This window comes from Liolophura sinensis, chromosome 1 (assembly GCF_032854445.1).
Source record: "Liolophura sinensis isolate JHLJ2023 chromosome 1, CUHK_Ljap_v2, whole genome shotgun sequence".
Lineage (NCBI taxonomy): Eukaryota > Metazoa > Mollusca > Polyplacophora > Chitonida > Chitonidae > Liolophura > Liolophura sinensis.
The window spans coordinates 91,285,651-91,429,829 of NC_088295.1; the positions used below are offsets into that span (position 1 = coordinate 91,285,651).

The window sequence follows — 144,179 nt, forward strand, 5'->3', positions numbered from 1 at the left end:
ATATCAAAGAAATAAATGAAAACATCCAGATTTAACATTGTCATTAGTATAATAGATGGCTAGTTTCGACCACCTAAGAGGCAGAAATCGTCCGCAGACACATTTATGGACTTTATAAATGATATTCTTATAGACACTAACAAAAGAAAACAGGTTGGAAGTAATCTAAAGAAAAATAAAAGAGATGTTCTTAAATGTTAACTGGATCAGATTGGTAGCCTATATCAGCCGTCAACCAAAAGGGACCAGATAGATGGTTTGTAGTTTCCATTCAATTAAGCTAATGTGGATATATATTTTCTACAGCCTTTGCTCTATCGGTTGTTGAAAGCTAGCAGATCATCAATATACTGTTTAGTGAATGAGAGGATTAAAACTGATCATCGCTCTGTTGTTGTCATTTTGGACAAAGGCTACTAGGAGAATAACATTTCTAAAGATCAGGATACATAGGCCCTGTATGCTGATATTGGACAATCAGGAGTAGTAGAGAATGTTGCATAGATGTCTTATTTGGAGGAGTAATTTGGGAGGAACGAGCTAGAGTGTGTTTTGTTTAGTCCGCCTTCCCATTAGCCATGAGCGGGGGGGGGGGGGGGGGGGGCATGCGCGTGACCTCAGAGCAAGGCGCGCCAACGTCCCCATTGCCGCAGCTCCTTTAGAGCAGCATCGCGCCAAAACTGACCCATGGGTGGGCGTGACGTGATGCGCGAGAGCAGCTCCTTCACCTCCATTTCGCGTCCAAAACAGACCAATGGGCGAGCTCCATTTCGAGCCAAAACTGATGTCACGCACGAGAGCAGCTGATTCAGCTCCGTTTCGGGCCAAAACCTCCACGTGGTGTTCGGCACAGGCTGTTTCACTGTGTAAGAGGGCTGTAACGATTATTTCCACCTAACGGAATGGGGATCCAGCCAGCGCTCCCTGTTGGTTGGCGCTACTAGTAGCATCGAAAACAAGGTGGATAATTCTTGTTATTTGGGAAGCCATTAATTTGTAATTTGTTTCATGCTTGATGATAACCTTGGGCACAGACAGATACACAGAAAAGTAGAAGAGCTGAACGTCGATTCCAGACTAAACTAGTATGCTTTTGCAGAAATATTCAATTAGAAAAAAGTGGTGTACAGAAAGTAAAACAGGGACTTACAAGCTCAATGTAATTCAGATAATTCAAGAAAATGTGTCATCTGAGACAAATGAAACACAAGGCAACTCTATAAGGCAAGTATATATACATAGTATTGTGCATGATTGTAAACAGATTCTTCAGATGGGAAAATACCTCGCAAGTAGCATAGGTATATATATATACTATAGATATAAATTTCTTAATAACTGTTTGAAATGTTATGATGCATCACATTTTAAAACTAGAAGTAAAAAATACCGAATTTTTGTAAGTGGGATTGTATACCACGAAAAGTGTAAATACAATTTCGTAAGTTCGTCACTGTAAAAAACAGTGTAAAAATAAACAGAAACTATGTAAAGTTACACACAGCTGTAAAGTATACCCTGTGAAATTACTATTGTTATCAATAGTTATGCAAAAATGCAAATTTACCTCAAATTTATGCACAATAGCATGAAATGTTTAGGAGGTGTAGTGAGAGGTGGAGGCGTGTCGTTGAGCCGGCGGTCTCCTAGGCGCACACCCGTGACGTCAGCGCATGCCGCCAAAACTGACCAATGGGTGATCTCCATTTCGTTGGCGCCAAAACTCACCAATGGGTGAACTCCATTCGCGCCACGCGCGAGAGCAGATACTTCGGGCGTGACGGACCGATGAGGAAACACATGGTCTTGGTACGTTGGGGGTTAAGCAGCTCCTTCTGAGCAGACCCTTGAGCGCTGACCCTTCAGCTCCTTGGCGCCTAAACTGACCCATGGGTGATCACGTGGTCGGTCTTGGCGCCTGAATTAAATTGACAAATGCATGAAAACTGGACAATATATATATATATATATATATATATATATATATATATATATATATATATATATATATATATATATATATATATATAGATATTATATCCGCTGTCTGGGATAGGTTCACTCACTATACACGTACAAAGGGACGACGCCGGTCTATGCCTCGCACCGGACGCGAGCAGCTGCAGCCTTTCGCTGTAAAGCGGCCGGGGCGAAAGCGGGGTCAGAGAACTCTCGCGGTCGATACCGCTCTCCACGCATTGTAGTACGACCCCGACAGTCCAGTGGCTTACAGCGGCGTTCAGCCCTTGCTGAAGGCAGCCCGGCAACATGGACTCAAAGTGAGTCGGACCTGGTCGACATGGCAGCGTTTGCCAAAGAGAACGACGACAACCGTTATCTACTTACATGCATCGATGTCCTCCCCAAGTACGCTGGATGGTTCCATTACGCACCAAAATCGGTGCTCGTCTGATCGAAGAGTTTCAACGCATTTTCAAGACGGGACGTCTACCTTTGTACCTGCAAACGGATGGGGGCAAAGAATGTCTGAATAGACCGTTCCAGGCATTTTGTAAAGGACAACAGAGTGTTTCTCTTTCACACGATTAACGAGACCAAAGCGTCAGTGGTAGAACGGTTTAGCCGTACTTTAAAAGGACGCATGTACAAATATTTCACCGCTCACAACACTGGGCGGTACCTTGACGCCTTACCGGCGCTGGTCCACGGCTACAATCGAGCGAATCACCGGAGTATACGACGGGCCCCCATCGAAGTCACCACCCAGAACCAGGAAGAAGCGCGTCAAGCCGGGTACGGTCCACCCACGTCCAAACGATCGATGTACCGTTATCGCGCCGGCCATCTCGAAAAAAACCTCCCGAAAACCTCTCCACACTCTTCAGCCTGTCGTGTACACACTGGAGGACTTGAACGAGGAAGGGTTGCTCGAGACGTTTCACGAGACTGAATTGCAACCGGTGACGGCCGCGGCAGACAAGTGTTATCACGTGGAGAAGATCTTAAAAAGGGAACGTTGCCGAGGAAAACTGTACTGTTGGGTGAAGTGGGTCGGCTATCGGTCCGTAACGCTCGTCATTTTCGAACTGTATCTAATACCGCTTAACCTGGGGCTAGGGGCCGTAAACGCAGCTTTGCTCATTACACCAGCATGATGCCTTTATGAACAGTTTCGATCAAAGCGCGACTGAGATACCTTGCTTAATTGTCATTTGACCTGGAACTCATTCATAGACTACGAATTTGATCTTTGATATGGAATCCATGCCTGGAATATTCACTGTCTGCCCGGTATCATTAAAAACTGATGACCGCTTCTCTCTTGTGTGTTACCGGCTTTATTTCTTATTTGTATAATTTCTTACATACCTTTGTCTTTAGGAGCTACTGTTAAACCTTGTTTTGGAAATGGATGTTGCGATTATCGACTTCGAACGCCCTTTACGGACTACGAATGGCATACGAATGTCGGACATGACGCTCATATCCACCTAGCTTTAATTCTTGGGTGCCGGTCGCAGACGTCAAACGTATTTAACCAAGACGATGACGGGGGTAACTGTCATTCTCTATCGACCTACCTCGAGGGATGGATTAGTGTGTACAAGGCTTGCGCGAGAATAAACCGTGGCAGCCGTGCTCGGAGTTCTCTTGTACACCGGAGCTTTAGTGGGTGGATTGGCCGCGGAACTCAGCCTGCAGCTCCTCCAAAACCAGTCGACCATTCAATATCTACCAGGGCAATTGAACAAGACGCTCCTCCGTTGGTCCGAGAAGCCTTTGTCCCCGCCCCCGCCGTCACCACCACTATCACCATCGTCGTCGCGGAGTGACTTCGTACATCGGCTTGACGGCACTGTCCCGGGCGAGGACCTGACCTCCACCACGCTACCCACCACCTTACCCTCACCCGCACGGAGGGCCGAACTGACTCACCCAGCTTCTCAATCCATGGATACTCGATGGGAGCATCCCGTTTACCTGCATCGTCAGCAGACCTACGAGGTGTGGAAAGTCCGTGTTTCTGAAACAGTTGGTGGCGCACGCTCACGCTCTCACTTACCCACCCCGGCAACGCGTCGTCTGGTGTTACGATGAGTAGCAGCCGTTGTACACCACGTTACCCAACGTTCGGTTTGAAGAAGGTGTGCCCAGCCCGTCAGCATTCGAACCGGGGAAGCGGACGTTAGTCGTTATGGACGATTTAAAGGCCGAAGCGGACGAACGCGTGACAAGACTCTTTACCAAAGGCAGTCATCACTGCATTATTAGCGTGGTGTACATCGTGCAGAACTTGTCCAACAAAACCAAAGACCATCGCACCATCTCTCTGTACGCACACTACTTGATATTGTTTAAAACCCCGCAAGTCGCGTCTCAAATTACCACGATCGCTAAACAGATGGCTCCGGTTCAGCACGCCTACCTGACCGAGTCATAAAGCTTCGTGTGCACGATCTGCCGAATCACTTGTTTCCACGTCAACCACCCGCGATGTTACACCGGCTCCAACGTTACGGCCCCTTACTGTCCCTACTGGCTTGAACCACCCCTGTCATTCGACGCTCCGTGGTGCGCGGCAACGATCCGGGTTTACTTTGGTGTCAATGTACCAAGAATGTGTTAAATGGAAACGTTCCACTATCACGGATTCAGAAGGGAAAATTACAGCGGCACAAGACGGGTTTTCGCACCTTGGTCGAAAGAAAAGTGCCCTCCTGCATAAGAAAGGACGGATTCTTCAACGCGGTGGGTTTCTCTATCCAGCGCTGCTTAAACCCATCCTCGCTGCCGTACCAGCCCTCATCGGTGGCGTTGTTAAGGGGACAACTGGTGGGAGCTAATGCAGTACCCCAAAAAATGGCCTTGGTCGAGCCGCGGCTCTTAGACAAGCTAACGCGGCCACCACCCCCGTACCCCTATACCTGTACCCCGTGCCCAGTACTGTTAAAGCCTACAACGCGCTCGACCAACAGATAGCAGCGAATCTCCACGATACGACTCTCTCGGACGATGAGAAAATACAGCGGTATCACCACACCCGTCAACGGTACAGTGCGTTTCAAGATCAATACCAAGCCGTGCAGCAGCCAAGTCGGACGACAGACCCGCCCACCGCCAAGCCCGTCGGTGGTTTGAGCAAGGGGGTGATTTTAGACAGCGTCCCCGTCGCATTACGGCGAAAGTCTGCTCTGTTTTGGGGCGACACTGAGCGATCGGACCAGGATCAATAGCGCGATTGGGTGCGGGAAAAGATGGCCACAGCAGTCGAGACGAAAAAAAAACCCTACCACATCACGGTCTCTGCCCGCCCTCTTCTCTTCCTCCTTCTCCTCTCGCCCAAACCACGACCATCAAAACCACTATCACCACCACCATCACTCCAAGCCGAACAAAGGGACTAGAAGCGGCGACCCGGACTGTGTCCGTCTCCAGCCATCGTTCCCCCGCTAAAGTGGAGTCGTATCAAATACCAGCGACAGATGGAAAGACGGTTAGTCCACCCGGAGGAGATGACCTCACCAACATGTTTTACATGACGATGCCAAGTATCTGCTCGTTCGACTACTTCCCCAGCAATACCGTGACGCCTTTCATTACCCAACAGCCACAGCCCATGCATTTGACGGTGACTGGGAATGTGGTAGAAATACAGTACCCCCGGACCTCGTTCAACATGCGGCAAGACGAAGTGTGGTATGTCAGATCTCACAGACGAACCGCAACGCGCTAGGCATAAGTTAAATTACCCTTCACACAAAGACCTCGCCAAGGGCTTGACCGGATTGTTCACCGACACACAAATCGTCTCACACAAGGTTTCTCAGTTCCTCTCAGTTTCGATAATGTTTTTTTAAAAAAACAGCTGGGGCTCAGTTTTAGCCCGCGTCGGAAGCAACTCACGAATTTATCGTACGATTGGCTCATGGGGCCGGCGGATCTGCTGCATGTCGGTGCCGACTATTTAAATGCCACCACACCCTCGCTGTACGTGTACACGGAAATCGTCGAACCGCGTGTGATCGGAGACACGCTGGCGCCGCTGCTGCGGCTCGAAAGGGAAGTAAAGGCAGCAGTTTTCCAAGACCTTCCAATACGTGAAATACATCCCCGTGCGGCGCAAGCATTTCTCGACGGTTAAGATTGATATTAGGGACGGTACGGACCAATCCGTCGCATTTGAATTCGGTCAAGTGGTGCTGACACTTTACTTTCGACAACAGCGCGCTTTACCTTTGCAATGACTGCCGTAGACAACCCCGCCATGTATCGATCCTCCATCGACCATTACACCAAGTAAGCTGGTGGAGGTGGTTCACCTGTGTTTCGGGGAGCGGTTGTACAGCACGATCACGGCTTGCACGCACTCAGCAATGCCATCAAAATGGCACAGCCCGTGCTGTGAAAGCCTTGGGGAAAACTGCGTTACGTGGGGGAGTGAAAGTCATGGACGACGTGTGGGACGAGGGAGTGCCGGTGAGCCAGGTCTAGAACCGACGCGCTGAGGGGGGGGGGGGGGGGGAAGACAACCGGTGGCCAAAGCCGGTGGGTATGCCCAGCACAGGGTGCGGGACAAGCTGGGGTTAGGCAGGTAGAGCGGTGCGTCTATAAAACGGGAGATCCGACGAACCGCTCCCACTGGTCCTCATCAACGCACAAAACCTGTTTCTGGGCAGGTTACCGACACGTCAAATTCGTGCCAAGCCCCTGACACCCGACTTTGAGACCTGGAATTTCGTCAGAACGTACATGAGCCTCTTTACCAACACGGGGAAAGTGTTTTACAACGAGGGGAATTCCATCCTTTGGACCACGTTCGCCGAAGGCAACACGCTGTTTTCTTCGACTTAACCCCCCAACTTCCACGCAATCACCAACTGATCCTGGTGCGAAAGGTGATTTGCGCCTGGACATGCGGTTAGCCAAATCACTGCCGGAAACCATTAACGTGGTGTGCTACGCCGAATTCAACAATATCATAGAAACAGACAAACGACGAAACGTGCTCTGTGACTTCGCCAGTTGAAAAAACAATACAACATAGACACGGTGCAACTGTTTACCCGCGCCGTGTCGGGGGATGTCTACACTCGAATCCACTTCCCTCACCAAGTGACACACCCTGGGCCTGCGTCATCAACACAGACACATGCCTCCTCCCAGGAAAACTCCCACCCCTCTACACCGATATCACCGCTTGGCTCAACCGAAGGACACTGGACGTGAATGATCGGCGGTTGCAGAGTCTGGACATGGCCGCGTGTGGACAATATTGTGTGTATTACTTAACCCAGCGGACTCGAGGTCGTCCCATGGACGCTATTGTACATACGTTGGACACGTCGTGCACGACAAAACGATAACGACTTAATGGTGTTCGATTGAGTGGACCGCCAGTCTGGGGTTCGGCCCCCGTTTTTTATCACTCCACCAGCCAGTGGGCTGTAAAATGACTTTCTTTCCATGTGTTTTTTTCCTGTTAGGCATGTTTTGAAAAAAAATGAATAAAACGAAAATGACAATCGCATACAGTGGTGTTTTGACCTTTTTTATTTTATCGTTCAACAGCAACACTTTAGAAGGGCACGGTTTATAACCGTCCAGTTAAATATCCAGGTAAATGGTGCTCACACCGTCCGGTAGTACTTTCCGCTTTGCAAAGAAATAAGTAAAAGCGTCTTTCGTTTGTGTGTACGAATACATGCTGTTTCTCCGCATCCGCATGCCGCGGTTCACACCACTCGCGCTTTGGTGGTCGAGCAACACGGAGAAGTAGACTTATCCACGCCACGACCGCTAACGCCTATGCAGGAGAGCTTGTCTTTATTGTTCGATCTCCGGCCGTAAGCAACCTGCGGATGGTCGGGGGTTTCCCCCGGGCTCTGCCCGGTTTCCACCCACCATAATGCTGGCCGTCGTCGTATAAGTGAAATATTCTTGAGTACGGCGTAAAACACCAATCAAATAAATAAATAAATAAATAAATTATTGTTCGACTTCCCGCCGTGGCAATATTATGTCTTCGAACACAAACTGACGATAGCATCACCAGTCCACTCGACTTTGAAGAGCTCCGGCTTACGTTTATCAAAGTCGTAGTGGTCGCGTGCAGGTAACCATTTGTCCAGCTCCGCCCCGTATACCGACCGCACCTCAGGTTTAACCAAGGATTCACAGTCCGGGTCAGACAAAGCCATGTACGCGGAGTCCGTGTCCATCTCGCAGGACTGCCAGTTACGAGTCATGAAATCTTAGTAAAACTCCAACATAGAGAGTTTGGCATACTGCTACACCATACATCCTGTTTGCAAGGGTAGGTTGTAATAAATGGTCCTGTTGCTGCTCACCACTAAGAATGTGTTGTCAACGATTTGGTCGACGGTACGGCACCGTACACTCTTCAGAAACTTGTGCGTCTTCGTCAGGTCACAGATTTTCACATCCACATGCCGGCCTTGTCACGGTTATGCCATAGTCCGATCTCGCAACAACTTCATAGTTTCCCCGATAAGGGCTTTGGAAAGGCCGGTGTCTCCCTCTCGCCGGGCTTGGGTGATGGCGTCCGCGAATCTTTGTGTTCTCCATCACTTGGTAGACGCGGGTCATTACCGAACCGTGAGCGACATACCACTGGAGTAACGGGTTGGCCTGCAAAATTTCCGTGCCGAACATACTCCCGATCAGCATTCGCCTGGAACCGGGCATGATGTCATTTTTTTGATGTCATTGGGGCCTATGTCCTCCCGGTTCACATCAACGTTTTTAAATATGGGTGGACATTCCGCAAAGTCCGCTTTGAGATGGTCCGGCACGTGGATGTCGCATTCGACAAAGCCAAACAACCGGCCTCGGACGACAGCCTCCACCAGCTGACCCTGCGTTTTGCAATGGAAGGAAGGCGCGCAAGGCCGGGTTCTTTTTCCGCAGGCGAAGAAACTCTCACTCCCATATGGATATCAGCCCTGGGAGTGGACGTATGCTTCCTTATCGTCCACTTTCCAGCGCAAGTCTTGAGGTGTCAACCCTCGGCGGTCGTTGTAGCGCAGCTTACCCTGGCATGGGTGATTCAGGCGACAGCGGTGGTAGTGGTAATGGCAACCGTAGAACTGGAAGACGGTGGGACGTCCGTCGATGTGGGCGAACCCGTCTACAGGAACTTGCCTTTCACCGACCCGTTTCTCGGTATGGTTCAGCCGGTGGCGGATGGGTACACCCAGCTGGTGCGATTGCCAGTCTAGCCATTTTTCAGCCAAAAGCGTCGCGGTGCCGGAAGGAACGAACACCTCGCCATCGGATGTAGTGACGCGCCAGGTATGGGTGAGGCAAGGCGGGCCAAGCGCAATGCGTTACCATCGAACCCAACGATCCGCTGACAGAGATTGCCTCCCCGTATACGGGTCACGCCTCGTTCGTGGTACCGATGAAAGATGATGCTCGGCCCGCCTACGATGTTTCTCTTTAGGCAGTCGTGCATGTCTGTCTTTCTCACCGATGAGCGTGAACACGGTGCGCAAATCATGAAACAAGTAGCGAAGGGTGAGCCCTGGTATTCTAATAGTTCTTGAAGACGTCGAAGTGCATAGTTTGATAGAACACCACCATCTTCGCATGCAGTGCTTCCTCCACGTCTCCTGTGAGGTCTTTACTCGGCGTCCATGCACAGCTGGTGGGTCAGTAGAGTGCGTGGGGAGCGCCGGTAGAGATGAAGCACACGGGCTAGCCATAGTCAAGCACATTGGAGCTCACGCTGACGCTCATGGGGATGTGTTGGGACGTCCATTCCGTTGAGCCGGTCATCGCTTCGTTCACATGGGCCAGGTAAGCTTCGAAGTCGTAACATACTCGGTAAGGGAATATTCCGTCGTCACCTTTCCCAACATTTCAAAAATAGTGGGTTGATTGTGGAATACACCGTGCCGTCGTAATTTCCGTAGCTTCTCAAAGCTCTTAGAACACACTTGACAGGTGAAAGACAGGGCGTAACGCCCCATGTCTTTGATGTAGCTGAAATGCTGATTGTGGAGCTTTAACTGCATGGTGGGAGAAGCATAGCGTTCGGCACTGCGATAAACGAGTTGAGCCGAGTACGACTTGTCCATGGGGACGGGCTGGTACACTGAAAAGTTTACGTTAAATAGGCTCTCAACCGTGTCCAGCGCACTGGGTGGTACACTGCGGAAATGCCGGATCTCTACTTCTATCCATTTTATACATTTTCTGGTAATTATATATACCAAGCCTGGATTTCACAGTTTTGGGGGTCGGCCTTGTCTAGATGGACGGCCCAGCACCGGAATAAACATAAATGGTCCATGTAAGGGCCATTAGCTCCTTACACCAAACTGTGCAGCCCTTTCGCTGCCAGGTAAGGCGGCAGGTCGACGATTCATTTCGTATCGGGGCGTTATTTTTGCGCCCACGTGAGTGGATCTTCGCTGGGGAGATGATGGGTGAGGAGTTCCCGCAGGTCAGTCAGGCCAGCTTATAATATATACTATTGGATAATGCAGAAGAGACAGCTATCAAGATAGTTAAATATCTATACATCTATTCACCCCCATTATAATCTCCTGGTTTATCGCACAAAACTACAATTTAACTGACATAAGGAATCAAAAATATGCTTGTACATTTTTACATACAGGTCAGTTACCAACATACCTGTAAAACAGGAATTTATTCTGATTAGCGACAGTCACACAAGTCAGACAAGTACAGATGTCATTTTAGAAAGTGGATTAAGTAACAGTATTATCGTTAATAGGGATTACACTTTCTGAATATAGCTTAGATTCTAGATATATTTATTATTGTATACTTTGCTTGTCTTGTCAATCAAAATGAACAATGTTGTTCACATATTCTGTTTGGTTTTACTTTTACTACTGTCAGATATTATCTATTTATTTATTTATTACTTGGTTGGTGATTTACGTCGCAATCAAGAACATTTCACTTATACGACAGCGGTCAGCAATATGGTGGGAGGAAACGTGGCAAATAAGTTTGCAAGTCTAAGTGAAGCAGATCTGTAGATGGAAAGGTAATGTGAATAAATTTATACATGCACAGATCTCAGCTCATAATATGGGCGTAAAAAATGTTCATAACAGCAAACGAATTGATATCGGCAGTCATACCTTTTTCATGCATGTCAAAATGTACAAGTTCGCGAGAACGTCCCAGAGTTCGGCGAAAACCCGAGAGCTATCCTCTCTCACCACTGTCAAGCTCTAATTTGTTTACATTTTTTAAACATGATTAACTGTTTAATCGCCAACAACAGTGATTGCGCCAAGGAAAATGAACAAAACAGAACAAGTTCAACACAGCCTATAAAATGTACAAACCCATATTTCGCGCTTTCGGACATTCCGTTTAAACATATGGGCTTAGATTAGCCACACAGCGCCATCTATGATGTCCAATAATTATTACTTTATTCCATTTTACATAAAAAGGCTCCAAATCCAGATAATATGGCCACAGAAACGTGTTAGGCAACATATAGGTAAAAAAAGCTTATAACTTGGAGGCATATGGTTATGTAACACTCGCTGTGCCTCTTCGAAAGCAGTTCACCAGTAAATCTTAAGTATCGAAAATTGTACCATTCATAGTAAGAAATTGGACAGCTGAAAATTACACCAATCGAACGAATACACTATCGCTGACATCGATTTGACAACAGGCACTTTCCTATGTAATATTTTTGCGAGACTATCTTCTCAACCCACCCTGTTTGCAACCAGGGAAATCGCGTGGTCTCTAGCTTCTGGACTGTCTTATAGAATAGCTTATCACGTTACCTAATTATCTGTTGGTATCGGCACTGATACCTTTTATGTATGTGCAGGAGCGAATAGCGGTGGGCAATGAACATAAATCCGTTTAAACAAGTGGGCTTAGATTAGCCATACAGCACTAAGGGCTGTTCCCCATCTATAACGTGTAAACAAGCGGCCCAGAGTTATGCCATATTTCGCGCAGAGAATTTCAGGGGGAATAACTCTGGGCCGCTTGTTTACACGTTATAGATGGGGAACAGCCTTTAGTGCTGTATGGCTAATCTAAGCCCACCATATTTCGTACAGAGACTTTCAGGGGGAATGTGTTTATACTGCATGATCGTATGATAAATATGTCAGTTCTAGTCGACGGCCTTCAGGTCTAGCGTTATGTTGTACAAAAAAAAACATCACATGAGTTCTGCAAAAACAAGTGGGCTATCTGGAAAGCTGAAAAAGTATCGCAGACATCGATTTGACAACATGCATGTGTAATATCTTTCCGGGACGAATTTCTTCATGTGGTCTCTAGCTTCAGGATTGTCTTATAGAATATCTCATAATTTCACATAATTATCTGTTGGAATCGGCAGTCATACCTTTCATGTATGTGCAGAAGCGAATAGCAAGCATATTGGCAAGTGTGCATAGATTAGTCCTACAGCGCCATCTATGATGTCCAATAATTATTATTTTATTACATTTTACATAAAAAACACCAAATCCAGAGAATATGACCACAAAAACATGTTAGGCAACATATAGGTAAAAAAATAAGCTTATAACTTGGAAGCATACGGTTATGTAACACTCGCTGTGGCACTTCGCAAGTAGTTCACCAGTAAATCTCAAGTATCGAAAATTGGATCATTCATAGTACAAAATACGGCATGTGTCTATACTGCATGATCTTATCGCGTGGTCGAGTGGTACAAACCGTTCGGCTTTTAGCACATTGTGTGGGTGGGTGTGTAACTTACCTTTTCGTGTTCAGCACGTCGATGTACGCGCCAATCCCACAACGTGTAAAACATCTTGTCACACCCTTCGCATTTCCACACACGCTCCTGTTTTTCGTGTCGCCGCTGGTGCCGAATCAAATGGCTCCGTCGGGAAGACATCAGCCCGCAGGTCGGACACATGAACCTCGCTCCTCCCTCCTCCGCGTTGTAGTCTGCTCATACCTCAGCCAATTGTCCCATCTGGAAAACTCCCTGGCTTACGTTCGGCACGTAAACTGGGACCTCTCCCCCTCGGCGTAAGCCATGATGGCAGCGTAGAGTCTCTCAGGGTGAACGTGGCCTGAACAGCCTAGCGTCTCTCTGGGTAAACGTGGTCTGGTGTTGTCTAGGCAGGTAGGATAGTCGGAGTAGCTCGAAAATTAAGCTCACCTAGTGGTCAGTTTTGGCACGAAATGGGGCTGAAGGAGCCGTTTAACTCAACTTTACAAGCCGACGTTTAGTTTTGGGGCGAAATGAAGCTCACCCATTGGTCAGTTTTGGCGCGAACGAAATGGAGCTCACCCATGGTTCAGTTTGGGCTCGAAATGGAGCTGAAGGAGCTGTTCTCGCGCATGACATCAGTTTTGGAACAAAATGGAGCTCACCCATTGGTCAGTTTTGGCGCAAACTGGAGCTGAAGGAGCTGCTCTCACGTGTGACGTCACTCAGGCGCCATATTGGTCACTTTTGGCGCGAAGTGGAGCTCACCCGTGGGTCCGTTTGGGCTGCGTGAAGTGTGACGTCACGCGCATGAGCCTCGACCATGGGAGAGCGGACTCAACGACACCCACCCTCACTCCCTCCTCCCCAATCCCTCCTTCCCAATACGACACACTCGCAACACTTCTACTACTATCAGGACAATAAGGCTCTAAATCTGATTGTCTAGCTTGTAACACATGGTGAGAAAATAAACAATTCCGAGAAATACTTTTTCAAAAAATTTGAATACATAATTAGTTAAATTTATGTGTTAAGATAAGCAAATCACAGAAAATTATAAAAGCTATAAAATTATATAATTATCGATGGGCCAGCATATCAAACTAGTAAACTCCTCGAACTTATTTTACGGAAATCCTTTGCTACGAATGTTTTTTCTTATCCCAGAGACGATCTTTACTTATGAGTGAGAGAGTGTTTGAGGTTTAACGTCGTACTCAACAATTTTTCAGTTATATGACGACGAATGAGTCCTTAGAGGGCATGTAATGTGCCTCCTTGTTGCAGGACGGATTTCCATCGCTCTTTTGTCTGGTGCTGCTTTACTCAGGCGACTTACCGAAGGCAAGTAAGCCGCTCAGCCCGAGCCATTATACTGGTACGGGTCAACCAGTCGTTGGACTAACCCTTTACTGCTGAGCGCACCTTAATGCTGAACGCCAAGCGAGATATAGCTTCCTTTTTCAAGGTCTTAGGTGTGACCCGATCCAGGACTAACCCTGGGTCCACCGCCAGATGAACTATCCGGGCCTGTCGCTTCATTTTTGAAACCTTATACGTGTATTGTGTAAGTATTTAGCTGGAAGAATTTTTCTGCAGATTTGATATATAAAACCCGCACAGTTGGTTAGCGCGCTAGCGCAGCGTAATGACCCAGGAGTCTCTCACCAATGCGATCGCTGTGAGTTCAAGTCCAGCTCATGATGGTTCCGCTCCGGGAAGGTCTGCCAGCAACCTGCGGATGGTCCCTTTTTTCCCCGGGCTCTGATCGGTTTCCTCCCACCATAATGCTGGCCGCCGTCGTATAAGTGAAATATTCTTGAGTACGGCGTAAAACACCAATGAAATAAATAAATAAATACAGAAGCCCTAACATACAGGTTAACCCAAATAGTTAACACTTTTATACTGACTTCATTCTTTACGGTGCTAAACATACTATATAACTTTTTAACAATGTTTTCCGACTGGGGGAACAAAGATTATATCCCAGAGCCAAAGAAGGTTATGGCAAATAAATTTTCCCGTACCGGGTTTCGCGTTATTTAGAAACAATGTTGATAAAATAAAAAAGTTCCAATCCAAATTCCAGTTCAGAGATGTTTTAAAACCTTTGTCCCAAATGCTTCTATGAACTGCTTACTTCAAAAATTTAGTTTCGCCCTACTTTGTTATGGACCATATTACACATGAGCAACAGCCTATCGACACTGACTATTTGCGACATCTTTAACTGAGTATACCACATTTGAGCATGTACCCAATGTGTTGCCGTTAATTTCTCCATATTACCCTTTTACATTCGGAAATTCAAGTCTTCACATGTAGTCTTTATTGTGAGGGTATTCTAGTCCCTCTATTCTTCATAATGCTTAATTAAGCTCTAGTTACATCCAGGCCTAATTCTCAGTAAGATTATTTCTATTTACCAGACAACAGCTGAGTGTTGATAAGCTACATAACTGTATTTGTGTTCATATTTATGTAATCTTTGTGCCTATTAATGTGCCATTTGGAAATGTTTCAACAGAGACACGTTGTTATGGATAAATACCAGTGTGATTTACACTAAATTCACCGTTCAGCGTGATCTTAATTTTCTGGCTTCGGTTTCCCAATGCCATGTGTCTGAGTACTTGTTTTAATATAGCATTGCTTCAGTTTCACATTAGACTAGCTTTTTGAGTTCTTTGAATAACGTGCATTCCACATTTTCTCACCAGCATATCGTCTCTGAAGTATCCACTCCATTCGTTTGTATAAGAGTTTTGTGTTTGACACCACCATACACGGGTGTTGTTTATGCGGACACATGCTGTTGTTGAAATCAACGAACAGGTTCTCCAGTCGAAGGACAAAAGGATAAGTTCATGTAACCCTGGATTGAAACTATGACCATCAACATACCGCCCGCAGGCGTTCTAACTTTGACACAATCGCAATTTAGAGACTTAAAAGACACTCATTTTTTATTAAAGCAATACAAACAACGCTTTACTGACTGCTCTCGTTCACGTCCACAAGATGAACTTAAGCGTTGTTTTACAGACGTTGTAACCACGTCAAAGTAGCACTTTAAAGATAAACAATACCCAAAAATCACTTACACGTCCAAAAAGCATGGGTTTTGTATCACAATAAACCTGTGCTGTAAAACACGCCCACCTCTTCTAGACAGCCATTATAAAAGCCATTTGCATACAATAAAAGTCTACAGAATGTAGAATATCAAATATCCTCGGTGTGGGACTTGACAAAGTCTAAGCCGTCACCAAGCAGGAACAGCATTATAGTTTACTCTATGAAATATATTGCATGGAGTATTCATCTTTATACTAATACACATTAACATTAAATTTTGGCTTCCGTTGGACGATTAAATGCGTTGAGAAATTTTTATATTTTTAATTTAATACCAATCCATGTTTTATGACAACGAAGTAAAAATTGTTTTGCAAAGATGCAATGTTAAAGGATGATCGAGCAGACGATAATTTAGAATAAGGCTACGTATTGAGGATATTTAGACTTTCTATGACGAGTAACAGTTAGATCTGCTTCCATGCAGTCGTTAGTAGTGTTGACATTCACAACTCGAAATACCTATATCTTCGCCCTTAAGTAAAGCCGCAGTTAAAATCAAGCTTTTTCATGTCTGTTAATGCAATGCATATATACTCAGTGTAACTCAAAGTCATCAATCATTTACGCGCACGTCTTGGTAGCAAACTGTCTGCACTTTTATTTTCCTTGGTATATATCTTCAAAAAATGACACTCATGGTGCGTCATGCAAAGCTAAACGTTTACCTGGCGGTTCTGCCGTAGGCACTTTTATAACTGCTAGGCAACATTAAGGCATTCTTGATATGCTCTGTTTACTTCTCATTTGCTATTTACTTACCGACTATTAAGGCCCCGGTGCCCAAGTTTTACGGCAGTCCAATGTGAAACTTCTTATCTTGTATACGGCATCAGAACAAAATTAAGATGAGCAAGAAAGAAGGAGAACCAGGGATGCAGTCTTTCCTGGAAGAGGCGCTTGGGCCCTCGGCCGGAATGTTCAAGCGAGTGACATCACAAGTATCCTCGTCTAACACCAGCAAGCCGGACACACTGGAAGTGCTCCCCACTTTAGAGCATTACGCCGACATCGGCATAGACGAACACCTCAGGCCTTCACTGAACGAACTCAAAAACCAGGTAGGGATAAAGTGGTCTTATCCAACTGCATTCCAATGATACTGTTTTAGTGCTTACAGTGTTACAAAATACCAATATGATCTGATAACTATCAATCTAATTTATGTGTCATATTTTAAAACTGATATTAACTCAATCGTAGAATATGTACGTGATATTCACCCTGCTTCATAATCTGAGAATACAAATACAAGCCTTTCTCAAATATCACTGATGCCAAAATGTATTGCGTGCATTGTTTTATTATTCCCAGTACATGCACCCAAAACTGCATTTCATTTAGTGGAATATTCAAGAAAGGGGGTGTAAGCAGTTAGCTGGTAAGGGAGATGCCCAAACGCTTATGTAACTATAATTTTATCTACCGTGTTCCTATTCCTATACCGAGCGTAAATATCTCAGTCACATTATGACAAAAGCAACGGAGTTCTCATAGTGAATGAGCAAAGGGGTTTTCATATTGCATGAGGGAAGAAATTCTCAATCACAAGCGAAAGAGTTCTCTCATCTTAGAAGCACAGTTTTCCTATCACACAAACGAAAGACTTCTCCAATCGCACCAACGAAAGATTCCTTTACTCACAGAAGTTAAGGAGTTTTATCACGCAAGTGAAGGAGTTCTCCCATCACGAGAGAAAAGGAAACCCCAAGTAGATTTATGTTTATCTATACAATCCACATAGATGTGTTTCAGTTAGCGCACAAATTATTGCCGCGTGTTATAGCTCTGCCTGACCTGGGCGCAATCTAAAGGACATTGGGAATGTACATGAAGTGCCTTATCCAGTCCACATACACTGACACCATTAATAATGAGCAATATCAATAAATGTATTTATTTAATTCTCGGCGGCCAAGAATTGTTCACTTATACACCAACCGCCAAGTTTAGAGATGGAGGAATGAGCAGTTTTCGAAGTAAACTACTTGCAGTCGGCAGGTACAAGACAAACCTTACGTCGTTTTCTCTTTAAGATAATCGGCAGAGTATGTCAAGCTGGATCCAAAACTGAACCTAATGTAACCGGTACGTTAATATAACACTGTATGGACGTACATATAGGTAAGTATAACAAACCCTGTTCTATCTTGTCAGAATAGATGAAGATGTAACTTACAATGTATCTCGATACACTCTGGTGGTAAGTATTGGATTCAATGGTATTGGTTTGAAGTTATAACCTGTTGTGCTTTCATTACAACCACCCACTACTATGTCTATCTATATATAGCGACGTTCAAACAAGAATAGAAATCTCCTGGCGCGCTTCAATTCAATAGTTAGCCACAATTTATTAAATCATTGACAGTATCTAGGAAGTTCACAGAAATAAAGTGATTATTAGCTCACCATCACGAAGTGGTGGTAAGGTTTACAGAGAGAGGAAAGTGATGGAATTGTTGTTAAAGAGGGGAATGTGGCGGGGCCGTTAATACAGAGGGGAAAATGGTGGGGTCGGTGTTAGAGAAGAGAAAGCGGCGGTGACGGTGTTGCAGATGGGAAAGTGGCATTAGCGTCGGTGTTATAGAGGGGAATGTGGCTGAGCTGGTGATAGACGGGTGGCGCCGGTTTTATTGAGGGGAAAGTGGCGATGCCAGTGTTAGAGAGGGGAAAGAGGCGGTGACGGTGTTAGGGAGAGGAAAATGGCGGTGTCGGTGTTAGAGAGGAGAAAGCGGCGGTGACGGTGTTGCAGATGGGAAAGTGGCATTAGCGTCGGTGTTATAGAGGGGAAAGTGGCGATGACGGTGTTAGAGAGGGGAAAGTGGCTGAGCTGGTGATAGACAGGTGGTGCCGCTTTTAGGGAGGAGAAAGTGGCGATGCCAGTGTTAGAGAGGGGAAAGTGGAGGCAAAAGGTGTTAGAGACAGGAAAGTGGTGGTGCCCGTGTCAGAGAGGAAAAAGTGGCTGAGGCGGTGTTAGACAGAAACGTGTTTATGACGGGGTTAGAGGGGTTAAAGTGGCGATGCCTGTGTTAGGGAAGGAAAGTGGCGGCGCCGGTGTTAAAGATCGGAAAGTGGCGGCGTCGGTGTTACAGAGGGGAATGAGCTGAGGTAGTTTTAGACAGCAGAAATTCGCGGTGCCGGTGTTAGAGAGGGGAAAGCGGCGGTGGGTGTGTTAGAGTAGGGAAATTTGCTGAACCGGTGAGAGAGGAAAGTGGCGGTGCCGGTGTGAGAGAGGGGAAAGTGGCGGTGCCTGTGTTAGAGAGGGGAAAGTGTCAGAGCCGGTGGTAGGGAGGGGAAAGTGGCATTAACGTCGGTGTTAGAGAGGGGAAAGTGTCCGAGCGGGTTTTAGAGAGGGGAAAATGGCGGTGCCGGTTTTGAGAGGGGAAAGCGGCGGTGCCGGTGTGAGAGAGGGGAAAGTGGCGATGCCGGTGTGAGAGAGGGGAAAGTGTCTGAGGCGGTGGTAGGGAGGGGAAAGTGGCATTAACGTCGGTGTTAGAGAGGGGAAAGTGTCCGAGCTGATGTTAGAGAGGGAAAAGTCGCGGTGCCGGTGTTAGAGAGGGGGAAGTGGCCGTGGCGTTGTTCGAGAGGGAAAAATGACGGAAAACAATGTGTAATAATATGAAAGATGCCAGTGAACCGTGTCCAGAAATACTTTAAATCATTTTTTAAACCTTCACAAACTGTTTTCAGCTTCTGCATCAGTGCAGAACCGTTTGAGACACATACGTGTTGCAACAGTCGCTCACAATCTGTTTTGGGAAATCCTTGAACTATAAACAGTTAAAGTGCATATAATGGCCTAGTTACCTCTAAGCCTAGGTTAGGTGAATGACCCAAAATTTCTGTTTGTGAAAGAGGGTAATGCCATTTGAAGACCTGTAGCAAGAAAACTATAGATGGTAGCTTAAAATGGCTCAACCCTCACGAAAAGAGTATATACTGATCTGCCATTTGGTACATTTTTGGCTAGCATAGTTTTATATATATATATATATTTAAAGGTCATTTAAATTACATAACTTCAAAACACTGAAACTTTTTTTGACCATATCTCAAAAAGTTACAAACACAGACAAAAAAAGGTAGATTCGGAATCACCCGTCCGCCATTCAGTACGAAAAGATCAAAGTTACATCAAAATGCAAAACTTTTGGACGTCATATATTCGGCCATGCAATGGCTGGCTTCTAAATTGTAAACGAAAATTAACGTCTTCTTCAAGCTTTAAATAACTCGTATCGCTCTTCATGCATACCACATTTTTAGACGGATCGGTCCAATGATTCCACACTTTCCCACGTACGGCCGGAGAGGAAGCCAGCTTGAGCTGGACTTGAACTCACAGCGACCGCATTGATGAGAGGCTCCTGGATCATTACCCTGAGCTAGCGTGCAAACCAACTGAACTACGGAGGCCCCTCTTCATCCCATTTCAGATAATTCAGATAATTAATAACGTGTGAACAATAAAGTGCGAGAGCCTATTAATCATCAAACTTCATCAAAGTAGTCGAGGTTAACATCGGCAATCTGCCGGTTCGAATTGCGTGATTGAACCAAAATAAAAATGTAATTACGGTCTATTTCCCTACAACTCCAGTTGGATAAACATCTACAAAGATCCCAGGTATGACTCCAAGTAGAAATAAGTATCTGTGACTCTGGATTATTTATCGAAAAATTATCGAATGTCACTCTCCCACCATAATGCAACGAAAGTGGTTATTGAATAAATGACATGAACACAACGAAACAAACAACTTCGTGCTTTGCCAAAGAACCCACTTTATTAAGAGGTAAGTTTACAGAAGAGTCATCCGAATGTCGTGTATAGTCTACTCATCCGAATATCCTTTATATTCTGCTCATCCGAATGTCCTGTCTAGTGTAGTCATCCGAATGTCCTGTCTAGTGTAGTCCTTCGAATGTCCTGTCTAATGTAGTCCTTCGAATGTCCTGTCTAGTGCAGTCCTTCGAATGTCCTGTCTAGTGTAGTCATTCGAATGTCCTGTCTAGTGTAGTCATTCGAATGTCCTGTCTAGTGTAGTCATTCGAATGTCCTGTCTAGTGTAGTCATTCGAATGTCCTGTCTAGTCTACTCATCCGAATGTCCTGTCCAGTCTGTATCAGTATAGGCCATACACACAATATGGAGATTTGTATAAAGGCTATCGTCCTGATTCAGTAAGTGTATGAAAAATCCCACATCTCACTTTGGGTGATGGATTAATGATTCCACAAATATGGTGTGCTTGTCTGTACGTCAAATATGGGAAAGCTCGGTAGTAACTTGCCCAAGGCTGGTGGTTTATTCTGGCACTGCAGTTTAATATATCCATAGAGTGACGGCCATCGTAAAAGTTAATAATCATTGAGTGTTAAGAGAGAATTAAAGAAACAAAATAAATAAATATATCAATAGCAGTGCCATTTGGATGTTATATCTAACCTAATCTTATCTACAAGTTGAGTGATTTGGATACCATATCCAGACTATGTCTATATTAAAATGATGTGGATATTACACGTCTATACATCTACACGTCTTATATCTACAGCAGAGCTTTAGGTGTCTTGTTTGTAGGCTAGTCGTACATCTAAAGTACAGAGATTTGATATCATGTCTAGACTAATACTAAATCTATAGTGGAAAAGTCAAGGCTAGTCTTACATGCACATTTACAATGGAGAAATTGGGATGCTACATGTAGGTTAATATTTACAGCGGGAGGCTTTGAATGTAATATAAAATGTAGTCTAATATTTACATTACAGGGATTTGGGTGTCACATCTACTCTAGTTTTATATCGACAGTTATGTCATTTGGGTGTCACATCTACACTAGTTTTATGTCGACAGTGGTGTAATTTGGGTGTCACATCTACTGTAGTTTTCTGTCGACAGTAGTGTAATTTGGGTGACACATCTACGATAGTTTGATGTGGACAGTGGTGTAATTTAAGTGTCACATCTACGCTACTTTTATGTCGACAGTGGTGTAATTTGGGTGTCACATCTACTCTAGTTTTATGTCGACAGTAGTGTAATTTAAATGTTACATCTACTCTAGTTTTATATCGACAGTAGTGTAGTTTGAGTGTAAAATCAACTCTAATTTTATGTCTGCAGTGGTGTAATTTGGGTGTAACATCTACTCTAGTTTTATATCGACAGTGGTGTAAACTGGATGCAATATCTACTCTAGTTTTATGTTGACAGTGGTGTACTTTGGGTATCAGATCTACGCTACTTTTATGTCGACAGTGATGTAATTTGGGTGTCACATCTACTCTAGTTTTATGTCGACAGTGGTGTAATTTGGGTGTTACATCTACTGTTGTTTTATATCGACAGTAGTGTAATTTGGATGTAACATCTACTCTAGTTTTATGTTGACAGTGGTGTAATTTGGGTGTTACATTTACTGTTGTTTTATATCGACAGTAGTGTAATTTTGATTTAATATCTTTATATTTAATAGTCTTGTATCTACAGTAGTGTAATTTTGGTTTCACATCTACGCTTCTCTAATATCAGCATTGGTGTAATTTGGATGTCACATCTACGCTAGCCTTATACCAACATTAGTGTAATTTGCATGTCACATCTAGGCTAGTCTTATATATACAGTAGTGTAAATTGAATGTCACGTCTAAGCCAGTCTTATATCAAGAATTGTGTAATTTGGATGTCACATTTAGGCTAGTCTTATTCTTACAGGGTTGTAATGTAAATGTCACATTTACACTAGTGTTATATCAACATTGGTGAAATTTGGATGTCACATCTACTCTAGTTTTATATCGACAGTGGTGTAAGTAAGATGACACATCTTTGCTAGTCGTATATTGGCATTGGTGTCATTTGGATGTCACATTTTCGCTAATCTTTTGTCCAGAGTAGTGTAATTTGGATGTTACGTCTATGCAATTCTTCTATCAACGTTGGGATAATTTGGATGTCACATCTACTCTAGTCTTACATATACATTGGTGTAATTTGAATGTCACATCTACGCAGGTCTTGTATCTAAAGTGGTGTGATTTTGGTGTCACATCTACACTTTTCCTCTATCAACATTTGTGTAATTTGGATGTCACATCTACGTTAGTCTTATATCGACAGTGGTGTTATTCATATGTCACATCTATACCAGTGTTATGTTAATATTGGTGTAATTTGGATGTCACATCTACGCTAGTCTTATTCTTACAGCGGTGTAATGTGGATATTGGTGTAAAACATCTGCTCTAGTTTTATATCGACAGTGCTGTCATGTGGATGTCACATCCACGCTAGTCTCATATCAACATTGGTGTAATTTAAATGTCACATCTACGCTAGTCTTATATGGACAGTATAGTGTAAATTTGATGTCACATCTACACCATTCTTATATTAACATTGGTGTAATTTGGATGTCACATCTACGCTAGTCTTATTCTTACAGCGGTGTAATGTGGATGTCACATCTACACTAGTCTCATATCAACATTGGTGTAATTTGGATGTCCCATCTACGCTAGCCTTATATGAAAGAGGTGTAGTTTTGATGTCACATCTAGGCCAGTCTTATATGAACAGTGGTGTAGTTTGGATATCACATTAATGGTAATCCTATATCTACATTGGTGTCATTTGGATGTCACATCTACGCTAGTTTTACATCAGCATTTTTGTATTTGGATGTTACATCTAGGCTAGTCTTATTGTAACAGAGGTGTAATTTTGTTGTCACATCTAGGCTAGTCTTATATCAACATTGGTGTAATTTGGATGCCACTTCTAGGCTAGTCTTATATCCACGATGGTGTAATTTGGATGTCACATCTACGCTATTCTTATTCTAACATCTGGGTAATTTTGATGTCACATCTAGGCTAGTCTGATATCAGCATTGGTGTAGTTTGGATGTCACATCTACGCTAGTCTTATTCTTACAGCGGTGTAATGTGGATGTCACATCTACACTAGTCTCATATCAACATTGGTGTAATTTGGATGTCCCATCTACGCTAGCCTTATATGAAAGAGGTGTAGTTTTGATGTCACATCTAGGCCAGTCTTATATGAACAGTGGTGTAGTTTGGATATCACATTAATGGTAATCCTATATCTACATTGGTGTCATTTGGATGTCACATCTACGCTAGTTTTACATCAGCATTTTTGTCTTTGGATGTTACATCTAGGCTAGTCTTATTGTAACAGAGGTGTAATTTTGTTGTCACATCTAGGCTAGTCTTATATCAACATTGGTGTAATTTGGATGCCACTTCTAGGCTAGTCTTATATCCACGATGGTGTAATTTGGATGTCACATCTACGCTATTCTTATTCTAACATCTGGGTAATTTTGATGTCACATCTAGGCTAGTCTGATATCAGCATTGGTGTAGTTTGGATGCCAATTCTAGGTTAATCTTATATCAACCGTGGTGAAATTTGTATGTGACATCTACTCTAGTTTTATGTCGACAGTGGTGTAATTTGAGTGTCACATCTACGCTAGTTTTATATCTATTGTAATGTAATTTGGATGTCACATCTACTCTAGTTTTATATCGACAGTGGTGTAATTTGGATGTCATGTCTACGCTAGTTTGATGTCAATAGTGGTGTGATTCGGATGTCACATTTACAGTAGTCTTACTTTTGCAGAGGTGTAATTCGGATGTCACATTTACAGTAGTCTTACTTTTGCAGAGGTGTAATTCGGATGTCACATTTACAGTAGTCTTACTTTTGCAGAGGTGTAATTTGGATGTCACATTTGTACTAGTCTTATTTTTGCAGAGGTGTAATTTGAATGTCATATCTGGGTTAATGGTGTATTCATAGTGGTGAGGTTAGGACATCATATTTAAGGTAGTCTTTATTTATAGTAGAGTGATTTTGATGTCACATATATTTATGTATTTATTTGGTTCGTGTTTTATGTTGTTGCAGTAATGAATGTCACCCCTAACGTACTATAGTTCTATATTAGCAGTGGAGAGATATAGATTCTGTTCTATTCAAGGACCGAAAACTCTTCATTATTTTTTACGATTTCAGACTCGGATCTAAAACCGGTACAACACATAGTTACATTTCTCACAGGATAGTGTATAACACAATGGTCAAGTGTTGTATTTTTATAGCATTTCTGTCGTGAAGAGAGTGTTTGGCCTCACACATTTGTCATCCGTGATCTGAGACCACGACCACGGCTACGACCCGTATGAGCTGAGTCGTGATAACATCTGATAATGGTAACTGGGTGGTGATCACATCTGATAATGCTAACTGGGTGGTGATCACATCTGATAATGGTAACTGAGTGGTGATCACATCTGATAATGGTAACTGGGTGGTGATCACATCTGATAATGGTAACTGGGTCGTGATCCCATCTGATAATGGTAACTGGGTCGTGATCCCATCCGATAATGGTAACTGGATCGTGATCCCATCTGATAATGGTAACTGGATCGTGATCCCATCTGATAATGGTAACTGGGTGATGATCACATCTGATAATGCTAACTGGGTGGTGATCACATCTGATAATGGTAACTGGGTCGTGATCCCATCTGATAATGGTAACTGGGTCGTGATCCCATCTGATAATGGTAACTGGATCGTGATCCCATCTGATAATGGTAACTGGGTCGTGATCACATCTGATAATGCTAACTGGGTGGTGATCACATCTGATAATGGTAACTGGGTCGTGATCCCATCTGATAATGCTAACTGGGTGGTGATCACATCTGATAATGGTAACTGGGTCGTGATCCCATCTGATAATGGTAACTGGATCGTGATCCCATCTGATAATGGTATCAAATGTGATCACTCCCCGGGTCAAACGGAAATGCCCTAGATCAGCTCAGACATGATACCATTTAAAATGGTACTACGATCCAGTTTACCCTAGATCAACTCACGATGAGTTGCAAGGCGTAAGATTGAGATCATTTATCATTCACTGATATGGCTTACGCAATGAGCTTCACTGGCGAAAATCCGTGTGCTCTGTGTGGAGAACTGTATCCAGAAGTTGTCAAAGATAGCACTTTGTCTAAGACTTACCGACGTCGTAAGTGAAACCTTCTGGAGTACGGCGTCGAAGGTCAATCAGTTATTCCAAAAGAAATTTCTCACGAAAAGCAACTGTGTACTCTTACCATCACATTGACGTAAAGTTTCCTCAGATAATATTGCAGTGACATATCATTCGGAAGGAGAGTAGATATCGATAAAGACGCTGAGATAATATTATATATTAGATAGTTTTATTTATTAAAATTTTGTCCATTGCTTGAGCAAGAATGAATGAATGAATGCTTCCGGTTTAGCATTGTACTGAACAATGTTTCTGTCATATGACGACGAAGAGTCATTAGGTGTGTATACATACACTGTGTCTTCTTGTGGCAGGGAGAGTCCATACTGGCAAAGTGCTGCTGTAACTGAAATATCAAGCCGAAGACACCCGATATTATACCCCACCCGGTCACATTACACTGACACCAGACCGACAAGTCCTGCTTCCTAGCTCTAACCCCTCATTGCTGAGCACAAAGCGAGACAGCAACAAGTATCATTTTTAAAGTTTTTGGTATCACCCGACCCGGGTTTGATCAGGATCTCCCGACTTTGATCCCGGGTCTCCTGACTTCGAGGCGGACGTTCTAACCATCAGGCCATCGAAACAGTGTTTGAGCAAGACAATGGGAAATATCAATCTTACTGTCAGTGATGTGTAATTGACATTTTAATCCCTGTTTTTCTTCAATCACGGACCTTGTTGCTTTTATTTGCTTGACAGACTTTCCGAGTATGTCGAAACTTCTGGCCGAAAATTCTGGTAAAAACTGAGAGGGAGAAGCCCTTGTATCTTTGTATCTAGTTTACAGTTCTATAAGACGGGGTCTCACGTGGTGATTCAATAGTGTGCATAGACACAATTTTAACAACACTCTGTGGCATAGGTTGACGCATCATTTTTTTTTTTCAGAAAACGAAACGTACGAAACGTCAAGAGCGCCTTGCCAAACGGCGAAAGAGTGAAGGAGGTCCAAAGTTCGGATGGATTCAAGGTGTGCTGGTGAGTGACAAATACACCTCTATATATGCACACCATTATACGTGCACTGAGCAAACAATGCAGCGGAATGCCAGTTCATTTTGAGAATATACAATGTAAAGTACACGACGAACGCTTGAACGTGGCGGATAAAACAGCCCCTGCTGTAAACTACGCGTACGATAAGACACAGAGTAATGAAAATAGACGACAACCCAAGTATAATGAAATGCCAAAGTCAATTATGACTGATAAGGTCCATACTGACCAGTGCGCCAGTAACTCAGGACAATAAGACAATCCTGATTATGTTATAGATCGATTAATCCTGCACGCCTACCACCTGTCACTGAGACAGGTGTGGGGTACTGCAAACCATACTGATACTGTGACTAATTCTTGCAGGTGCGATGTTTGTTGAACATCTTCGGAGTAATGCTGTTTATCCGTCTGTCTTGGGTGACTGGTCAGGCGGGGATAGGACTGGCCACAGTCATCATCCTGCTCTCCATGGTGGTCACTATCCTCAGCACTCTGTCCATGTCAGCTATCTGTACCAACGGCGAGGTGGAGGGAGGTGAGCGTACAGAAGGTTCTAGAAATTAGGCTCAGGGTGGGAGGGTTGGTTGGTGTTTAAGGAAGTGAGGCTAAACACGGGGTGTGTCACGGGTGACGAATGTGTGACGGAATGGGCGGACATACTGACTCAGCATTCCAGGAAGTATGCCGGGGGCCAAACGACAGGGTGTGACACAGATGCCGAGGGTATGGCAGGATGGGCTGACATGACTGATTAACTGATGGTCTGGCTGATTAACTAATGGTCTGACTGATTGATTGACAGCTGACTGATTGATTGACAGCTGACTGATTGATTGACGGCTGACGGATCGACTGGCTTTATGACTGATTAATTGGCGGACTGACTGATCGACTGGGGGTCTGACTGAACCACTAACGGTCTGACTGATTAACTGGCGGTCTGACTGATCGACAGACGGTCTGACTGAATCAATGACGGTCTGACTGAACCACTGACGGTCTGACTGATTAACTGGCGGTCTGACTGACTAACTGGAGGTCTAACTGAACCACTTACGGCCTTGCGTTCTGACTGACAGTCTGACTGATGACCTGGCGGTCTGACTGATTAACTGGCGGTCTGACTGATCGACTGACGGTTTGACTGAAGCACTGACTGTCTGAATGATTAACTGGCGGTCTGACTGATTAACTGGCGGTCTGACTGATTAACTGGCGGTCTAACTGAACCACTTACGGTCTTGCGTTCTGACTGACGGTCTAACTGATCAACTGGCGGTCTGACTGATCGACTGACGGTCTGACTGAACTACTGACAGTCTAACTTATTAACTGGCGGTCTGACTGATTGACTGACGACATGACTGATCGACTGATGGTCTGACTGACCTACTGACGGTCTGACTGATCGACAGTCTGACTAATTAACTGGCGGTCTGACTAATTAACTGATGTTCTGACTGATCGACTGATGTTCTGATTGATCGATTGACGATCTGACTGATCGACCGACGGTCTGACTGATTGGCGGTTGACTGATCGACTTACGTTCTGGCTGAATCGCTGATGGTCTGATTGATTAATTCATGTTTTAACTGATCGACTGACGGTCTGACTGACCGACTAGCGCAATGGCTGATTAACTGATAGTCTGACTGATTAACTGATGTTCTAACTGTTCTACTGACAGTCTGACTGAATAACTGACGTTCTGACTGACCAACGGACGGTCTGACTGGTTAACTGATGTTCTAACTGTTCGACTGACAGTCTGACTGAATAACTGACGTTCTGACTGACCGACGGACGGTCTGACTGATTAACTGATGTTCTAACTGTTCGACTGACGGTCTGACTGAATAACTGACGCTCTGACTGACCGACGGGCGGTCTGACTGATTAACTGATGTTGTAACTGTTCGACTGACAGTCTGACTGAATAACTGACGTTCTGACTGACCGACGGACGGTCTGACTGATTAACTGATGTTCTAACTGTTCGGCTGACGGTCTGACTGAATAACTGGTGGTATAACCCCTCGACTGACGTTATGAATGATTAACTGGGGTTCTGACTGATCGACTGACATTCTGACTAATCGACTGGTGTTATGACTTATCGACATACCTTCTGGTTGATCGACTGACGTTCTGACTGATCGACTGACGCTCTGACTGATGGATTGACGGTCTAGAAGATCGACTGCCGGCCTTGATGATAAATGGACGCGCTGATTTTTTGACTAACGGTATGACTGATCAACTGGTGACCTGACTGATTAACTGATGTTTCTAACTGTTCGACTGACGTTCTGACTAATCGACTGGCGTTATGACTGATTAACTAGCGGTGTGAATGATAGACTGACGTTCTGACCCATGGACTGACATTCTGACTTATTGACTGACGACTGACTGATCAACTGGCGGTATAGCTGATTAACTGGCGGGCTGACTAATCGACTGACTGTCTGAGTGATTAACAGACTTTTTGACTTTTTGACTGACGGTCTGACTGATCGATTGACCGCTGACTGATCGACTAGCGGTATGACTGACTAACTGACTGTGGCTCATTAACTCTGTCTCTCTGCATGAACTGTCGGTTACGAAGGCTGAGGATTCCAAAAAGAGTACACAGAAGCATGAGACTTCTCTTACTAAGAATTTAGTATGGTGCTGATAATGACAATGATCATTTAATATGATGATTGCCGCTTATGGTTCCTTGTCACACATGTACAAATCTCTCATAATATGTTATCAAAAACGCAGCTTGTGTTTGACAGGTGGTGCCTATTACATGATTTCTCGGAGCCTTGGTCCTGAGTTTGGAGGCGCTATCGGGATCATCTTTTCCTTGGCCAACGCCGTTGCTGCGGCCATGTACATCGTAGGCTTTGCAGAAACTGTGGTAGACTTGTTGCAGGTATGACAGTTTGACAAGGTAGACTGAGCTTAAATTGCAGTTTGGCTTTTCAAACTGTGTTCAGAAAGAGACGTGTCTTATTGTGGACGAGGAAGAACAGGCGAGATTATACATTGCAGAAAATAATATGACGATGCCTGTCTTTACTGCTATGAACACTAAAACTAGATATCCATCAACACTTGATGACAAATAGATGGCTAATTAATGCCGGACTTGTAGATAGATCAAGCTCAATTTGTGGGAATATAGTTTAGCTCATGCAAGGCTTATTTGTGTTATACAGGAAACTGAAAAAGCCATCACCGGAAACCCTTTGCACGACATTCGGATCATAGGCTGTTGTACAGCCGTCGTTCTGCTGGGTATACTGCTTATAGGCATGGAATGGGAAGCAAAGGTTAGTGATCGGGTATAGCGCTTAAAGGCATGGAATGTGAGGCAAAGGTTAGGGATCGGGTATAGTGCTTAAAAACCTGGAATTGGAGGCAAAGGTTAGTGATCGGGTATAGTGCTTATAGACATGGAATGGGAGGCAAAGGTTAGTGATCGGGTATAGTGCTTATAGACATGGAATGGGAGGCAAAGGTTGATGCGTGGGTATAGTGCTTATAGACATGGAATGGGAGGCTACGGTTAGTGCGCGGGTATAGTGCTTATAGACATGGAATGGGAGGCAAAGGTTGGTGATCGAGTATAGTGCTTATAGACATGGAATGGGAGGCAATGTTTAGTGCGCGGGTATAGTGCTTATAGACATGGAATGTGGAGGCAAATGTTGGTGTGCGGGTATAGTGCTTATAGACATGGAATGGGAGGCAAAGGTTGGTGCGCGGGAATAGTGCTTATAGAAATGGAATGGGAAGCAAAGGTTAGTGATCTAGTTTGGTGCTTATAGACATGGAATGGGAGGCAAGGTTAGTGATCCGGTATGGTGCTTATAGACATGGAATGGGAGGCAAAGTTAATGCACTGGTATAGTGCTTATAGACGTGGAATGGGAGGCAAAGGTTAGTGCGCAGGTATAATGCTTATAGACATGGAATAGAAGGCAAGGTTAGTGCGCGGGTATAGTGCTTATAAACATGGAATGGGAGGCAAAGGTTAGTGGTCGGGTATAGTGCTTATAGACATAGAATGTGAGGCAAAGGTTGGTGCGCGGGGATAGTGCTTATAGACATGGAATGGGAGGCAAGGTTAATGCGCGGGTATGGTGCTTATAGACATGAAATGGGAGGCAAAGGTTGGTGATCGAGTATAGTGCTTATAGACATGGAATGGGGGGCAATGTTTAGTGCGCGGGTATAGTGCTTATAGACATGGAATGGGAGGCAAATGTTGGTGTGCGGGTATAGTGCTTATAGACATGGAATGGGAGGCAAAGGTTGGTGCGCGGGTATAGTGCTTATAGACATGGAATGGGAAGCAAAGGTTAGTGATCTAGTATGGTGCTTATAGACATGGAATGGGAGGCAAAGTTAGTGCGCTGGTATAGTGCTTATAGACATGGAATGGGAGGCAAAGTTAGTGCGCGGGTATAGTGCTTATAGACATGAAATTGGAAGCAAAGGTTAGTGATCTGGTATGGTGCTTATAGACATGGAATGGGAGGCAAAGTTAGTGCGCGGGTATAGTGCTTATAGACATGGAATGGGAGGCAAAGGTTGGTGCGAGGGTATAATGCTTATAGACATGGAATGTGAGGCAAAGGTTGGTGATCGAGTATAGTGCTTATAGACATGCAATGGGGGGCAATGTTTAGTGCGCGGGTATAGTGCTTATAGACATGGAATGGGAGGCAAATGTTGGTGTGCGGGTATAGTGCTTATAGACATGGAATGGGAGGCAAAGGTTGGTGCGCGGGTATAGTGCTTATAGACATGGAATGGGAAACAAAGGTTAGTGATCTAGTATGGTGCTTATAGACATGGAATGGGAGGCAAGGTTAGTGATCCGGTATGGTGCTTATAGACATGGAATGGGAGGCAAAGTTAATGCACTGGTATAGTGCTTATAGACGTGGAATGGGAGGCAAAGGTTAGTGCGCAGGTATAATGCTTATAGACATGGAATAGAAGGCAAGGTTAGTGCGCGGGTATAGTGCTTATAAACATGGAATGGGAGGCAAAGTTTAGTGATCTGGTATGGTGCTTATAGACATGGAATGGGAGGCAAAGGTTAGTGATCGGGTATAGTGCTTATAGACATGGAATGGGAGGCAAAGGTTAGTGATCGGGCATAGTGCTTATAGACATGGAATGGGAGGCAAAGGTTAGTGGTCGGGTATAGTGCTTATAGACATGGAATGGGAGGCAAAAGTTGGTGCGCGGGTATAGTGCTTATAGACATGGAATGGGAGGCAAAGGTTAGTGCGCGGGTATAGTGCTTATAAACATGGAATGGGAGGCAAAGTTTAGTGATCCGGTATGGTGCTTATAGACATGGAATGGGAGGCAAAGGTATTGCGCGGGTATAGTGCTTATAGACATAGAATGGGAGGCAAAGGTTAGTGCGCGGGTATAATGCTTATAGACATGGAAAAGGGGGCAAATGTTAGTGATCCGTTATAGTGCTTATAGACATGGAATGGGAGACAATGTTTAGTGCGCGGGTATAGTGCTTATATACATGGAATGGGAGGCAAAGGTTAGGGATCGGGTATAGTGCTTATAGGCATGGGGTGGGAGGCAAAGGTTAGTGATCGCGTATAGTGCTTATAGACATGGAATGGGAGGCAAGGTTAGTGCGCGCGTATAGTGCTTAAAGAGATGGAATGGGGGGCAAGGTTAGTGCGCGGGTATAGTGCTTATAGACATGGAATGGGATGCAAAGGCTAGTGCGCGGGTATGGTGCTTATGGACATGAAATAGGAGGCAAAGGTTGGTGCGCGGGTATGTTGCTTATAGACATGGAATGGGAGGCAAAGGTTAGTGATCGGGTATAGTGCTTAAAAACCTGGATTGGGTGGCAAATGTTGGTGCGCGGGAAAAGTGCTTATAGACATGGAATGGGAGGCAAAGGATAGTGCGCGGGTATAGTGCTTTTAGACGTGAAATGGGAGGCAAGGTTAGTGCGCGGGGATAGTGCTTATAGACATCAAATGGGAGGCAAAGGTTGATGCGCGGGTATAGTGCTTATAGACATGGAATGGGAGGAAAAGGGATGTGATTAGGTATAGTGCTTATAGACATGGAATGAGAAGCAAAGGTTAGTGCTCGGGTATAATGCTTATAGACATGGAATGGGGGGCAAAGTTTGGTGCGTGTGTATAGTGCTTATAGACATGGAATGTGGAGCAAATGTTAGTGCGCGGGTATAGTGCTTATAGACTTGAAATGGGAGGCAAAGGTTAGTGATCCGGTATGGTGCTTATAGACATGGAATGGGAGGCAAAGGTTAGTGCGCTGGTATAGTGCTTATAGACATGGAATGGGAGGCAAATGTTAGTGCGCGGGTATAGTGCTTATAGACATGAAATGGGAAGCAAAGGTTAGTGATCTGGTATGGTGCTTATAGACATGGAATGGGAGGCAAAGTTAGTGCGCGGGTATAGTGCTTATAGACATGGAATGGGAGGCAAAGGTTAGTGCGAGGTTATAATGCTTATAGACATGGAATAGAAGGCACAGGTTAGTGCGCGGGTCTAGTGCTTATAGACATGGAATGGGAGGCAAGGTTAGTGCGCGGGTATAGCGCTTACAGACATGGAATGTGAGGCAAGGTTAGTGCGCGGGTATAGTGCTTATAAACGTGGAATGGGAGGCAAAGGTTAGTGCGCTGGTATGGTGCTTACAGACATGGCATGGGAGGCAAAGTTTATTGGGTGGGTATATTGCCTGTTACACCCATGTGATGAAAAATCAGGTAAATGATACAAAAACGGTTACATGAGTAAATCAGGAAAGTTGGGAAGGAATGCTTTGTGTTTCTCTCAATTAAAGTTAAACACAAATGTAAATTAAAACTGCCTTGAATTTAAAAAGAAACAAATATAACTTGTTGTGAGCCAAGGCAGTCGTGTTTTCTTGATTTTCATTGGTTGCGGGGATTAACTCAGTGAAGGGCATTACTTATGGTAAAGGCAGATGCCTCTGTTTTATTATTATTTTTTTTTAAGTATTAATACCTTCCAGCTACCATTTATCTCCAGACTGTACAGCATGTTTGTGTAGACCTGTATACAGGCAAGCGTTGTGAACCATAAATAGATGTTAACAAAAATCAACCGCCCTATTTACTTTACTGGGGCGCCATCACCAGAGGTAGGGGCTTATATATACGTTCTACCAGTTGGAACTGTCAGTATAAGACATCAGATGCTTTTAGGCAGCGTTATAATTCCTTAAACTTACATATGTAGGTTAATCTTTTTACATTTTGACTGCAGGCGGAACCATTTCAAATTAACGGCGATTTTTGTCACATGTGAGGCCCCTCCAAACATTTGGCTGACTTTTTTCCCGTAGTGTTTCTAGAAACAGTCATGTGGTGAAATATTTTTATTTCTCACTTATTTTCCACATGAAACTTTGGCATTTTGCACATGTAGCCCAGTACCGGTATTTAGATGAAAAACGGTCCCACATTTATAATATCATTTCTACTTTTAAATATACTAGTAAAAGAATACTAAAGTTTCCAAAGCTTTAAGGATTTTTGATTGTTTTCTCTTTAAGTCATCACACAATATATGTTGAAATGAATACTAAAAATCAATGGAAATGTTTTTTAGTTTAAATAATAAACTATGCACTTCGAATAAAAGTTGAAAATTGGCATTAAAAAATACCTCTTTTAAAAACAGCTCTATTTTTTTAGGATTTTCTCTTTATTTTGACCAGTACAGTAATTTGAAAGTAGTTTCCAAACAAATAGACCTTTAGATTTGAGAATGTATATACTTGTATATGACTGCTTGATCAATATTTTAGGTTACACAAGCCAAATGCAGAATTTTGCCTCAGAAGGATTCTACTATCTTCAAGATACGACATCAAAGTTACGCTTCCGAACCGAAAGCTGGATATGTTTTATATTTACTTCTCAGGCCCAGCTGGTGCTGTTGGTGATTCTCCTAGCGGCTATAGTCAACTTTGTCGTGGGAACTTTTATACCTCCAACAAAGGAGAAGCAGGATCAAGGTTTTGTTGGTTACCGAGGTAAGAATAACGCCAGTTCTTCTCTATCCAAAATGAATCGTGATAGCCTTAGAATATTTGAACTACGTGGTCGACTTCGAATATTTGTTTGTCATATTTTGTTTGTTTATCCCTTTTACTGCAAATAATGTTACTCCTTATCTAGCAACCCGGTTGACGTATACGTTCACTTCCAGTTAGGTACAATGTTATTGCTGGTCTCGTTACCCGGTCGACGTATGCATTCACTTCCAGTTAGATGTAATGTTACTGCTGGTCTAGTTGCGCTGTTTACGTATACATTCACTACAAGTTAGGTGTGATGTTACTGCTGGTCTAGTTAACCAGTTGACGTATACATTCACTTCCAGTAATGTGTAATGTTACTGGTAGCCTAGTTACCATGTTGGCTTATACATTCACTTCTAGTAAGGTGTAATGTTACTTGTGGTCAAGTTACCTTGTTGGCAGTATACCTTTACTATGAGCTAGGTGTGGTGTTAATGCTGGACGAAGCACCCTGTTGACGTATACTTTCACTTTGAGTTAAGTGTAATGTTACTGCTAGTCTAGTTACCATGTTGACTTATACATTCACTTCCAGTCAGGTGTAATGTTACTGCGGGTCTAGTATACCTGTAATATGAGCTAGGTGTGGTGGTACTGCTGGACGAAGCACCCTGTTGACATATACTTTCACCGTAAGTTAGGTGTAATGTCACTGCTGGTCCAGTTACCATGTTGAAAGTATACATTCACTATCACTAATGTGTAATGTCACTGCTGGTCTAGTTACCATGTTGACTTATACATTCACTACGAGTTCGGTGTGATGTTAGTGCTGATCTAGGTACCCTGTTGGCAGTATACTTTTACTACGAGCTAATTGTGGTGTTAATGCTGGACGAAGTACCCTGTTGAGGTATACTTTCACCGTAAGTTAGGTGTAATGTCACTGCTGGTCCAGTTACCATGTTGAAAGAATACATTCACTATCACTAATGTGTAATGTCACTGCTGGTCTAGTATACCTTTAATATGAGCTAGGTGTGGTGGTACTGCTGGACGAAGCACCCTGTTGACATATACTTTCACCGTAAGTTAGGTGTAATGTCACTGCTGGTCCAGTTACCATGTTGAAAGTATACATTCACTATCACTAATGTGTAATGTTATTGGTGGTCTAGTTACCATGTTGACTTATACATTCACTACGAGTTTGGTGTGATGTTAGTGCTGATCTAGGTACCCTGTTGGCAGTATACTTTTACTACGAGCTAATTGTGGTGTTAATGCTGGACGAAGTACCCTGTTGAGGTATACTTTCACCGTAAGTTAGGTGTAATGTCACTGCTGGTCCAGTTACCATGTTGAAAGTATACATTCACTATCACTAATGTGTAATGTTATTGCTGGTCTAGTTACCATGTTAAAAGTATACATTCACTATCACTAATGTGTAATGTTATTGCTGGTCTAGTTACCATGTTAAAAGTATACATTCACTATCACTAATGTGTAATGTTACTGCTGGTCTAGTTACCATGTTAACTTATACATTCACTACGAGTTTGGTGTGATGTTAGTGCTGATCTAGGTACCCTGTTGGCAGTATACTTTTACTACGAGCTAATTGTGGTGTTAATGCTGGACGAAGCACCCTGTTGAGGTATACTTTCACCGTAAGTTAGGTGTAATGTCACTGCTGGTCTAGTTACCATGTTGAAAGAATACATTCACTATCACTAATGTGTAATGTCACTGCTGGTCTAGTATACCTTTAATATGAGCTAGGTGTGGTGGTACTGCTGGACGAAGCACCCTGTTGACATATACTTTCACCGTAAGTTAGGTGTAATGTCACTGCTGGTCCAGTTACCATGTTGAAAGTATACATTCACTATCACTAATGTGTAATGTCACTGCTGGTCTAGTATACCTTTAATATGAGCTAGGTGTGGTGGTACTGCTGGACGAAGCACCCTGTTGACATATACTTTCACCGTAAGTTAGGTGTAATGTCACTGCTGGTCCAGTTACCATGTTGAAAGTATACATTCACTATCACTAATGTGTAATGTCACTGCTGGTCTAGTATACCTTTAATATGAGCTAGGTGTGGTGGTACTGCTGGACGAAGCACCCTGTTGACATATACTTTCACCGTAAGTTAGGTGTAATGTCACTGCTGGTCCAGTTACCATGTTGAAAGTATACATTCACTATCACTAATGTGTAATGTTATTGGTGGTCTAGTTACCATGTTGACTTATACATTCACTACGAGTTTGGTGTGATGTTAGTGCTGATCTAGGTACCCTGTTGGCAGTATACTTTTACTACGAGCTAATTGTGGTGTTAATGCTGGACGAAGTACCCTGTTGAGGTATACTTTCACCGTAAGTTAGGTGTAATGTCACTGCTGGTCTAGTTACCATGTTGAAAGTATACATTCACTATCACTAATGTGTAATGTTATTGCTGGTCTAGTTACCATGTTGAAAGAATACATTCACTATCACTAATGTGTAATGTTACTGCTGGTCTAGTTACCATGTTAACTTATACATTCACTACGAGTTTGGTGTGATGTTAGTGCTGATCTAGGTACCCTGTTGGCAGTATACTTTTACTACGAGCTAATTGTGGTGTTAATGCTGGACGAAGCACCCTGTTGAGGTATACTTTCACCGTAAGTTAGGTGTAATGTCACTGCTGGTCTAGTTACCATGTTGAAAGAATACATTCACTATCACTAATGTGTAATGTCACTGCTGGTCTAGTATACCTTTAATATGAGCTAGGTGTGGTGGTACTGCTGGACGAAGCACCCTGTTGACATATACTTTCACCGTAAGTTAGGTGTAATGTCACTGCTGGTCCAGTTACCATGTTGAAAGTATACATTCACTATCACTAATGTGTAATGTTATTGCTAGTCTAGTTACCATGTTGACTTATACATTCACTACGAGTTTGGTGTGATGTTAGTGCTGATCTAGGTACCCTGTTGGCAGTATACTTTTACTACGAGCTAATTGTGGTGTTAATGCTGGACGAAGTACCCTGTTGAGGTATACATTCACTATTAGTTGGGTGTAATTTTACTGCGGGTCTAGCTGGTCTATCTATATATGTCATATCTGTGTCACATTTATATCCTCTGTATATGACATATGTATCCACTCTGTGTCACATCAGTATCTTCTCTGGATCAAGTCTGTATCCACACTGTGTCAGATTTGTCTCCTCTGTGTGTCACATCTCTATTGTCTCTGTGTCAGATCTGTCTCATTTCTTTGTCACATCTTTATCGTCTCTGTGTCACATCTGTATCCTCTCTGTGTCACATCCGTGTTCTCTCTTTCTCACATGCGTATTCTCTCTATGTCACATGTGTCCTCTCTGTTACATCTGTATCCAGAATGAGTCACATCTGTATCGTCTCTGTGTCACACCTGTATCTTCTCTGAGTCACATCTGTATCCTGTCTGTGTCAATCTGTATCCACTCTGTGTCACATCTGTATCTTCTCTGTGTCATATCTGTATCCACTGTATGGTACATTTGTCTTCTTTCTCTGGATCATCTATGTGTCACATCTGTATCCTCTTCGAACATCTGTCTCGTCTCTGTGTCAAATCTGTAATCTCTCTATGTAACAAATGTGTCTTCTCTGTGCCCGATCTGTGCCACACCTGTGCCCTCCCTGTGTCACATATGTATCCGTTCTGTGCCACCTCCGTGTCAAATCGGTGCCCCCTCTGTGTTAAATCTGTGATATATCTGTTTTACCTTTTTTGCACAGCCGAGGTTTTCGCCACAAACTTTGGACCGGATTTCCGCAAGGGCGAGGATTTCTTCTCGATATTCTCCGTGTTCTTTCCCGCGGCGACGGGAATACTGGCTGGAGCGAACATTTCTGGGGATTTGAAGGTGGTGTCAGGTTACTCTTACCATGTCCTTATCTCCATACAATTTTTATCATTCATTTCGTGCACTATATAAATAGTGATTTTTTCCAAATTACGAAAACAATTCGCACACCTCTCTTTGTAAACACATAAAGAGGTCAAATTACAACGAAGTTTTTAATCAGATTGGATTGTTTTTGTGGTCATACGAAAGATGTTTTCATTACACATTGGCGGAGTGTTTTATGGGCGGAGAAAACCGGCACGCCAATGGAAAACCACCAACCTTTGGCCAACAAACTTATCCACATGTTACGTACATATACGCACAATCACCATATTGGCGGAAGACTACACGAACATAATTAAGAGAATCGTCGACCGTTTATCGCCACAGAGGGCACACCGGTTATTTCACAGATACCCCACTGCTTACCATAACAGAGGTCCTACTCCTTATTGTCATAAAGGGCCCACCGCCTATCTTCACAGAGAGCCAACGCTTATTGTCACAGAAGGCTCTCTGCTTATTGTCACAGAGGGCCCTAACGCTTATTGTCACAGAGAGCCCAGTGCTTATCATCACGGAGGTCTTACTGCTTGGTCACTTAGGGCCTACCGCCTATCTTCACAGAGAGCTAACGCTTATTGTCACAGAAGGCTCTCTGCTTATTGTCACAGAGGTCCTACTGCTTAGTCACATAGGGCCTACCGCCTATCTTCACAGAGAGCCACCGCTTATTGACACAGAGGCCCACCGCTTATTGTCACAGATGGCCCACTGCTTGTTGTCACAGAGGGCCACCGCTTATTGTCACAGAGGGCCCATGAACATTGGGAGCAAAGAATGTATAAACTCCCTGTTGGTTTTTGAACTCGCATCTCGTCTGACCTGCATTTGGGCTACAACGGAACGAAATGATGGAGTCTGGTTTAGCACCGATTGCATCACATTGCTTTTGGCTTTCTCTCCCGCAGAACCCGCAGACAGCCATCCCTAAAGGCACGTTGTTGGCCATCATCCTCACAGGGATTGTCTACATTTTGATGGCCTGGCTGTGTGGTTCCGCCTTGCTTAGAGACGCTGCTGGGACCGCCCGCTTCCTGAACGACACACTCAACAACACGACAACGATGGCCACGACTGTCACACCTCTGCTTCTGAACGGCTCCACAGAGGCTTATCCCATCCCCACCTGCAGGGCTTCTGACAGCTGCAAGTACGGGCTGGAGAACAACTATGGGGTGAGGTCAAGGATCCATTCTGAATGTACAGGTGCATAGCGCCTATTCTGAGTGTACTTGTGTATACCACCAGGCTGCCAAGAGCTTAGCAAGTACACGGTCTATTCTGGGTGTACTTGTGTATACCACCAGGCTGCCAAGAGCTTAGCAAGTACACGGTCTATTCTGAGCGTACTTGTGCATACCACCAGGCTGCCAAGAGCTTAGCAAGTACACGGTCTATTCTGGGTGTACTTGTGTATACCACCATGCCGCCAAGGGCTTGGCAAGTACACGGTCTATTCTGAGTGTACTTGTGTATACCACCAAGCCGCCTAGGGCTTGGCAAGTACACGGCCTATTCTGGGTGTACTTGTGTATACCGCCAGACTACCAAGAGCTTAGCAAGTATACAGTCCATTTTGAGTCTACTTGTGTATATACAGCCATGCTGCCAAGGCCTTAGCAAGTGTGCCGTCCATTCTGAGTCTACTTGTGTATATACTGCCAGGCTGCCAAGGCCTTAGCAAGTGTACGGTCCATTCTGAGTCTACTTGTGTATATACCGCCAGGCTTCCAAGGGCTTAGCAAGCGTACGGTCCATTCTGAGTCTACTTGTGTATATACCACCAGCTTTCCAAGGCCTTAGCAAGTATTCAGTCGATTCTGAGTCTACTTGTGTGTACACCAGACTTCCAAGAGCATAGAAAGTATTCAATCTTTTTCTGAAAGTACTTGTGTATGCACGGCTAGGCAGCCAAGGGCTTAGCAAGTATTCAGCCTATTCGAAGTGTATTTGTGTACATGCCGCCAGGCTGCCAAGAGCTTAGCAAATATGCATGAACGTGTAGACTGCATGTAGTGTTATCATTTTTGTCTAATTCTTATAGGCGGTCGGACTGGCGTCCGGTTTCCGCCCTCTTATCCTCGCTGGCATTTTCGCCGCCACGCTCTCCTCAGCTTTGGCCAGTCTTGTCGGGGCTCCCAAGGTTTTCCAGGTAAGTTAGTTTGCATTAGACAATACGACAATGTTTTCGACCTTGTAATTTACTAAATTGAAGTGGAAGAAAAACTTGTATTTATGCTCAAGCTAATCTGTGTTTTAATGAGCCCCGTGTCTAGATTTATGGCCGTGTGTTTTGATTCCAGGCAGTGTGTAAGGACAAGCTCTTCCCAGGGATATTTTTCTTTGCGAAAGGATATGGTAAGAGTAATGAGCCATTTAGAGCGTATGCTCTGGCCTTTCTCATCGCCGTTGGAGTGGCCTGTATAGGTGAGGCTCACGATATACATGTAGCTACTCTTTTTTGTCGAGACGATGTTTCTACAATGTGTTTTCGATGTGTTTACAGATGTACCAAGTTTACTTCCGGTGATCCCTCTATATGCAATATACCGCTCTCTATATGCAAAATGGTCACTTTAAATGCATCATTATTCTATCATGTTTGTTGTCTCAAGGGAAGGTATGATTAATCAGACACTAGCTGCCATATACCTTTCATATGGATGTAATTGTAGCTGAGCTGAATGTGATCGCCCCAATCATATCCAACTTCTTCCTGATGGCTTACACGCTCATCAACTATTCCTGTTTTGACGCCTCCGTTGCCATGTCACCAGGTAAGCCAAGTTATATCCGGGAGATTGTTGCCATAGAAATATGAATACTGGTCTTTCCAGCGCGGATACAAATAGATAAACTAATCAAACTTGGTTACTTAAAACGATGATTTCACGAATAGCTAAAGCAGTGACAGTGATTGGTTGTAACAGTCGGTAACATTTTTTTAATAACAGTGACATTGGATCAGAAATGGCGCGGTTCGGTCGTAGTAGTGAATTACATTTGCCTTTGTCGTTTCAGGCTGGAGACCATCGTTCAAATACTACAATAAGTGGTTGAGTCTGCTGGGAGCCATTTTATGCCTGGCTGTTATGTTCATTATCAACTGGTGGGCTGCTCTGATCACCTTCACTATAGTCGCTGTTCTCTATGTGTATGTTCACCACAGAAAACTTGGTAAGGGACACTACTCTCACATACTGACAGGAGTCGACGTTATTGGATTACCTAATCTCCTAAGAGACCACGGTATACCACTCCGAAACATCGGTTAAGATTTTATCATCGAATATAAGCTTTTTTGCTTTTTATGAACCCTCCTGACGGTCATTGGCAGATATTAAATGTGATCATGTAACAAACTGAAAAAGTAGATAGCTTCTAAAAGTGGAAATAGTCGTTGATAAAAGATAATTGAATTAAGGCAATTTATTATGAGTAAACAACTCCTTATTTATTTCATACGACATTTAATTCATAGGCCACATTCATACAGCTATCATCAAACATCTTGTACAATATATAAGAATTTGTCATCCATGACAGACTGCTCTGTTCCAAATACCCAAATGGAGATTGTCTAGCACTGTCGAGTATAACCTTGTGATATTCACTGTGTGTTACAGGTGTAAACTGGGGATCGTCTCTACAGGCTCACGTGTACCAAGACGCCCTGAAAAACACACTGAAGCTGAACCATACGGAGGAGCACGTGAAAAACTTCAGGTATTCTGGTGTTTGCTGTGTCAGAATATCTAAAGAGATTAAATGCTAATACTGCCATTTACATGTCCTCACACTTGTTATTCTATTACTCTGCTCACACTCTGATTACGCGTCTTTAACTGTGATTCTTTAACCTCACTGTGTTTTGTATTTCAGACCACAAATTCTAGTATTATCTGGAGAGCCTCAGTCACGACCTGACCTAGTCTTGTTTGCCGCAGAGATCACTAAGAGGCAGAGCTTGTTAATGTGTGCCAATATCATTCAGGTAATGATGTGTGCCAATATCATACAGGTAATATGTGTCAATGTCAGACAGGTAATATGTGTCACTGCCATAGAGGTAAAATGTGCCAGTGTCATACGTACTTGTAATGTGTGTCAATGTCATACAGGTAATATGCTTCATTGCCATGCAGGTAATGTGTGTCAGCGCCATACAGGAAATATGTGTCATTTTCATGCAGATAATATGTGTCAATGTTATGCAGGTAACATGTGTCAATTTCATGCAGGTAACATGTGCCATGCAGGTAACATGTGCCAATGGCATACGGTTAATATGTGTCGGTGTCATACAGACAATAAGTTTCGGTGTCATACAGACAATATGCGTCGGTGTCATACAGACAATATGTGTCAGTCTCATACAGGCAATATGTGTTAGTGTCATGCAGGTAACATGTGCCAATGTCATAGAGGTAATATGTGTCAGTGTCATACAGACAATATGTCTTAGTTTCATACAGGTAATGATTACAGGTAATGGTGTGTGGCAATGTCATACATGTTAACATGCATAGGTATGTGGATCAGTATCATGCAGGCAATAACGTTGGCTGGTGTATGGACTTATCTTCCAGTGGAAAATTGCTCATGTGGAGCAATGTTATGCACGTGGTATTGATGTATTGTCCTAATACGTGCGTAATAGCGTCACGTGATATGTACACATGTCACTAATGTACCGATGCCTTGCTGAGTAACAAGACCGACTATGCTTATTGTCCTAATACGTGCGTGATAGCGTCACGTGATATGTACGCATGTCACTAATGTACCGATGTATGCTAATAACACATCTTGCTGAGTAACAAGACCGACTATGCTTATTGTCCTAATACGTGTGTGATAGCGTCACGTGATATGTACACATGTCACTAATGTACCGATGTCTTGCTGAGTAACAAGACCGACTATGCTTATTGTCCTAATACGTGCGTGATAGCGTCACGTGATATGTACGCATGTCACTAATGTACCGATGTATGCTAATAACACATCTTGCTGAGTAACAAGACCGACTATGCTTATTGTCCTAATACGTGTGTGATAGCGTCACGTGATATGTACACATGTCACTAATGTACCGATGTCTTGCTGAGTAACAAGACCGACTATGCTTTCTATATGATGTATATACATGCACATGCTTTATTTCTGATTGTTTTTCGCCCATGGCTTACAAAAGTTTTCAAATTGCACCAGCGAAGATAACTTCGGATGGCATTATTGTCTGATGCCTATGTAGGACTGTTGAGAGTACTTTCTCACAAGCCCTCATAGCTTTTATTAACAGTGTGATTAACACCATTGGCAGGGTTCTCAAGAGGACAGCTTGGATGAACTGAATTCCAAGTGCCTATGTAGGACTGTTGAGAGTACTTTCTCACAAGCCCTCACAGCTTGTATTAACAGTGTGATTAACACTATTGGCAGGGTTCTCAAGAGGACAGCTTGGATGAACAGAATTCCAAGGAATCAGATGAATGGTTGTATAGAGTGAAAGCGTTCTATTGTGCCTTAAACGCATCCAATATACGACTTGGGGCACAGAGTTTACAACAGGTACGATTTATTTCGATGATGTAAACGCGTGAATAAATTTTCAGACATTTACATCCGTAATACTGAAGGGTTGCAGGTAATAATACGAAATAATTCCACATTATAGAGTAGCTTGTTCTTCTGTCCAATCCTAGTGTTTTAGTTCGTAACGACGCTGACCCAATGTGTTCAAGACAAAACAAATGTGACATTCTGTGCACAAACCACTGAAGAAAACGTAAAGGTGAACATGTTTGTTTTGCTGGAGGCAGGTGGCAGGCTTGGGCAAGTTGAAGCCGAACATTGTACTGCTTGGTTACAAATCGGACTGGTTCAGTGCAAACAGGCAAACAGTACAGAATTACTGTAAAGTCATCCGGTAAGTGCTCTTGTCTTACAGATGTTTCACGCCATTGGTTTCTGTTGGCATCTGTAAGATGGTTACAATAATAAGGATAGCCCTAAAAAGACAGGCAGAAAATCTTACAGGCGTTCCACAGTAATTGTTTCAAACTAGTCTTCATCTTTGCTCCTTGATTACTGCGCTTGTGTCAGTGTGTGTATATTTCGTCTGTTTCTCAGTGATGCACTCTCTTTGGAACGCGGAGTTGGTGTTTTCAGGTTGTCTCAAGGTTTCGACCGAAAAGGATCTGACAGCGACAAAGGTAATAATTATTTGTTTTGATGTTATTGTATGTTATATGAGATGACAACGCAGTATTTTATGTAACTTTACACCAGTGAGGTCTAAATTAAATTACTTCCCATAGTGCTAGGGGGAATGTAATTTGCCGTTTTATTTAAACATTTACGTGAACAGTTAGAATAAAATTCTAACGGGAAATTTTTATTTATTTATTTGATTGGTGTTTTAATCCGTTCCCAAGAATATTTTACTTATACGAAGACGGCGGTCAGCGTTATGATTAGCGGAAACCAGCCAGATCCTAAAGGAAACCCACCACAATCCTGAGGTAAATTGACAAGACGCCGTATTTCACGGATTATGATAATAGGAGGGTGTAATAATAATACTGTTAACAACACAATCGCCAGAACATAGTAAGATAGGGGCAATTAACGGCAATAACTCAACAAGTATGATTGTAATGTATGAGTATGATTACCGTAAATAAAACTGACATTATTTATAACGGTATTGAACATACAGCGTAAGGGTGTGGAAAATAATGGGAAAAAAAGCAAATGTCATTGTGTGAGTAAAACTGGGGATTGCATGGCTTATCTGTTTTAGTTTTGCATGTGATTCCCTGCTGTACTCTGCACAATGGCTTCTATTGCCCCACAGAGTGCTCTACGGGGTGCTCACGCCTTCTGTGAGGAAAATATATGAAGTAATAACCACCCACATTAACAATGTTACTTTTCACTCACCTTCTCCTGTGAAGCCATGCTTATTCGTTGAGTTGTATGCAATGTTTAACCGTTGATTTCTATGCAATGTTTAACCGTTGATTTCTACGCAATGTTTAACGGTTGTTTTCATGTGCAGAGGAAAACAGTAACATGAACGGCAGCCTGGAGAACCAGGCATATTCCGTTGACGAAGAACAACACCTGGATAAGGCTTGGAAGAAACAGACTAAGGGCGAGGCTGTGACTATATCTATGTCCACATTGAAAGAGAGGGAAAAATTGGGTAACCCAGAGTTTCTCCGAAATCAGTCAGAAGAATCTTTCGCTGACGTCGATGCAGACGAAACAAATGTGTTTGGCAAAAAAACCAAACAGTCGGGGACGATTGACGTCTGGTGGCTTTTTGATGATGGTGGTAAGAATACAGCGAGGGTAAAAACAGTGGGACTTTTCATCATTCGCAAGTTTTAATCTGTGTTAGTTGAAAAATAAAATTGGACTTTTATTCTGCGAATCTCATCCATCTGCACTTCGTTGGAATATCATCCTTTTTCAAGCCTCACTTTACTGCAGTATAACCTATGCATTTGTTATTTCAGGTCTCACCCTACTGCTACCATTCATCCTGTCACAAAGAAGTAACTGGAAACATAGCACTCTGAGAATCTTCTATGTCGGGTCAAGGCTCACCAGAAATAAGGACAGGGAAAGGTAGATGCATTCCACAGACAACTAATAATACATGCATGCCTTACTGATATATACGATAGGCCATAAGATAGGCCATTATACCAATAACTACATGTATAAACTACAACAATATGTATAGGACTAACGCTGGGAATAGTGGGACATGTCCCCAGGGCGAGTTAATAAATGATTCCTTTGCACTAAGACCCATTTCCATCCAAATGCCGGATATATTTGAGAGCATTAAACATGGTATTTACACCAAACCGTGTTCTATCCAGCTGAACGATTGTTTGACACTGAATTCCCAAAGTAAACATTTAACTATTTCCAAATGTGGACATACCAATTGTCTTACATGTCCATCATTTGATACATCCGCCACTTTTATTTCCTCACTGACTGGTAAATGTTATTCTGTTATTTCCTACATTAACTTAAGTTGTATTGCGTCCAACTGTATTTACTTGGCGACATGCAAGAAGTTTGGTCGGGAGTATGTTGGGAAGACCACCCAGAAACTACATCTACGGGTGAACGGGCACCGTAAGTCCGTGAGCAAGAAACCATTGCTAATACGCAAGCATTTCTCCGCCTCCGACCATGACTGGGACCATTTCAGCATTCAAATAATAGAATCGGTTTATCCATCAACAAATGAGAAAGATGTCGAATTTGAACGTAAAATCCGTGACCGTGAGCTTTTCTGGATGCTAGAGATTGGTTCAGTCTTCCCATATGGGTTGAATGATAACGTTATGGGAATCGGCAATGTAACATTTAGCCAACCACATGACTCCATCATAACAAATTCATTCAAATACCATAAATGTAGACCTTGCAGTCATGGTAGGAGGAAGTTCAACAGAAACATGACTCACAAACACGTTACAGTTAGCTATTTAGTAGGATTGTCGTATGACACCAATGGCATGCATGCTCTACGCACAGTATTATATCCACTGCCATTGAACTTGCTAAAACAGATAGTTCAAGATGTATCCAATAACATGCACAATTTTAATGTTCCACCTCACCTTGTACGTCTGTGCCAAGACATATCGTATTTTCGATTGTGAGGGGTCCTAAGTATAGAGAAAAGAGAAATGTCAAGATTCGATCAAACAAAAAATATATCATCTCGGCACTTGAGGAGTATGTTTAAAAATGGTCAAAACGGGAGAAAGTGGATTCTTCGGTACTTAACGATTGGCTTGAGATCAAAAAGAAGGGTAGTTTACCTATACATCGTATAGACATTGACTCTCTACCTAAAGTTAAACAGGTTCTGAAGGATCCCACTGTGCAAGAAACACTCGCTGACCTTCATAGTAAATTTGTCATCACTGTAGCAAACAAGGCTCCTATTAATGTCATCTTTATTTGCAAGAATTATTATTATCAAATTCTTGTTCAAGAGCTATGTGCATCTACATCAACATGCACGTATTCTGCTACTACATGTACCCTGGAGGAACTATTTAACAAATACAAAACCTTTCTTACAGAAAGGCGTATAAATATACCTACCCGTCATACAGAAATACCACAACTTTACTGGTTTCCTAAAATGCATAAATCCCCATACAAGGCTCGATTTATTGTAGGCTCAAGAAGCTGTACCACCAAGCTATAGTCAACCCTACTTACGAGAGCGTTACAAGAAGTAAAGTGATTTTGGAATAAGTATTGTTGTGCCATAACAAAAAATTCAGGTGTCTACTGCATGGGGATTCTTAACAACTCCAAACGTCTTACAGAAGAACTTGATGCTCATATGCATATAACGTACAAAGACGTATCCACATGGGATTTCTGTACTCTCTATACTACGATTCCTCACAAAGATCTTATTGAAAGAATATCGTCGTTATTGTCTCGGTATTTACTAAAACAGGTCACCGTTACATTAACGTCGGAAGTAATAAGGCTTTCTTTAGTTCTACTCTTTATAAAGGTTACTGCTCATGGGATGTTACATTATTTATTGAATTACTTGAATTTCAACATCTATGTGAAATTCGGAGATACCATTTACCAACAGTGCATAAGTATTCCATTGGGTACCAATTGTGCGCCTCTTTTGGCAGACCTATACCTGTTTTCATATGAATACGACTATATGCAGAAATAACTTAAAAGTAATATCTTTAAAACTCGATCCTTTTCATTTACCAAGTGGTATATTGATGATCTACTGGCGTTAAATAATCCCCATATTGCTGAAGCGGTGAATGAAATCTATCCGCCTTCACTGGATTTAAAGGAGACAACAGATGGTCCTGATGGTATCTTATTTGGATCTATATCTGTACAAAGACGAACAAGGTCTCCTTTCACGCCGCCTTTACGGCAAAAGGGATAATTTCAATTTTGATATTGTAAATTATCCTTATTTAGATAGCAATATACCAAAGGGTCCTGCATATGGCGTATACATATCTCGCCTTGTTGCATTTGTCAGATCTTGCGTTAATTGTGATGACTTTAATCTGCGTCACAAGTTGTTAGTTCAAAAACTAGTTTGTCAAGGATACTCCATCAAACGCCTTCATTCTAAGTTTCTCAAATTTTACAATGAGTGTAACACTCTCGTTGTCAGGTATGGACAGAGCGTTCAGAATCTCTAGCGATCTGCATTGTGATCAACTACATAGACGGAGCTGTTATCCCTATGTACATATCTATCACGTACATGGTATTTAACAACATAGATGGCGCTGGTTGCCCAGTGCAACCGTCTGTCGTGTATGTCATATGTAACATCATAGATGGCGCCTCTTGTAGCATGAGAACTTTACATATTAACGGGAAAGACGTAATCGTCCGTTACTTTTGAATCACAATCTGATCGGTTAAGGTGTGTAACGCTCGTCATTTTCAAACTGTATCTAATACCACTTAACCTGGGGCTAGGGGCCGTAAAGGTAACCATGCTCATTACATCAGCATGATGCCTTTATAACAGTTGCAATTAAAGGGCGACTGAGATACTTGTTTAATTGTTATTTGACATTTTACTCATTCACGGACTACAAATTCGAACTTTTATATGAAATTCATGCCTGGAATATTCATTATCTGCCCGGCCTCATTGAAAACTGATGACCGCTTCTCTCTTGTGTGTTACCGGCATTATTTCTTATTTGTATAATTTCTTACATACCTTTGTCTTCGGGAGCTAGTGTTAAACGTTGATTTGGAAATGGATCTTGCGATTATCGACTTGGAACGCCTTTTACAGACTACGAGTGGTATATGAATGTTGGACTTGACGCTTATATTAATAGAAAGCTGGTGAAGCTTTAACATGCCATACTCAGACTTTTGGTTGCATCTTTTGCTTAAACGTGGGCTTTGTACGATGTCAGTTGGTTGGTTGCCCGTCATAAGTGTAGCCTATTAAGATATTGACATTTTAATGTTTGTTTTGCACAGGATGACGACGCTGTTGAGCAAGTTCAGGATTGACTACTCTGAGCTGACTCTGCTGACAGACCTGGGCAAGTTACCGGAACAGGAGAGGTAGGTACTTCTGTGAGGATTTGCAGACGTTTTAGTGCTGTGCGGAACACCTGTTGAATGATCGAAATGTAGTCAGAAGTTTGTACGCGATACTATAGTCTATCGAAATAATTTTTTAGAAAAAGAAATACTTGTTTTGTTTAATTCACAATTTCGATTTGTTTTCTCCAGATAATTTCAAGAAGTACAATGGTATCGTACTTAAATCTCCCATATGACTCCTTACATCTGTTCTCTCCGAAAATAACCATTTTCTATGTAGGCCTACACATGTACATGTACACACCGTGCATCAATTATACAAGGTGAGCTGAATGCAGATAGCTGGATAAGTTGCAAAAGTTTATTGATGAACTTAATGAGAATCACCGTGGCTTGTTGTGCAGCATTGACGCGTTTGAAGAGCTGACCAAAGACTGGAGGGCCACTGAGAACGAGGCCGTACCATCAGAGGGCGCAATCAATATAACCGCTGAAGAGATGAAGGATTTCGAAAAAAAGGTTAATAACACAGACCAAAAACGGACATAATTCCATATGCGCATTATTTAACACAGAGAATAACGCCGTAATCAAAGATATTTCACTTTTACGACAGCGGCCACATTATGGTGGGAGGAAACCGGGCTAAGCCTGGGAGAAACCCACGACCAGTTACATATTCGTAATGTTTATTTGTTTCATTGATATTAATCACCGTAATCTGCAAACTATCTTGTATGAACGACGGCAGCATAGTTTTAGCTGGAGAAGCCACGAGGGTCTCGAGTAGCTCACCTCAAGCCTCCAAACTAAAGTCGTAGCGACACTGGTGTAAGCTGTATCCGAGCGTTAGACCTCATTTGTCTGTGACCTATCATATGTAGCCAGAACTGTGCTTAAGACGAACCATTTAGTGTATGCCCTGTATACCCATTTATACAGACAAACATACTTTATGTTGTGGTTCTGTTAACATCTGTATGATATTTCACTCTGGCGGTCTCAAACTGTATGTATATAAGTAGTCAGAACAACTCTTGTTTCTAGATCATTGTCTTGGATGAACTTAAGGCACATTGTAGTGTAAATGGAAGGCCAGTTGAATTATATTACTTCGTCCGCTGAATTAAATTTTTCTTCTTTCCAGACTCATCGTAAAATCCGACTGAAGGAATTGCTGGATGATCATACAACAGATGACACGAATCTGATTGTCATGTAAGTTGTCAACCCTCCCAAAGTAAACAAAGATCTCAGCAAAAAACAACAATATTCGGTTGTGTGTCAGTCAATACTCTTAAACAAAAATATTAGTGTGTGTTTCAGTCAGCCTTCCAAACTAAGTACATATCTCAGTATTTCGCACCAAACAGTTTCGAAACAACTGTACAGCACAGTTACCTAAGCAATGACCTATGACAAAACAACCAAAGCAACTGGAAAGCAAAGCTTCCGAAGCAATTGAATAGAGAAAGATGTCCAAGCAGTTGTATAGCGAAACTACCTACGGCACTGTATAGCAAAGCCACGTAAGTAACTGTAAAGCAAAGCTACCTAAGGAAATATATAGTAAAGCTACGTAAGGAACTGTAAAGCAAAACTAAGCAAGTGTATATCAAAGCCACCAAAGCAAAATTACCTGAGCAACTGCACGGCAAATCTACGTAAGCAACTGTATAGCAAAGCTACTTAAGAAACTGTCAAACAAAGCTACCTGGGCAAATATATTATTCATCTTCTCTTCTCTCTCTATTTCACCAAGACGTCTTCATACAGCCCACACTGTATCCATTTTCTAGAATTCACGTGATTTACTGATTGAATTATATTTTTCTGATATCACAAAAACGTACTGAGTGTCATTTATATATAGACGTCAGTTATATGGAACAGCTGCTGGTTTAGAAGCTTGCTTTACTATCCCTATTACACATTGATGTTGGTTCATGGCCTCCATCTTCTGCTCCCGTCCTTCTCTCCCGCTGTTACTTGCCAAGACTGGCAGTTTATTCTGGGCACCCGGTCTGATTGAGTGAAAATTATAAATTAGGGTTTAACTACCTCGTTAAACATTATGTAATTGCATTTTCCTAAAATAAAATAGATAAATTAATTAATTAATACATAAATCAAATATTCATGTCGGTTGCGTCCATTATTCATGTCGGTTGCGTCCATTGTACACGTCAGTTTCATATATTATTCATGCGAGTTACGTCCATTGTACACGACATTTACGTATATTATTCATGCGAGTTACGTCCATTGTACACGTCATGTACGTACATTATTCGTGTTAGTTTAACTACTTCCGCTTCTCAGTGATCTCCTGTGACAGCTTAGCAGAAATGACCACAAATAATTTAACTTGGGTTATTTCAGACGAGGGCTTGAAACTGATCTAAATCAGTGCAACTATGGGTTAAGATTGACAGCTTCGTTTTGGGCTAAGCGCTCGATGTTGCTTACTTTGAACTGTTGCATATCAGTTTCACTACATCACATTTTTTTTTTAAAAAATACGTTGTGTGAACATGACATAATATCGATTTATATATTTAGTTAGTGAAAAACTGCATTTTCTATTAACCAGCTTGACTGTCTGATAATCTGAATTATCTCTGCCTGTTTCCAGGACGCTGCCCATACCAGAGACATCCATGTCTACCGGGCTGTACATGGCCTGGATGGAAGTACTCACCCGCGATATGCCACCATTCCTGCTCCTCAGAGGAAACCAGCAGAACGTCCTCACGTTTTACTCATAGGTCCACTCGGCCATAACGTCTACATAGACATCATGCTTGCATTATCTGTATCAAAAAACCTACAGGTGTATCTGTGGTAAAGGCCATGGCGTATATAAATCATCATGTTCACTCGCAACTTATAAATTTGTTTCTAATGATCCAACACACAGCTACACATAACAACACAGTGTTACAAACATACATCAACACATAAGGGCACTATGTTACAAACATACAGCCACACATAACGACACAGTTTTACAAACATACAGTCACACATAAGGACACAGTGTTACAAACATACAGCCACACATAACGACACAGTGTTACAGAGATATGCTGACACATAAGGACACAGTGTTACAGACATATACAACACATAATGACACAGTGTTAAAAACACATACCACACATAGTGTTACAAAGATATGCTCACACATAACGGCACAGTGTGCCGTTGTATGCTCACACATAACGACACAGTGTTACAGAGATATATACACACATAACGACACAGTGTTACAGATATATGCCCTCATATAACGGCACAGTGTTACATCATATGACCACACATAACGACACAGTGTTACAAAGATATACCCACACATAACAGTAAAGTGATACAAACATGTACCACACATAACGACACAATGTTACAAACATGAGTTTCCGCCGGGCTGTGCCCGGTTTCCTCCCACCATAGTGCTGACCGCCGTCCTATAAGTTAAATATTCTTGAGTACGGCGTTAAACACCAATCAAGTACATAAATAAATAAATACAATGCTGATATTGTTTCGTTATGTGTGGATATCGGTTTGTATCATTGTATCGTTATGTGTAGGTATTTGTTTGTAACATTGTGTCGTAATGTGTGTGTATTTGTTTGTAAAATTAAATCGTTATGTATATGTATAGGTTTGTAACACTGTGTCGTTATGTGTGGTATACGTTTGTAGCACTGCGTCGTTATGTGTGGTATATATTTGTAAAATTAAGTCGTTGTATATATATGTATATGTTTGTAACACTGTGTTGTTATGTTTGGTATACGTTGTAGCACTGTGTCGTTATGTGTGGTATACGTTGTAGCACTGTGTCGTTATGTGCGGTATATGTTTGTAACATTGTGTCGTTATGTGTGGGTATATGTTGTAGCACTGTGTCGTTGTGTGGGGGTATTTTGTTGTAGCATAGTATCGTTATATGTGGGTATTTGGTTGTAGCATAGTCTCGTTATGTGTGGGTATTTTGTTATTGAATAGTATCGTTAGGTGTGGGTATTTTGTTGCTGCATAGTATCGTTATGTGTGGGTATTTTGTTGTAGCATAGTGTCGTTATGTGTTGGTATGTGCGAATAGTACAAAGGTCTTGTCGTGCATGATGGCCCATGGAGAAAGCGGTTGTTTTATTTTGGTATTTAGGTATAAGATCATATGTCGCTATATTTAGCCGAAGTTTACAAATTAATATAATTACATGTAACTAATCACACTATGTGATTGTGCTGTTGGTGGCCATTTGTTCCTAAACGAAGAACAGAACAGAACACTCTATTTCATTCTTTTCGACAGGGATGTTTCAATGGTTTACAGCAGTAGCCTGATATAAATATATTTGCGGAAGTAAAAGTCTGACTGATTTTGATTACCGGAATACAAGTGGTTAATCAGGATACTACTACATGGATATCTTGGTGGATATGCTGTCTTAAAACTGAAATGTTTCTTGAGCACGGCGTAAAACACCAATCAAATAAATAAATATTTAACTTCAATACAGTAAAATCTGACATTATAGGAGTAATGGAGGAGAGAAAACATTTATAATGTTAGGATAACGATTTCTTAAGTGTTGGAAGTTTGACACTTTATACCATGCTTAGAAAACTAATACTATCTGCTGCCAAATTAACAAAAATAGGTGTTGTCTTCTGCATTGTAAATGATAAAAATTCTCTAATCTGACATTATGGTACAACTTAGTACCATAAACAACCAATACGTGGTGTAACATTTCAAGCAGTTGAACCGCATATATTTCCCACATAGTATTTAGCATGATGTAGCATACTCACACATTTTAACCTCTGCGTTTTAAGAAAGTGGCATTATACATTGTGCAATGATGAAATGTGAGCTTTGTCTATATAGCAACGCGTATACATGTGCATAAACAATGTAAGTGTACTCCAGCTCTGTATTATTAGTATATTCAATGTATGTTCATGTCACCTATCCTGCTAATGGGCTCATGTGGATCAGGCGTAAATAAAACAACGCAACACAAATCTTTTTCTTCAAAATTGTATGTAACCTACCTAAGATAGCAGAAAATATATAGTGGAAATGCAGTGATGTTTTGCGTGTGTTTTCTCTGTCAGAGTGGACATGATTTGCCACATGTCTAACAAACCATGGTCCATGTTTTGTGACATTATTCTTTCTAAAAGAACACCGGTACACTTCATGGTTTGGAATAGGCCCATGTCTAACAAACCATGGTCCGTGTTTTGTAACATTATTCTTTCTAAAAGAACACCGGTACACTTCATGGTTTGGAGTAGGCCCATGTCTAACAAACCATGGTCCATGTTTTGTGACATTATTCTTTCTAAAAGAACACCGGTACACTTCATGGTTTGGAATAGGCCCATGTCTAACAAACCATGGTCCGTGTTTTGTGACATTATTCTTTCTAAAAGAACACCGGTACACTTCATGGTTTGGAATAGGCCCATGTCTAACAAACCATGGTCCGTGTTTTGTGACATTATTCTTTCTAAAAGAACACCGGTACACTTCATGGTTTGGAATAGGCCCATGTCGAACAAACCATGGTCCATGTTTTGTGACATTATTCTTTCTAAAAGAACACCGGTACACTTCATGGTTTGGAATAGGCCCATGTCTAACAAACCATGGTCCGTGTTTTGTAACATTATTCTTTCTAAAAGAACACCGGTACACTTCATGGTTTGGAGTAGGCCCATGTCTAACAAACCATGGTCCATGTTTTGTGACATTATTCTTTCTAAAAGAACACCGGTACACTTCATGGTTTGGAATAGGCCCATGTCTAACAAACCATGGTCCGTGTTTTGTGACATTATTCTTTCTAAAAGAACACCGGTACACTTGATGGTTTGGAATAGGCCCATGTCTAACAAACCATGGTCCGTGTTTTGTGACATTATTCTTTCTAAAAGAACACCGGTACACTTCATGGTTTGGAATAGGCCCATGTCGAACAAACCATGGTCCATGTTTTGTGACATTATTCTTTCTAAAAGAACACCGGTACACTTCATGGTTTGGAATAGGCCCATGTCGAACAAACCATGGTCCATGTTTTGTGACATTATTCTTTCTAAAAGAACACCGGTACACTTCATGGTTTGGAATAGACCCATGTCTAACAAACCATGGTTTATGATTTGTGACATTATTCTTTCTAAAAGAACACCGGTACACTTCATGGTTTGGAATAGGCCCATGTCTAACAAACCATGGTCCGTGTTTTGTGACATTATTCTCTCTGATAGAACACCGGCGTGCGTGACGGTTTGGTATAGACATATGTCTAGTAAACCATGGTTTATGATTTGTGACATTATTCTCTCTGATAGAACACCGGCGTGCGTGACGGTTTGGTATAGACATATGTCTAGTAAACCATGGTTTATGATTTGTGACATTATTCTCTCTGATAGAACACCGGCGTGCGTGACGGTTTGGAATAAGCCAGTGTCACAGAACATGGTTCATGATTTGTGACATTATGCTCTATGAGAGAACACCAATATGCGTCAGTGCTTGGAATAGCCCCTAGTATAATAGAATATGGTCCATGATTTATGACATCGTTCTGTCTGGCCCCGTATGCGTCACGGTTTTGGGTTTCCCCATGTTTAATAGACAATAATCCATGATTTGGGACATTGTTCTGGCTAATAGAACACTGGGACATTACTTCACGCCTGCCAGAACAACGGGGCATCATTTAGCATGTCTGATGGAACAGCTGAACATCACCTAGCGCTGGAGATATTCACATGTCTTATGGGACAACGGGGCAATACTTAGGGCTAAAGATATTCGCATGTCTGATAGAACAGCGAGGCATCGTTTAGCACGGGGGATATTCACATGTATGACAGGACACGGGGGATATTCACATGTATGACAGAACAACGGGGCATCACCTAGCACTGGAGATATTCGCATGTCTTATGGGACAACGGGGCAATATTTAGGGCTGAGGATATTGGTATGTCTGATAGAACAGCAAGGCATCGTTTAGCAAGGGGGATATTCACATGTATGACCGGACACGGGGGATATTCACATGTATGACAGGACACGGGGGATATTCACATGTATGACAGAACAACGGGGCATCACCTAGCACTGGAGATATTCGCATGTCTTATGGGACAACGGGGCAATATTTAGGGCTGAGGATATTGGTATGTCTGATAGAACAGCAAGGCATCGTTTAGCAAGGGGGATATTCACATGTATGACCGGACACGGGGGATATTCACATGTATGACAGGACACGGGGGATATTCACATGTATGACAGAACAACGGTGCATCACCTAGCGCTGGAGATATTCGCATGTCTTATGGGACAACGGGGCTATACTTAGGGCTAAGGATATTGGCATGTCTGACAGAACAGTGAGGCATCGTTTAGCACGGGGGATATTCACATGTATGACCGGACACGGGGGATATTCACATGTATGACAGAACAACGGGGCATCACCTAGCGCTGGAGATATTCGCATGTCTTATGGGACAACGGGGCAATACTTAGGGCTGAGGATAATTGCATGTCTGATAGAACAGCGAGGCATCGTTTAGCACGGGGGATATTCAAATGTATGACAGGACACGGGGAATATTCACATGTATGACAGAACAACGGGGCATCACCTAGCGCTGGAGACATTCGCATGTCTTATGGGACAACGGGGCAATACTTAGGGCTGAGAATAATTGCATGTCTGATAGAACAGCGAGGCATCGTTTAGCACGGGGGATATTCACATGTATGACAGGACACGGGGAATATTCACATGTATGACAGAACAACGGGGCATCACCTAGCGCTGGAGATATTCGCATGTCTTATGGGACAATGGGGCAATACTTAGGGCTGAGGATATTGGCATGTCTGATAGAACAGCGAGGCATCATTTAGCAAGGGGGATATTCACATGTATGACCGGACACGGGGGATATTCACATGTATGACAGAAGAACGGGGCATCACCTAGCACTGGAGATATTCGCATGTCTTATGGGACAACGGGGCAATACTTAGGGCTGAGGATATTGGCATGTCTGATAGAACAGCGAGGCATCGTTAGCACGGGGGATATTCACATGTATGACAGGACACGGGGGATATTCACGTGTATGACAAAACAACGGGGCATCACCTAGCGCTGGAGACATTCGCATGTCTTATGGGACAACGGGGCAATACTTAGGGCTGAGGATATTGGCATGTCTGATAGAACAACGGGGTATCACCTAGCGCTGGAGACATTCGCATGTCTTATGGGACAACGGGGCAATACTTAGGGCTGAGGATATTGGCATGTCTGATAGAACAATGGGGCATCACTTAGCGCTGGAGATATTCGCATGTCTTAGGGGACAACGGTTTTGGGTTTCCCCATGTTTAATAGACAATAATCCATGATTTGGGACATTGTTCTGGCTGATAGAACACTGGGACATTACTTCACGCCTGCCAGAACAACGGGGCATCATTTAGCATGTCTGATGGAACAGCTGGGCATCACCTAGCGCTGGAGATATTCACATGTCTTATGGGACAACGGGGCAATACTTAGGGCTAAAGATATTCGCATGTCTGATAGAACAGCGAGGCATCGTTTAGCACGGGGGATATTCACATGTATGACAGGACACGGGGGATATTCACATGTATGACAGAACAACGGGGCATCACCTAGCACTGGAGATATTCGCATGTCTTATGGGACAACGGGGCAATATTTAGGGCTGAGGATATTGGTATGTCTGATAGAACAGCAAGGCATCGTTTAGCAAGGGGGATATTCACATGTATGACCGGACACGGGGGATATTCACATGTATGACAGGACACGGGGGATATTCACATGTATGACAGAACAACGGTGCATCACCTAGCGCTGGAGATATTCGCATGTCTTATGGGACAACGGGGCTATACTTAGGGCTAAGGATATTGGCATGTCTGACAGAACAGTGAGGCATCGTTTAGCACGGGGGATATTCACATGTATGACCGGACACGGGGGATATTCACATGTATGACAGAACAACGGGGCATCACCTAGCGCTGGAGATATTCGCATGTCTTATGGGACAACGGGGCAATACTTAGGGCTGAGGATAATTGCATGTCTGATAGAACAGCGAGGCATCGTTTAGCACGGGGGATATTCAAATGTATGACAGGACACGGGGAATATTCACATGTATGACAGAACAACGGGGCATCCCCTAGCGCTGGAGACATTCGCATGTCTTATGGGACAACGGGGCAATACTTAGGGCTGAGAATAATTGCATGTCTGATAGAACAGCGAGGCATCGTTTAGCACGGGGGATATTCACATGTATGACAGGACACGGGGAATATTCACATGTATGACAGAACAACGGGGCATCACCTAGCGCTGGAGATATTCGCATGTCTTATGGGACAACGGGGCAATACTTAGGGCTGAGGATATTGGCATGTCTGATAGAACAACGGGGCATCACCTAGCGCTGGAGATATTCGCATGTCTTATGGGACAATGGGGCAATACTTAGGGCTGAGGATATTGGCATGTCTGATAGAACAGCGAGGCATCATTTAGCAAGGGGGATATTCACATGTATGACCGGACACGGGGGATATTCACATGTATGACAGAAGAACGGGGCATCACCTAGCACTGGAGATATTCGCATGTCTTATGGGACAACGGGGCAATACTTAGGGCTGAGGATATTGGCATGTCTGATAGAACAGCGAGGCATCGTTTAGCACGGGGGATATTCACATGTATGACAGGACACGGGGGATATTCACGTGTATGACAAAACAACGGGGCATCACCTAGCGCTGGAGACATTCGCATGTCTTATGGGACAACGGGGCAATACTTAGGGCTGAGGATATTGGCATGTCTGATAGAACAACGGGGTATCACCTAGCGCTGGAGACATTCGCATGTCTTATGGGACAACGGGGCAATACTTAGGGCTGAGGATATTGGCATGTCTGATAGAACAATGGGGCATCACTTAGCGCTGGAGATATTCGCATGTCTTAGGGGACAACGGGGCAATACTTAGGGCTAAGGATATTGGCATGTCTGATAGAACAGCGAGGCATCGCTTAGCACGGGGGATATTCACATGTATGACAGGGCACGGGGGATTTTTTTTTTTTTTTTTTTTTTTGATTGGTGTTTTACGCCGTACTCAAGAATATTTCACTTATACCACGGCGGCCAGCATTATGGTGGGCGGAAACCGGGCAGAGCCCGGGGGAAACCCACGACTATCAGCAGGTTGCTGGCAGACCTTCCCACATACGGCTGGAGAGGAAGCCGGCTGGACTTGAACTCACAGCGACCGCATTGGTGAGAGACTCCTGGGTCATTACGCTGCGCTAGCGCGCTAACCAACCAAGACACGGGGGATATTCACATGTATGACAGAACAACGGGGCATCACCTAGCGCTGGAGATATTCGCATGTCTTATGGGACAATGGGGCAATACTTAGGGCTGAGGATATTGGCATGTCTGATAGAACAGCGAGGCATCATTTAGCAAGGGGGATATTCACATGTATGACCGGACACGGGGGATATTCACATGTATGACAGAACAACGGGGCATCAACTAGCGCTGGAGATATTCGCATGTCTTATGGGACAACGGGGCAATACTTAGGGCTGAGGATATTGGTATGTCTGATAGAACAGCGAGGCATCGTTTAGCACGGGGGATATTCACATGTATGACCGGACACAGGGGATATTCACATGTATGACCGGACACGGGGGATATTCACATGTATGACAAAACAACGGTGCATCACCTAGCGCTGGAGATATTCGCATGTCTTATGGGACAACGGGGCAATATTTAGGGCTGAGGATAGTCGCATGTCTGATAGAGTAGCAAGGCATTACTAAGTGCTAGGAACATTTGTATGATTGATAGAACAGCGGGGCATTACTTAGCGCTGGGAATATTGACACGCCTTATAGAACAATGGGGTATCACCAAGACATGAGACTCAGTGACCTGAGACACAATTTTTCTTTATGAAACATGGCCAACATCAGCGCCTCTTTTCCGTGGGAGGCAATTAGGTTGAAATATCCATAGCATCCGTTATTGTCATTTTTGTCACCACACTTAAAATACACATACTGGAGTTCAAACTAGCTATAACACAAGAAGTTCGGAGGACCCAGCTCGTAGGGTGGGGGGTGGGGGGCACTTGTGTGGAATGAACTCTGATAACAGGCTACTGTGGCAGGGCTGGGGCCATGAACTTATCGCCCCAGCCACTATAAGGCACTGAGCTGGAACCAGCAATTCTGTTTGTGTACACGTTCAGCCTGAAAGCTCACAATTCACGACTATTACAAGGCATTCTGAGCAAACTTCTGCAAACGTGCCTTACCATTCACAGCTATGCTTTGTGTGGATAATAGTTTCAGCATGAATGCTTCGTCCCTACATTCAATTTCAACAAGTGAAAGAAAGTAAAAGTAAGTTGTGAGAATCTGTCAATGAAAAAGCTTTTCTTTGTGCATGGCTGAATGTGGTTTTCAAAGTCCCAAAACGTGTTAAATGTGGATCAAATCGGTGGACAGAAAACCTACTGTCGCGAACTGATTGCTGAAGTTTGTCAGATTATTAGATCTGCTGCAAAATGTTCAATACTTCACTTCGGTGTCTATATAAAGTTTTATCACAACTTTTCATCTCCAAGGTGACAATCAAAGACCTATACTTGTTACATCATACGATAACAGATGAAAAAGGGGGCGTTAAGGGATGCACTTGCCAAAGTATTTTCTCAGCATGTCGAACATAATTTGTCAAAAGTGGCCTTAAGCATACCATATACATGTTATGTGTTTATACCTAGATTACGTGGCCTCTTTTGCTCGGAATTAGTATTGGATTCAATATGCAGCATGTAAATAACTGACATTGAGTATAACACATAACAATTACCAGAGCATATGCTTGTTACCGTTTTATTTAAATGTTTCATTAAAATGCTTTTTCCATAAAAAAAATATATATATATATATTTGTTAAAATATATACAATAACACATTTGCGCAGCAGTACCATCCAGTAGCGTTCACGTTGAACCCCAGAACTGGACAGGCGGAAACGACAATATTCAGAAAATTCAATATATTGCGCAGAATAGTTGGTGAATAACGTTAAATGTGCCTATTGTTTCTGTATGACTTTCATACACATTTACACAACACACCATTGTTCCAACTAACTATACGATCCTCATCCTGAATTTCTTGCCTGTGTCAAACTTCTAATGTGAAAAGCATAACTATTTGGGATTTGTGAGACTTTCCCAAGCCGGAGGAAGGTCCCTTCTTTTACATCAATCACTTTCATCGCCATTTAACTGTACCTTCTCCACATCAAATTGCACACACTGTAAGATAACTGCCCCTCCTCTGCATTAATCAGCGCACATCGCGAGTTAACTGTCCATTCTCCACGTCATTCTGCGCACCACGCGAGATAATCGCCTCTCGTTTACATCAATCACCACACAAATCACGATAAATCAGTCCCTCCTCTCCATCAGTCACAGCATATCGTGAGATAATCACTCCTCCCCTACATCAATCACCGCGCATTACAAGACAATCACCCCTCCTCTAAATCAATCACCACACAAATGACGATAAAACTGTCCCTAATCTACACCAATCACCGCATATCGCCCCTCCTCTAAATCAATCACCACACAAATGACGATAAAACTGTCCCTCCTCTACATCAATCACCGCATATCGTCACTCCTCTAAATTGATCACCACACAAATGACGATAAAACTGTCCCTCCTCTACATCAATCAGCACATATCGCGAGATAATCATCCCTCTTCTAAATCAATTGGCACACATCGCCAGTAAATTGTCCATCCTGTACATCAATCACGCTCTTTGCGAGATAATCACCCCTCCTCTACATCAATTTGCACACATCGCGAGAGAAATGCCTTTCCTGTACATCGATTACCGCAAATTGCCAGATAATCGCCCCTCTCCCCCCCCTCCAACCACCTCAATCTGCACACATCGAGATATCATCGCCCCTCCCCTACATCAATCTGCACACATCGCGAGATAATCCCCTTTCCTCTAAATCAATCGACACACATCGCGAGATAATCGCCCCACTACGTCGCCAGCGAAAGCTTCCTGCTTCCTGCTCTACACTTATTCTCTCCCATGAATACACATTTTTACATATTCAGGGTTTGACGTCTGGGTAAAGGCCGGAGCTACATTTCCTCCTCAGCTGACAGGTCCTCACATCTCTGGAGTTGCGTTTCATCTCCCCACATCCATGAAGCACCCGAGCTATACAAGATAGTTGTTGTACACGACGGCGTGACAATCCAAACTGCCCCGATCGTTCCAGCAATGTGCGTCGATGGGACGTTGTCGTGGTCGATCGTGAACACTGGGTCTTCCAAAGTCACGAGCATGCGTTTGTTTTACATAACAGTGAAGATATGTATCTCCACATGCAGTAAGTTATGAAAATTCATAACGCGTCGTGATCGTGACATTGTTCGGACGGAATCAGAATCCCGACTAAGATCTTATTTTTTAATCCTGTGTTCTTCTTTATTCTCACAGGCTGGGCGAGGGAGTGAACTGCTTTGTTTTGAAGTGGAGAATCACCACTCGTATAGGTGACTGCCACTGGAGGTACAGATCAGTCCATACGACTTCATATTGTACTTCGTGACATGGGACAAAGACCTACGGTATTACACATCGCCAACTGACTATGAAAAATGCACAATTTTGCATAGTCTCAATCTGTGGGCAATCTCTTGAAAATTTTAGACATTTACACAAACATACAAATTTGGCAAGAAATATAATCGTAAACTAACTGAATATTGTATATAAAAATAAGTAGGCAAATACTGCTATTTAGATTGATTTTATACCCTGCGATAGAGAGTGTCAACATTCCCCGAGTATTTACAGAAATTACCACATAGCATTCTGCAGTAATAATAATCACAAACGTCTGAAATTTGACGTTCACTGGTAACTATGAGTGTGGCAAAAAACCAGATGCATCACTAACTTAAGACGACCTCTGTTCAGGTGAGCCCGCTTCATTCGGCTGAACAAACGCAAGGATAGAGACCAAAGAGCAATTATACAGACGGAAGGGCAAACACACAGACTGAGGAGCAAACATACAGACTGAAGAGCAAACACACAGACTGAGGAGCAAACATACAGACTGAGGAGCAAACACACAAACTGAGGAGCAAACATACAGACTGAGGAGCAAACACACAGACTGAGGAGCAAACATACAGACTGAAGAGCAAGCACACAGACTGAGGAGCAAACATACAGACTGAGGAGCAAACATACAGACTGAAGAGCAAACATACAGACTGAAGAGCAAACATACAGGTTGAGGAGCAAACATACAGGTTGAGGAGCAAACATACATGCCGAAGAGCAAATATACAGACTGAATTTATTTATTTATTTGATTGGTGTTTTACGCCGCACTCAAGAATATTTCACTTATACCACGGCGGCCAGCATTATGATGGGTGGAAACCGGGCAGAGCCCGGGGTAAACTCATGACCTTCCGCAGGCTGCTGGCAGACCTTCCCACGTACGGTCGGAGAGGAAGCCATCATGAGCTGGACTTGAACTCACAGCGACCGCATTGGTGAGAGACTGCTGGGCCATCAAGCTGTGCTAGCGCGCTAACCAACCATACAGACTGAAGAGCAAGAATACAGACTGAGGAGCAAACATACAGACTGAGGAGCACGCATACTGACCGAAAAGCAAACATAGAGACTGAAGAGCAAGCATACAGACTAAAGAGCAAGCATGCAGACTGGAGAGTAAACATACAGACTGAAGAGCAAGCATACAGACTGAGGAGAAAGCATACTGACTGAAGAGTAAACATACAGACAGAAGAGCAAACATGCAGGCCGAGGAGCAAACATGCAGACTGAGGAGCAAGCATACTGACTGGAAAGTAAACATACAAACTGGGCAGCACGCATACAGTCTGAAGAACAAGCATAAAGGCTAAAGAGCAAACAAATAGACTGAAGAGCAAGCATAAAGACTAAAGAGCAAGCATACAGACTGAAGAGAAAGCATACTGACTGTAGCTGTAAGTAAGCCGGCGAAAGTTCGGGTATATAGTAACAGGTTATTACAAGCCCTAAAAGTAAGCATCCAGAATTGTACATGTATATATAATAGTTACAGAACCGTATTTACACACATGCACTTGGAATGAACAGATGATCCACGATTGATATTACATGTACCTCCCAGGAAAAATCCGGAGTGACTAGCAACATTTGCCAAGAATAACATCAGGAAGAATATATAGAAAACCTTTACTTAAAACATCAGGATCAAGATATTCAAATCACAAACACATACAATTATATAGATAAAAATAACATTGATATTTGTGTCAAAGTTACCAATTTGATCAATCGGGCTCCTATAGGACGTAAAATACGCAAATGTATGAATAAAAAATATTAGTATTAAAGAGAAAAGGAATCGAAGATAATTGTTGAATGAGATATGCATGCCATTGGTAAACTGGGTCATTAGTGCTGTATATTCAATCAGCATGCTAGTTTATAGCGCACCCAAGCGTGAGTAACACAGCTGCTTTACCCGGGCAACTCCTATCTCCCAAAACGATTTCTTTTCCCTTTAATCCATTTCCGTGTTGATAAAAACAAATTCGTACCAGATATAATGATTCAAACCTTAGGACCAAGAGTCTGTCAATGTTATCTGGACAAATACCAGAAACACCATGTTCTTGCAATGACAGAAAGTTCGCTTAGAACTGGGGAGGTTCTGCTCCCAGCTATTCAGACAATAATGTCATCTTTGGGTTTGGAATTCTCAATAGCCGGTGTGGTAATCTCGCCTACTCAGGAAGTAGTACAATATGGTGGAAATAAGGCAGGTGCCCGTGGATCCAACGGCCACCCAAAATGACCAGCCCATGACGAGCCCATCCCCCGACGGCCGGGCCTGTAACTTCACGTAAGTCTCCGCCCAAAACAAGGCTACGGCGGCAACCAACAGTAGGACTGAAAGAAAGAACACATGATTTTCTATAAATGTGACAAATATACGTACACCACGTAACAAGTGTTTTGCTTGGGACGATAAGATAAACTCAAATCTGATAAATATTGCGGGTCACTATCAACAATTATTCATCCAAGTCCGTAATCAATGAGATTGTACCGCCAAGCGTTAGTTCCGTATCTAACAATAGAAGTCGACCAAAACCAATCGACCCATGAGAAATGGAGTCACATTCTCGATTCCACGACTCGCTGCTTTGACGAAGCTTCTTGGTTTACTCCAGTGATTCAGGCACAGTTTACTCCACCCACAAACCTGAAGGCCGTCGTAAGTGGACAATTCCCGACAACATACACCGCGCTAAACACCAGTCACATACATGAAATAAGTACATGAATACAAATGGCGAAGTCCAGGAATTTAGAAATGGACCTTAACACAAACCATTCCTCCTTACTGCTGCAAACTGATGATTTACATAACATTTTAGAGACGGAGATTGAGCTGGATTACATGTAGATACTCACAAGTGAGGTTGAGGAAACCGCAGGTAACAGAGAATCCCCGGCATCGTTTACCACAGATCGCTGCACAGCTGCCAAAGATCACAGCAAGAGCGGAGATAGCCAAGGCGAGCGAAAACAGAATCTGTACCGCCAAGAACCACACTGTAACAACAACAACAACATCGGTCAGTGCGTACGATCATACAGGCCTGCTAGGAGGGCGTGTAAATTGTTACCATTTGTTCATGTACATGAACAGTTAGAATAAAAACCTGACTGAAGTAAACCGAGAATAGACCGTATTTCACCGATTAGGTGTGACCATTTGCCAGCTATCACACTGTCGTCGCTGCTCTGGTCTTACTCTCTATGCTCTACGGCTATCACACCGTCGTCGCTGCTCTGGTTTACTCTCTATGCTGTATGTCTATCACACTGTCGTTGCTGCTCTGGTTTTACTCTCCATGCTGTACGTCTATCACACTGTCGTCGCTGCTCTGGTTTACTCCCTATGCTGTATGTCTATCACTCTGTCGTCGATGCTCTGGTTTACTCTCTATGTTGTACGTCTATCACACTGTCGTCGCTGCTCTAGCTTTAATCTCTATGCTGTACGTCTATCACACTGTCGACTCTGCTCTGGTCTTACTATCTATGCTGTATGTCTATCACACTGTCGTCGCTGCTCTGGCCTTACTCTCTGTGCTCTACGGCTATCACACCGTCGTCGATGCACTGGTTTACTCTCTATGTTGTACGTCTATCACACTGTCGTCGCTGCTCTGGTTTTAATCTCTATGCTGTACGTCTATCACACTGTCGTCGCTGCTCTGGTCTTACTCTCTATGCTGTATGTCTATCACATTGTCGTCGTTATTCTGGTTTACTCTCTATGCTGTACGTCTGTCAGACTGTCGCCACTGCTCTGGTTTACTCTCTATGCTGTACGTCTATCACACTGTCGTCGCTGCTCTGGTTTTAATCTCTATGCTGTACGTCTATCACACTGTCGACGCTGCTCTGGTCTGACTATCTATGCTGTACGTCTATCATACTGTCGTCGCTGCTCTGGTCTTACTCTCTATGCTGTATGTCTATCACATTGTCGTCGTTATTCTGGTTTACTCTCTATGCTGTATGTCTATCACATTGTCGTCGTTACTCTGGTTTACTCTCTATGCTGTACGTCTGTCAGACTGTCGTCACTGCTCTGGTTTACTCTCTATGCTGTATGTCTATCACATTGTCGTCGCTGCTCTGGTTTACTCTCTCTGTAGTACATCTATCACACTGTTGTTGCTGCTCAGGTCATACTCTCTATACTGTACGTCTATCACACTGTCGTCGCTGCTCTGGTCTTACTCCCTGTGCTGTATGTCTATCACATTGTCGTCGTTACTCTGGTTTACTCTCTATGCTGTATGTCTATCACATTGTCGTCGTTACTCTGGTTTACTCTCTATGCTGTACGTCTGTCAGACTGTCGTCACTGCTCTGGTTTACTCTCTATGCTGTATGTCTATCACATTGTCGTCGCTGCTCTGGTTTACTCTCTCTGTAGTACATCTATCACACTGTTGTTGCTGCTCAGGTCATACTCTCTATACTGTACGTCTATCACACTGTCGTCGCTGCTCTGGTCTTACTCCCTGTGCTGTACGCCTATCGCTGCTCTGGTTTACCCACATGCTTTACGTCTATCACACTGTTGTCGCTGCTCTGGTTTTACTCTCTATGCTGTACGGCTTTAATTATATTTTCTTCAAGTGACAATTTGATGAGTATGAATATGTCAATAAATTAACAGGAGACAGAGATCAATTAACCGATTAAAACATACAATTCACCCATATCATTGACTGAAAATGAAACTTTTTTACCTTGCATACAGGCATTTTAACGTACCACTTCTGTAAAATCCCTTGAAACAACGACACAGATCAGCCCTGGCATATGACGTAGGCCTACATGTATTTGTGATTTACAGGTTTTCCTTCACCAGGTGTAATATTTAGTGTCCAGACAAAAAATGCATACATTTGAATATGAATACATGTGTCCGCATATATTCCCTCATGCAGACAGTATACAACTCTAACATACATGTATGTTGAACTATTGATAATTCCAGACACATATATCTCCCATTATTCTACTATAATAAAAGGACTCCTATGTTATAGTTGTTCAAGGATGAAGCCGTCGACATTTTTCCTAATGCAGATTGTTCGGGTTCGGCAAATTGTTGAAGCCTATCTGATCCAGAGTTGTTGTAGAATATTTGTATTATATGCAGTTTTTCATACAGGTCAGAATATCACGTACATCTCATTCCAGTCCGTGACTCACTGACACATGTCCTGTGTTAATCATATTGCACACATATTAACTACCACAGTGGCTTCGCTTAAAATAGACCATCTTTTAATACACACTTAAGCCTGATGAGGCGTGGTGGTAGAGGTCAATCTATATCGCAATCTTGTCTCTACGACTGGACACTGCCCACTTTGTCTTTTATCAGAAGACTTCACCTTGGAATGGAGAGTTGTGTGTTTGTTACCAGTTACCATTGTTCTGTACGCTCCTGTGCTGTTTTGATCGATTCGTGTTTAAATGACGTACAGTATATGTACACGCATTTACAGAACAGGGAAAGGAAATTTATATTTCCTCTGCAGTGAACAATAAAAAACAGGCCAGAATACAATTAGATGTAAAACAAAAAACATATCAGTTAAATGTATACTGGCAGATATATCCTGAGTCACCTTTTTGCAGTCCTACTGTTAAGATTACACAGCCTTTCCCGATACTTATTGTCTACAAACTTTCCGTCCGCGTGCTACTTAAGTAATCTCTATGCCTTGGGGTTACTGCTGAGACAGGTATATCATGATAAGATAATAGACTGATGCAGGGACAGGGTTCTTAAACTTGGCAATCCATGGTACCCTTGATAATAGACTGACGCAGGTACAAGGTTCTGAAACTTGGCAATCCATGGTACCCTTGATAATAGACTGATGCAGGTACAAGGTTCTGAAACTTGGCAATCCATGGTACCCTTGATAATAGACTGATGCAGGGACAGGGTTCTGAAACTTGGCAACCCATGGTACCCTTGAAAATAGACTGATACAGGTACAGGTGTCTGAAACTTGGCAATCCGTGGTACCGTTGATAATAAACTGATGCAGGTACAGGGGTCTGAAACTTGGCAACCCATGGTACCCTTGATAACAGGCTGATGCAGGTACAGGGGTCTGAAACTTGGCAATCCATGGTACCCTTGATAATAGAGGTACAGGGGTCTGAAACTTGGCAACCAATGGTACCGTTGATAATAAACTGATGCAGGTACAGGGGTCTGAAACTTGGCAATCCGTGGCACAGTTGATAATAGACTGATGCAGGTACAGGGGTCTGAAACTTGGCAATCCAAGTACCGTTGATATAACACTGAGAGCGCTAGTGATATTTTCGTTGAGGAAATGAAATGCAAATTACAAAGTACGTGTGACATCAGGGAATAAAATTACGCAAACATCATGTCTATAATATAATTGCAACACACGGCAGTGTGACACGTGGTAGGCTGTCTAGTACACTGAGAGAATCACGACAGGCCGAGTGAAGTGCACTGGTACAAATCAAACAAATACAAAACCATATGATTAATAAACACTAAGACAGCAATGCGTCAAATTAATGAAGTTCTAACTTCACTGTGATAAGAAAAAAGGGTCTATCTGCAAATGTCTTTTTCTACAGGTTTAAGACAAACATCGAGACAATGTAAAATATGTTGACATTGTTTAACGTACAAAGGTATGTATGCCTATAATGCAGATGTTTTTCATGGACGCTTTGTATCATACTGATGACGTGTGTGGATTGTAGGATGGACTTTATGTATCATACTGGTGAGGTGTGTGGATTGTACGATAGACGTATGTATCATACTGATGTGTGAATTGCAGGATGGACGCTGTGTATCATACTGATACCGTGAGTGAATTGCAGGATGGACGCTGTGTATCATACTGATACCGTGAGTGGATTGAAGGATGGGCGTTATGTATCATACTGATGTGTCAATTGCAGGATGGACGCTGTGTATCAAACTGATACCGTGAGTGGATTGAAGGATGGGCGTTATGTATCATACTGATGTGTGAATTGCAGGATGGACGCTGTGTATCATACTGATAACGTGTGTGGATTGTAGGATGGACGTATCATACTGATAACGTGTGTGGATTGTACGATAGACGATATGTATCATACTGATACCGTGTGTGGATTGTAGGATGGGCGTAATGTATCATACTGATGTGTCAATTGCAGGATGGACGCTGTGTATCATACTGATGACGTGTGTGGATTGTAGGATGGACGTATCAGACTGATAACGTGTGTGGATTGTACGATAGACGATATGTATCATACTGATACCGTGTGTGGATTGTAGGATGGGCGTAATGTATCATACTGATGTGTCAATTGCAGGATGGACGCTGTGTATCATACTGATGACGTGTGTGGATTGTAGGATGGACGTTATGTATCATACTGATGTGTGAATTGCAGAATGGACGCTGTGTATCATACTGATAACGTGTGTGGATTGAAGGATGGGCGTTATGTATCATACTGATACCGTGTGTGGATTGTAGGATGGGCGTTATGTGTCATATTGATACCGTGTGTGGATTGTAGGATGGGCGTTATGTATCATACTGATACCGTGTGTGGATTGTAGGATGGGCGTTATGTGTCATACTGATAACGTGTGTGGATTGAAGGATGGGCGTTATGTATCATACTGATACCGTGTGTGGATTGAAGGATGGGCGTTATGTATCATACAGATACCGTGTGTGGATTGAAGGATGGGCGTTATGTGTCATACTGATACCGTGTGTGGATTGAAGGATGGGCGTTATGTATCATACTGATACCGTGTGTGGATTGAAGGATGGGCGTTATGTGTCACACTGGTGATGTGTGTGGATTGTAGGATGGGCGTTATGTGTCATACTGATAACGTGTGTGGATTGTAGGATGGGCGTTATGTATCATACAGATACCGTGTGTGGATTGTAGGAAGTATCATACTGATAACGTGTGTGGATTGTAGGATGGACCTTATGTATCATACTGGTGATGTGTGTGGATTTTAGAATGGACATTATGTATCATACTGATGTGTGAATTGCAGGATGGACGCTGTGTATCATACTGATACCGTGTGTGGATTGTAGGATGGGCGTTATGTATCATACTGGTGATGTGTGTGGATTTTAGAATGGACATTATGTATCATACTGATGTGTGAATTGCAGGATGGACGCTGTGTATCATACTGATACCGTGTGTGGATTGTAGGATGGGCGTTATGTATCATACTGATACCGTGTGTGGATTGTAGGGTGGGCGTTATGTATCATACTGATACCGTGTGTGAATTGCAGGATGGGCGTTATGTATCATACTGATACCGTGTGTGGATTGAAGGATGGGCGTTATGTATCATACTGATACCGTGTGTGGATTGTAGGATGGGCGTTATGTGTCATACTGATACCCTGTGTGGATTGTAGGATGGGCGTTATGTATCATACAGATACCGTGTGTGGATTGTAGGATGTATCATACTGATACCGTGTGTGGATTGTAGGATGGACGTTATGTATCATACAGATACCGTGTGTGGATTGTAGGATGTATCATACTGATAACGTGTGTGGATTGTAGGATGGGCGAAATGTATCATACTGATAACGTGTGTGGATTGTAGGATGGACCTTATGTATCATACTGGTGATGTGTGTGGATTTTAGAATGGACATTATGTATCATACTGATGTGTGAATTGCAGGATGGACGCTGTGTATCATACTGATACCGTGTGTGGATTGTAGGATGGGCGTTATGTATCATACTGGTGATGTGTGTGGATTTTAGAATGGACATTATGTATCATACTGATGTGTGAATTGTAGGATGGGCGTTATGTATCATACTGATACCGTGTGTGGATTGTAGGATGGGCGTTATGTATCATAGTGATATCGTGTGTGGATTGTAGGATGGGCGTTATGTATCATACTGATAACGTGTGTGGATTGTAGGATGGGCGTTATGTGTCATACTGATAACGTGTGTGGATTGAAGGATGGGCGTTATGTATCATACAGATACCGTGTGTGGATTGTAGGATGGGCGTTATGTGTCATACTGATAACGTGTGTGGATTGTAGGGTGGGCGTTATGTATCATACAGATACCGTGTGTGGATTGTAGGATGGGCGTTATGTGTCATACTGATAACGTGTGTGGATTGTAGGGTGGGCGTTATGTATCATACAGATACCGTGTGTGGATTGTAGGATGGGCGTTATGTGTCATACTGATAACGTTTGTGGATTGTAGGATGGGCGTTATGTGTCATACTGATAACGTGTGTGGATTGTAGGGTGGGCGTTATGTATCATACAGATACCGTGTGTGGATTGTAGGATGGGCGTTATGTATCATAGTGATATCGTGTGTGGATTGTAGGGTGGGCGTTATGTGTCATACTGATACCGTGTGTGGATTGTAGGATGGGCGCTATGTATCATAGTGATACCGTGTGTGGATTGTAGGATGGGCGCTATGTATCATAGTGATATCGTGTGTGGATTGTAGGATGGGCGTTATGTATCATACTGATACCGTGTGTGGATTGAAGGATGGGCGCTATGTATCATAGTGATATCGTGTGTGGATTGTAGGATGGGCGTAATGTATCATACTGGTGATGTGTGTGGATTTTAGAATGGACATTATGTATCATACTGATGTGTGAATTGCAGGATGGACGCTGTGTATCATACTGATACCGTTTTGTAGGATGGGCGTAATGTATCATAGTGATATCGTGTGTGGATTGTAGGATGGGCGTTATGTATCATACTGATGTGTCAATTGTAGGGTGGGCGTTGTGTATCATACTGATACCGTGTGTGGATTGTAGGATGGGCGTTATGTATCATACTGGTGATGTGTGTGGATTTTAGAATGGACATTATGTATCATACTGATGTGTGAATTGCAGGATGGGCGTTATGTATCATAGTGATATCGTGTGTGGATTGTAGGGTGGGCGTTATGTATCATACTGATACCGTGTGTGGATTGTAGGATGGGCGTTATGTATCATAGTGATATCGTGTGTGGATTGTAGGGTGGGCGTTATGTATCATACTGATACCGTGTGTGGATTGTAGGATGGGCGCTATGTATCATAGTGATACCGTGTGTGGATTGTAGGATGGGCGTTATGTATCATAGTGATATCTTGTGTGGATTGTAGGATGGGCGTTATGTGTCATACTGATAACGTGTGTGGATTGTAGGATGGGCGTTATGTATCATACAGATACCGTGTGTGGATTGTAGGATGGGCCTTATGTATCATACTGATACCGTGTGTGGATTGTAGGATGGACCTTATGTATCATACTGGTGATGTGTGTGGATTTTAGAATGGACATTATGTATCATACTGATGTGTGAATTGCAGGATGGGCGTTATGTATCATACTGATGTGTGAATTGCAGGATGGGCGTTATGTATCATAGTGATACCGTGTGTGGATTGTAAGATGGGCGTTATGTATCATACTGATACCGTGTGTGGAATGTAGGATGGGTATTATTTATCATACTGGTGATGTGTGTGGATTGTAGGATGGGCGTTATGTATCATATTGATACCGTGTGTGGATTGTAGGATGTATCATACTAGTGATGCTTGTGGATTGTAGGATGGACGCTGTGTATCATACTGATAACGTGTGTGGAGTGTAGGATGGACCATATGTATCATACTTATAAGGCGTGTGGATAGCAGGATGGACGCTGTGTGTCATAATGACACAAGTGTGTGGATTGTAGGATGGGCGTTATGTATCATAGTGATCATTTATGTGGATTGTTGGATATCCGTTATGGATCAGAATGATGTATGTCGTCTTTTATATGCCTTTTTGTTCAATTATGAAAATAATGTTGTAAACTGTGTTCATGTAAAAATTGAACAAGAAAAGCACTTTACACCAAGGTAACGCGGAACTGCGTGCAGAAAGTAGCCTACAGAGTAGCCTATAGCTTTTCCTTTTTTGAACAATGATAAAGCTAAAGCTATTGTCAGCTTTATAGGCGAGACTTTCAGGCTATTAAGCACAAGTTCTGGCCATGCAGGTGCAAAATCTAACCGGTATGTGGTGAGAATGTGGACTGAGATGACAATTCTATAGAGAGGACAAAGTAGACAAGTGCCTCATAATCTGATATCGTGACATACACACATTTTGCTATGTTCCCACATACCAGATACACGAGGTTGTATACCTGTAGACGTACATCAGATAGCTGGGAGATTAATACTGACCAATGTTAACAATAAACACTCCTCTTTTCTGTTTCCTTGTGTGTCTCTCTTTTCCTTCAGACTTTGATCAGTCAGTACTGAGAAATTTATAACATCACAGATGTGAGTAAATGTGAAAGTAAAGTTCCTAATTATGTTTGCTAGAGAATTAGCGAGCAGGATTTTTCTAACATGGGATTTCAGAGGTTACCTGAGAACACACCTTCTCACTCATTCATGGTAATTTATTAAAATTTTATTCTGGAGGAAGTCATCTAATATGCTGTTGAAGCATTCGATTGGTTATAAAATATCTGAAATACAGTAAAAAAAATCCACCTAATGTCAATGTCATACATGAATACGTTTATAATTCAGAATTCGATGCGCATTTAATTGTCCCACAATTAATGAATATCCCTGGGCTGAGCCTCATGCGTGCTGTGCCTGCAGGTGTCGTATGTGTTATCTTCCCTGACACAACAGCCGACAGGCGTGGCCTTTGCCTGGCGATTGTCCACACCACTGACACCCAGATCACATATTGCCAAGTCTGGCCTTGGGCTCGTATGCGCGTTAAGTGAACAGGAAAGGCAATTACTAACAGTCCATGTAAATATGGTTAAGTGAGTCACATGAAAACGTAATGTTTATACTAACATGCACGTTAAGCTGAAATGTCCGGATTCTAAGTTGTCTGACAACACTTCTTCTTACTTGTTCAAATGGGTTATCCCCTCTTTGGCCAACACAGTAGACCTCAGACATCGCGTCAACTCCCTTAGTGTGCCATAGAGCAGTGATATCGGTTTTAATCAACTCGAGATAAATGACTTGACTGGCCATACTAATCTGGGTTTGTTACCTTACACTACGGGTTAAATTTATTGTGTGAAAATAGTACATATTTTGATATATTTTGTTTACATTATTGAAATCTCTGACGAACTTGAAAATTGGCAAATCTGACATGAATACGACAATGATACAATCGTACCTTTCCTGCAACCTTTGGGGTAGGTATGATAAAGCACCTAATATGAACATAGCTACCGGGTTCTATAAGAGAAAGAAAAATACTCACCTGGCTCATCCTTCTGGATTCGGAAGTTATCGGCAAAAAGCCATTCGCAGTTTCCATAGCGGAAATCTGAGCTTGGTCGTTGACAGCGCAACCATAGTCCCTTTGTATAAAATGAGTCTCTTGAAATGAGAATTCGTTGATCCAGCAACCACTCTGGACATGAGAAGGCAACAGCAACGGCAAGGAATGTGAGGAGCAGGAAGAAGAAGGCGATGCAGTGCAGGGCGCTAGCCATGGTCGGACTGGACTCTCAGTGGGGATCGCGGGGGGTATTGGCGGTGTCTCAGCACCAAGTCTTGTCACAGGGTACTTCCGAGAAGGAACCACTTCTGTGTGGCGTCCACTGTTACCTGGCGGTAGATGTTTCGCTGGTAGAGAAGGACCTAGATTTCACCTGCAAAAAACACCGACACTGTATTATTACCTGCACATTGTGATACGGACACTAGACAGTTCAGGTCAGACTCTAATGTAAGGACTGACATGATGCAACATGTGTACGAGTTAAAACAGCATCCATGATAGGAATTGAGGAAGGGTGAGTCAGTGAGTGTTTGGGGTTTAACGTCGTACTCAACAATTTTTTCAGTCACATGACGACGAGGAATATACGGAAGACACGAGGGAACTGTTCGCTGAATGCATAGCACAGCGACGTCATAAGCCTGACTGATCGACACAGCGGAGATTTTGACCTTTATTTGTTTGGTGTTCCAATTTGTGTTCAAGAGAAGACACCACGCCGTTGTGACCATTGTGGTAAATGGTCGATAGAGGACTGCTACGGCTCCACAGTTGGTGTAGCACTCATATACATGCCATAATGGATGTGTAGAGCTGTACACGATCGTTTTTAGAGATTAACTGGCAAAACTGATGATGTAAGACGCAGCCAAAGATACCAACAAGAAATAGCCTTGGATACGAGATTAACATTGTTGGCTAGGAAGAGAACAGGTTGATCTTCAACCACGTCTCTGTCATGTGAAATAAATTGGCCTATTATAGCTAACGTGTTCAACTAACAGAGTACTTGTCACAAAAGCCGAAGTTTAAAACAATTTTAAAAACTCGTCAGTTTAGACACAAGTAATAAATGAAGACAGCCACCGACGTCCTTATAGCACTGGAGCTTAAACACCCATGGGCGACACGTTGCAAATTATTTATGATGACGTGCGGTGAAGAATAAATGAAGTTACAGGCGGTAGTATGTGTAATTCTATGTCTAGCTCCAATCATATGCCAAAAGTAATAATTTGTTACATACAGGTTATGGTCCGGAAAATGCAAACTAGAAGAATTCGTCACGGGTCTCATGAAGTGTGTCACGGTTTTTATGAAGTGTGTCACGGTTTTTATGAAGTGTGTCACGGCAGTGAAATAGTTTTGTTTGGACTATTTATTTACTCCAACAGTGATCTTTATGGCCTTAATCAATGAGCAACTCGTGGTGATCTTGGAGCTAAACAGGATATATAGAGGCAAAAAAAGGGAAAATAGGGGCAAAAGATGGAAAGACAATGTTAGATATAGCAAGGAAAAGTGAGTTAAACTACGGCAATGACAAAATGTGATAATTAATATCTGATTACAGATAACAGAACAAACATGGACACGTGGTATCTACATGTACCAGCCTGGACGGCGTTCTGTTGTCATGTGGAGGTATTTAGTAATATATACATGTATCCACCAAAGGAGAAAGGAGTGAGCAGCTGAAATGGTTTAAACATTACAAAACATCGCCCTGTTTTTAGGTCAGACTGTGACAAAATCAGATGGGCCTTTGGTGTAGTGAAAGTGTTCCACAGTTCACTTAATCGGCGTAGTACTGGATCACGCTGTCCATAAATTGCCTGTCCCAACCCGTTTGTCACTCACGTCGTACAAGTTGGCTATCTGATAAGAGAACATCAAATCTAAGACCACAGGAAATGGCTTATATGCACATCTGTAGCACCATGCTTGACTGCTTACACGCATGACTTTCTATAATACATGTGCTTACAGACGGCAAAAATAACACAGAAATATGACATCCTAGCAATATGCACCCAACGAGAGTGTGATGTGGCTACCCAGAAGTATTTGTGCTACATGACCTTATTCTCTTATGTTTTCCTATGATTTCATTTGCTTACCTGAAAATCACAAGTTGTGAACTTCACAGCCACTCTTCTTAGGTATTTTCTTATAACCGTAGATTGAAATAAAAACAGATCAGTTTCACGTTCTCTCAACGGATGTCTAAAGGGTATATTCAATTATTTATGACAGCTACTTTTGTTATCGGTCTTATTTTAATGAGATCTGCAAAATTTGGATGCGCCGCCGGGTTGTGTACAGCCCCGTAAAAATGTTCTTGTCAACAACTTTTACCTGCTTACACACTTATATGTATATATATATATATATATTATATATATATATATATATATATATATATATATATATATATATATATATATATATAACCCGCTCAGATCCCGCTACTCCCGCACACCCTGACATTTACCACTACGCAGGTAACATTCAGCTCTCTGATTACCCCAATGTTCCACACTTGCAGTGGAATCTTGTCCATCTGGTTATTTACCTGGGATCGGTTAAGAGACAATGGGGTACACACTGAGAACTTCAGAAACAGCAGATGGCCATGTGTCGATGCGATTTCTGTCGGCTCTTGCTTCGTACAGCAGGTGTACTCTAACACATCTGCTGAATACAGATTTCACTTACTTCTAACCCTAAGTGGACCGAGAAGCCGCCGTTGACACTGCTAGAATATGTTAGCATTCCTTACTGCAAGCTGCCATTTCTGTTTGACATTCAACACACACGCTTATGAATTAAAGCTCTGATGTACTGACCATTTACAGCGGGTGGTAATAGATTACTGCACTGGGTTACACGCATGACCATTTAATTAGCACCCTAATTGAAAATCTAAACCTTGACATGAACAAATGTTCCATTTATTTGTCACAGTCATTTCTAGGCCAGACCAGCAATCTGATCTATCTTTTCTTCTCTATAATACACACCAGATCGCACACTGGACCAACAGCTAGTGTGTATAATACGCATAACACAGGTAGACTCAACACATTCAGGGGCCTCTGTACATGCATTACCATGTTAACAAACTTCATTCTTATAACTTGATTTGATTTGGCCACATCTCTACTCCAATATGCAGGCGAAATATGACAGAACCAATGCCCCAAGGTCATACAAACCAACCAGACGCCATACGACAGAGCCAATGCCCTGTAATCTTACAAACCAACCAGACGCCATATGACAGAACCAATGCCCTGAGGTCATACGAAACAACTCGTCACATCATATAACAGAACCAATGCCATGATGTCATACAAACCAACTCGCCATATGACAGAACCAATGCCCTGAGGTCATACGAACAACTCGTCACATCAAATGACAGAAACAATGCCCTGAGGTCATACAAGCCAAGTCGTCACATCATTATACAAACCAACTCGCCACATCATTATATAAACCAACTCGTCACATCATCATACAAACCAACTCGCCACATCATTATACTCGCCACATCAGTATACAAACCAAGTCGCCACATCAGTATACAAACCAACTGGCCACATCATTGTACAAACCAACTCGCTACATAATTTTTTCTTGATCACCACTATTTATATACATCTATCCAAGTATATAAATATATTGACCAGAACACAAGGACGCAGTACATGTTTTTATAACCTAGTAGTCGCATATACTATCGTGTTGTCTATTCATGTTACTGGCTGCTAAATATGATGACAACACGCCATTTTGGGTAATTCTAGACCAGTGAAGTCTAATAAAATGTACCTAACATCACCGCATTGATTACCAAATGTTGCTTTTATAAGCCATCGCGCTAGACTGGAGGTGCATGCGTTGCCATCGCGCTAGATTGGGGGTGCATGCGTTGCCATCGCGCTAGACTAGAGGTGCATACGTTGTTACTATTTAAAAATTACATGAACAGTTCGATTAAACCCTCGCTGGGAAAAACTTGCAAAATGCAGGATTGCACGGATTACATATTACAGGACGCCAGCAAGAGCTGAACTTCAGCTCACAGTGACCGGGTCATTGCGCCGTACTGGCGTGGTAACCACCTCGGCCATAGAGGCCCCATGTATAAATGTACAGATTTCTATACTTACCGACTTGGGCGAAGACGTGTACAGATTTGTGTTCATACAGACTTGGGAAAAGACATGTATAGATTTCTGTACTTACAGACTTGGGAGAAGATATGTACAGATTTGTGTTCATACAGACTTGGGAGAAGACATGTACAGATTTTGTTACTTACAGACTTGGAAGACATGTACAGATTTCTGTACTTACAAACTTGGGAAAAGACATGTATAGATTTGGGTAATTACAGACTTGGAAGAAGACATGTACAGAATTGAGTACTTACTGACTTACATGCAGATACATGCAGGCTTGTAAAAAGATATGTATATCTATATAAAGACAGACTTTGGAGGTATGTAGGTCGAGATACGCATCCTAAAAATACACGGAAACAAAAAATGTGCTATTGTTCTTTCTCTTTGACCTCCGTGGCACGCGAGTAAAGTTCACCAGGATTGGCCATCACACAATTTGTAATTCACGTAACAGACGTAGAGTGGTTCTTGTCAGATATACCTGGCCGTGTGGTATTTACAGCTGCTGTTTAGTGGACACCCGCTGGAACAACCAATGGCATCGTTGGGGTTTACATATGGGCCCTAGAAAAGCTCCCAAAAGAACTACAGCTCGTGTTGGATTTTGTATATCTTCGGAGTGGTATATTTACGTTTGCATTTAATATATATGGCCTACGGCGGCTACATGATGACAGTGTTACTTTTGTTAGCACACTGTTTACTTGGTGTTCAACTATAGGTTTAAACGTCAAACAAAGACGTTTTCTGTACATTGTTCACCTTATTTTTAAATACATACAATCCTTCATATACAGTTGTTGACTTTATAAAGCATATGTTAGATAAACGGAATACGCAGGTTTCACGACATTTTAACCAATCGCAATTAATGAGCCAGTGTTATACTTCCTTATTGCACATTACAGTGTAGGTCATATAGACCGGATTGACTAAGCTTGCCGTGCATTAACAAAATCTACTGTACATCCCGATGAGTCACAGTAGCTGTGCTAGCCCTATGATCATCTCCATCCTTGTCAATAAACAGCCAACCGAAAATCAGATGCAGTTTAAATATATATATATATATATATATATATATATATATATATATATATATATATATATATATATATATATATATATATATATATATATATATATATATATATATATATACGCTGTGGCGTATACTAACCTAGTTCGAAGAGTTTGGTCCAAGCCGACATTAAATCGTGTTGTTATTGTTTAGTCACACGACCCAGTTCAACCATAACACAAGAATAGCGCTTGGTTTAAATAAAGGAATATATTTATATATTTATTTAGGTTTATGTGCAAGGGTAGTTTATGGCATACATTATAACGTCGTTCTGATGGACAGATATAGTTTTACTGTCTTGATGGATGTTACAACTATAGATTTTGTGATACGTAGTCTCTCCCCAGATGGATAATAAAACCGTACAAATGCTTTGATACGAGTACATGTTTCCAATATTCGATAACTATGACCATGATGTCAATACGGTCTGAACATTCGATGCTGGTTAACAAGATGGATGAACTTTATAACAAAGGGCCCATAATATCAGTAAAAGATCGCCAGAGATTACGGACATGCAGAATAGGTTGAAGGTTTGTCACCATGTTGTGGACGAACTTTATGTACATGCCGTTTAAAGGCGTGGATTGCTAATTGAGAGCATGCATGTTGCGGAAGAATTTCCTATACAAGTATACTAGAAGGAACGGTAGGTAATATGGAGGTGAAAGATATGGACTGCGAACTGACAGCTTGCGTGTTTGTGTCCTTGTTTCGGATGAACTTCATATACAAGTACTAGATGACTAGGACAGCGTTAAGCCACATGCCATAATGTGCCTACGGTTAGGATGAACTGATACTACGGGGTTTATATCCAGACAAAAACAGATTAATTCAGACATTCTCTTTGATTATTACTAGACAATAAAGTGTTGAAGCTGTTCAGTCCTCTTTCCAACAATAATGGACTTTACATTTGTGATACACATGTACATGTCATAGGACACAGATACTGTTTGTATACATGGTGTAAGTGGATATTATTTGAGTACGGTTTCAGTTAGGCCGAAGACAGTCATTGTGTAAACCCGTGCACAGGTTACAAGGGGAATTCGTTGTTGCGTCTGTTCCCGTTTTTGTATGAATGGATGCAAGTGGCAAATGACCACGGTTTTGATTTGTTCTAAGGAAGCTTTGGTAAAAACTCCACATGCCTTTGCTTATATTCCTTACAAACGTCAGCTGGTAAGACAGTGTGCTGTTTCATCTGGTCGTCTTCATCTCGTGACAGGTGTGTTATTAGGTAGGCCTAATATCCTGTTCTTAATTAAGGCATGGATCGTGGAGGCGTCCCTTAGGACACTGTATCCAACGTTCTCCACACTGGTAGGCGTTCACGACCCCACATTAGCCAGCTTCTCTTGTACACCTATCAGTCACGATGGGGTCATATTTACTTTGTGTCCAGCCATCTCGCTCTGGGCTGACAGGTAAACTTCTCGCTTGCTTACTCCCCGGGAAGTTTGATGACCAGCGGTCAGATAAGCTGTGACAATGACCCCTCAGGCGCTGGGAGGGAGAGAGAAGTGGTCTTCTGGTACACGCAAATCATCTGCCACTATAACCTTAATCATGACAAGAACAGCACGCCTGAGCTCTATACATCGGTACATATAAACCTTGCTAACAGCCTGTTGGCTGCATGTTTTTATTCACACTATTATACATGTTGGGACTCACAATACCCGCCCGAACACTGAAGCTATGTGTATGGACTCTGCAACCTCACATGTAGGCGGTATGCGTCAAAAGCTTTCACCTTTATACAAATCCCATGAATTAAATTGGTGTTCCCCCCACCCCTTATGTCCAATTTCAACAAGTGCTATAGCTAAGGTATACATGCAGTATCTACGCCGCAGGGAATCAGTCTAGTTCAAAAATGTTAATGAAAAAAAAAAGCCAAAAAGTTTCTGTCGGTCGATCAGCTGCCAGGCAGTTTGGGGTAACGAGGGGTAGGGTAAAAGTGGGGTGGGGGTTTACCAAGCCAAATTCCTCCTGTTTGTCCCCGGCAAATTATTACTAAAGTTTTCACCTACCTTCTGCCTCCCTCCCCCCCCCCCCCCCACAGCCCCTCAAACAAAAAGAAATTAAAGTCTTTAGGGCTTTGAACAGATCTATCGCTGATACAAAAAACTCGAATCTTGCAGTGAAGTTCATGCAACAGAATATTTATAGACCTAATTGGCCCAGTTTCTTTACATGGTTATATCAGCCTGGTAAGGGGTATACAGGTAGACGGAGGTTAATATAGCTGCATGTGGACCGTCTAGATAAAGACTTTTTGAAAGCAAATAAGGCTACGCCTGTATGAAATGTGGTCATGCGGAGATTTCAGAGCAAGTTAAGGATGCAGGTTACTGCTACCCTCGGGCTGTCGCCCTGCCGTATGTAGACAGAGCTGTATGACATTTTAGGACACTGGCCAAATATGGACGACCTACCCTTGAGCTACGTATAAGCATAGATGGTATAAGTCTACGTCCATCAAGACGTTCATCTGAATTTTCACGTGTAGGGTTTTCTAGTCACATGTACGCCTACATCTCCTCTATCCGGTACGACGGAGAAGTAACAAAAGCATACAGCGATTACCGCTATGTTAATGGAATATATCACACTGGTAACTGTAGTACAGGTATAGGCTGACAACCGAGAAGTGAATATAATGTTTCACTTACCTGCTATATTAGACAATTCCGTTGAATTACCGGTAAAATAGAGAATCCAGAAATCCAAAGAGTCACACAAACTGTCTTGTGTATCGTTCTCTGCTGACTTAATCGTTCTCCTTCACTGCGCACACTTGGCTAAAAATTCCGACTAGAATACACGCCCTCTACTGTTGTAATGAAGCTATACAGGCATACCAGTGGGCTACACGTTTTACCAGTTCAGATTAAAGTGAGGATAGCGCGGGGGGGTATGCGTAGCGTGGTGTAAAAATCTCAGGTGAATCTACAACATCAGGTTGTCTTGTCTGAACATGACAATATTTCTCTTCTGGGAACAAAACGTGTAAAATAAGACTTTCACTGTCGCTTTGATCGGACTAGATTTTGACACACAAATCCGAAAAAACAAATACATACACTCGTGCCTGACATCATGACTTGTATCGTGTGACTATTATTTGTTCCGTTATTAACTGATATAAGGGAATATGCGTCATTCACAACAGCCCAGCAAGTCACTCTTCCGGATCCCTATAGAGCATATCCGATTCAAATATACTTAGTTTTGTGGATAAATTTAAACTCTCCCAGCAGTGACCCTGGTTTTCGTTATAAATGTCAAAATGTTGGTTGATACCTCAGCGTGAATTGCCTAAGTTACTTCAGCAGTTCAATGTTATGTTTAACCGTAAACCTGTAAACCACATGCGTCACTGCCATATGCCCACAGAAGTTACATTCTACAAAGCACAACCCTGGAATCCCTCAGCTTTCAGTTTCTACACGCAGAGTCAACTCCTACTAAGATACAGCCAGCGCCGTTCAGCTGTCAGTTTCTACACGCAGAGTTAACTCCTACTAAGATACAGCCAGCGCCGTTCAGCTTTCAGTTTCTACACGCAGAGTCAACTCCTACTAAGATATAGCCAGCGCCGTTCAGCTGTCAGTTTATACACGCAAACAGAGTCCACTCCTACTAAGATACAGCCAGCGCCGTTCAGTTGTCAGTTTATACACACAAACAGAGTCCACTCCTATTAAGATACAGCCAGCGCCGTTCAGCTTTCAGTTTCTACACGCAGAGTTAACTCCTACTAAGATACAGCCAGCGCCGTTCAGCTTTCAGTTTCTACACGCAAACAGAGTCCACTCCTACTAAGATACAGCCAGCGCCGTTCAGCTGTCAGTTTATACACGCAAACAGAGTCCACTCCTACTAAGATACAGCCAGCGCCGTTCAGCTGTCAGTTTATACACGCAAACAGAGTCCACTCCTATTAAGATACAGCCAGCGCCGTTCAGCTTTCAGTTTCTACACGCAGAGTTAACTCCTACTAAGATACAGCCAGCGCCGTTCAGCTGTCAGTTTCTACACGCAAACAGAGTCAACTCCTACTAAGATACAGCCAGCGCCGTTCAGCTGTCAGTTTATACACGCAAACAGAGTCCACTCCTACTAAGATACAGCCAGCGCCGTTCAGCTGTCAGTTTATACACGCAAACAGAGTCCACTCCTACTAAGACACAGCCAGCGCCGTTCAGCTTTCAGTTTCTACACGAAGAGTCAACTCCTACTAGGATACAGCCAGCGCCGTTCAACTTTCAGTTTCTACATGCAGAGTCAACTCCTACTAAGATACAGCCAGCGCCGTTCAGCTTTCAGTTTCTACACGCAGAGTTAACTCCTACTAAGATACAGCCAGCGCCGTTCAGCTGTCAGTTTCTACACGCAAACAGAGTCAAATCCTACAAAGATACAGCTAGCGTCGTTCAGCTGTCAGTTTCTACACGCAAACAGAGTCAACTCCTACAAAGATACAGCTAGCGCCGTTCAGCTGTCAGTTTCTACAGGCAAACAGAGACAACTTCTACTAAGATACAGTCAGCGCCGTTTAGCTATCAGTTTAAACACGCAAACAGAGACAACTTCTACTAAGATACATGCGTATTCTCACCAGACTATTTTCTTCTTGCTGCTTTTTTTTCTTTTAACTCACACTGTTTTACTTGAGCCGCAATGCTTGTAGCACATTTCTGTTTGGTGGTTGTATATATTGTATGCGGCCAGACTGGGTCAAACATGCACAACGTTAAGTCCTGTGTGTTTAACAAGTCGTATAGAGAGCTGGATGGTCACATACAACAACCCACAGAGAGACTGACCTCAAACATGAGCTAAACTTGGCCTATGGGGGACTGCAAGAAAAACTAAGCTGACGGATTGCAACGAAAACAACCAAGCAGCTCAACGGTACAGAGCAAAAGCAAAGAAAGCTAACAGAATATAACAGAAACTATTAAACTGGCGGAAGACAACGAAAACAACAAAGCTGATCGAAGGAAGAGAATAAAAGCAAACAAAGCTAACAGAAGATATCAGACACTACTAAACTGACGAAAGATAACGAAAACAACCAAGCTGATCGATGGGAGAGAATGGAAGTAACGAAGCCAACAGAAGACAAGGAAAACAACTATACTGATCGACGCTAGGGAGAAGTTGGCATTTTACAGAAGATGGCTTCGACAGATGTCACAGAGAAGGTGGCGTTTACTGCCTGATAAAGAAAGGAGAAGTGGGCATGTACTGCTTTACACAGAAGGTGGCTTCTACAGATGTCAGGGAGAAGTTGGCCTGTACTACCTTATTCAGAAGGTGGCTTCTACAGATGTCAGGGAGAAGTTGGTCTGTACTACCTTATACAGAAGGTGGCTTCTACAGATGTCAGGGAGAAGCTGGTCTGTACTAACTTATACAGAAGATAGCTTCTAAAGATGACCAGGGAGAAGTTGTAAATAGAAAAAAAGTAAATAGTAAATAGTAATAGTAAAATATCAAGAGGACATATTTCACCGGTTACGTGTGACCATTTGCATAAATCAGGATTATCCTGATGTACTAAGCATCCCTGAGGCCTGGTAGCTTTATATTGTTTTAATGTGCTTGTATGTTAAATTTCATAACCCTAAAGCATTTGGAGTAATTCTAGACAAGTGACGTCTAATAAATTGCCTCACTGCTTTAATTTTTTTTTTTGACCGAACAGCTTAAGCCGTGGTGCTAGGGTGTGTGTAAAATACTACTATATAAGCATTTACATTTGGAATATAAACCTAACTGAGGTAAATTCACAAGCGATCATGTTTTACCGGTTACGTGTGATAGGGCAGCTACCACACTGCAGCGGTTTTAATCTCCATGGTGTACGCGTTTAATTATATTATACAGAAGGTGGCTACAACAGACGCCAAGGTGATGTTGCCATTCGTGTGTAGGCCTGTGCATACATGTATGTTATACTTATTGCCAGCTGTTACAAATGACAGCGCGATGGCTTGTCATACATATAGCCTTATACAGAACGTTGGTTTCTGAAAATGCCAGGTAAAGCTTCATACAGAATCATGCCAAGTAATTACCATGGCTGTTGTGTTTGTTAACACGATTTTAACAATTAGCTGGGGGGGGGGGGGCTGGATGTGTCTTATTAAAGATGAGATGGAAACAAACCCTAGCCTGTGTGATACCAGGCCCACTTGTATACACACCGTGTGTAACTGTTGAGGTCATCAGTCAGTGGTTCCGCCAGGATATAGAGGCTACCTATACGTACGTGACCCAGAATGGTGAGTGGCAGCTTATACAAAAACTTCACCCAATTAAAACCGCGGAAATGATAATCTATTCTCCATGTATAAGGCTCATTACCTGTGTTCACATCTCATCTGTTATACATGTAGACTTACCCTGGCCTCCCAAGAGCTGTAGTCGGCAAATACTCACGCGAGATAATGCATTATAATTATTATTTATTTAACGACCAAATTCAAGAAGTAACCTGTTAAAGGATGGCTTGTATGACAATTAATGAGACCCTTAAGCAAGTATGTTAGCCATCTGCTGCGTAATGGTGTTAACCCAGGTATCTCCTAACCAAGGGTTTAGCCAGCCATACGTCTCCCCGTCCGTGCGACGGGCAAACCTCGCGTGCGACAGTGAGACGGGTTGAGCGGATTTGAGACGGGAGCCAAATTATTTTCCAGCTAAATAGGTATATGTTGAGACGGTCTACAAATCAATAAAACATGAAATGTCCATACCGTCTTATCCTGTCTTTATTTCTTGTCAGGCAGCATTTTAAAAATCATTTAGCTGAACACTACGATAGTTTAAGAAGGCCTACCGAGCCGAAATGTTAAAATCGACCCTTCGATCAACGTGACCTAGTTATCCAACCAGAGCCGGTATTAGCCGGACAAGGAGTTGTCTCCCTTTGCTGAAGTACGAAGAGCGGCGAAATTGTCTTAAAAGTCCTTCCCTGGATAAAACATTATTTCCATAAACTTTTGGGATATTAAAATGTATTTTAAGTCTATCGAAAGATTTAATACTTTTGGAATTCCCATCGTTAGTACACTCAAACTCGATACGCGCACGCGGTACGAAACATCAAACCACGTGGAGTCGGTCTGTGTAGCCCACTTGTATTTAAGCGCTGAAATTGGAAGATGTCAAAACGTGGCTCTGAGAAATCAGGCAAGATAACGTCTTTCTTCAACAAAGCTTCAACTAGTGCTAGTGTACACTCAGACACTGGAGAGGATTCTGATTTGGAGCTTGATGTTGAACTCTAGGCACACGCTAGCGTTGACATGAAGAGTGATGGCTCCAGCAGACATGTTGGAAGCGGACCGTCGAGCCAGTGTTGGGAACGGGCCAAAGCGCCGAAAAAAAGGCGGATCGAAACCAAAAAGTTTTCTCCAGGCTGGACGAAGATGTTCCCGTGGCTAACTTACTGTCAGGCTGACAACACAATGAAATGTAAAGTGTGCAGTCAGAGTGGGCGACCCGGAGTTTGGACTGAGGGCACAAGAAATTTCAGGTCTGGTTTACTTTCAGTTTTGTTGACACTCGATTGATTGCTTGATACTGGTATTGTTATACAAAATCATCATCCACATTGTGCTATTAACATTGCAACTACTGTGACATAAATTTTCAACATGAATGTATTGTTGTCTAAAACAATGGCATTTTAAGATCAAAAATTGTATTTAAAGTACATTTTACAATTTGCTTTTAAATCGCTTTTAAACACCAACTAATAATTCCAGTTTGTCCATTTTTCAGGCTGAAATCAATTAAACAACATTCAGTCTCAGAACCACATATGCTTTCACTGGCAGGAGCTGACAGCCACCAAAGGACACTTAATCAAGCTAAAGCACACAGAGACAATGCATTCAAGGTTGCACTTAAAACAGTTCTATGGTTAACTAATGAGGAAGTGGCTAATGTTAAATACCGAAGTTTGATTCATTTCCTTCAAAACCTTGGTGTTGAAGATGCAAAGTCTTTGAAGAAATCTGGCAATGCCCAGTACACCAGTCCCAAAATCTTCAACCAACTGCTCGATGCTCTAAATGCAGTTTCCATTCAAGTGCTGAAAGCTGCTATAAGTAATTCCCCTTTCGTGGGTATTGGGATCGATGAAAGTACGGACCTGTCGCAGGAAAAGCATATCGCAGTGGTTGTACGATATGTTTCCGTAGAGGGCCAAGTGGTAACAACCTTCTTGAAACTGGAAGCCATTAAGGATGGAAAAGCCCAATCCCTCTTTGATGCCACTGCCAGCGTGTTGTTACAATTTGGTGTTCCATTCAGTAAGGTTGTTGGATTGGGCGCCGACGGTGTGAATGTGATGTCAAGCGAGCAGAATGGACTCAACGGCCTCATGAAAGTTCAGAACCCTTACTGTCTCTATGTTCACTGTGTATGCCACAGACTGGCATTGTCTGTCAGTAACTGCCAACAACAGATACCAGCTCTGGATACACTTACTAAGATCATAGGGAGTGTATATAACTATGTCCAATACTCCAAGCTTGAGAGGTTCAAAGACATCTCCGCAATACTTGATATGGCCACTGTCAAATTCAAACGTCTTTTTGAGATCAGATGGCTATGCTTGGGCGAGGCAGTTGTGGCAGTCATAAGGAATTATGAACCTCTGATGGTTCTTCTCAGCCAAGATGCTAACAATGGCGACCCAACAGCCATAGGTCTCAATCAACAACTATCGTCATTTAAATGGGTGGCCCTCTTACACCTGGTTGCAGATGTGCTGAACACAATTAATCACCTCAGCAGGCTGTTTCAGCACAATGATGTGTCCTTTTCAGCAATTCGGGGCGAGGTAAAAAACAAATTCCTTTTGAGATTAACAACACCTCATAAGAGTAAATTCAATGCTTGTTAAATATGCTAGGACAAAAACAAAGTCTTACAAAAATGCACTAAGCTGTCCAACCATGAGTTCCAATCTCACTCCATCTTTTTGTGAGAATATAAATTAACTTACCAAAGAACACAGGTTTTCTCTGGGAAATGCCCAGTGTCAAAATTTTACACCCATGGTAATGATGACCAATTGCTAATCCTACACTGTATGATATAAATATAAGCTCCATTTAAGAAACAAATGGAATTTTATTAACTCTCAGCATAATAGATAACACAATAAAACAAAATTTTCCTTTGATTGATTTTTGTTTCTCTTTGCATCTTACAGTTACAGGATTGCTTGGAAACACTCAATGACATGAGACAACAGAATGGCCCTTATATGACTAGTTTAATGACCAGCCTGACACCTGAAAATGTGTTCAAAGGAGTTACTCTGTCTGACGCCAGAGGTCGTCGTGGAGGAAACCAGCAGGAGGTGTTCAGGACGATAAGAGAGGAGCTTCTTACAACCTTACATGGAAACATAAGGGGGAGATTTCCAAGGGTTGATATCTTGGAAGCTATGCAGGTTTGTTGACTTTTCTGTTATCAACGACTCTCATATTACAGTCAATATCTTCAATAACAACATATGTAATACTCTTAGTGCTAAGATACAAAGTTAAACAGGAACTTTTAACAATACAGTGAATGCATCAGTATTTTACTGACAAAACATAGCCACATCTCTAACCATGATGGTATACATGTGTCAGTTTTTGAGTTCATGCCAATTAAACAATCAAAAATGTTAACTCAAGCAGCTAACTTTAGTGGGTTTATATACACAGATCTTTGAACCAGCCAGCTACCCAGGGCTTGACAGACTTCTGGCATGGGGCAATGTACACTTGGAGACGTTATTGGATCACTATGGGCAGCAAGAGATGAACAGTGAAGGTGTTAGGTTTGATCCACTTGTTGACCCGGACCGATGCAGGGAAGAATTCCTACCCTTCAAGAGAGCTGTGGCTAGGAATCTCGGGGAGGACCAAGTCCACCGATACAGGCCTACAGAGCTGTTTCAACACATGTTCAGTCTAATAGATGGACAGGGGCAGCGACAAATTTTCCCAGGTGTCTGAAATGAGTCGTGAAATGCAAACATACATAAAATTCATAATAAGTATACATTCTAAAATAATATATGAAACAACATCTTTAATAAATTACATGTACTTGATTTTTAACTGTTAAAACATTATCTCTTGTGCTGTATTACAGTAGCATGTTTTCCCTAAATTTACGTACTTACCCAAAGTACTCACAAAGTATTCCTGCCTTGGCCAATAAGAAAAGTATGTGTTTTTCTTTCTCCAGAAATGTTCAAACTGATGGTGCTTTGCCTCTGTGTGATGGTGGGGAACGCTGATGCAGAGCGCGTGTTTTCGTGCCAGAATCGGATAAAGACGAGGCTGAGGACGCGGCTAACTGTAGAGCATCTGGATCAGCTGATCAGGATGTCTTATGCATCCCACGGAGACCTTGATATAAATGTGGCGCTGGAGCACTTTTTGCAGAGGCCAAGAAGGCTTTAATGGCATTCGCCCAATGTACAAAGGCAACTTTCATACAACAGGAACATGTAAAATTTTCAGAGGAAATAACAAAAATGATGATAACATAAAGAACAGTTGTTTGACTAAATTTTGTCCTCTATAGACCTCTGAACGCCTCTAGATTGCATCTCCGGCAATCTAGGGTCCTGGAGTTTTGGGGGCATTGGCGGCCCTTCGACCCCGGCCTATTTCTCCTGGGTCACTCTAGTGAGACACCCTCACCTAACATCCTGGGTAAAAACTCCACATGCCTTTGCTTATATTCCTTACAAACGTCAGCTGGTAAGACAGTGTGCTGTTTCATCTGGTCGTCTTCATCTCGTGACAGGTGTGTTATTAGGTAGGCCTAATATCCTGTTCTTAATTAAGGCATGGATCGTGGAGGCGTCCCTTAGGACACTGTATCCAACGTTCTCCACACTGGTAGGCGTTCACGACCCCACATTAGCCAGCTTCTCTTGTACACCTATCAGTCACGATGGGGTCATATTTACTTTGTGTCCAGCCATCTCGCTCTGGGCTGACAGGTAAACTTCTCGCTGCTTACTCCCCGGGAAGTTTGATGACCAGCGGTCAGATAAGCTGTGACAATGACCCCTCAGGCGCTGGGAGGGAGAGAGAAGTGGTCTCTGGTACACGCAAATCATCTGCCACTATAACCTTAATCATGACAAGAACAGCACGCTGAGCTCTATACATCGGTACATATAAACCTGCTAACAGCCTGTTGGCTGCATGTTTTTATTCACACTATTATACATGTTGGGACTCACAATACCAGCCCGAACACCTGAAGCTATGTGTATGGACTGCATTGGACACCCTATCTTATGTGGTACTCTATTGCTCTGCCGCCTTATTTTTTTCTGTGGCATTGATTTTCGATTTTTTTGATTGGTGTTTTACGCCGTACTCAAGAATATTTCACTTATACGACGGCGGCCAGCATTATGGTGGGTGGAAACCGGGCAGAACCCGGGGGAAACCCACGACCATCCGCAGGTAGCTGACAGACCTTCCCACGTACTGCCAGAGAGAAAGCCAGCATGAGCTGGACTTGAACTCACAGCGACCGCATTGGGGAGAGACTCCTGGGTCATTACGCTGCGCTAGCGCGCTAACCAACTGAGCCACGGAGGCCCCCCTCTGTGGCATTGAAGTGGTGCTCTGTTGCTCTGCCGCCTTCTTTCTGTGGCATAGAAGTGGTGCTCTATAGCTCTGCCGCCTTCCTTCTGTGGCACAGAAGTGGTACTCTACAGCTCTGCCGCCTTCTTTCTGTGGCATAGAAGTGGTACTCTGTAGCTCTGCCACCTTCTTTCTGTGGCATATAAATGGTACCTTATAGCTCTTCCGCCTTCTTTCTGTGGTGAAGTGGTACTCTGTAGTTTTATCACCATCTTTCTGTGGCATAGAAGTGGTACTCTGTAGCTATGCCCTCTTTTTCTGTGGCATAGAAGTGGTACTCTGTAGCTCTGCCGTTTTTTTTCTGTGGCATAGACGTGGTACTCTGTAGCTCTGCCGTCTTTTTCTGTGGCATAGAAGTGGTACTCTGTAGCTCTGCCGCCTTCCTTCCGTGGTATAGAAGTGGAGGTGGATAACATTATAAGCTTATGTGGACATCAACTTCTGTTTATTGTACAAGTTTACAGAATATTATAGCCGTTTGCCTTTACAAATGCTTAAATGTTCTTCAAAACAAGATAAAACTTATGTCTTAGCAACTGTTCGATACCAGTTGGGATGAATGCAGCTTTAAAGGAATCCAGCTAAATAATATTTTTTATATATTTTTCACACTGCCCTTCTTTTAGTGTTATCTAGCCTATACCGCGCTGTAACATTTTATTAGAACATGCATGTACATGTACTCCTGAAATTCGAAACATTCAGACTTACTGATGTATACAACATGGTTTACAACAGTAAGCATGCCTTGAATTGATTTATTAGGTATCACCAGGTGTATTTTTATGTTTGTAAAAGTGATGTTCCTTTGATAAGGTAATGTATTTTCCAAAATGGGCAGTAACTCTTTAGCCCGATTCTACTCAACTCTCAGTTTAGGGTTATCTCCCCAGTTGTCCAACGTTATTTCAATATAGGTCATAACACATAAATTACTTCAGCAAGCAAATCGGAGAAATCTGTTGTCCTGAAAATGGAACCGATTCCCCCCTGCTGCATTGTGCTAATATTAAATCTTATAAGGAAGGCGGATATTGCTACAGCGAACAGCGTGGCTATACGATGAAAGAATGTAGCCTACATGTATATGTATATGCTTGGCCACAGGCTCAACGCTCACTGATACAAGGTGTACTATTGCTAATACAGGGTGTACTATCGCTGATACAAGGTGTACTATCGCTAGAAGAAACATCTTTCTATACGCATCCAAGGCTGCATCATACACGCGCTGATTTTTTTTATTCTTCTGACTGGTGTTTTATACCTTACTCAAAAATATTTCACTCATACGACGGCGGTTAGCTTTATTGTGAGAAGAAACAGGACAGAGCCAAGTATGATCCCACGACCATTCGCAGGTTGTTGAAAGACCTTCCCATGTACGGCCAGAAAGGAAGCCAGCATGAACTGGACTTGAACTCCCTGCGAATACATTGGTGAGAGGCTTTGGGGTCATTGCTGTGTGCTATGAACGCTAACCACAGGACTACGTGGTTTTCTTCAATCCCCTTTTGTCCATTTGTGTTATATATGACCATGTCTCTGTGTTAAACCCATGGGCTACATGATTTTTGTACAGCGGACAAACGCCCATATTAAACACTGTCCATTGGAGATATCCACGCGGAGAGAGAGATATGAGCTAACAGTCATCAAGACACTATCCATGCACCGGCGAGCGGAGAGAGTGACAAGCCAACAGCCATCAAGAAACCACCGATCGGTCAGCGGTGAGAGAGACGAGCTAACAGCCATGAAGAATCTTTCCACCGGCCAACGGAGAGGGACGAGTCAACAGCCATGAAGAATCCACCCACCGGTGAGCGGTTAAAAAGACGATCTAACAGCCATTAAGAAACTTTCCACCGGCCAACGGAGAGGAAACAAGCTAGCAGCCATGATGAAACCATCCATGGACCAGCGGAGAAAAGACGGGCTAACAGCCATCAAAAAATCATCCATCGGTCGGACGAGTTAAGAGTCATCAATAAACCATCCTCCTGAGCCAATGGAGACAAAGGCGAGCAATCAGCCATCAAAAATGTATCCACCAGGCAGTGTAGAGAGAGACGAGCTAAGAGCCATCAAGAAGCCCCACTGGCCAGCGGCGACAAAGACGAGCAACCAGCAATAAAAAAAATCATCCACTAGAAATACAAGCAATAGATCAAGATGATCCGCACAGCAAATGAGGCTGTACAACTCAGAGATGGACAAGGCTGAAAAATAATCTGATGGCCGATGTTCATCTCACTTCGTTGGTCTACATCGCAGAGAGATGCACCGATGGAAAGACGCCCTGAATGTTCCAGCTCATACTGCTAATTCCCTCCCCATCTCGCCGTCCACAGTGTCCCTGTTACTTACATTGTTTCTTTGAAACTGGAGACATGCATCTACAAAACATAGCACTATTTACTGTGTCAGGCTCAGGATCGAACCCACACACTGTGACTGCTAACCCCCCACGACGATACACCGGAATCCGCATATAGTGATTTGAACAGTATTTACTTGTGTTTGTGAACAAGCCGACTTCAACGTAAGTAAAGTTAGAGAATGTGACTTTCAACACCTCAGAGGGTGATAAGACTTATTTATTTGATTGGTGTTTTACGCCGTTCTCAAGAATATTTCACTTATACCACGGCGGCCAACATTATGGTGGGTGGAAACCGAGCAGAGCCCAGGGGAAACCCTCGACCATCCGCAGGTTGTTGGCAGACCTTCCCATGTACGGCAGGAGAGGAAGTCAGCATGAGCTGGACTTGAACTCATTACGCTGCGCCAGCGCGCTAGCCAACTGAGCCACGGAGGCCCCCGTGAGGGAGATAAGACAAACTTTTACCGATGTCGATGAAAATGCCACATCACCGTAGTAAAGAAGAAGACATGCCAATATTATAAAACACTGAAAAATATGTTTTATTGATTTGATAATACACAATGGCACGCTATCATTTACATTTGAAATATAGAGAAAACTGTAGACCATATATACGTACATGTAGTTCACACCACACAGCGGACTTCCCGTCCTACAGACTGACTAGATATACGGCGCCGTTGTACATCACATTGACCCCTTACAGACAGGTACAATTCTGTCGTAACGGTCTACTTTGTTTCCAAAAACCAATAACCTTTAGATACCAGTTTGAGTTTAGAGTTTTAATTAGATTTGAGACTTACAATATTCACAGTTCGTCTATCGGCAACTTTGTAAGTGTTATAATACATTCTTTATTATTGATAGTTTCCACAAAAGTGAATAATTCAACATTAACTTTCGGCTGTAAGTCTGACCCTTTGAAGTAAATTTGTAACCAAACGATTTTATATGTACGCATGTTCGATTATCTGTATGCTTTTCTCACGTATGCAATAATAAAACTCTTAACACTGCACTGAATTTGCCAGACACAAATTTCCTGCTGCCAAAGGAAAACTTAGCCATCATGATTTTTTGTTTCTTTCTTAGGAGTTTAAGGTAGAGAATATATTCTTTGGTTTCATTTATCCACGCTTTAAACCTAAATATTTCTGTAGTGCTTAATGAATCCCCTCAGGGCAATAATTTAATTGTATTGATATTATTACCATATTACAACACTTTGAAGTTAATTATGTAAGGTAAAAGGAATCATCATCCAAGAAATGTTTAAATTAAATAAAGAAAAAAGGCAATTAAAATCTAGAAAACAATACTGCAAATAACAAACAAATACACCTGTATTTGATAACATTGTGAAATATAGGAGATGATAATAAACAGTTTCGGTGACGAACAGTGATAGAAAAAAAGAGGCTCAATGGAAAACGAAGCCAAAACACATATTCTTCTGAGGAATATAGGGGGAGGAGTTGGAGGGTTAGCGCAATAACCTTACACATGATTGTCAAGTAACCAGATAATACAAATAGCAAAAAATATTTGATCCGAAATACCAATACTTGTACATTCTATGGCGAACAATCAGAAAACTATCTTGAGCATTTCAATGCCTATCAAGACACTGTCCATCGTATGGAGATATGTGATAGGTCTATATAGACTTTCGGTCCAAAAGATGTGTCATGCTGAACAACGTTAAGATCGTGCAATATTACTAATTATTTGTGGGATGTTAAAATGCCAAAACCGGTTGTGAATTCAAATGGATTATTCCGCGGACGGTCATGTTGACCTAAGTAGTGTCTGGGCGACTCTTCTGTATTGGCGGCCGAACACATCGACCTACTCAACAGTGCCGTCCGCACACGACAGGGCCCTGGCAGCAATCACTTGTGCTCCCGTCCCTGATCTCTCTCCCACAGCACACCGTGCAAACAGTTTAATATGGGTCACAGAACTGAACAAATACACACAATCGAATCAAAGAGCCTTTGGATCCTCTCTGCCCGTCTCACAGACAAGTTATCGAACATATAACGGACATGGGTTTTCTGCATCACTCTGACAAGTCTCCGGCACGGTCCTACAATTGAGCAAGAGAGTGTGTCGATCCGCTAAGGGGGAGGGTGGGGGGGCTCTGCACCACAAGCTGTTCAGCCGTCCGTCAGTCAACCATCTTACTCTTTAACCAGTGACTTAGGACCGGCTCAGATTTTCATCTTATGCCACCGAGCCTGTTGCCATGGTAATTTACCGCAGCCGTATCACAGAGTGGTGAGCTGGTAAGCCAGTCAGTCAGCCCTCCGACGCGGTCTCAGCAGAAGGTCAGCACTGCTGTACATATTTTGACGTTACTCATAAACTGGCTATCCTGGCTGCTCTGAAATTTCTCAGACGGCTGGCGGTCAGATAACAGAAAGAGCTATCTTATTTCCCTACACATGCCTGCCGCCATACCTGCTCCATGGAGTACCCACATCTCTCACAGCCGTAAGCCTCCACCGCCACCGCCACCACCACCACCACGGGTGGCCACAAGGTCGATGGGGGTCCAGTCAGGTGTAGTCAATTCAGGATCTCACATTCCCCAACCTCAAACCTGGTTCTCTGTGGCATGTTGCGATCTACGTTCTGGCAAAGTTTTAACCTCTCTGCAAAGGGTGCAATTACCCTGATTTCCCACTTCCAGGTGTCTAGTCTCTGTGACCTGTGGTGTTCCACATTATCCCCCCTTCCCCGATCCAATAGATCCATGTTTAACAATTCAAAACAAAACATTTAATGTTCATGCCCTATTTCATGATTTGGGGCACCTTTAGGCTGTGTGAACTGGCCAAGGGCATGGCTGCCACCCAAAACTTCTACCTGTAGCCTGTCCAATGAAACCATCTCTTAAGGTTTGGATTTCCTAGGTATGGTAATGTCTTAAGAATACACGAATAATGTATATCAGAGTGTATCAACATGGAATTCACAGTGCATGAACAGAGTCCCATCTAAAGTACACATATGTGGTAAAAAAATCTAAAACAAGTAGGCCTACACACCACAATAAACAAATTAGATGTCATGTATGTGGACATCTGACTACATCTAACACAACAGCCCACCAGTGCACACCTTAGAAAACAATCATTAAAATACCCTTGCTGCCTTCAGGCATCACAATAACGCATTAAAAAAAATGGATTGATCCAATAAAACAATTGTAACTGTTAGCGTCATAGGGAATCTACGTCATGTAAAGCTAAGGAAGAAGAGCTGATTTAAAACCTAAATTGATCCTGAATAAAACTAACACAAAAAATACACAGAAATGATGAAGTACATCTTGGAAAAAGGGAAGCACTGATTCTATAAAATAACATCTGAAAAAGTACTGCCAGAAAGCAAAACTGCTCAACAATTTACAGTGCACAAGATATGTTCTCTTTAAATCTTAAGATCAGCAAAATACCAAATCAATGGCTGCAACCGTCTTCACTAAACATGTACATGTATATGTAGATAATGGGAGAAAGAGTTCCAAGAGATCATTGATCAAATTGGAACTTTTCGTATGTTTTGTATTTTCCTTACAAGTAATACTGGGTAGATATATGTAGCTGTTTTTCCTCTCAGCAGTTTCCCACAGGGACTTCTTTCTTGACTTGTATGAATGATGATCAGATTTAGAGACAACTGAGAAAGTAATGAAAGCAACTGTCACTTACTATGCTTCCAAAACTTCATCCTGTTTGGCATGGAAGACATCATAAAATCGAAACCACCGAGACAGTCATCTTAACTCATCAGTGTCCTGCTGTCAGTCATACTGGTTTACACCAAAGATTTCTCTACACAGGCACAACAGCTGACTATGACAGTCCTGCCACATCAGTAACTCAACTGCATAATAAAGTCTGTCATACACCATACACATTCTTTACAATGCAAGACAAACCTCAAAAACTTAAGAGCCATTACCCATAACATTTGTGTTGGTATTTTCGGAACATGCAAGCATGGCTGTACCCTGGTACACTTTATATGTACCGACAGGTTCCATGCACTGATATACAAAGACAAGACACTGTATGGCTATGATAGTCAGTGTTTCCACAAGATGATATCATTCCATCTTCAGCTAGACCACAACATCCTCAGTGCGGCTGACACAAAAGTACAGAACAGTAGAGACAAGGGAGAGGACTGTTGCCCCCACCCCCAGCCAGAAGCTCCAGCCAAAGCAGATTGGGTAGTCAGGGTTGATTTCAGCATCCAATTCTAGATGGGCTTTGGCTCCAAACACACACATAGCCACGGCCAGCAGCAGAACTACAACCAAACAATGAATATACCATTATTATTCCATTGTTTACATGATTTGATACAAATTCATTCAACTTTACGTACAGCTAATATTTACATACTAGACAGGAGAAAGCTGAGCTGACTTAGCCAACCACCACTTACTAATATTTACATACTAGACAGGAGAAAGCTGAGCTGACTTAGGCAACCACCATTAACTAATCTTTACATAATAGACAGGAGAAAGCTGAGCTGACTTAGGCAACCACCATTAACTAATATTTACATACTAGACAGGAGAAAGCTGGGCTGACTTAGGCAACCACCATTAACTAATATTTACATACTAGACAGGAGAAAGCTGGGCTGACTTAGGCAACCACCACTAACTAATATTTACATACTAGACAGGAGAAAGCTGGGCTGACTTAGGCAACCACCACTAATATTTACATACTAGACAGGAGAAAGTTGAGCTGACTTAGGCAACCACCACTAACTAATATTTACATAATAGACAGGAGAAAGTTGAGCTGACTTAGGCAACCACCACTAACTAATATTTACATACTAGACAGGAGAAAGTTGAGCTGACTTAGGCAACCACCACTAACTAATATTTACATAATAGACAGGAGAAAGCTGGGCTGACTTAAGCAACCACCACTAACTAATATTTACATAATAGACAGGAGAAAGCTGAGCTGACTTAGGCAACCACCACTAACTAATATTTACATACTAGACAGGATAAAGCTGAGCTGACTTAGGCAACCACCACTAATATTTACATAATAGACAGGAGAAAGCTGGGCTGACTTAGGCAACCACCATTAACTAATATTTACATAATAGACAGGAGAAAGCTGGGCTGACTTAAGCAACCACCACTAACTAATATTTACATAATAGACAGGAGAAAGCTGAGCTGACTTAGGCAACCACCACTAACTAATATTTACATACTAGACAGGATAAAGCTGAGCTGACTTAGGCAACCACCACTAATATTTACATAATAGACAGGAGAAAGCTGGGCTGACTTAGGCAACCACCATTAACTAATATTTACATAATAGACAGGAGAAAGCTGGGCTGACTTAGGCAACCACCATTAACTAATATTTACATACTAGACAGGAGAAAGCTGGGCTGACTTAGGCAACCACCACTAACTAATATTTACATACTAGACAGGAGAAAGCTGAGCTGACTTAGGCAACCACCACTAACCAATATTTACATACTAGACAGGAGAAAGCTGAGCTGACTTAGGCAACCACCACCAACTAATATTCACTAACTAAAAGTTCAAATCCAAAACCCAGCAGACCTTGGATTAACTTGTTTGATTTGAAAGTTTAAATTTTCACTTAGACATATCTACACTTTCGATGAACTAGGAAATCAGTGGCTGTGCATACCAAATAAAAGGAAAGGCTTGAGTTAGTGAAACTTTTCCCATGAAGGTACAGTGTAGGTTGGACCCATGCTAAGCACTGCGTCAATAGTGAATAATGCCATTCTGGTTTCCTCTGCATACAAAACTCATCACCCTGTGTAAGTGAACAATTCTTTTGTATAGTATTAAACAAGAAGGCAAATTCCAATGAATAGACAGGATTCCTCAAGGAAAATCAGTTGTGTGTTAACAACACATCTAAATTTAGAAAACTATATACATACTAAACGTGGGCACAACTTTCCTACTTGTCCCTTTCATTCTATCAACTAATTTTAGAACAGACCACTTTCATAGTATATATCCCCAGGTAAACTTAATTTGAATAACAGCTACTTTTCTGTTATCATGTAAGTTCAGCAGATAAATTATAGCAGCAATACATGTAATTTATGCATCAACTGTCTAACGAGTTTTATACAACGTAAAATTGTGCTGTATGTTTTAATCCAAGAACCTACTAAGGGTAATTGCGCTCTGAACAACTTATGGCCAGTTAAATACATAATAGCACTCTGATCTCACAGCACAGGAACAACCCCTCAGCTGGGGATCCTGTCCACTCAAGCATACTGAGGAGAAAATCCTGGCCAGGGAAATGACTCCTTCACATCAAGCATCGTCTCATTTAGCTTCATTACTATGAGTCATGATCTGTCACACTTACTAGTATCTACTCCTGTTTTCTACATGTATGTATTTATACGGGTCATACATGGTCAAAGTTAGTACACAATGACATAATATTTGTTCAGATAACATCAATAGGGTGACAAAGAAATGACAGCCTATGTTGGAACATGTAGATCATAGGTTTTGATAGTTTTAAATTTATTTCTTTATTTGATTGGTGTTTTACGCTGTGCTCAAGAATATTTCACTTATAAAGATGGCAGCCAGCATTATGGTGGGACGAAACCGGGCAGAGCCCAGGGGAAACCCACAACCATCAGCAGGTAGCTAGCAGACCTTCCTACGTACAGCCGATAGTTTTAAACAATGTGACTATTTCAAATTCTATAAACCTCTAAATCTAGGTGTACTTGCTAAATTGGTCTTGAAACTGTTTTTTTTTTTTTTTTTTTGTTATTAAATTGTTAAACCCTTCGAACAGAGACACCAAAATCAGCCACTGTGGTACCTATCAAAACCTGTCCTGAATTTCATTCTTTTGTGACAATATTAGGACACTTAAATTTCACAGGAGTGAACTTGACAAAATGGGTATATCAGAGTGAAAATGTTCTCTCTCTGTGTTGGTAATAAAGCAGGTTTATTATAACATGCATGTTCAGTCTGACACTGGAGGGAGTCACTGCTGGCAGAACTAGTCCATGTCAGGGAGTTTCCGTACTGCATGTTCAGTCTGACTTTGGAGGGAGTCACTGCTGGCAGAACTAGTCCATGTCAGGGAGTTTCCGTACTGCATGTTCACTCTGACATTGGAGGGAGTCACTGCTGGCAGAACTAGTCCATGTCAGGGAGGTTTCGTACTGCTTGTTCACTCTGACATTGGAGGGAGTCACTGCTGGCAGAACTAGTCCATGTCAGGGAGGTTTCGTACTGCTTGTTCACTCTGACATTGGAGGGAGTCACTGCTGGCAGAACTAGTCCATGTCAGGGAGGTTTCGTACTGCTTGTTCACTCTGACATTGGAGGGAGTCACTGCTGGCAGTACTAGTCCATGTCAGGGAGTTTCCGTACTGCATGTTCAGTCTGACATTGAAGGGAGTCACTGCTGGCAGAACTAGTCCATGTCAGGGAGGTTCCGTACTGCTTGTTCAGTCTGACATTGAAGGGAGTCACTGCTGGCAGAACTAGTCCATGTCAGGGAGGTTCCGTACTGCTTGTTCAGTCTGACATTGAAGGGAGTCACTGCTGGCAGAACTAGTCCATGTCAGGGAGGTTCCGTACTGCTTGTTCAGTCTGACATTGGAGGGAGTCACTGCTCGCAGAACTAGTCCATGTCAGGGAGTTTCCGCACAGAGTACATGTATTTGTCTAGCTGACTACAGAACATTATACACAGGAAACACCCCAAAGAAATGAGCTCATGTACCAAGGTCACACCCACTGCACACAGTCATATATGTAACATACAAAGCAGGCACATTAAATGACTAATGAATTAATTAAATGTATGTGGGAAGATCTGGTAGCAGCCTGCGGATAGTCACAGGTTTCCTCCTGGCTCTGCCCGTCAATCACTAAGTTGATGGCAGACCTTCCCCTGTATGGCAGACCTTCCCCTGTAAGGCAGACCTTCCCACGTACAACCAGAGAGGAAGCCAGTCAATGATGAATTAAATGTGCAGAGATAAAACACAGAGTTAATAGTAAAAATTAAAAGGAAAACTGCATAGGTACAGTCTGACATTGACAAAGGTGGTAAATAGGGGACATTGTTATCGCTACTCTATGCTGGTACATGAACATAATTCACAGGTACTTGGGTAAATGGTTCAATCACACTGTCTATTTTAAAACAACGCTCACCTGTAGCAAATTATGTTACACAATGTATTAATATCTCATAGTTTACATACAACCAATCCTTCAGAAAAGACTGTGATCTAGAGGAGGTGACCCATGTGACTGTAACACTACAATACATCACACTGGTTCAGTGTGTCCATCGTACCAGTTTAGGAGCACACAGGGAAATGTATTATTGTACATCTAGAATCTCCTTCATGTCTCCTTATTCACAATAATAGCCCAGTTACTTTATTAACCAGCTGTCTCTTAGTGATCACATACATGGAGCAAAGCAGGTTGTATTTTGTACTTCTCTGTACTTCGAAAACTTGCCCCATAAACAGTTAAGCTGCACAGCAATTAACACTAAGAATGACGAACATGTGCTAAACGACCGTTCAATTTCCCTGTGATGGCTTCTGTCCATAAAGTTCTTCCCATGAACAAACTTCTTTTTTCAGTTTGGTAATTTGTAAGAGGAGCCAAACTGGTACAAAACATTACAACTGAGAGGACTACAGCCAGGGTGAATACAGACATTTGTACATCGCCAGTGACCTAAAGCGGTAGAATGAGGTACAGTGCTCCATGTAGTCAGCCTGCTGTATTTATAACCAGGGGTGCTGGAACAGGTCAGATTCAGAGCTCATGGTTCACCTGACTCTGCACCACAACCCCTAGAATATGCCACAGAGTGTAACAAAGTTATGGTGTGTAGGTTAGACAGCATGTGGTGTGAAAGTTGTGAGCTGGCTAAACTTTGCCAGCTCACAACTTCCCTGTTTCCATTACTCTTATACACAGTGATATACAGCCTATATACAGCACAGAGGCACTATAAAGATGTAAACGCAATGCCACACCTAAAATGTAATGTACCGCTGTTAAACTCCATCAAAGATTACACTTATGGTTTTCAATTTATGACCCATACCAGCCCTGATTTGTATAAATGTACATGTACACTGGGCTATAACGTGATACATGTAGGTGTATTTCTAAAACTATATTGACTTCATATCTAAGATGGTAAATTAATCATGGTAAGTGACCTCCATGGTCGAGAAAAATCAGAGATGATGCAGGTAACTTACATGTGAGGTTTGCAAAGGCACCTGCAGCCTGATGAGGGTTACAGCAGTCACAGCCACAGCATAGGGAGAAGAGAGCGACCATGAGGGAGAGCAGGCTGCTGAACACCGCACAGGTGAACAGACCCTGGACAGCCTTAAACCACACTGAAACAGACAACAGTACATACAGTTACAATGTAGTTACCATCCAAGAAGTAATTAACTTAAAACCACATTACTCCTACTTTAGATGATGATTTACTGTACAACAGCGAATAATTTCACAAGGTAATGTTTTCAATGTATACTATACTCACATGTATTTGTGGAGGGGCCTATTATATAAAACAATTTTACTTCTGGAAAACATTTGCAATCCCAAACTGTTAATCACCCAAACTGATCAAGCTGTATTAAATTATAACTATTACAAAGTAAACTGAACAAAAATAAAGGGTGCTTTCTCAACAAAAATTGGTTTCATACAAATTTCTTTCATCCACAGAAAGCATCATCTTAAGTTGTATTTCTGACACTTCTTCATGCATGGTCACAGTGTCACCTTTAAAACTGGAGATCAGAACTTGCTAAACATATAGATATGGCCCTGTTTGTGCGATATACCTGTACACAAACGCATGGTTGCAATATGTATGAACAAGTGTACCATATACATGAATGCATTTGTGCAATATATATATATATATACACACACATGAACATGTGTGCGAAACACATGACCACACATGTAATATATACGTAAACAAATGTACATATCCAAAGCAAATTGTAAGTGTGCGTATATGTATGTAAATTGCTTTTCATGAAGAAATTCTTCAATAAGTGATCAAAGAACTTTTTAAAGAAAGGGTAGAAACAAACAAATTAGGAATGAAGAGCCACAAATAGCTGAAACTTTCAACATGATCCATCATGTACTTCATGATAAAATTATTTCACTGATTTCACTTAATGCTGCTTCCATTTACACAAAACATGGCAGAATCTAGGAAAAAACATTAGCAACTGATAGTGTGAATGCAAACTGATCTTTACTCTGAGACCTGGTCAAAGGCCAGTGATGTGAATGGAGGGAATTTATGCCAGTCTTGACCAACCCGCCCCCTCTTCCCCATCGCCACTTTTGGACAATAAATCTACCACTAAAAAATCCTTTTGCTGTCTTTTCCTGGAATGATTTTGGTGCTGGGTCATGGTGCTGGGTCATGGAGATCTGTCACTGACCAGAGTGAATAGCACAGAACTGACCTAATCTGGGGTGACCACCATGCCACAGAGGAGGCTAGATACACAGGTCCTGGTTTGGCCACTGTTTACTGAAACACTTGCCAATGTACACTCAAAAATCCACTCAGCCCATGTCCTCATAGCCCTTAGCAGATCCCTGTTCTCCTCTTGTCCCCTAACATGCCAATGTCAAACCCTCTACATGTATGATATGTCACAAGGTATAGTTAGCAGTTCCTATCATCAAACCCTATACACCACCAGGTACAGTTAATGGTTTGTACCCTTGCATTTCACACTGTACAACACCTAGCCCATCATCAGCCGAAATACACTGGTTTTTACCCTTACATTTCTAACAGTCATGACATACACCTGCAAGTCTAACTTACAGGCTTAACAGAGCACAGTAACCATGTAATCTTATCACCTATTAGTGATGCCTTAGTTAATACACAATTGGAGAATCAAATGAGAGCAGTAATGATTTCATTCCTTTGATTTTGTCCCCCACAATGCACTGATTAGCCTGCCCCTTGATGGATGCAGAAAAGGTCAGGGGATAAACCTATACATTTACAGGCTGTCTGGTGGGGCAGCACAGCCCTCAGGCTGGTGATGCAATGTGCCCCAGATGTCTCCAGGTTACAGGCTGAAGCACAAGAGCCCCTTTCCTCACTCTAACCTACACAATCTTGTAACATGATCTGTCCCACAGCTTGAACTACCAGGGCAATATATGATGATACACTGACCATGGAGGCCAAACAGAATGATACACTGACTACTGAGGCCATACAGGATGATACGCTGGCTATGGAGGCCATACAGGATGATACGCTGACTATGGAGGCCATACAGGATGATACACTGACTATGGAGGCCATACAGGATGATACACTGACTACTGAGGCCATACAGGATGATATGCTGACTATGGAGGCCATACAGGATGATACACTGACTACTGAGGCCATACAGGATGATACGCTGGCTATGGAGGCCATACAGGATGATACGCTGACTATGGAGGCCATACAGGATGATACACTGACTATGGAGGCCATACAGGATGATACACTGACTACTGAGGCCATACAGGATGATATGCTGACTATGGAGGCCATACAGGATGATACACTGACTACTGAGGCCATACAGGATGATATGCTGACTATGGAGGCCATACAGGATGATACGCTGGCTATGGAGGCCACACAGGATGATACACTGACTATGGAGGCCATACAAGATGAAGCACTAACTATGGAGGCCATGCACAATGAAACCCTGACTATGGAGGCCAATGACACATTGACCACTGAGGTCATACAGGATGACACACTGACTACCGAGGCCATACAGGATGATACACTGACTACTGAGACCATACAGGATGATACGCTGACTATGGAGGCCATGCACAATGAAGCACTAACTATGGAGGCCATGCACAATGAAGCACTAACTATGGAGGCCATGCACAATGAAGCACTAACCATGGAGGCCACGCACAATGAAACCCTGACTATGGAGGCCATATATCATGATATATGGACTACAATACAGAATGATGCAGCAAACAGAGACGCTACAGGTTTCTCCCAGGCTCTGCCCGGATTCCTCCCACCATAATACTGGCCTCCATTGTATAAGTGAAATATTCCTGAGTACCACGTAAAATAAATCCAATAAATAAATAAATACATTGGCCATACAGGATGATACAGTCCATGGCAACATATAGTTGTGGCAAATTTTTAATCCTGAGGCCATACAAGATGGTATGCTGCCTGCTGAGGTCATACAGGTAAGCATCAATGAAAATGAATAATTAAAACTATCTTTTTTGGACAAAATACATATATAAAACAGTATACCCACGCAACTTTTTTGGTATGATGTGTTTATCATGATGAAGAGCATTACAGACAGCCTTTCTTAAATTAATCCCAGTACTTCAGCCAATGTATGCTTTGCCATCAGGGCTCACATGACTAAAAGGACATACGAGCACAGGGCCTGTCTCAACTCTTTGGTTGTGATGAGAGAAAATATTTGCCTAAGGTAAACTGCTAATTAAACATTTTCAATTTCATTTGCAAAGTGTGTGGAATTTAACTCAAAAAGATGTTTCGAGAAAGTATTTGCACGTTGTTCTTAGTTCCAGAATCATTAGAACTCTTTAGACAATGAAGGTAAGAAATGTTATTAACTACATTGTCACCCAGTGTTGCTATCAACTGACACATACATCCACATGAGGCTGTATGCCTCTTCCGTTTGGCAAATATGGCAGATTATCCATGGTGGATTGACCAATCAGGGGTATGTTTTACGAAGCTGTCACAAAGTGCGCCTGACATAACTTCCAACATACAGTGAAGAGATACAGTAAGTCAACATAGTAAATGTACTTAGCATAGTGTTACGACAGCTTTCCAAATCAGGCACCTGAAGCCTAGAATTTTCTCTGACCTGTGATAAGTTATTGTGTATTATATGCATGCCTATGGTGTACAATAGTGTACCTGTTAGTGAAGCCCACCACAACCCATGTTGGCTGTCGACATGTATTTACTGCTTCCCACTATCCTTCCCTGTTCACAATGTTAACAGAACCATCTGTATGAACAGTTTCAATGTTTTGTTATTCATTACAAGGTACAGTATTTATTTATTTATCTGATTGGTCTTTTATGCCATACTCATAAAAAAAACTGTAGGGGAAACCCATGACCATCCACAGGTTGCCAGCAGGCCTTCCCATGTACAGCCAGAGAGGAACCCATCATGCTGAATCATGTCAAGATAGGAAGGTTTAATCTGTGAATACATGTAGATACATTAAGAACCAGTTTCAAAACCCATGTACAGCATGTAAGAGTCACACTTGCAAACCTGCGCATGATCAGTGCAACACTGACAGGCATTACACATTGTGTACACAGTGAAACATGCGCTGAAATTGTTATGCCTGTAACACCCTTGAGCCACCCAACAACAGAAAAATATCACCACCCCTTGCACACAATGTTCATTTTCTTAAATCTATTTACTAAAACTATTGTACATGTAAAGGACCTATAATTCTACCCATAAATACACGTAAATTGCATAGTTTATCTAATTCTCAGCGTTCTATTGATCTTAAAAAGGTGTTTTACAGGAAAAAACCTCTAGAAATCAAAGCAGGCATCACTAAGTAGACCACTTATAACTATACATAAATATACTTTCATTTATTTATTTTTTTTTTTGTGAAATGAATTGACGGCACTCAAACATCTAACTTGCAAGGTGGGCTTTATGGACCATACCATCAGAGGTTAGGAACTCTGACGTCACAGGAAGTTTATCCAACTCTAATCAAGACACTGAATGTTGGAATAACTCTTTTTACCCATGAGTGAAAGATAACTGAAATAATGTTCCCAAAAATTCCTTGCCTTCAGTGAAAATCAGGAAAGAAGGTTATGTGATGTCACAGTTCCTAGATACTGTCAGTATGTCTCATAAAGTCTACCATACTTTTCAAATATTGCAGAATTTGAGGATATATGTATACATTCATCCCACATCCGACAACAACGGTCAGATGGGATACAGATACATTCTCAAACCCTGTAGATGACGTCAAATGAGTCTGATGAGTAGATTCACTTATACATCGTCACCGGTCTTCTGCACTGAACTGATGGAACTTTGCAGGATAAATTTTTTACATGGTTACTCAGTGATAGGATACACAAATATATGGTGTCAGTAATCCTCAAATTGGGCAAAGCGAGGATTACTGACACTATATATTGGGGTATTCTATCACTGAGTAACATTGTAATTAATAGGACGCTCAACTAGTCAGACAAAAGCAGCGTAATATTCAGAAGGCCTGAATGATGGTTTCTAAAGATGACCATGTAGAGAATATGCCATTCCCAATTCAATGGTGTTAACACTGCAAGCTCAGTACACTGACATATCAGATGACAACATCACTGACAGTTGTGGCAAGCTGTCAACAGTGTCTCACTGTACACTGAGCACACAGAGTTCAACACACAGCACCCCTTGGTAGGGTCCCCTAATGCATCTTTGCATGTTCTAATGTTCTGCGGTACATATTCTCACACAACTTCAATGCAAACCTACAAGACACCTCTATGACACAACATTCACACATTTCTTTTATTATTTGATTGGCAATTCTTGCCATACTCCAGAATATTTTCAAGTATATCACGGCAACCAAGATTAAACAATTCTTTATTTACCTTAAAACCATAATGTTTGTTTTATAAAATGCTTTTTCAAGTTCTATGAACTCTTAGACTTCATCTCTATCCGCTGGCATTTTCTTGTTTTACTGTTCAAAATTGCTGATGTTTAGCAGTGGTCTGTATGTAATATTAAAAATCTACACCTCTCTGTTCAGAGGTATTTCTGTGTTCAAGGTTAACACATGGCTTTCTAAGAAAAGAGTTAAAATAGGAGTGTTACTGATAATGTTATCTCCATCAAATCTGTGCATCTACATGTTTTCATCTAACAACACCACAGATGCTGTACATTCTATGGCTTTTCTACTGTACCACTTAGCATGATAGGTACAGGACAGCCTCACATCCCGCTACTCATAGACGTATGCCAGATGAATCTGTCCTAATTGGTATTGCATGTTTATCAAATGAATTCCATACTCTCTCCATTCAAAGTTACAGTACATACTGTACTAAAATTTTGCATTCCACTACAATTATTCAAATATTTTAGAGGATGAAATACAAAAACTGAGGCCTAAAGTTATGCCCAATGAAAAGCTGAGCATCTTTTGTCTTTGTGCCCTGCCCCTTATGATGTAAAACTACATGTAGCTAAGGGTCAGTCTGACACACATGTAACTCTTGCTACACACAGATCTGAAGATAACAATAACTGTGAGCATGTACACTTGGATAGGTTACAGATATTACATCACAGGGAAGATTTTATCATCCAGTACACTGAATATGCTCCGAAGGAATTCAACTCTTCTTGGGGGGATTAAATGTTCCCAATGAAGCATAATGCACACAACACATTATACAGGAAGCAATAAAATCTTCAGGGCTCACTGTATTCTTCACAGACACATGTACATGTAACCTAACAATTTATAATGATATTTAAAGGAGAAAATGTCAGAATTTCCACCACTGTTAAAAGTGATATTTCACTTAGATTTCACTTTTGTTATCACATTTTAATGTTTCGAACCAGACGTCATGACGTCAACAAAGATCCATTATGTTCTATGATGTTCCACTCCTAACTCAGCGAGATGATGGCATAATATCTGAATTGTCAACTTTAACATCCATTTTGTCACACAACCCCACATGACATCACACAAGACATCAAGAAGTTTAACTCTTCTAAGAGTGGAGGCCCATCGTTGAACTTTTGTGAGGTTAAGCAGTGTTATTGCTTTCTTCTGTACCAAAAGTAATCAAACTAACAACATAACATGCCATGTGTACAAGTATATTCTCACAATGTCAATTGATGAATGCTCGTAGGTATGGAGAAAGGCTGGCAAAAACACAAATTAATCAAAACAAACACTTAACAAAGCATTCAGAGAACACCAGTAGCTCACATGATTAAGCAGTTTGTAAAACTGCATAATGTTCAAGTCATGTGATACGTTTAAATACTGATCGCTAACCCCCAAAAAAGTAGAATGATCGACACTGTCATACACAGATATTATCCTCTAAGTATACAGCGCTAAGATCTTGCCATTAATTCAAGAAGAAATATCAAAATTGTTACACTGTCACAATTATGAATGTTTATCGTATGCGTGAGGATTGCAGAGCAGTGACTTTATATGTTAGGAGTTGTAAATCAATGTCGTGGTAAAGGACACTGTAGGGAGTTAGTGCACGACTTTACCTCCGAGGTCTTTGATATGCCAATCACAAACTGTATTTGGCAATCCATGTACAATGGGAGGAAATTGCAACTCTGTGAATAGATAAGCAAAATGCTGAGCTACGAGGTAAAAGACCTCCTTGATCTTTGATATGCAAATACCTATTGATAACAGGCTATCTGCGTACCATATGTGGGCACTGCAACCATGTGATTGGCCAAAAACCTTAACCAAACTGGACACCGCAACACCGCCACCAACAGCATCTGATCCCCCTCTCACAATACCTCTACTTACTTCGTATGGCGAGCAAATTAAAAAGAAGTGTTTTTCACAATAAATGAATCAAGTAACTGAAGACAATGCATGCACAATGATGTCCTATTTAATCTGAGGACATTCCTAAGTTTTAATCAATCTGTAAGCATACTGTGGACTTATTTTATTTATTTATTTGATTGGTGTTTTACGCCGTACTCGAGAATATTTCACTTATACGACGGAGGCCAGCATTATGGTGGGAGGAAACCGAGCAGAGCCACACGTGTACGGCCGGAGAGGAAGCCAGCAAGAGCTGGACTTGAACCCACTGTAGATTTACATGTACATCTTGTTGATAGATCACTTACCAGCATGTACCATTTTAGATGTATATTCTTGTGAAAAGAACCAATCACAGTTTCCCCAGTCTGTTGTTCCACACTGCAGCCATAGGCCTTCACTTCGTCCGACAAATTTGTAATTTAGCCAATGTGGCGTTGTAAAGGCAACGATTACCGCAACTGTGGTCAGTAACACTAAGAGAATGGCAGTAACCAGTGTACACGACGCCATTATGCTGTATGCTGTTACACACAGACTGTATCCAAATCTGCTTTCAGGTTCCCTCAGTCTATATTACTAGCACCCAGAATCACCCATGCAGCTGTAAGGCCTACTGGGAAAATCATTTAGTGTGTACACAGCATGGGAGAAGCTTAAAAACTTCCTTTAATTCCCAGTTCACAGCCACAAGGGTTGGCACAGCTGTGATGTGATATCAAGTAACTGGATGATTCAGATGCTGGCAGTCAGAATGATGTTCGTCCAGCAGTCCTCAACCTCCAACCGTTGTCCCCTCACAGTTGGTGAGCAAGAAAGGAGAGCCTACAACAGCAAATTTCACATTTCACTGTCACTAATAAAAGTTGTAGTTTCAAACAATTTCTTTCTCGTTACGACGATTTCTAAATTTAAATGGCCTGAGCAACAGTCTACAAAACGTTATGGTCATCGATCAAGATCTGGTGACAGTGTTAGTCATCCAGTAAGTGTTACAAACTGCACAGGCTTCGCTTCCACTCTACTGTAAACTCGATCGTAGATACTACCAGCAGTAGTTTTATCCCATCAGACAATGAAAGGTTCGGAGTTTCGATGACCCCCCACATTCATCTAGTCGTTCGACGGTCAAATAAACCATTTCAAATAAGAAATATCTCACGGAAAGGTCTCACGTTCAAAGATTAAAATACATACATGTATCAGGAGATGAATAATGCAGTGTTTTAACTCACCGTTAAAATCAAACGCAGAGATCCCAAACATTAACTCCAACCTGCCTATCTTTCTTGTCTCCCGACCTCAAGCTAACTGAAGAATTCCCTGACTAATTCTTCCGCTAGGCGGCTTGCATACTCCCTACAGCGCATGCGTCGCCCGCTACCGATGGCTTTTACATCCCTGCCACCAAAAGCCAATTTTGTACAGAAATCTTAAACGCCGAGGTCACGGTGATGAGGCAGGAAGTGATGTCAGAAAACACAAGCAGTCCGTCTCAACTTTCGTCTCTAATACTTCTTTATACACAGTCATTTTCTTCATCTAAAGAATGTGCAACATTATTCTAACCAACAGCTAAAACAATGTTATTGATGAATGTTGATTAAATAGATCCGCGAGAGGACACAAGTGATGAGGCTAATCTTGAACAAGCCTTCATACGGCTTAAATGCCCCAAAGGTCAAGCTTGTCTATTGGTGGCAGTGTTGTGAGGCGAAAGGTAGAGAGCGACGCATGCACTGTAAGGAGCATGGACGGATTGACCCAGAAGACGTTCTAAGCTCTGCTTCCATTGACTGCAAGTTTTGCCATTGTTTGCATGATATAATGCTCTCTAAAGATTTTTTTTTTAAAATCTGGATCTTTATTCGCCTGAAATTTTCCCATCGAATGAGATGAAATTTTACTGCAAAGACAAAATGCTGCAAAGACATGTTTATGCTAAGCCAAATAAAGGGGCAATACTCTGTAGAAGTGCAAATGTATTCGTTGGTTATGTCCCTTAGGTTACCATTGGGAGCTGTTGATAAACTATAGCATGCTATATTGCTACTGCTGCTGCTGATGATGGTGATTATTATCATAATAATGATGATAATAATGGTGTTTATGCCAGATGTAGAGATGTGCATCCAGATGTGACCTTGTCTTATAGCTGAATGAGCTTATATTGCTTATATTTTAAGAATACTTTTCTGACTTCCTCGGTGTAACTTGGCTGAAAATGTAAAGGTATTGAACTCCCCCCGCCCTTTTCCCACTCCCCCTGAAATAATGCTTTTCTTCTATAGACCAAATGACATCCGCTGAGCGGTTTGAATAAAAATGCTTCACAGCGCTGGAAAGCCAATAGGCTGGATTATGTATCGGTCTAATTTATTCATCACAGGCACATTATAATACTTATGACGTATTGTTGCAATTCTGCACTAAAATGAACTATAATTAGTGGTGTAACTTAATTTTGTTAGTGCCTGCCATCAGGGCAGCTTGCACTTCAAGTCAGCCTGCCCTCATTGGAAAGGGCCTGCCATCAGGGCAGGTAATAGCCTTAATCTACCTGCCCACAGCCAATGTTTGACACAGCCAAATATTACCAGCTAAAATACCTTCATCGGAATGGATGACACAATGAAGCACAAACACAACATATATTATATAAACTGATCATTCTCCTGTCTTGGTCATACTAGTTCAATTATGTTAAACGCTGAGGTCTATAATTTTCAACAGTTTCAAATATTTACCTGCCTCATCGTTTAATCGTTGAATTAAAATGCCCTGTAGGTCCATTCCGTAAGGCACTTTGTGGAACAAAGTCGGCATTTACATCCACTTTGAAACGACTGCACACGCCAATTTCTGGTCTGCATTAAAAATAATAGGACCTTTATTACCATTCACGCAAGTATAAATCCATTCCCGAGTTGAAATGTTGTTGAAATCCACGCAAATATTTCCTTCTCCCTCGTCAAAATAACTTCGTGCTGTCATGGCAAGTCGGGCATATTCAAATCTCAGAACTGCGGGACCAAAGGTACAGTATTAAATGACAACTAGCAAGGATTTCATCTCTCATTATGGATGTAGACTAGAAAGAGCAATTCCCCGAGTCAGTCGCTTTTAAAGGTTCCAGTCAAAACATGCGGACATCATGTGCACATCGGCTTCGTTATCCATGTTTTCTGCTTGTGGACTCAGACACAATCCGGATTTGGGAAGTACCCAATGTATCGCGCGTGCACACTGCAACATTGAAACGAAAAAAGTCAACACTTTGTCAGGTTTTCTGCATATAACTAGTCTGAAATTGATTAAAACTTACAGGAGTGATCAAAAGACCCATCTTTTCTCAGTCCACACGAGAAATCGGCATGTGCCGGCGTTTTGGAGTGGATTTAACGGCCCGTTTCGTTCCGCAAGGTGCGTAGGCCTACATTACGAATTGAGACAACATTGGTGACAACAGTCCTCAACGTTTAGTTTAATTGAGCTGTGGTCATACATTCTAATGCGATGAGATTTTTCGGAGCAATGTTCGTTAGAAAACGGTGCACGCCACAAAATTGCAGCTTCTTGTGAGCAACGGATTTGACGTTTAAAAATACCAACTCTTCTGTGCCACGATGCATACATCCTACTGGATCGTGGTTACTGCACCGCAAGGAATCGAGGCACGGAGAACACAGAAAATTCCCTCACCCATTGCCGGAACTCTTGTGTGTCAGAGGCACGTTTGTAGAGTCAGCGATATAAATGACGAGAGCTTACCCTGGACCCTCGCCTAAGGGGCCTGACGGACTTGGATACTACCTCCGCCTTCCACAGCCTCCCCCCCCCCCACCCCTTCGCAAATTGCATAACGTTCCACCGCCTCTGTACATCGAATAAGATTACGCCTACAGCTCTTTCGAGCCACACAGTTTCGACAGTTATTGAGAAAGACAGCATACAAAATATCTCAGAGAACTTCTGGGTTACCGCTTTTCACGTACATTCTTCCACATTTACTCCCTTAGTATCATCCAATTTATTTATTTATTTATTTGATTGGTGCATTATGGTGGGTGGAAACCGGGCACAGCCCGGGGGAAACACACGACCATCCACAGGTTGCTGCAGACCTTCCCACGAACGGCCTGAGGAGGGAAGCCAGCATGAGTTGGATTTGAACTCACAGCGACCGCATTGGTGAGAGACTAGTATCATCCAAAGTCAACCAAAAGTTTGAACTAAATGGGTTTCATAACAAAAGATTACCAGTTTACATAAAAAATATCAACAATTCGTGTGTATCTTCTTCTGACCACTGTGCCCTATATTTCCATCGCCAGTATTGTTGTGGGTTGACTACTGGTCGCTGTGCTATGTCATGTGACGTCTTTGTTATGTTGCGCATGCCTACAGCGGTTGGTGTTCTTTGGGTAGTTTTTCCCGCCTGTTGGCAGTCCATGTAGTGCCGTCTTACGCGCGAGATTAAACATTCTCGTTTACCCCACAGCCGTCGTTTTAGTGTCTGTCCCGACGTACTTCCCTAGGAGGAGTGAATGTGTTTTATCAAATCTAGCGTGGTTGCAGCGGTTCGTAAACCCACTTCCAAGGCTTGCAGCCAAGTCTTGTGTCTTCCACTATGGATCTGTCGACAAGTCGTCCTCACTCCACACCATTCGTCGCCCTCGCCGGGTGCCGTCATCGACGACATTGCGGCCAGTGACAATATTGAAGTCACTATCCCGGACGACATCACAGATTCATTTGCCCTTGAGCCTCGTTGTGATAACCAGTCAACGCCTATCACATTAAACACACGGCCATATTTATATGCCTTCTGAAAACCTTTTGGACATTCCGAAGTCGTCTTTGCTCGCGTACAAAGCAAAACAGCCCTTGAGGAACTTACCTGTCGCGTTCCTGGAGATTTATTTGAGGGAGGAAGTGTCGCAAAGCTGGCCGATGATTTGTATTGTGGTGGGAACACATTTGAAGAACTCCCTTAACAACTTACATCGACTGCTCGGTACCCTCCAAAAGAAAAGCCTTAACCTGTCTGCTGCTAAGACTGTTATTGACCTGTCAAGTGTCGTCTTGCTCGCCTGGGTATGGCGTCAAGGCACTATATCTGCTAGTACACATCGCATCTCAACTCTTGCGGCTTGCCCTTGCCAGAAAAAGTCTCCGGACCGCTCAGTTATCGGGGCATATAAAGTCCCTGCGCACGTCGTTCCGGGTGCTATAGTCTGTTATCCCTGTTGGATGAAGCCATAGCAGGTCTGTCTTCATCAGATAAGGTTGAATGGGACAGATAGTGACTTCTTCAAAAAAGCCCAAGCTGACCTGTCTTCACAATCAAACAATAGTCAAACACATCAAACATTAAAACAATAATCAAACTACCTCGTGTGGAGGATCAGTTATGGATTATTAACGTCGACTCCCGGCGACCATGTACACATGGAATGGTAAGCAGTGGTTGACTGGGTTTTTTAGTGCTTAGCTTTGGGACACCACGTCAATTGACTTCTGTGTGAGGTACAAGCTTTGTCGATCGGTGTAGCCACAAACCATTTCAGTCCCTACATCATTCAATCAGAACATAAAGCCTGCATTCTTACTTAGAGTAAGCCTTGTGTGCAGGCTTTCGATAAACTGTGTCATGGGGAGTTCTCCGCCAGTCCTCCTGTAACCACATTCTTGGCGAAAGTCAACCATTACCAAATGTCTGTTCGTCGTCTCGAGGGCTCTGCGACCCCCCTCCTGATTTAGGTAGTATCAACGCCCCTCCTTGTCACCACTCTTTTTGTCAGGTCTGTTATTGTGTTCAGCGGATGGAAGACTGCGTTTTTCGATCTCCCTCAACAGAAGGTATAATTACGGGCCAAAACAAGCTACAATACACAAACCGAATAACCTGCCTGGCTTTGCAGTCTGAGTGCACAGATCTGCGCCCTCACAGTTTGCTCATCTGACACAGGGCACCCGTCCATCTCAGAAACTCATCAAAGACGTGAAACGGTACATAAACGTTGTCACCATTTCTAAAGTTGGTCTCCTCGTCGTTCGCAGGTACGCCTCCGGCGTCCATCGTAAGGTTCTTGATCGGTTACTCGCTGCCCTTCGCGTTAAGCTAGATCACCCATCCGCACATCACCTAAAGTTGGTTGTGAATCGCAGCTTCTTTGCCCTCGACACGAAAAAGGCAATCAGTAACGTTACTTCGGGTTGCCATTATAGCGAATCCCTAAAGAAAGCGGCACAGTATATCAGGCCCGTCATCGGAGCCGGCACCTTCGACTGTCAGTGTTTCCTTTGCTGCGGACGTAATCAAGCGAGCACGCCAACTAATTCTAGTCCTCCGTGAATCAGTGACGTCATACACTATGTCAATATTTATATCAGACGGAAAGAGTGAAATACTCCGTGACAGTCTCTTATGTCTCATCCTTGAGTTAAAACCTCCGGGAGAGCCACTAGCAGTTATTCGAACTGCTGCTGGTCCAGGATTCAAAGCTCTCGTCAATAACAAGTTCCCGCATCTGCTGCAGAAATGTGCTCGCGATCAGCTCTCTAATATCCAAATCCCGATCCACGATCAATGTTTTATACTAGACCAACAAATGCGGCGTAGAGAAAACCAACGGCATAGCGAGAACACAAAGAATCCTAAATGCATCCGCCCTCGGATTACTTCCCTGGAAGTTGGAGACCTCGTGTACCTATATTCCGACAAGTCAAGGACCCGTGCACGTGACAGGTACGAAGTGGGTTCTGTGAATGGTCAATGGTGCGAAGTTAAGAAGTTTACCGGCTCTCGGATACACAGCTGCTCATACCGGATCCGACAAGATTAGTGTTATAAGGTGCCATCGCGATCTATCCTAGCCGACCAATATGGGCATGAAAACTCATCTAGGGAAAACGAAAACAGCCCCACCTCGCCGCCATTTCCTCCTCCCGAGTCTCCGGAGATTCCGCAGGTCCTGTCCGTGCCACCTGAAACGGAAATCGATTATGAACCTACAGAAATACTCGACTCAACACAGTCTTGTCAACATACATTACCAGATGAAAGTGAGACCCCCCCCCCCCACCCCACCATCTCTTGTTGAGTCGCAAAGGAATCTAGTCGTCAACGATCTCGTCCAAATATCCCCAAGATTTCATCATGGATGTATAATGTTTGGGTGAATTTACACATGGGGCACAATGATCCCCGAGGCACCGGAGGTTAGAACGGCCTGTGATGGAGCCTCAAAGCACATTGACGTCCACTCCAAGCGTGTAGATCGCTGGACGTTGATAGTTTTGTGTAGGGAAATAATGTATGGTATATGTATTGTACAGGTTACTTGATTGTCAGACTTGATACGTCTTCTAAAAACACATTTTGTTCCGTATTTGTATATCCTCATAAAAAACACACCAAAAAACGGTAAAGAAAAGTGCTTACGCCAGTGTTGTGGTAGGTTGACTATTGGTTGCTATGCATATGTCATGTGACGTCTTCGTTATGTTGCGCATGCCTACAGCGGTTGGTGTTCTTTGGATAGTTTTTCCCGCCTGTTGGCAGTCCATGTAGTGCCGTCTTGTGTGCGAGATTAAACATTCTCGTTTACCCACAGCCGTCGTCTTCGTGTTCTGTCCCGACGTACTTCCCCGGGAGGAGTGAATGTGTTTTGTCAAATTTGGCACATGTTAAATGAAAGTATCGATAGACGATAGCGCTGAGTTCGAGGCCATTTGATGGTGAGATTAGCAACACACTATTTTGGCTTGAACTCCTTGGTAGGTTTACAAGTATCACTCCACAAAACAACAATCTGACATGCGGAAGTCCCTGAAATGGTCTCTGTGGCATCGCTCACCAAACAACAATCGCTTTTGGAGAGTCCCTGACCTATGTAATGCATACTCTCTTAAGGTGAGTGTTCTGTAAACAGAATGTATAAAATTCTGACTCACTTTTATTTTTCGTTTAATTATATTTTAATTGCTTTTCCTTGCTGGGTATGCAGCAACCTGCTAAATGGTCATTGGTTTTGCTCGAACTCTGCTTGGTTTGCTCCCACCACATTGCTGGCCGCCATCGCATAAGTGAATTATTGCTGAGTACGGCGGAATCACTAACCGAATAAAAAAATATATGTAGTAATGTAATGATTCTAATCAAATTAATCTGTGTAAGTCAATGTGTTATAGACTTTTTAGAAAGTTTGGAAATTGTCACCGAGAAGAGAGAGAGAAGATAATATACGTCTATAGGACCATTCACTCACATTCGACTTGGGTCTGCACGTCATCAACATGGACTCAACAAATGATGCTCCAAATCGCTATGAATCAGCCGGCACGCTTATACTATAGCCAAATATTGCATAGGTGGAACATTTGACGGCAACGCCCCAATTCGCAAGTGGGCAACAGTAGTGTGTCAGGTCATTTTCTCCGCCCGTGTTATCCTTTCGTGTGTGTGTGGGGGGGGGGGGGGGGGGGGAGGCGTGGGGGGGAGGAGGCGTGGGGGGGGGAAGAGGCGGACGGTATGAAGGAGAGTAAATGGGGCGTTGTGATTGGTGGAGGGGTCGTGCACATTCTATTTTACACATTCTGCTTAAAGAACACTCACCTTAAGAGAGTATGCATTACATAGGTCAGGGACTCTCCAATAACAGATTGTTGTTTGGTGAGTGCTACCACAGAGACCATGTCAGGGGTTCTCCAAAACCGGGCTGTTGCTTGGTGAGTGCTGCCACAGAGACCGTATCGATGCGTCATGGTGATAACGTCATCATGATAGAGGCTCTGGCTAAGCTAGGACAATGTCTTCCCCCAACCAACACCGCAGAACACCGGCACCAGTAGCATTACTCATTCTTCCACGAGCACCGCTACCAACATTCCCACCGGAAGAGCTAGCAGCAGCACCACGTCAAACACGCCACCCCCGACATTCCCTCTGAATCGTAAGGACTACGAGACTTTAGAAACCTTGATGTGGGACAGCGTTGATGAACACCTCGAATACTTTGGTGTTGGGAGTTCCGCTACAGCGGTGTCACGGCTGTAAGATTGACCACCCCAGTCAGAAGCAGCACTCATGCTTGGACCCGCTGGATATTATCGATGAAGGCGTTAAGCGCTTAAACCAGAACAAAGTGCTCAGCGTTTCGTAGGTTATACCCATGTGTGTAGCTATAGCATAGTCCCCCAGCATATAACTACTGTTGTTGTTGCTTTTTCTTTTTAGCAGCTCCATCCAAACATCTCAATCACCTCATCGAGTTCACCTGCCCACGACCACGACTCAACAACCCCAACTCAGTTCATCGACGATTCATGCCCAATCTCCCCTTCACACCATTCACACTCACCGTCACAGCCCTCCGGACCCCACCAACACCATTCCGGTGTCTTTTCCACGTAAACCATGGACGCACGATGGGGACCCACTGGCAGCGGAAAATCCGTCTTTGTCGAACGGGTCACCGACCAAGCCAGGGCACCCATCCCCAGACCGTGTTACGGGGAGTGGCAGCCCATGTACTGCACCATGCTGTGCATCGACTTTCAAGAGTGGGAACCCAGTCCTACAGCGTTCGACCCGGGGGAATGGACCCTGGTGATCGTGAATGACCTGATGGCCGAAGCGGACGAACGTGTTACGGCACTCTTTACTAAGGAGAGTCACCATCGGCGTAATCTACATCGTGCAGAATCTGTTCAACAAAAGCAAAAACAATCGCACCATTAGTTTAAACGTTCACTATTTGGTGTTGCTAAAAAAAACCCAGAGATACCTCCCAGATCACGACTATAGCCAAGCAAATGGTGCCAGGCCACTGTGCAAAAAAGCGGGCTTATGGCTGCCTTGTTAGCCCCCATCTTTGCTCCCCCCCCCCCCCCCCCTAGTGCCCTCTGCCCTGGTGGATTTTTCCGGCGTCACTAGATCCAATGATGGCACATATCGAAAGGATGGCCCTGGTCCAACCGCAACTGTTAGAGGGGTTAATTCAAGACACGAAATGATCTTACCCGATCCCTTCTACCGTCAAAGCACTAAACACGTTTGATGGGAACATGGAAGGCATTTTAAGGTACAAAGCCTTGTCCAATAGAGACAAAACTCGACAAATACCAACACGTCCTGCAACGCTGCCTGACATTTCAAGATCAGTACCAGCAAATGAGTAGCTTCAGCCCTCTCACGACGACGGCCACCACCACAACAAACACCGCCACCCACAATACCGCCAGAACCCACGCGGGTCACAATACAAAAGCGCAAACCGCCAGGGAGACCATGCATCCTTCCACCGCTGAGAACTTCCACCGGCGTCACAGACGGCACCGTGGACACCCCGAAGTCTTCGACTTTCTGACACCCGTCGTCACAAGATGTCTCACACCTTTCGTCCTGCTCCACGCATGGTTTTTGAAACTCACGGAGTCGCAGAAAAAAAGAAGACACAGCCTCCCTCCACGATCCCGGGTGGGCGACACCTCGCTTACGTTCCTCAACCGAATCATATATCTGGAGACTGGGAATGTGGACTAGCGGAAATATAGTGCCCGCGATCGTTTGGTCGGTGTATTTCGGCAAGATCGTATCCACAAGACATTCCTGCCAGAGGAGTATTACCCTACCCACACCATCTTTACACAGGCCCTGAACACCCAATTGAGGAAGAACTCCACTGGATTTTTAAAGCCCGAGGCAGAGCAGATGGTCTTTAGATATGGCAAGTATCGTCAAAAGAATACGCTGGACTTTAAATCTCCACAAGCCGTGAGCTTTAGCCCACGGAAAATGGAGATCATGATCATTTCTGAATGGCCCAGCGAATGTGATTCTTCTTGTTTCAGACCACCGGCACAACACCATCCCCAGGCTGTACGTTTATTCGGATATCACCAAACCCCGCGTGGTGGAGGATACATTATCCCCACTGTTTCGCCTCGTCCCGCCCCGTGCGTCTTAGGGAGACCACATCACAGAAACCTTTACGCACATCGAGTACATTCCCGTGCGGAAGAAGCATTTCTCCACGATCGAAATCCATATTAGGGACGACACGAAACAGTGGGGATAATGTAAAGCGTCCTTAAAGCGCCGCTGGCAACACTTGGCTCAGGAGGAGGGAGCGTGGGCAGGTGGCAAAGCTTGGCAAGACTGCAGGAGAAGTCCTGTTGCAAACTGCAGTGGATGGCGTGAAAGGCATTTCCCCAGGGACCCCATCAAACATGCCCTCAAACGCCAGGACGTGGAAAGATGTATACGCCTGCCGGTCAAAACTGGTCGTCTGATCGGTCAGTCGGTAGGCCTGTTACCTCCTGGTCATCCAGCTCCTCGCCCCAGTATAAAGCGAGGTGCATCCCAACCCAGCGTCATTCGAACTCGGAAGCGCCCTCGGGATATGTTTGGCTAAGCACGATGGTCTTACTTCACCCTGCTTCCTGCCCGTCGGTCAACAGTGAATTTAATTTGTGGACTTTACCACCTACCCAAACCAGTGCACAAAAAAGACGCTGGATGCTTACAACCCTATAGCCAGCATCACAGACGGTGGTCCCGTGGATTTTTTTGTCGCCAACGGGGATAAGGACACTTGGACTGATTTGGACGTATTTCTACGTGAGAGCCAAAGTGGTGAATAGTGAAGGAGAAACACTCGCGGAGGGCAATCCTGGGGCATCGACCAATCTATGGTTGCATGCTTTGTGGCAACAAGTGGACGTCTCCATCAACGACAAGCTCATCAGCGCCTCCACCAACACGTACCCCTATTGGACGTATATCGAGACTGTTGACCTACCGCAATGCGGCCAAAAACACCCACTTTACGAGCGGTTTGTGGTATAAAGACACCCACGCAGAGATGGACACCACGGTCAACAGAAAGGACGGGTTTAGGAAACGGCAGGCCCTCGCCTTGTGACTTGTTTCTACAAGACCGCTATTTGTTGAACAACGTCTCAATTGGACTGCGTCTGACACCTGCAAAAGACGTATTTGCCTTTCTGTCGGGGAAGGAGAGAGTAGAAGACCTGCTTACTTAGACCGTTAAAGAGGAGATCACTGTGGAAGCCCCAGCCACGTACCCAATCCGTCGCGTCCTGACTAAATATTTCTCCGTGGCCCAGTGACATACCAGTGTAAAGGAATAAAACTTGCTTTTGGGGAGTCTGCCCAAATGCCTGATTATATGCACGTTTGAAGGAGTGTGCTCTAACACCCCCCCCCCCCCCCCACACCCCCCAGTTTTCAACATTTTTACATTAACTCCCTGGCCTTAGACGCGGGAGGATGTGAGGTCACACGCACGCACGCACGCACGCACGCACGCACGCGCACGCGCGCACACGCACACGCACACGCACACGCACACACACACACACACACACACACACACACACACACACACTGGGCTGGGGTGGTCTCTGTTGGGTGGCTGGTTGGGTTGTGGGGTCGTCTCGATGTCCAGGCATGTGGTGCTCACACTGTCCTCCAAAACTTTCCGCTTGCCATTCTTGATCGTTTTGTCGTGCCCTGACTTCCCCAACAACATCATGGCTTCCCTGATTATTGCTGTGGTAGAGTCCACGCCCCGTTGACGACGATCTCGGGCCACGTGGACGGCAAAGTCACGGAAGCAGGCTTTCGGTGTATACTGGACGAGCTGATACACCCGAGTGACGACGAGTCCGTGGGTCAGGTACCACTGCAGCAACGGTGTCCCCAACAAAATCTTGCTGCCAAACATGCCCTTGATTAACATCCTTTTGGGTAATGATGTGGCTGGCCTCGGCGAATGTGGTGGGTGTCGAGGGTCACCTCCGTGTTTTTAAAAATGAGAGGGCATTTGGAGAACGTGGGTTTAAACGTCTCTGGCACGTGGATGTTGCACTCAACGAACCCTCAGAGCTGACCCTGTACAACAGGATTCAACAGTTGCTCTTGGGTCCGACAGGATAGAGATTTGAAGTTGTAATGCTGGAGAAACGCCTGAAGACGGGGGTGGGTTTGCTTCAAATGTACGAAGTAGCACTTCCACATCTCCACTACGTCTTATCCCAAATGCTCAAAGCAGGCCCGTGCTCGTTGGTCTCGTTATGAAGATCTTCGGGGGCTAGATCTCACTTAGTACAGCTCCGGTGTAGGTCAGGTGAAACTCGTGAAAATGCCAAAATAACGAGAAGACGATCAGACGTAAGATGAGCATACTGTCACAAGAAAAAAGGGAATCCGTTCTAATCATGAAACAATAACAACCGTACATTACCTGAAAGACGGTGATTTGGCCGTTCAGGGTGACGAATGCATTCACAGGCAGTTGACGATCACCGATGCGTGTTTCAGTGTTGTCCAAACGATGACGCCCAACTCTTCGGCTGGCAAGTCCAACCGCTCCTCAGCCAGGCGAGCTGGACTCTGAATCGGAACGTAGTGGATGAAATGCCGTTATCGGATGTAATGTTCGGCAGGCATCGGGGCCGTCAGGCAAGCCAAGTACAAGGCATTGGCATCGAATCCCACGATTTCACTTGACACACCTTGTCACAACGAATTCGTGTGAACACTTTTTGATGGTAGCGGTGAAGAATGATTCTGAGGTCTCCCACAATGTTCTGTTTGAAACATGGGTGCAACTTTGTGTTGTCTTCCCCTATCGATGAAAAGTAGATGGAAAGGTCCTGAAACAGGTAGGGAAGGGTGATGCCTGGGATGCTTATGCAGTGTTTTAACACGCCCACGCGCACCGTGTGGTAGAATGTGACCATTTTCCCCTAAAGCTACCGTGAATGGAATGACGTCCACACTTATTATTGTACAACACCAAGAAATCTTGGCCGATCCAATATATTGATGATCTACTGGCGTTAAATAATCCCCATATTGCTGAAGAGGTGAAGGCAATCTATCCGCCTTCATTGGATTTAAAGGAGACAACAGATAGTCCTGATGGTACATCTTATTTGGATCTATATCTGTACAAAGACGGACAAGGTCTCCGTTCACGCCGCCTTTACGACAAAAGGGATAATTTCAATTTTGATATTGTAAATTATCCTTATTTAGATAGCAATATACCAAAGGGTCCTGCATATGGCGTATACATATCTCGCCTTGTAGCATTTGTCAGATCTTGCGTTAATTGTGATGACTTTAATCTGCGTCACAAGTTGCTAGTTCAAAAACTAGTTTGTCAAGGATACTCCATCAAACGCCTTCATTCTAAGTTTCTCAAATTTTACAATGACTATAACACTCTCGTTGGCAGGTAAGGACAGAGCGTTCGGAATCTCTGGCGATCTGCATTGTGATCAACCACATAGACGGCGCTGTTATCCCTATATACATATCTATCACGTACATGGTATTTAACAACATAGATGGCGCTGGTTGCCGAGTGTAACCGTCTATCTTGTATGTCATGTGTAACATCATAGATGGCGCCTCTTGTAGCATGAGATCTTTACATATTAACGGGACAAACGTAATCGTCCGTTACTTTTGAATCATAATCTGATCGGTTAGGGTGTGTAACGCTAGTCATTTTCAAACTGTATCTAATACCGCTTAACCTGGGGCTAGGGGCCGTAAAGGTAGCCATGCTCATTACATCAGCATGATGCCTTTATGAACAGTTGCAATGAAAGCGCGACTGAGATACTTGTTTAGCTGTTATGTGACATGGAACTCATTCACGGACTACGAATTTGAACTTTGATATGGAATTCATGCCTGGAATGTTCATTGTCTGCCCGGCATCATTGAAAACTGATGACCGCTTCTCTCTTGTGTGTTACCGGCTTTATTTCTTATTTATATAATTTCTTACATACCTTTGTCTTCGAGAGTTAGTGTTAAACGTTGTTGTGAAAATGAATCTTGCTATTATCGACTTGGAACGCCCTTTACGGACTACGAATGGTATAAGAATGTCGGACTTGACGCTTATATTCATGCCTTGCGATCGTCACAGACACTTTCAGTTCTGGTACTCTTTCACGGAACACACTACATCCTTCAAATCGTTATGGAAGGCTTCGCGAGGTGATGGGGTTGTTTCCTGGAGACGAACATGTAACATGTAACAGAAGCGACCTTTGGTCACCCCACACTCGTAAGCTTTGACCCAATTATCTTAACTGTAGTTCGGGGCCCAATAATTCCGCACGTCTAAGAATTTGAGTTGACTCGTGGAGAGGAACATGTGATCGCTATTCCGTTTGATGAGGTCCTTTATCCCGTCTGTCTTGCTCAAGTAAGAGCACAACTGTCGCTTGATGAGGTTACTGTAACTGTAGTTCGGGGCCTAATAATTCCACACGTCTAAGAATTTGAGTTGACTCGTGGAGAGGAACATGTGATCGCTATTCCGTTTGATGAGGTACTTTATCCCGTCTGTCTTGGTCAAGTAAGAGCACAGCTGTCGCTTAATGAGATTAAAATCGTATTTTCCAAATTAAACCCCAGGACGGGCAGTTCGGCCAGATAGGCTAAAACCATCCTTTGAGTTTTTGGGAGTAGGATTTCCGTTTTGATGAAGGATCGACTGGGCCGGACATGGCCATTCGCTCGTCCAGCGTATCCAGAACGTGGCGATAGTTGTGCGTCGGCCATTCGCTCGTCCAGCGTATCCAGAACATGGCGATAGTTGTGCGTCAGGGCTTTAAAGCTAGCTTCACTGACAGTTGTCCTATATACCGCGTCGTATGTCGTCATCATCATGAAGTCATCGCACGCGCACGACCCCCTCCACCAGTCACAACGTCCCATTTATTCCCCCTCCTCCTCCTTAATATAGTAACTTGCATCTAAAACAACAGGAACGGCTATACTGTGTGGCTACTGGTTTGATTTAATAAACATGATATATTAATACTTCGTGGACGGTTTCCTCTCCGGTAGTACGTGGAAAGGCCTACCAGCAGCCTGCGGATTGTTGCGAATTTCCTTCGGGCTCTGTCCGGTTTGCTCCCACCATAAAGCTTACCGCCATCGTATAAGAGAAATACCCTTGAGTATACAGCGTAAAGCATCAATGAAATAAATAAATAAATACTTCTTGGAGCGTCCGATCACAAACTGGGACCTGCAGGTATGTAAGAACTATCACTTCACAGTTCCTTTAAATGGCACGTCTGATATTACGTCTGAAATCTTTTGCGAACTGATTGGATAATCATGATCGTGTGTATAAAGTTCGGGTCAGGCAAGAAACGCAGTGATATAAAACTATTGCAATAATACATGTATAGTGTTTTTCTTGATTTATTTATTGATTTTTATGAAGATTATGATGATGACTGCGTGTCTTAAAGAAAATCTTTAATTCTTCGTGATACGTCATGTTTCATCCACTTTGCTGATTCACTTATAAATGAAACATGCATGGAACAGGTAAAACGAAATTTCAATTTATTTCGAAAAAATACTGAAATATATATGTATATTTTCATTTCTGCAGATACGTTTCACAGAGTAGAGTGTTGTTGTAACTTCCACAAACGATACAAGGCGATTTATGTTTGAATATTTCGGTTTTATTTAAACCATTTTGAAGGATGACTCTGGGAAATGCTTTAAATAGAGTCCGTGAAGGATTCCATGCATGATATGCTTTATCTTTACATGTATAAATATATCATATTTATCATGGTGTGAAAAATATGATGGCCATGTCCATTAAATCGTGAGAAAAAAAAATTGGTAAGCCCATTATAACGACATCAACTTTTTCCCAAAATTTTAAGGTTGTAACCTGCCACAGAATAAATGGTAATAGAATCTCTACACATTCATAAAGCGTCCCGGCTTAGAATAATAATTCCAAATTAGGTATGGAAAGTATAAGCAATTTTTCACAAACATAATCACAAAGTGAAATCAGTTTTTATATAAGTAAGTAATTAACTGCTTAATATAAAACATATCACTTAAGCGAATAATTAACTAGCAGGTGACGCACGCGCATTGCATATTGGCAGTGTATGACAGCATACGTTTACCTTATATCAGCATTCATTGTCTGCATGACGGTGAGGCATTGGAGTGCTGTACAGTTGATTGCCAAAATATATAATCATATGCCAGGTGATATGCGTTTTGTCAACACTTACATCTACATCCAGTGAGTGTAAGTAGTTACCTTTCCTAGCTCCTGTATTTTTTATGGATCGGTTAACGTGCATGCCACGTGTATCACGTGTCAGGGTAGGCCCATCTAGTCAGTGCCCCTTATAGGTGATCGCTCGAAGACGCTAAAAAGTTCGTTCAAACGCCTGCCTAATTTAAATCTTAAGGGGCTACGGGTCAAGAATCCCGAAGTGCAGAAAAGCCGAGTAACTGCACATTCGCAGATAGTAATGGCCGAAGCGCGGAGCGATGAAGTCATCATCTACCAATATAGGTTGTGAAAGATTTCTCTGAGTTAACCGCCAGTTCGTGTACTTGCTGAGCTCTACATTATTCTGCGCGAATTGTTGCACAGGTTGCATGACACTGACAGGTGTTACGCGTTTCTAAATGCGCATGCTTTACAGACAGGTAGGAAGAGTTGCTCTAAAAACTGGTTGAAGAGTTGGGTTGTTCTACTGTGTGTAAGACTAGATATAATTTAGTAAAGATAGTTTTATTTTCCTGAGGCTGTATGGCAGCCTTTTGCTAATCGGAACTCCCGCAGCATGATTTACATATAAAGCAAAATCTTTAGGTGTCTTGAGCACAGTGGCGTGCATCGTTCAGAAAACGCCAATTCAAACTAAATCAACCACCCCCCTCGCCCTGTCCACGTTGAATGGTATATTCTTCCCCGTATCCATCTTTAACACAATTTCCATTGTAGAGAAATTTTTTCGCATGGATCGCATTCCGTTGGTTGCGTCGGTGACATAATCGCCGTGATGTACACCTAAGTGGTACTTATTGCGAGCCGTCGGAGCAACCTGTGTAAATCCGAACCCAATTTTACTTGCGCTTTCATAGGTTTATTTTTTTTCTAGTATCTAGAATATGTTAATATTTGTTTGGAAATGTAGTTTCTCTAAAATTATCTTGATGGACTATCCAATGGAAAGAGTGATTCTATGACCACGTTTTGCATCCAAATCTTCCAGGTTTGACCTGGCAAAGATTGAACGTTATACCAGCTACGCGTGTAGTGCAGTTCGCGAAGTTCGCATTCGTGCTGGCCATGCAGTTCGATCGGACACCGGAGCTGAGTGCAAGATGCGTTAAGGTGTGGCCTGGGCAGTAGTTGAGAGAGGAATCGTTGGGTAATGTTAAATACATACTTCCCTAGTGGCTCACTCACAGGTGCTAATGGAGTTCCCTGCTATTTTTATTAATAACTTTCCCACGTTATCCGTTTGGCTGGTGACATCTTTTCTTTCTTAGAACGAGTCACCAGTCCGATAGAACTGTCTGCAATAACTTCCTCGATCTCCTCTACGAGGTGACATCGTGCCGTCCACTCCCAACGTTTCTTGTTACTGATCTCCTCTACGAGGTGACATCGTGCCGTCCACTTCCAACGTTTCTTGTTACTTACGACTTCTTGGGGAACGTTGATGTCATTCAGTCCTTTGTCGAATACTTCCCAGTCGTGTGGCGCCGAGTGGTGTCGAGAGGCGTCAAGTGGTACTGAGTGATGCCGAGTGGTGCCTGTGTTTGACCATGTTATTCCAAAAGTGGATCACGTTTGTATTTTAAATGAGTCTATCGTCATCCAGCAGTTCTCCTTGGTCATTCCAATAAGGTACGTTGTCCAGGATCATCTTTTCCTCGTTGTCGGGGACTGCCACCGCTACAGTAGAGAGTACAATTTTTGGTGGGTCGGTGAGGTTGTTGGCAATTTTTAGGACTACAAGAGGTTGGCTGTGAACGCACTCCTCTCGAAAAGTTGTGTATTTTTGAAGAGCGTGGTTGTACAATTAACGTTGTCATGATCGATCGGATGGCGATAGTCGTTGTCTTATAGCACGCATATCTTCGTCGAGACTGTTGATTATTCTGACTGTAGCGTTGACTGGAAGTCGCTGACGTAAGGAATTAACAGTCCAGGTTCTGCCAGGGCCATTATCTTAGCGTGTTCCATGGCCAAAAATGCCCGAAACGATAAGGAGCTAATACAGATGTACCAGGGGTGCGAGAATGGCTCCCGGGAAACCACCTTCCATCAAAAGTTGATTTCGATATTTGTCTAAATTGTCGATAGCCCTGATATAGTTTTGTAATTGGTCATGACTTATACAGCGTTGTCCACACAAGTACATCTCATAGATGTCCCAGAGATAACGTAGCAGTCTATACATCACGAAGGCTGGAGACATCCCGAATGAACTGATCAGTCAGGGGCATCTATAACAGCAGGAATTCCCACTGCCGCGGTGTCAGCCAAATGTCACTTGTGACAGCAGTAATTCCCACTGGTATTTGTTGTTCCTGAAAGAACAATTAGGTGTGACGATTTTTCCCTCCGGGATCCCTTGCGGTTCAAGCACACACCCTTGGAATAGAATACAGACACGATTAGTCGAATGATAATAGATCGGTTTCGGCTATGCTATCGGATCAGCATTGACTCTCTCTTGCAGAAGATGATATCATAAGGCTGTTTTATTTATTTGATTGGTGTTTTGTCACCGTACTCAAGAATATTTGACTGATACCTTGGCGGTCAACATTCTGGGAGCAAACCGGCAAGAGCCCGGGGGAAACGCGCGACCATCCACGGATTCATGTGACTGACTTATTCTATTTGATCAATGTTTAACGGAGTGTTCGCACGTTTGAATAGGTTAATTGGAGTACGTAGTTATATTGCAGGGTTAACATTTATTCACGGCAAACATTTCTCATTTAAATTTCATGCGCTGTTATTACATGTAGTTTATCACTACTGAAAGGAGATCCCTAACGACTTTATTTTCACACTAAATTTTCCCTAGACACAATATTGATGCTACGTTTGTCTCTAAACAGCATTTAAAGAAATATTATGTTAACTAGCTTCATTTAAAAAAGAAAAAAACACTTAAGTCCCTTCCGGGATTATGTATTGAAAAGCTCTGCAAAGCATTGCCTAATCCATGCATTGTGCCTACCCAAAGTGTGCTCTTTCCAGACTTGCATAATCAGTTTTCTGACCACAACCAGTGTACTTTAAGCCTTTTCAAAGGTAGTGTACTGGAGTTTTATTAGACCCTGGAAAAGCTTTGTATAGCATAGCGACTATGATACGATGACCGATTTTCGCTTACATACCGGTCACCGTAAACGACACAAACGCGCTCCTTTCTGATACGAATCTATGAAATTATGGAAGTGCCCGTGGAGAATCTTGCACGGTTTCGCTGTCCGCACTGCGACAGGAACATCGATGCGGTTGGGACAGCGGATTGTGAGCTGCAGTGACGAGAACAGTCTGCCACTCCACAACAGTAAAAGTAACGATCGAGCTAATCTTTCACGTTTTAAAAAAATTAATCAGCAAAAATAAGTAAAGCTTGAATGATATAGATTGTCGTTCAACGGACATTGTAATACACGTGACCGACATGTACAATACGTGTATATTGCCTAGTTGAATGTTGTTTTGGTATCTTGTGCCACCTCAAAAATTCCAACACAACATTCAACTCCATTTTCATAGCTGCACGAGCTTCGTTCTGGTGAATATGGTGCTTAATATTTTGTAATTATAATATATATTGTGCTCAACGATGCTCATATAAAGTAGGCTAATTATTTACGTCGACTACACTATTATTTCAGATACTTTTTATTACCAAAAAGTAACTCATGTATCTGTAACAAGATTCACCCAAATTTCCTATTATCCCTACGTCTTGTTTTTAGATGAAGAAAACGGGGGACAATCCGATGAGCCTGGCCTCATGAATGTATTCTCACCCAGTCCAATGAAAAAATTTCCAAAGAGTTAATAAACCTTTCATTCTGTACATTAAATTCCACGTTTCGTTATTTTTATTAGTATTGTGTGTTTTATCTTTACGGACGATGTTTGGCAGGTGAATAAGTGAGCAAGCACTAAGCCTACAATGTGATCATTTGAATGAAATAATGATCGTATATTTTGTCGTATGTATGTATGTATGTATGTGAGTGAGTCAGTAAATGAAAGTTTTAACGTTGCTTTCAACAATATTTCAGTTTTATCGCGACAATAAAACGTCAAGTAGTCGATCTACTTCGGATAATTCATTTACTGGTCAGTCCAAAAAGGACATCAGAAGTCATATAACAAACACAGACGGCAGTTTAAAATCACAGCTTTCCTGCCATACCAATGGTAGAGAGAAAATCAAAAATAGTATCACTTTCTACAGAATTGAAAATTTCTGCAAGAGAGCTCACGTGATAAAAGGAATTTCGTGCAGGAACAAAGTCGCCACAGTCAAGCAATATGTGCTTGACTGTGAAGCATTGATCACAAACAAAGCAATCAGGAGCATCTTCTCCTTTCAACAAATACCGATGCGTAGCACATGTGTGACCGATACGACACCTCCTCAAAATGCAAGAGCGGAGACGATGCCGTGAGAGGGAAGGTGCTGGACCAACAAACTGACTAATATCATGCAGTTTGTTGGTTGTCTGGTCATCCCATTGATCATGAAACAAGCGCTTGATATAGGAGCAAATAAGTGAACGCAAGTCCGAATATGGAACGTCAGTTCGGGTAGTAACGGAATGCAGAGCCGCCTTAGCGGCTTCATCTGCAGCAGTATTCCCTGGGATACCCATATGCCCGGGCGCCCAACAAAAGGCAATGATAAAATCTTCATTAAGTCGTTTAAACATCTCCCTGATAGACAGAATGTCTGGATGTACAGGCGAACTAGCCCGAATTGCCTGGAGGCAGGAAAGGGAGTCAGAGCAGATGAGAAATCTGCTACCTCCGAGCTCTGGGATGGACAAAATTGCCTTGGCTTCCGCAATAAATACGGAACAGGAATTTGGAAACCGAGTTGAAATGGTTCTGGGCCCAAGGACGGCGGCAGAAGCCACGCCATCATCATCCTTGGAACCGTCAGTGAACATACGGTGATAAAATGGATACTTTGAACACATATTACTAAACTCCTGTTGGTATACTAGAGGGTTGGAGGAAGATTTCTTCAAGGAGGAGAGCGAGGTATCAGCCTGCGGCTCTGGACATAACCACGGTGGATCTTCCTGGATGCGTATGGGGGTGATAGTATCCAGCCCAAGTCCAGCTGCTTGCACATGTTCCTGGATGCGGACACCCAGTGGAGAAAAAATGGATGGCTTCTGAGCATATAAGTCTTCAAATTCCGGATGGAAGACACAATCAAAGGCTGGGTTCGATGGATTGGCTCTAATCTTGGTGATATACTGTAAAGATAGTTTAGTTCTTCGAAGCTCCAGGGGAGGCTCGTTTGCCGCAACATACAGACACTCCACAGGAGAGGTGCGGAAAGCACCTAAGCATAACCGTAGGGCCTGGTGATGTACAGTATTGAGTTTCTTCAATTGAGAGCGTGGCGCACCTCCATAAACACTGCATGCATAGTCTAGCTTAGAACGAATCAGTGCTCGATAGAGCTGAAGTAGGGTTTCATGATCCCCTCCCCGTCGAGCACTAGAGACATCCTTCAAAATATCAAACGCCTTTAGGCATCTGGCTCTAAGATAATTAATGTGAGATTTAAATGTAAGGTGCTTATCGAAGATCACCTCGAGAATTTTTACCTCCGGCACAACCTTGAAGGGGGACCCATCTAAAAATACCTTGGGGTCTTCATGGGGGAAGTACTTCCGACAAAAGTGTACACAGTTAGTCTTCGACTTGGATAACTTAAATCCGTTCTCCAGTGCCCAGGCATGGATTTTGTTAAGGCAAAGCTGCAGCTGTCTCTCAATAGTGTGCATACCTTTGCCTCGAGAGAGATACCAAGATCGTCCATAAAAAGGGACGCATTCATACTAAGAGATAAAACTCTGGCAAGTCTCTTGATCTTAATATTAAAGAGAGTAACTGATAAAATGCTGCCTTGAGGAACCCCCTGATCTTCTTCAAAGTAATCAGATAGGGTAACCCCATCCCGAACTTGGAAGTGTCGATGGTCTAAGAATTTACGAATAAAGTCAGGAAGCCGACCTCTAAGTCCAAATCCATACATACCTTTCATAATGCCATATTTCCAAGTAGTCTCATATGCCTTTTCCAGATCAGATACGTCATGGTCACGATTAACGATACCGTTCTTAATAAAGGATTCTAGACAAACAAGATGATCAACAGTACTGCGATTCTTTCGAAATCCACATTGAATGTCGCTTATCAACTCGTTAGTCTCCAAAAACCAGACTAAGCGATCGTTAATCATCCTCTCCATAGTTTTGCATACACAACTGGTTAAGGAAATAGGACGATAGTTATTTGGATCGGTGGAATCCTTTCCGGGCTTTCGGATGGGGACAATAATAGCGTTTGCCATGAGGCAGGAAAATTCCCGGAAATCCAAATGGTATTAAAAATTCCAAGAAGCACCCTCAAGGAAGATTCTGGAAGGTGTCGTAAAAGTTGATAGTGGATATCATCTGTCCCTGGAGTTGAATCATGGGCCTTGCTCAGGGATGCGGATAGTTCATGTAGAGAAAATGTAGCATTGTAGGATTCTTCATTTGAGGATGTAAAATCAAGAGGACTTGCCTCGGTCCGTTCCTTGTTACGCTGAAGCTGAGGCAAGTAATTATCTGAAGCTCGAGTACGCCCAACATCGTTTAAATTGCCGGGAGATGGTCTACATCGGTACACGCGCTCAGCACGTTTCCTGAAACGCCTAGCTCATTTACAGTCCTCCGTGAACCACGGTTTCTTAATACGGTTAATCGCACATGATTTCGGGATACATTTGGAGGCTATATCGATTAGCTGATCCGAGAATCAACTAGGATAGGATCAACTGCATCAAGAAAAAGGTCGCCAGTAAGTGTTTCATCACACAGATCAGCAAAGCGGGGCCAGTCTGCTTTATCATAATTAAAGCGTGGAAGGGAGGAAGATACCGGCTCCCCAAGGGTAAGTATGGTGGGGAAGTGGTCGCTTCCGCACAGATCATCGTGGACGCTCCAGCTGAATTCCGATCTTAGCCCTGCATCAGCCAGAGCTAAATCAAGGACCGAATAAGTGCCCTTTGCATGATGAAGGTAAGTATGTGTGCCATAATTTAAGACGCATAGAGAGTTATTAGATATAAAATCCTCCAATACAGAGCCCTTCTGGTTACGTTCAGTCACCCCAGAAAACATTGTGGGCATTAAAGTCACCCAAAAGAAGACACGGTTTAGGTAAATGACCATATAAATTTTGCAGCTTTTATTGGTGAAGAGTAGAAGAAGGTGGTATATAAATAGAAAAGATTGTTAATACTATACCCAGTGTGATACGCACCCCCACCCCCAGCAAGTCGGTGTTCAGTGCCAGTCTATTGTGTATTACGCCCTGCTTGATCAAAAGAGAAGAACCGCCTGATGCCTTTCCATTCTCAGACGTGGCAACAGCGTGATGAGATGCATAACCTCAACATTGATAACTAGGATCAGTCATCAGAGTTTCCTGCAAGCTAAAAGCTATAGGATTGAGGTCTTGAGCTAACATCTGGAGCTCTGCGAGGTTACACCTCAATCTTCTACAGTTTCACTGTAAGATCTTTGTAGTAGCCATTATTAACATTTATTTGTTCTTTTTCTTTTTTCTAGACTTCTTATACATCGCTGCCCTACGCTCAGCAAAATCCTCCTGTGACAACGTTATCAACTTTCTCTGCTTTTAACCTTGTTAGCTTTAGAATCGCGTCGCAATGTGCGATAATACGACCCCAGGGATGTTGAGACAGGCACCAAGACCTCACCCTTGCCATTGGTATAGGCAGGCAAGTCTTCGGGTGAATCCATTTCCGAAAGAGATTCCTCCATATTGGACTCTCCACCAGCCTTAGACATATCAGATTGCTGAGAGCTTCCCTGAGGACCAAGACAATCTGCTATATCTCTAGTGTCTAACTGTGACATTGTAGACGGGTCAGGGCTGAGCGTGCTACCCCATAATGACGGGCTCTTAACAAATGCACCTTTGGAGGGCGTCACGCCACTGGATTGCGTCTCCTTAATGCAGGATGGCGTAGTATTCGACATTTCTGACGATCTGGGGAATGAGGAGGTATTCGAGATTTGACTCATGCTGACAACCCGCTCCGAGCTATTTGACGTCTGAGATGCCTCGCAAAGGCTCTGGCGCCCAACTACTACTGGCAATTCGCTTAACTTCCTGACCTTATTTGTAGCATCAATGCGCTTATTTCGAATTTTTTGCTGGAGGACATGGAGTTGGTGACAACTTGCCACTCTCCAGCTTCCTCGTTGTCAGCAGCAGAATTGTCCAAAGTCCCCTTATTTTGTTGACTGGAAGGAACAGACTCGCCAGAAAGCCCATTTTCCATATAACCCCCATGTCCCTCACTATAATTACCATCATCATCTCCTCGACCTTCATTGTCATCTTTATTGTCACCTTCAACGTTATAATCATTACTATCTTTATCACCATCATCATTATCATTGCAATCGTTATCGTCATTATCGCCATTGTCATTTTCATGGCTCAAAGGGCAGTCCTTTTGAAAGTAGCCTGCCTGTTTACACTTGAGGCATTTATCCTTTAAAGGACAGTGGGCCTTGAAATGTACTGTGCTATCACAGATGGGGCAGGCACGGACCTGACCTCTGTACCACAAAGGAATTCTAAAATTCTAAAAAGCCTAAACAGTTCTACGTGCATGACACAGGCTCCAAAGGTCAAGCTTTTCTAGTGCTGGCAGCGGTGTAAAATGTCAGGAATATTACTGAATAGAGGGATAGTCCTCACATGTGTTGGTTCTACGCATGCGTGGTAACTGTTTTGTTATACGCCAGCCCCCAACCATACAACTGTATTTTACAATGATACAGTGCTTGATATGTATACCTGAAACTCAAAATTATGCAAACATCAAAACATCGTTTTTTGACATTGATATCCATTACGACATTGGTCTTCTACTGGACAAGAGAGGGCATCTCACGGACCCCAATGCGTGAAATGATAAGGTTTTCCGGAATCACGGAAACAATCTAGATACGTAGAGGAAACTGTGACGTCCTATTTCCGACAGGTTTCCGTGAACAACGGAAGCTTAATACGGTGTTTATATTAGGTTTCTGGTACGCGGAAATTTGATGATGGTATATGATTTGTTTCCGTAGATTGGAAATCGAACAGGCGTTTATGTTGCGTTTCCGTCGCCAGATACTTACAGGGAATAAGTGAATTTTCTATATCTCTGAATAACGTGTTACAAATGTGAACCTAGGTGTCTCAGAACGGTTTACATTGCTCCCAGCGGATGTCGTATCTGGCTCATACGTTTTATACATGTATATCATGCATCTAGCTAGTTTAATGAACACGAAAAGTGAACACGCCTGATCACAACCGCAAGAGGTCACCATAACATGGATATTTTTTGTGCAATAAATATGAAAGTGAAACAAGTCACTCCGGAACAATTTACTTTCTCTCGAACCTGATAACTTTATTGTAACACCTTTCTAAGTATATGCATATGTTGAGTGCCTGAGATAATTTGTCACTGTAAGATCTTATCAAAGCAAATGCGTCCCAGCACAGCTTTCGCAGTGGACTGGCTTAGTGTAAAGTGTTAGACAACTGCTGCAAGGTCCTCACACGAAAGTTACACTGTAGCTGTAAGCTGATACTGGGAAGAGCGACAACTATGATTAGTATCATTTCTCTGTGCGTCCCTTGTGCGTTTGTACTCCCGAACAGCACTGCTGCGATATCCACTTATTTCGGCAATGGCTTATTCATCAACATCTTGCAAATACAATCGCCTCGTAGCTGTTGCCCTCGGCGAGTAGTTGGCGCGATGCCCACGTATTCCAGCTCCTTTACAAAATCTGTCGACGGTTTCCGCCCTGTAAGGAGAAGTTCAAGCCGAAAAGATACAACAAAGTATCTATCAGTTGTGAAGGACTGGAACCTCCTACACTTTCTGCCACAAGATCTCCTCTTCATCTAAAGAGATGGTTACTGCCTTACGATTAAGTCCAAGAATTCCTTACCTGGTGCGTACTGTTATAACGTTGTCCAGTGTGTGTTGTATTTGCAAGAATTAAATATCCTTGAGTAGTTTGTACAGTTGACTGTGTGTCTCTAAATGCAGTTTTAAACTCGCAACTAATTCGTACGATGTAGCTTCAGGATATTTTTCTCACTGTGCTTTCTTCACCTGGCAAAAGAAACGAGCAATGGAGTAGTAAGGCTCATACTTTGTCATTACTTCAAGGTTAGGTTTTATAGCTCTTATAGTCGAATCCATGAAAGCAATTGCATGCGCTGGGTTTGTCAGGCACAAAACACCTCCACCCGCCGCCCACCTACTCACTTCGCGGAATTTGCTACATTGAAAACCAAAAAAAAAAAGCAAACGCTAGGTTCTAATGTAAGAATGCATGAACACACCTGATGCTTAAATTTTACTAAAGTAGTCGTGTGCATCAGGAAATTCCTTTACTTATGGTGTTTTATTTTACTTATGGTGTTTATGGTGATAACTGTGGCAGGAAACCCGATTTCATATTAAGGAACGCAGCTTACTGTATACATCTATCATTTAACACAAGAGTAGGTGTAAACTATTTCAGTTCCATTTATCTAAATAGTTATGGAAAATGTGCTCGGGGCAAATGGAAGAATATTCGGAATCACACTGGTCGTTTCTAAACTTGATTTGTGTCAGAAAACTTTCCTCCATGTCCATATTAGTCAAGTTTATACTCCATATACTTCGTCTCGGTTGAACTCGTTTCTCTCGACAGAGTCACGTCAAGAGGTCCCATACTTTTGCGTGGGGCTTTATAAAGAGCTGCGCGTTTACACATCAATTTTAAACTCTTCCTGTACTTCACACAAAGCAGTTTAAGAAGCACTGCATGTGTGCACATCAATGTCTCTGATCACAACCTCTACATGTTAACAGTCCTTTCACATATTAGTGAAGGAAGTGTGGCCAAGATGCCCCCCACATCCACCCTACTAAGAGCACAAAGGAACAAAAACTGTGTAGTCTTGAAAAATAATCCACTGCAGGTGACAATCGTTAGAGTGGGATAAAAAAACTTACAACTATTGACTGGTTGATAATAATCCTCCGCGCTTCGAGCCTCGTGGATTATTATCAACGAATCAAACAGTTACTCATGTTTTATCCACTGTATGTATATACAGGTGCATGCGCCTGTATGGGCACAGACAGGTACAAACAGTGGTGCACATGTTATACACAAAGGTGAGCAGAGGACTATGTGTACTCACAGCAGGTAATCCCCTTGAGTAAGTTAATCTCGCTAATCACTGGAAACTAAGATAACAGGGCTGCTTCATAACATGTTATACGTTTTGTCAGATATATAATTTGTATATTGTTTAACCAACAGGAAAGATAAGAAAACGGAGAATGAAAGAGTGAAATAAAAATAAACGATTAAATCACGCTCCTGGTGGCAAGTGTTTAATGATTTGCTGAGCAATGCGTCAAATGTAGTAGAGCAACTCTGTTATCCTACAAAAATGTGCTTTAAACACTGGTATCTCAGAAAGTACTTATCTGGCATGCAGAAGCTCTGACCTTACAATGAACGTTTATTTTACGTAAAATGTAGCTTTGAACTATCGAGTTGCATTGTTATATATTTGAGAAGGATGGCTTTTGTTTCTGTACAGTTTTGATATTCGTGCTTTCTTGGACATTTTAGGTCAAGCCATGTCGGATTTACAAACTTTCTTTGTTTGACCAAATTTTTGGCACTAGTAGCAACGTCTAGGCGCTTCATAGAAAGGCTTTACAATAATGTTGTGCAGGGACCGATGAACTGTTTTGGTAATTTTAATCCTTTAACGACAAGCATTATACTTGTTATTAGTGTATTATCCTTACTAAGGCGTTTTGCATACAGGACATGGTTTATGGCTTATTTCATTCAGAGCCATCAGGTCAGGAGCCCACTTACAGGTCTGATAACAGGGATACATATAGAGTAAACAGAAGCGCATAATACACATATGTATACATTTTTGTACAAAGATAGTGTAAACACAGGTAAACATATGATGTAATTCTTGGTACAGAAACGTTATAAGTCTACGTTTAAACATAAATGAATATATAAAACTATTCTTGTTGAAATTTCTTTAACAAATAAAAAAATTTAAAATTAAAAAAAAAATAAGAATAAAGACATTTTGATCTTTCAGCTTATTCATAAAATCTTCCATTTGGTATTTAGGTCAGTGCCATATATTACACCTTTATATTGTGTTCTACGAGGTGTATAAGGTTTAATATTTACTGGTTTGTCTGCTAGAAGGTCAAACTGTAGAAGTTTCTGGAACTGCGTTTCGGATCTGCAACGGATTTTAAGATCATTTGTTCAGTTTCTGTTTAGGGAATTGGGTAGCCCTCATATTGACTAAACTGTGAATAATTGCTATAAAGCTAGCAATGTTTGTAGGAGGGGTTTGGCGAAACGATTCGGTGGCCCGTTCATTTCAGGTATATTAGTCGCCTTTTGCTGCCTTTCTTTCTTAGCTGCTTGTAAGAAGCTCAGTACAGTTCAGTTACACAGGAGCCGCCCAGAACAGCAAAACCCTCCCGTTGTTGTTGCACTCAGTATCTCAGTATCTGCTCAGTCTCAAACACGTGGCAATACAGCTCTGGCAACTCTACTTAAAACATGAAGTGATTGGTGTCATCACATAGAGGCGAGGATTAAGGGATTACAATGAAAAAAGAACAATGGACGTGAGTACAGGATCAGTAGGTGGCTCGCCCTGTCACTTCTTAGATTAGTTCACAGTAGGCGGTGAGGGTTTGAAGGCCAGGGTGACGGTTGATCTGTGGATTTAATCTTTGAATGTGAATAGCTTCCATAGCGTCTTGCTATGGTATTGATGATGTTCGTCTCCAGTGTCATGACGTCTGACCAGTCAAATTATGTGTTGGGGATTAGATTTGATGTGGTCGGAGATGGAAATCTTACTGACTTCTGATCTTCTTTTGTTCTGTGCAGTAATGGTCGGGAAACAAACAGTCTTCTTTGCTATATTTTTCTTTGATTTGCCTTTGTCTTGATTACTGCTGTGAAACCTATCAGTGTCCATGGAAGATTTCTGCAGGGAGTGGCCCTTGTACATCCGTCGGCGTCTGCGCACTCTCAGAATCTCTATCTTCCTCGTCTGTTAATAAACTCTACCTTCATTTTATGATTATCTACAGGACCTTCGTGCAGTACCTTCCAGTTTAAGATTAAAAAAATAGATCTCTGATATATTGCACTATAATGATTTAAAGCTCCAGTCCTCTATTATACCCGTGGCCACCGTGGCTTAGTTGGTTAACGCGCAAGCGTAGCGTAATGAGCCAGGAGCCTCTCAGCAATGCAGTCGCTGTGAGTTCAAGTCCAGCTCATGCTGGCTTCCTTTCCGATAGTACGTGGGAATGTCCTCCATCAACCTGCGGATGGTCGAGGGTTTTCCCTGGGCTCTACCAGGTTTCCTCCAACCATAATGTTGGCCGCCGTCGTATATTCTCAAAATATTCTTGAATACGGCGTAAAACACCAATCAAATAAATAAATAAATAAATGAATCTATTGTACCTCATTTCCCTCGTGGAAGTAGCACTCTTCACATTTTCCACAAAACCTGCACTTTAAGATCAGTAAATGTGACAATTTAGGAGTGTCCTTGTTATGTGCCAAAGATCATGTCCACTGTAATTGGTCAGAATATCTTTATGCATATACAGATGCTTACCCCCCCCCCCCCCCTCATACCAACTTAATGATTGGTTCTTTCGGTGCCACCTAGGGGCGCAAAACGCCAAATCAACCTAAATGGCCAGAATGCACCATGGTTTAGAAAACGTTCCGAAAAAGGCATGGGAAACTGACATACTTCGTCCTTGGACGACTAGAATCTGCATGTAATGATCTTGCGATAATGATATAACTATTACATAATTAGAAGAGCCCTTTCGGAAATGTCCCGGAAACGTGTTAAAAAAACGGTTGCCTGTAATTGTATTAGAAATGTAACGGAAACGTACTGGAAAGTGTAACACGCACTGGTTTCTATGACGACGGAAAACTAATGTTTCCAAACAAAGTGGAAGAGACTCGGAGTTCTTATGTCCCCAGCTGTTTCCCACGCATTTGAGTTTCGGAAACCTAATTATTTCGCCCAGTATCTGTATAGTTCATGTGAGCAGAAGTTGGGGAATACGGTGATAAGATATTGTGAAAATAACAGAGCACAACTGTATTAACATATTAGGCTTATCAACAGTTCAATTAAATTTACGGTAGTGTATTTTCACAATCAATTTTACCTAAGTGCAATAACAACAATAATGTTGTGCCAAACTCCCCATAGTGGCTTTACTGCTGTGAAAAAACCTGTAAACCTCCAGTAAGAGTGTTAAATGACGAGGTACTGAGAACAATGTACAATTCAGTGCCATCGTGTCGGGCTGTCA

General features: G+C 42.7%; 4 protein-coding genes across 4 annotated transcripts; 2 read left to right on the forward strand and 2 right to left on the reverse strand.

Annotated features, from left to right (window-relative positions):
• The first annotated feature begins 26,557 nt into the window (after positions 1–26,557).
• Positions 26,558–53,639, forward strand: LOC135465606 (solute carrier family 12 member 2-like). The gene is made up of 23 exons (XM_064742884.1): positions 26,558–26,578; positions 26,845–26,934; positions 27,319–27,490; positions 29,745–29,884; positions 30,171–30,284; positions 34,932–35,043; positions 38,831–38,958; positions 39,915–40,181; positions 41,051–41,158; positions 41,310–41,433; positions 41,682–41,783; positions 42,028–42,183; positions 42,633–42,732; positions 42,889–43,000; positions 44,452–44,580; positions 44,832–44,938; positions 45,142–45,224; positions 46,073–46,351; positions 46,536–46,647; positions 50,065–50,151; positions 50,538–50,652; positions 51,281–51,351; positions 52,769–53,639. The coding sequence occupies exons 1-23, from the start codon at positions 26,558–26,560 to the stop codon at positions 52,899–52,901; spliced, it is 2,862 nt and encodes a 953-aa protein (XP_064598954.1). The 3' UTR covers positions 52,902–53,639.
• A 9,625-nt stretch (positions 53,640–63,264) lies between these two features.
• On the reverse strand, positions 63,265–84,743 carry LOC135481392 (uncharacterized). Its single transcript, XM_064761224.1, has 4 exons — positions 84,325–84,743; positions 76,337–76,730; positions 66,852–66,992; positions 63,265–66,323 (listed from the first exon to the last, which is right to left on the reverse strand). The coding sequence occupies exons 2-4, from the start codon at positions 76,569–76,571 to the stop codon at positions 66,133–66,135; spliced, it is 567 nt and encodes a 188-aa protein (XP_064617294.1). The 5' UTR covers positions 76,572–76,730; positions 84,325–84,743; the 3' UTR covers positions 63,265–66,132.
• Positions 84,744–88,971: 4,228 nt separating this feature from the next.
• LOC135465616 (uncharacterized) lies at positions 88,972–91,689 on the forward strand. The gene is made up of 4 exons (XM_064742896.1): positions 88,972–89,158; positions 89,506–90,515; positions 90,891–91,133; positions 91,396–91,689. Exons 1-4 carry the CDS (start codon positions 88,972–88,974, stop codon positions 91,687–91,689), a joined length of 1,734 nt encoding a protein of 577 aa, XP_064598966.1.
• A 6,181-nt stretch (positions 91,690–97,870) lies between these two features.
• Positions 97,871–113,829, reverse strand: LOC135481400 (uncharacterized). The gene is made up of 4 exons (XM_064761231.1): positions 113,774–113,829; positions 112,847–113,363; positions 105,074–105,217; positions 97,871–100,063 (listed from the first exon to the last, which is right to left on the reverse strand). Exons 2-4 carry the CDS (start codon positions 113,049–113,051, stop codon positions 99,873–99,875), a joined length of 540 nt encoding a protein of 179 aa, XP_064617301.1. The 5' UTR covers positions 113,052–113,363; positions 113,774–113,829; the 3' UTR covers positions 97,871–99,872.
• Between the last annotated feature and the right edge of the window lie 30,350 nt (positions 113,830–144,179).

What these genes read in the sequence shown, in the direction of transcription:
- LOC135465606 (XM_064742884.1), top strand. Translation starts at nt 26,558, where the DNA reads ATGGGAAATATCAATCTTACT. An exon ending in TGGGAAATATCAATCTTACT is followed by an intron (nt 26,579 to 26,844) that starts GTCAGTGATGTG and finishes TTTTTTTTTCAG; the next exon opens with AAAACGAAACGTACGAAACG. An exon ending in CTCCGTTGCCATGTCACCAG is followed by an intron (nt 41,784 to 42,027) that starts GTAAGCCAAGTT and finishes TTGTCGTTTCAG; the next exon opens with GCTGGAGACCATCGTTCAAA.
- LOC135481392 (XM_064761224.1), bottom strand. Translation starts at nt 76,571, where the DNA reads ATGGCTAGCGCCCTGCACTGCATCGCCTTCTTCTTCCTGCTCCTCACA. An exon ending in AATCCAGAAGGATGAGCCAG is followed by an intron (nt 66,993 to 76,336) that starts GTGAGTATTTTT and finishes TTGTTGTTACAG; the next exon opens with TGTGGTTCTTGGCGGTACAG. An exon ending in CGGTTTCCTCAACCTCACTT is followed by an intron (nt 66,324 to 66,851) that starts GTGAGTATCTAC and finishes TCTTTCTTTCAG; the next exon opens with TCCTACTGTTGGTTGCCGCC.
- LOC135465616 (XM_064742896.1), top strand. Translation starts at nt 88,972, where the DNA reads ATGAAGAGTGATGGCTCCAGCAGACATGTTGGAAGCGGACCGTCGAGC. An exon ending in ATGTAAAGTGTGCAGTCAGA is followed by an intron (nt 89,159 to 89,505) that starts GTGGGCGACCCG and finishes TTTCACTGGCAG; the next exon opens with GAGCTGACAGCCACCAAAGG. An exon ending in TTTCAGCAATTCGGGGCGAG is followed by an intron (nt 90,516 to 90,890) that starts GTAAAAAACAAA and finishes TGCATCTTACAG; the next exon opens with TTACAGGATTGCTTGGAAAC.
- LOC135481400 (XM_064761231.1), bottom strand. Translation starts at nt 113,051, where the DNA reads ATGGCGTCGTGTACACTGGTTACTGCCATTCTCTTAGTGTTACTGACC. An exon ending in ATCTAAAATGGTACATGCTG is followed by an intron (nt 105,218 to 112,846) that starts GTAAGTGATCTA and finishes TGTCTGTTTCAG; the next exon opens with TGTGGTTTAAGGCTGTCCAG. An exon ending in TGCCTTTGCAAACCTCACAT is followed by an intron (nt 100,064 to 105,073) that starts GTAAGTTACCTG and finishes GTTTGGTTGTAG; the next exon opens with TTCTGCTGCTGGCCGTGGCT.